Source organism: Oryctolagus cuniculus, chromosome 1 (genome assembly GCF_964237555.1).
Source record: "Oryctolagus cuniculus chromosome 1, mOryCun1.1, whole genome shotgun sequence".
NCBI classification, from domain to species: Eukaryota; Metazoa; Chordata; class Mammalia; order Lagomorpha; family Leporidae; genus Oryctolagus; species Oryctolagus cuniculus.
Genome location: NC_091432.1, coordinates 101,461,966 through 101,606,144, shown reverse-complemented (window position 1 = coordinate 101,606,144; position 144,179 = coordinate 101,461,966). Strand labels below are relative to the sequence as shown.

General features: G+C 39.4%; 1 long non-coding RNA gene across 1 annotated transcript; it reads right to left on the bottom strand.

Annotated features, from left to right (window-relative positions):
• Window positions 1-61,664: 61,664 nt before the first annotated feature.
• Window positions 61,665-143,518, bottom strand: LOC138846589 (uncharacterized). Its single transcript, XR_011384122.1, has 4 exons — window positions 142,698-143,518; window positions 141,449-141,508; window positions 130,319-130,437; window positions 61,665-63,941 (listed from the first exon to the last, which is right to left on the bottom strand). It is a non-coding gene; the product is annotated as an uncharacterized lncRNA (long non-coding RNA).
• Between the last annotated feature and the right edge of the window lie 661 nt (window positions 143,519-144,179).

Here is a 144,179-nt window from a genome sequence, read left to right as displayed (position 1 = left end):
TTCGTTTCTAGGCCAGTAGACTACTTCACCTTGAACCATTTTCCTATCTGACAATTCTAGATTCTCAGTGTCCTGATGTCCCCATGCTCGTGGGCTACACCTTGTCAGTCTCATTTATTAGTTTCTCCTTTCCACCTGGATCCTCACCATCTAGGCTCCCTTCCCATTTCAGAGCTATGTGGACATTTTGAGTGCTATTTTCTATGTTTCTTTCCCAAAATAGTCTCTCATAGCTCCTTGCAATATCCAAAGGATTTTTTTTTAATGGAGAGTAAAATTGCAGGTCATGACACAACTTCCAACCTCACTAATAGTGGATCATTGCAACATGTAGGAGTATATCCAGCTCTCAGGATTGCAGGTAGCAAAGCCAAGTAATGAAGCATGCAAACTCTGGATTTGACTACCAGATTAATCTATCCCCACTGCAGATATAATGTCCAAGTGCCTCAGTTTCTTCACTTGTAATACAGGAATGCTGGTGATGAATGATTGTCATGGTTTGGCAGGAACACATAGCATTCAGGACAGCAGAGAGATGTGACATTTATTAAGCAAATAAAATTGGATTTTTAAATACAGAAAAGAGAATTAGGGAAGCTGTTATGCCAGTGCTACTTTTCAAAGAAAAATCTTTCCCTGTATCTAGAATGTAATGACAAATACTACATTTAACCTTTTAATGTCATTAAGAAATTCTGTAGATTTATAATATTCTCTAGCTTCAAATTTATCCCATTTTAAATGCATATACAACATAATTCTTCTTCTATATTTTTTAGAACTATCAGAAAATTCTTCAAGAGTCTGTGAAACTGTGTCCCTAGAGGTGGGGTGAGGAGACACCTACATATAGAGGCATATTGGTTCATGGTTTTAACTTGCTTTGTATCCACAGGGATGACAAGTGCTAAAGAAATGCAAGCTGATATGATGACACAAAACTGAGCTATATGGTTTTGCATTAAACATTTGGCATCAAGAGAGTCTGGTCTGATCTGACGTGTGGATGAGTTTGATAAGAGTGTTGTGTGCTTATTCTGGGTTTAACACAGTGTCAAATTATGCCTTAGGAGAAGTGCTTAGGAAGTTCTGTCTTGATGAATATAATTGAGCAATAATTTCATGGCTTCTGTTAACGGTAACTGCTAGATATAAGGTCAAATTTGTTGATGAGGGTGAAAGGAAAATTATCTTCAATAGTGAGTATCCTGTTGGGAAAAGGAAAGGGAAAAGGGAAAGGCAAGGCAAAGAAGAGATGGTACCTTGTGGTAATTAAAGGCCTGAGTGGAAACAACATCATTCTGGGTTCAAACTCTGGCTTTGTGGTTTTCCACTACATAATTCTAGAGAATTTACTAAAATTCTCAAAACCCCAGTTTCCTTATACGATACTATATTGTGGATTTCCTGTGGTCCCCAAAAGAGATTAGCTCAGTGCTGATGCTGTGTTTACAATTTTTAGCTCACATCTATATGCATATCTATGAAAGAATTGGCCCAAAGATTGGCATCTGTTTATCTAGTAGTTTACTTTTTACTGCTAGAAGTGCTTTTCTTTAATTTATGGTGCAATACATATTTCTCCCAGAATTCTCTTTTGATTTTTTGTTTTGCTCTGATGAACAGGTCATCCTTCCTATTTAATATATCCTTCCTATTTAAATATATTTAAATGAGGTAATGAACACTTAGGATAATGCATAGTCTAAGTTAAGTTCTCAGTAAATGGTAGATAAGCTATTCATGATCATTTCCCCCCACTTTGCAGTGTTTTGTGCCTTTTCAGAACAGAATTGCTTATCTGCTTCTTCCATGGCGCTTCTCTGCAAATGACAATGTTCACATAGCTCTTCCAATTCTCTCCTAGCTTCCCACAGACTGCAGCTCACAACACCCAGGTGAGTCGCTTCTATTCCACCGCCTGCTCCCCTCTCTGGTATCTCCGTGTGAATGCCTTTGCTGTTCCTTGCCTTGAACCTCAGTAAACTTCTGACCTGGCACCTGATTTTCAGATTTCATGTCTGACCACTGTGTTTGCTCCAGGGAAATACAGATTTGAAAAAGTAATGTCGGGAATCAAACTGAGCCCCAAACCATGAAACAGGGTATGACTGCAGACATTCCTGATGGTGATTTCAGTCATATCTGGCACAAACACACACATATTCCCTGAGAGAAAAAAAGCTCACGAACAATTATAATTACTGGCCCCAACTAGCTATCAGGAAATACATATGCATAAAAGCCATCTACTCTTTATATCCTTATTTTGTTTCTTCAGTGAGTTATTCCTGGAGAGTTTACTTAAAAGCCCATGTTCACACAAGCGGCTGCTACAACACAACGTGGCAGTTTAAGAAAATGGTAAGTGAACATATCTTTCTGAAAACCTCATCACATTTATCCCAGCAGGCCTTAGAAATGTGAGATATATACTACGTGGGATATACAAAATGGGAAAACATTAAGAAGACGTTATTGAAGAACTTCAGCTGTTGGGAAGGGAAAGAGGTCTGCAGAAAGGATTGATGTGACAAGGTGTGGTGTGGGGGGAGAGATAAACAGGGGAGGCAGAGCTGAGGTCTAAATATTTCATTAAAAGTTCACCACCGGAAGGCACTGTGTGTGTGGGGGGGGGGGGCTGCTTTGTCTATGGATGGTAAGTGTAACATTTAAAGTAGATTGAATATTCTAATTTAATGAAGAGGAGAGGTACATATAAAGGAAAGGTTGTAAGTGGCTGTAGGAGTTACTGAGTTTAAATGGCGCCTCATGATTATGCATGTATGCTGTTATTTCTAGTCTTTTCAGAAAACATATGCAATGAAATTCCCATACAATGCTTTTGCAGACTATGGCTTTTTTTCTGTTTGCATCTCCCATTCTTCTTACTTTTTAATTGTGTTTACACAAAGTACATTCTCATTTCTGCCTAGAGCAACACAATTCTCTGGTTCAGCTATATTTTGCAAAATATAACCTACTGAGGGGGTGGAGGGGAACCGTCCTAACCTTGAAGGCCTGTCAGCACAATCCCTCCCTAATCCAACTGGCCAGGTGCCTAATGGGAAAAGGAGCAGGGGAGAGGAATTGAGTGGCATATTTGTTTATTTTGTTCATGTAATGCTGTAATTCTCCTGCCCAGAAGAGTGTGAAATATTTGGATGAGAGGTCAAAATCCAGGATTAAGAAGAAAAACTTGCATGATTTTAAGTTTCACACATTTCTGTTGTTCTCAGGAATCGGATTTTCGTAGATAAAGGGAATGAAGGAAAGTACGTCTCATGAGAATGTTCGTAATGAAATCCTACCCTCTGGGATAGTTTTTGTTTCCTCACACATTCATTTGCTCCTCACAATAATCTTGTATGACTGATAATATGACTTTATGTTGCAAATATCCCCTAGAAGATGGTATTGATTCACTGTCTTGTCAGCAATATGAGAGTAAAGTGACCAGGTACTCAGAAATATCAGAATTGTCCCCCCTCGACTTCCTGAGCACAACTTTTTGTTATTTTTGAAAGACGTCTGACTAGGGCTCTGCCTGTGGGTGTTTATCATTCAAAAATGTTTATTTCCTCCTCTGCCATGAACATGGAAAGAATATACTTCACCGTACCTTGATTTGGGGTTTGGCCATGCGGCCCAGGCATGTCTGACCCTGTGCGTTCTCTCGTTCCTCTCACACCGCCATGAATACAGCTTCCCCTCTGAGGTAGGGTTTAGTTCTCACAGGATGAAACAGCTGGGGCAGATCTAGAGCCAATCAGCAGCTTTGAGCTGCTCAGCTAACCCCAGCCTTTATCAGCCACAAGTGAGTGAAATTAGCACCTTGATACTGTATGTTACTGAAACATACACCTGATGCTGTATGTTACTCGATGCTGTATGTTACTGTAACGTGGTGGTGGTTTATTATGCAACAATATCTGACTGACACACTGGTTACTGCCAAGAGTTGTGAGGAAGGAAAACTGGCCAGTCCTGGACATAGCTGGGGCACGCTGCTCTATCGCTGGCTCTTTGCACCATTCTTTTGAGCTCACTAGGTAAGTGAATGCCCTTCAATTTCCAGACGTCAGCAGGTGAATGAACTAAAGTTATTATTCTAGTTGTGCCATCTCAGTCTTCCATGTTTTTCCATTTTTACTTTATCTTTGTTCTAGACCTCAGTCTCAGTCCAGTGCAAGAGGCTAATAGAGTGTGGAACAGCATTTGGCTTCTAAAATGTCAAACTATAATGAGAAAAGGAAAACAATTATTAACAGAACCAGTCACAGACACTCACAGGGTACATCCTTTTACCCCAACCTTGTAAATGCAGTGTGGAGAGATCATCAGCAGAACATAAATACAGGAAATATGCCTGCAAAGGAGAAGCTGTGGTACAATTTCATAAATGCTCCATACAAAGTGCATCATGACTAAAAAATGAAACAAAACAACAAGAACTCTCCACAACTTCATAAAGTCTTATGGATAAGTTCCAGACATTTTATCCTAGGGACTGCTCAAGATATTTTGGGGACCCACTTTTGGTATTTTTGACATTTTACTAACTCATAGAACATCTGAAATAGCATCCAACAAGTCCACTGTTGGTTCATTCGTTCATTGCACATATATTGACTTTGTGCCAAGAACCTGTTAAAGACTAGGAGTATGAAGACTACTACACGTTCCCCGTGCTCAACAAGTTCACAGCCTAGTAGAGGAAGGGGCACTTTGAAGTGCTGTAACAGCGCACTCCTAAGGGGAGAGGAATGAGGCCAATCTAGGCCTCCACCAATTGTCATGTATTCCACACTTACCGAATCACATGATGTGTTACAGACCACATCTTTTCAAATTTATTTTGTTTTTCTGGACATCTTACCACCAAGCCATACCTGTTACACCAGTCTCAAGCCCAATTTCTGTTTCCAGGAGGTTCACAGAGGTTGAGATCCCTGTCACAAAGTCTGCAGACCTCCTGGTAGATTTCAAAGGAGTTTTATTCCATACAGAGAGTGTTTGAGGGAAAAATCCTTTAGAAGTAACTGAAAGAGTAGGTTTTTCCCTGTATGAGACAAGCGTAGATCTGTTTTTATACTAATCAGGATCTCAGATGTAGTGAGTGTGGGATCCATGATGGCAAATCCAGCTGAGAGGAAAGCAACCATCAGCTCTCTCTCCTTCACTAAGGAGCTCTGCTCTGCAGCACAGTTAGAAATGATTAATTATTAGCCTCTGTTTTTCCTGACAATGGTACCAAGACCTTCTAAGAGGAAGGAGAATAATGACTTTATTATTAGCTATAAATCTGTCAAGAGCAAGTGTCTGCTAAGTGGTTGGGAAAAGTTATTTTGTGATAAATGTAAATTAGTGGTTTCCAAACAACATCATTGAAAACGTTTTATGAATAAGGACTCCAAGCCCCGTCCTCTTCAACTTTGGAGGGCTTGATGGTCACAGAATAGACCCAGAAATTCAGCATTGCTGTCAAGTCCCTTCAACAATTTTGATAGTCGGTTTAACCAGAGAACATTTACTTAATGTTTTTACTTTAAAAATTTTAACAGACAAATCAAAATTGAACATATTTGTGGGATACCATGCGATGTCTTGGTGCATGTATACATTGTGTAATGCCCAATCAGGTTAAATATATTTATCTTTTCAAACATCAAGCATTTCTTTATGGTACTTGATTGTAGCTACATAGAAGTCAGAAGTTCTGAGGTTCTATTGCAGAGTAGGGGTGATTGTAGGTAGCATTAGTGTACTGTATATTTCTCTATTAAAAGAAAAACTAGAAAATAGGTTTCTGGATGTTTTTACCTCAAAGGAATAGCATCTTTTGAGAATCTTTCTTGGGAGCACCATCACTCTTGAGACATGAAATTCTCACTTCTTTAAATTCTCTTTCTTTAATTTCTACTCAGGATAGTGACTGTGATTCTTATTTCTTTGTTTTTTAAAGATTTGTTTATTTTAAGGGGAAGGGTAGAGAGAGAGAGAGAGATTAGGAGAGAGAGAGAGAGAGAGAGAGAGATATCCATCTTCCATCCCTTGGTTCACTCCCCAAATGGCCACAATGGTTGGAGCTGGGCCAAGCTGAAGCCATGAGCCTCTTCCGGGTCTCCCATGTGGGTGCAGGGGACCAAGCACTTGGGCCATCTTCTGCTGCTTTCCTAGGTGCATGAGCAGAGAGTTGGATGGAAAGTAGAGCAGCTGGGATTCAAACTGGTGCCCATATGAGAGGCTGGCACTGCAGGTGGAGGCTTAACTTATGCCACAACACTGGCCCCAAATGATTTTTTATTTCTTAGACTACAGTGGTAGTGGAACATGGAGGCTTACAGATGGCCAAACTCCAAGCAGGATTCAAGGCTTTTAGGCTTAGTGAGTCTCACTATCAAGGATAAATTTTGGTTTTTTATTCCATAAATGTGTGTGTAATCAGGAAGGACATAATTTTGTGATCCCATTCCTTCTTAGTAGGCCCTGGTGTGTGTGTGTGTGTGCGCGTGTGTGTAGGGAGGTTCCATGTAAAGACATTGCTGGCAGCAACACCCCCATGTCACTACAGCGCTGTCTCTCAAGAGTTTTGAAGGATCTCTTCACTGGTGTAGCTAATGATGCCTGCCGCTGTCGCGCCCCTCCCTGAGCATGCTGAGTATTACAACAGTTTTTGCCTTCTGGAGTCGCCTTGCCTACCCGAAGGTTGCATTTTCTCCAGCTCTTGGGTCTAGATCAGGCTGGGTGGGAGAATTCATCCTTGACTTCTCTAACATCTTTTCCAGCAATCTTACAGTTCATCAGGATGAGGGTACTGATTCACTAAGCTTCCCCTGACAGAGGGTCAGTTCCCCTACTTGCAGGTGCTTGGGATTTTTCACAGAGAACCTTAATCTAAGCTGTTCTAGCATTTTATGTAGCCGCACCCTAAGAGCCGTGCCTTGTTTACCAAGGCTCCTGACAACCTGCATTGAAATTCTACAGTTACTAGGGGTAGTATACAGGGCCTTGTATTTCCTTTGGAGACACACATGCACACACACACACACACCCAGGGTTGGGAGTGTTAGGGGAAGGAGGAATTAGTTAACATGAAAACAGAATATAAGTATTACCAAAGCAATTCAGTATGAAATCTATGATTAGTAGGCAACGCGTAACTGTGAACAGGTGATGATAAAATTAGGAAAGAGTGTATGTTCAAGAAATATACTTTATGAGACAATATTAATGCATCTAAAATAGTAACAAATCATATAAAGCAGATGTAATTAAGTGCAAAAGTGTATCGCTTCTCAGCCTTTTGGCTAAGATCAAGTGTGAAGTGCAAAAGTGTGTGACAAAGGTTGCTAAAAAGTGTTTCAGGATTTCATAGCATTGCTTTTCCTGTGACATTCTCCTTGTCATCAGAAAGCAAACCAAAACCAAACACCACCCCCGAAAAGCATGACGATGTTCTTGATTGGGTTATATCACTTTACTAAAATGCCACCCCTCACCTTGTTAGGGCTTATTTTACTATCTTCTCTCTTTTTTCTGTTTTAACTCAGCAGCTAAGCATAACAAATGTAGAAAAACTAAATAGGAAAGTGGGAAAGCTGCCTCTCTTATTTTAGAGCTTGACAAGATGTGTTAGCTTTTACATTCTGAGCTCTGTAGGATGTCAGGCACTTCAGAGCAGAGGTGGCATCTATCTTTATGGTGCTAGATGCACAGGCATCCTATTTGGATGAAATCACCCTTTGTTTCATTTTTTTTTTTTAAATAGTGTTTGTTAAGGTCCCCAGAGTTCCTTCTAAAGAGGCAGTATGTCCTCCAGTTTCATTTGCAAATCTGGGCACCCTGCTACACAGCAACGTGCTGCTGACTGCAGCAGGGCCTCCCGCGTGAGCTGCTGAGTTCCAGCTTCAAAATGCACCCATCATTCAGGAGCTCGCCACTGCCTGTTTCCCGGGCCCTCCAGGGACACAGCAGCAGGAGTGCACATTTCCTGCAGTCGCATGCTGCCTGTCATCACCATCGGAAGCTCTGAAATGCCTGATTTTGTGAGTCAGTGGCTGCATTAGCTGTCCATGGGAGTCACATAGTGAGGCTTTAAGATGCAGTGAGGTCTGGGACCCACCCCTGAGAATCTGATTTAATGGATGAGCAGCACAGCCTGGCTATTGATCTTTGAAGTCTCCCTGGGTGATTCTAATATACAGCCAAGGTTGAGCCGCACAGAGAGGCATAGAGTTGAGACTGTCTGCACTGTGGGGGTTAAGATGTAGGTGAGGCTAAAATAGGAGTACTTTAAAAAGAATCTTGTGCCGGAATGTGCACATTCAAATCAGCATTTCTCTCGGAATTATCTTGAAGGTCTGCTTCGCCTTCTCTTGAGCCTCTCTGTGGGGACCAAGGATTGTGCTTTGCAGCTGAAGATGATTGGGGTGGAGGTTCCACTGAGTTATTTTTAAATCCAATAATGCGAATGATTATAATATGATGAGATTGGTTTGTTCCACTCCATTTTCCACCCATCTGCTGAATTATCTTTAAAGATGTACATCAGATTACATCACTTTTCTTTCTTTAAGACCCTTCAATGACTCCCCATTAGAATGAAACCGTAATCCTTATCACAGCCTCTGACTTTTGTGCCCTACACAGTAATATGGCCTCATCCCATGACATGGATTTTATCTCCTGCTGTTCTCCCTTTCTATACACACCATCCACTATTTCTACTTTCTGAACTCACCAAATGTAATACTACCACACGGCCTTGGAACTTCCTGTTGCCTCCACCTATAAAGCTCTTCCCCTGAAATACCCAAGTGTGTTGCTTGTTATTCAGTCATCAGTGCCATGGAAAAGCTCTCTCTCCCATTTTGACTATTCTAGCAACTCTCTCCCATGTTACCTATTGTACTGTTTTCATAGCACCCAATGCTATCTAAAATTAACTTTATTGCCACTTTCAGTTTTTACTCCGCTACCCTCAGAATGTAAACCCCTAGAGATTATAGCCTATTTTGTGGAATTAATTCATATCCCCAGTGCCTTGAATAGTGAGTACTTGGTACCTACTAGGCACACTGTTGGAAGGAAGGAAAGAAAGAAGGAAAGAGGAAGGGAGGGAGGAATGCGGAAGGATGCAAGGAGGGAAAGTGTATACACAGCCTCTACAAAAAGTGTTTAGGGAAAAAGGGAATCCTATGTATGCAGAGTATATGATAACAGCTTCTATTCATCAAGTATATGTGGCACATGGCCAGCTTCCTAATGTGCAGTCTGAGGTTTAGAGTGTGCATTAAGGTCACAAGAATAGAATGGGAAGAAGAAAGACCCGTGCAACTCAGGTGGCACAAACCAAGGGCAGAATCTCTTCTTTCCCAGGGAGTGGTTCTCACATTTATAACAAGAACCAGGGGATTAGGAGATGCTATAGATAAGAAAGGCCCATTGATGAAGTAGTCTGAAGGTCACTTGTGCACAGTGCTCCTTGTAAATTCGGTCCTCGCTCTTTCTTATGCTAGACAGTTGAATTGCAAGCAAGATTATGTGCCCCTGTTTGAGTCAGAGAACAAGTTGCCTTTTGGGACTTCTAGCAGTGAGGTTCCATACCCATATTTTCAACATGAGACACTGAGCCCACTTTCTGAAACAATAGCTTGAACACCTGGTGCAACTTGGATTCTAATTTTCACATCCTAGTATTTATGGATATTTAGAATTTTTTTTCATATCCATGCACTTCTACCTGAGAATCTTGAGTGTCCCATACATACAGATGGTTTGGTAGATCCAGCTGGCTGGTGATAATTTTTTTTTAAATCTTATTCGTTGGCCTCAAAAGTCAAACAGGTGGGAACAATGGAATAGCAGGCTCCCTCTATCTGGAGAATCGCTTTTCGCCCTGAAGTGTCTTCCAACCTCCTCAGTTCCCCCACAGGTTCCTTCCTTCTGTTGGAAGAGGGGGTGGAGTGGGAGTTGTAGCCATATTTTATATTCCACTTTTTGCCTCCTGTTCTTGTCATCTCTGGTTTTGCATATTCTTTTATCAAGGGCTAGAGATGCACATGGAAAAGCTAAACAATATAATTTTTGGTGTTCTGAGCAGGACAGTCTGGTGAGCACAGATGCCACCAGCCTGTTTGCCGTGGGTGCCTGTATTACAGCATTGGTTAGTGTTCCTCTGGGTTTGCTTCTGGTTTAACTTATCAGGTCTGCTAAAATATGTGCTTGAAGGAAAGGGGAGTGTTGAGGGGGAGAAGGGAGTGGAGAGCGATGGCTGTGAAATGAGATGTTCCTTGGAAGTGGGCAGTGCAAACACTGTCTTTTTCTCCTTGGGGAAGCTTCTCTTCCTCAACCCAGCCACCCATTGGCAAGTGTTATTCAGGGTTCTCTCCTTTATTCTCTCCTTACCTCCCTTAAGTGCTCATCCGAAGTGATCTCATCCACAACCAAGGTCTCCTTTTGTGTTTGTGGATGACCCTCAAAATTAAATCTTGAATTCAGAGCTCATTCCTGAGCATCCACCTCTCTGGGTTGCCTCAGAGATACTTCAATTTAACAGGTACAAACAAACTTGTCTTTTCCCTCCTCTTATCCTGTCCCCCACTCCATACCTCTCAGACATACCTATTCCTCTGTCTTATTCTCCACTTCTGGGAAGAACACCATCATATAACCATGAGGTTATGCCCAAGCAAGATCTCACACTCACCAAGTCTTGGAGACTTCCCCCTTTATGTCTTTGCACAAGTCATCAATCTTTTTGTGACTGCCTAAAGTGATACCTCACCGTTTCTTTCTTGGAATACTGGTAATAGCATGTCTAATTCCAGTTCTCCAGTCCATGCTATGCTTTCTCCTGGCTTCATGCCTCAGCACATATTCTCACTAACTAAAATAAACACCACTGGGGCCGGTGTTGCAGGCAGAGCTAGTGAAGCCACTATTTACAAAGCCAGCATCCCATACAGGTACCAGTTCGAGTCCCAGCTGCTCTACTTCCAATCTAGCTCCCTGTGAATGCACCTGGGAAAGTAGCAGAAGATGGACAAGTGCTTGGGCCCTTGTACCCAAGTTCCTGGTTCCTGAATTTGGCCTGGCCCAGCCCTGACTGTTTGGCCATTTGGGGAGTGAACCAGTGGATTAAAGATCTCTCTCTGTAACTCTGCCTTTCAAATAAATAAAATAATTTTTTTAAAAAAACAAAATAGGCATCATTATACCAACTACCACTTATTATTTAATATTTTCCAAAAATTTTCTGTAATCCTCATAGTACTCCTGGAAGCTATCTGTCATCACTCAGGTGGCAAACAATATATCTTACTTTTTGATCCTGGGCTTTCTGATTCAAAGCTCTTTTTACTGTTCTTCTTGCTCTCCCATTCATCCCCACCACCTCCTATTTCTCTGCTTATAAATCATCAGTTTCTACGCACCTTCAGAATTGAAATTAGGAGTCAGCTTCTCCAAGATAGCTTTTTCAATAACACATTCAGCATGTCCTGATGTATCATCTATAACTCTTCTAGACACTCATTAAATCCCCCATTACTCTCCAATACTGTGGATACCATGATGATAGTGTGTGTTTGTGTGTGTGTGTATGTATCATTTTTCTTTTTTCTCTCTCCTCTCTCTCTATCCATCCCTGCCTTCTTCTGATAGGGATTTAAGTTTGTGAGGGTTAATATTGAATCCTTTATCTTTGTATTCCTATTACTTAGAGCAGTTTGTGATAGAAACATGTGTCAGGTAAAAGCTTTATGAATGAGTGAACGATGTGAATAAAGCTCTATAAATAAAGCCAAGAATTACCAAAAACTCCATTTCAACAAAGAGGAAAGTGAGGCTTTTGTGGGTAGGATGGGCTTACTCAGAAATCCTAACTTTAATAACCAAATGGGACTTGAAAATTCATCTCCTAATCTGATGAGGAAAAACAGCACCACAACATTTATGATTTTTGTTCTTTTTTACTTCATTCCCCTTTAGAGATCTTTCTTTCTTTTCCTTTTCTATGAACTCTCTCTGAAAAGAGACGAGGGCTACTCCTCGGTTGTATCCATTTGCTTTCCCCTTTCTTCCCTGCTCTCATTCACTAGTTTTTCTCATTTAGTCACCTCCCCTTTGGACATGGGGTTCCCTTCCAGTCAGGGAAGAGTGTAAGTTCACCTTTTCAGTTTTCCCAATGCAAGGTCATCTTTGCTTGTTTAAGAGCCTTGCATCTTGTCTCTAGACTATAAAGCATGTGGATCTCCATTCAGTCAACATCAGAGATGATTGACTCTTAATGAACTGCCATTGATTTCAGTTAGGAATTGACTGATGTTTGTCAAGGCTTGGTGAAGGCAGCCAGTATTTGTACAGAGACGGGTTAACTATTAATTAGTTCCTCATTATTTTCCAAAATTCAGCCATTTATCCAATCAGACCACAGCTGAGTTACCTAGCCCATGAAGGCTCAGTTTCCTCTTCTATAAATGAGGACAGTATTCCCCACCAACCACAGTTACTGTGAAGAAATGCACAGATCCACACAGTGTGCTTAAATGCTTGAAATCAATAAAGTTAAAAGATGTATTTTAAAAATCTGGATTTTTGCCAAACAGAGACTGCCATTCTGGACATTGTTATTCAAATTCCCCCTTTCTGAAAAATGACAAGGAAAAATCTTTCAGATTTCAAGACCAGAAAAGAGTTGTCTTTCCTGTGAAATCTCGTTTCCTTTTCTAGCAAGTAATACATTCATGAAGAAGAGCTCATGTTATTTTCATCTCTGTTTTAGAAGCTAAAAAGTAGAGCTGAGTTTTAAGCTTAAAGACAGAAGTTTCCTGATATTTTCTCCCTTTTGTTACCTTTTATCTTTTCAGTTTTAGTGATATAAACCTAATTATAATCTATATCAAATACTATTTGAAGTTGTAGAGAATACATTTTGAGATAAATAATTGAATATATGATTATTAGGCATGAAGAATATCTATCAGTCCACAGGCACCATCATTAACATTAACAACAATAGGCTCTGCATTTCTAGAAAAGCTGGCAGAATTCTAAGAAGGTCTCTAAAATTTCACAGCTTCTGGTGTATTTGCCCTATATAAATTCATCTCTGTAAATATGACTGTCAATCATGGGAGCTCATTTTCATGATTAGGTTAGTGATCAGCTGTCTTAGAGTTAATGGAAAGTGAGGTAATCCTGAGAGAATTTGACCTGATCAGGTAAGCCCTTTAACTTAAACAAAGCAAAGTGTCAGAGAGCCATGGGAGCCTCAGGGAAGAAAGCAAACAGCTACATTACATGCTGTTATTGAGGTGGTTGTCGCATGGCAGGGACACAAGGGGTGGCCTCCGGATGGTGAAAGCAAATCAGGCTAAAAGCTACAACAGAAATGGGGACCTCAGTTCTAATATTACAAGGAACTCAATTCTGCAAAAAACTCATCACATTGGAAAAAAAAATTTATCTCCAGATGGAAATGTGGCATCTGACAGCTTAAGACATTTAAACCATGATCAGAGAACAGGTTTAGGCTATGCCTGAACCTCTGACCTGTGGATAGTGTAAGACAATAAATAGGTGGTGTCTTAAGTCACTAAATTTGGTAATCTGTTGTGAAGCAAAAGAAAAATTATTCTTGCTTCCAACAAACTAAAACTTATGTTCTAAACACTTTCATAGGATAAACAAATGGCTTATTCCAACTCATTGTTGAGGCTGTCCAAGTTCTGTGGCCAATGGGATACTAGTAGGTTTATTTATCTATCATCTATCTTTCCTATTTACCTAGTGACGACATAGATAAATATATAGATAATCCATATACTTATATAGTCCATTGCCTTCTGTTGTGTGTTTGTTAGAAGCAAATTATTATTTTGGCCTAAATTCAGAGAAGGAATCAGACATTTCCATTTGGATGGGAATGATGTCAAATAACTTTCAGCTATATTTTTGAAATGTCGCATCTGTTGTCCCTTACTTAGCATGGTGCCGTGTGTGGGGAGCAACTCGGACTAGACTAAGTTACTGGAATTAAGACTTATTCTATGCATCTGCTCTCCCACAATATGGCGCTGGGAGAGGAGGAAACAGCTTCTACACAGCTGCCTCCAGTTCAACCAATAAACAGCAGGACCTGCTCCTGATTGGAGGAGAGCAGCGTACTCGGCGTTGTGGGTAGCAGAGTTGGGATTGGTGGAAGAGGACTATAAAGGAGGAGAGAGACAACATGCACCAGGAACATCTATCTGAAGGAACACCTGTGCAGCCCCCGAGAGTGCCGGCCGGCGGTGTGCCGCTCCCCCGCGGAAGTGGGGAAAGTGGCTAGGGGGAACCGCCCTTCCACGGAGGTGGAAGGGATGGTAGCCAACCTGGGAAGAACCAGCAGCAAACCCGGGGAGGGCCGAGCAGACAAAAGAACAGCACAGGGTCCTGTGTCGTTCCTCCGCGAAGAGGGGGAGCGACACCGTGTTCTTATGTTCTTTCCAAGGACAGTAGAGCTTCACAAACAGACATCTACATTGCCTTTTAAAACTCAAGTTATAACTTACAATTAGGGTGCAGCTTAGTGAAATTTTATATGTATGTAAATTTTATGAGAAGTATGAGGCTACTATCAGCATGAACACATTACTCTTTTATAGAAGACTTCTTTTTACAAGAATTGAGTCTAAAACAATGATAAAAAGTATGTAAACTATTTTCTGACATGTTTGTGGTATAGTAAATACACAAACCAGTTTATCATCATTATCAAGTATCACATACTGCACACAACTGTATGCGCTATAATTTTTTTTGTGTATGTTATAATTTTATACTACTGGCAGTAAGTTTGTTTACACCAATATCACCACAACACATGAATAATGGTTTGCCCTATGACATTACAATGGTTATGACATCACCAGCTGATAGAATTTTTCAGCTCTATTGTAATTGTATGGGGCTTCCATCAAATGTAGAATCTTTCATCAACTAAAATATTATATAGCATGTGCTTGTAATTGTAAAATTTACATCCATATTTACACCTGGCAGGCCAAGCTATGGGACATTTCTAGCACTCCAGGAGGCTCTGTGGTATCTCATCCCAATCATAATTCACCACAATATCAACTACCATCCTAATCCTAATCTCCATTATTATAAATAAGCTTTGAAATGTCATGATATCCTATATACTCTTTTTTTTTTTAAGATTTACACAGAGAGAGGAGAGGCAGAGAGAGAGAGAGAGAGAGAGAGAGAGAGAGAGGTTTTCCATCTGCTGGTTCACTCCCCAATTGGCTGCAATGGCCAGAACTGTGCCGATCCAAAGCCAGGAGCCCGGAACTTTTTCCAGTTCTCTCACGTGGGTGCAAGGGTCCAAGGACTTGGGCCATTTTCTACTGCTATCCCAGGCCATAGCAGAGAGCTGGATGGGAAGTGGAGCAGCCGGGTCTCAAACTGGTGCCCATATGGGATGCAGGTGCTTCAGGCCAGGGCATTAACCCACTGCGCCACAGTGCCAGCCCCAAATCATATATACTCTTATCTGGCTGCTTTTACTCAGAATAATGTTTTTGAGATTGTTTTTCCATGTTAGGGTAATTATTTTTATTTCTGTGTATGAGTGTGTATTATTATATTGTGAAACTATATTTTAATTTATTTATTCTAATACAGATACTACTTGGCTGATTTCTAATTTGGGATATTAAAGACCAACACTGTTATGAATATTCTTGTTCAAGTCTTTTTGTGAACATAAGCACTTGTTTCTCTGGGTTTATCCTGAGGAGAGGAAATAATGGGTCATAGGCATATACACATCCTTAGCAGATACTGGAAATTGTTTTCCAGTGCTTGTACCAATTTACAATTTACAATGTTACAATTTACAATTCCACTAGGCATGCTTTTTAACTTAAGCCTTGTTGATACAGTGATTGATTTTAGTTTGAATTTTTCTGGTAATGATGCTGAGTACCTTCTCATTAGCTCATTGATAACTTGGATATCTTCTTTATGAAGTGCATTTTTGTTCAGACATTTTGTTCATTTTTTAAACTAGGTAAATGCAAGTTTTCACATATTTGCAGAAGACAGAAGTTCCTTACATATTTTGGGTATGGATCCTTTTTGGATGAATGTATCACAGCCAGTTTCTCTATGTACTTCACCTTCTTGTTCTCATAATGGCATCTTTTGACAAACAAAAGTCTAATTTTAATCAATAATAATCTCATTTTTGAAAATATTTATAAACATTGACTTTTCAAATTCAATTTCATTATAGATAAGTGATTTTTCCTTCCTGATAATTGAAATTAGCATACAAATTTACTTAGCCACAAAGGTTACACAGGGTTCCTCCTAAGTCATTTAATATCTATTTTCATTTAGTCTAATTGAGTCTAGCACAGAGTAAATATTCTTCACTGAGCAGCTCTTTCCAGGAAATCTATTTCTTAAGGATTTATAGGATCAAAGAACTTTCTTACTAGAAGCCTACTTGAAGCCGTTTGGGTTGCTAAACACATGGGAGTACTGGGGAGATACCCCAAAGAGGGGGTGAGTGCACCCCACTGCTTCCCCCACGCCTTCCATTATTCATTCTTCCATCTGATTGTTCTTGAGTTGGGTTCTTTTGTAATAGATGGACAAGCATAAGTAAAGCATTTCCCTGAGTTCTGTGAGTTATTCTAGCAAATGAGTGAACATGAAAGAGGATCATGGGAATTTTCCATTTTTAGGCAAGTCAGTAAAGCCTTGGACTTGTAATTGGCATCTGAAGTTGGGGGCAGCTTAGGGACTGTGCCTTTTACTTGCAGAATCTGTTGCTAGCTCCAGGTAGAATGTCAGGATTGAATTGATATTTATGACAACCAGTTGGGGTTGAAGAATTGCTTGTTGGGGTGCCACCTAATTGGTCACAAAAGTGTTCTGTGGTGAGTGCTGAGAATAGAGAAGGGAAAACAATTTATACTATCTCACAGTTAATTTTTAATTTAGGTGGTTGTGATGGATATTTTCCAAAGAAACAATGCAATGAATCTGAGTCTGCATTACTGACGTTGTTTTTTAGGTTAAACCGATTTTTGTGAACTGGTGTTTGAAGCAATCACAGGGTTTGTAGTAGAAACTACATTCAGGTTGCAATCAGAATGCAAAGCCATCATCTTCTCTTCTTGGTTTCTGTCAGCAATTTCAGTTGACAGCAACTCCTTTTCCTTTACCAACAAATTGTTAGCCTGCTCTGTTTCCTCATTAACATTAGAGACTCTCCTTCAAGTGAGAAACAAGGACGTTTTTCTGGGAGACACAGAGTGTTTGGATTTAGACACATAGATCCTTCTCAGAGAGATTTATCTACATTTCTACTTGGTATTCAATATTTGTATGTTGGAGACTCACTTTATCTGCCAGGCTGAATTTACCCTTCAGTTCTCTGGCTTGCATTTTCTTTTTGCTTACTTCCATATTAAGTATTCCAGCGAACAGAAATGAAGAAAACCTAACAATCCCATCAAATAATTTTATTTCTAGGAATATACTTCTGAGAAAACTATTATTCATATGAAGATGTGTGTGTATAAACTTGTCTTAGCATTGTTTATAACACAAGCTGGAAACAAATTCCCATCAATAGGAGAATTCATATATCCATATAATTTAAAGCTTTATGGTCATTATAAATGATGATTTAACTCTATGTTTATCAGTATGAAAAGACATCCATAAATAATTATTAATTAAAAAAGTTCAAAACAGTTTTTAATATGTGAACCCAATTCATTTTTTGTAGGGATGTTTGTATGTGTGTATAAAGTGAATTGTCTGCAAATTTATTCATGAAAGCTTTAAGATGAACATTACTTCCCTGGCTGATGGAACATTGTATGAATATACTTCCTTCTTTCCATATCATTTTATCTATAGTTATTGTCATTAAATTTCTAAAAAATTTACTTGAGACACACACACACACACACACAGAGAGAGAGAGAGAGAGAGAGAGAGAGAGAGATAAGGTTTTCATCAGTTGATTCACTTCCCAGGTGCCCACAATGTCTGGGGTTAAATCAGGACCAAAGCTAGGAGCTGAGAACTCCATCTAGGTCTCTTATGTGGGTGGCAGGAACCCAACTACTTAAACCATTACCTGCTGCTTCCAAGGTTATGCATTGTTAGGAGGCTGGAGTCAGGGGCTGAAACTGGGCATCAAACCCAGTCACTCTGACAAGGGCTGTGGGTATCTTCACCACTAACTAGGCTAAATGGTTGTTCTCTAAAAAGTGTTTTTTTTTTTTTGTTTGTTTTTTGGTTTTTTTTTTTTTTTTTTTTAGAGTAGTAATGGCATCTTATCAACATTGGAAGATTTGTATAACTAAATGAACCAATATTTTCCAAATGATTAGTACATCATGTTACATAAGAAAATTGTACAGTCCATGTATAAGATAAACCAACAGATTTTAATGTAACAGAATATGATAAGTTCAAGGATATGCTTTCAGTTTCCTGAAATTAACTTCTAAGAAATTACCACTTGTTGCAAACTGTTGAAATCTTTACTTAATGTATGCTAAACTGATCTTCTGTATATAAAGAGAATCAAAAATGAATCTTGATGTGAATGGAAGGGGAGAGGGAGTGGGAAAGGGGAGGGTTGTGGGTGGGAGGGATGTTATGGGGGGAAGCCATTGTAATCCATTAGCTGTACTTTGGAAATTTATATTCATTAAATAAAAGTTAAAAAAAAAAGAAATTACCACTTGTTGAGTTTCGATGTGGTATGAATGCAGACTATCAATATTTCTCTGAAAAGACTACTAAAATATTCTTTCGTTTTCCAAGTGCATATCTGAGAGAGACAGATCTTTTTTCAAATCCTTAAACCCAAACCGTAATCCTAACAAATTGAATGTAGAAGCGGATATGAGAATCCAGATGCCTTCTTTTAAGCCTGGCATTAAAGAGATTTGCAGAAAATGTAAAACAATACTTTTTGTGTAGGGTAAAATAGCTATTTTTCCTAAGTGCTAACATGTAATGAACTGAATTATTATTTTAAGTGAATGAGTGTGCTTCAATTATCAATCTTGTTTTACTATCTAACAGAATAAACATCAAGAGCTATAGCCCATAAAGACTTTCTTTGAGGCTTCTTTCAGCTTTCTCCACTCCGAGGTCCATACTTCTTTCTCTAGCAGGGAGGATTAAAAAAGGCTCAAGGACAGCCTCGTTTCAATTCTAACATCATCGCTTCCTTTCCTCCACATTACTGTTGCTGAGTAGAGTTCTAATGCCTCACGTAGGGACATTTCCATTCTGAAATCCTATTCCTGAAAGTTGATTTTTTTTTTCTGGTTCCCCCTCTAAGTCCACTAAATATGTCTGTATCTAAGTATATCCAAACCTTTAGTTGAGTAGGACTTAAGCTGTTTTTACCAGTGGGCTTCCTGTATCCCAGACAGATCAGAGAATGACGATACACAGCAATGGAGTGAGTCTCTTCAGAGACCCTACCTGGGTCCCCGTTGAGCACCATTTTTATGATGTCCCTAATGATTGATTATCAATTTGTTTTTAGAGAATATCCTAATTGGTGGGCTCATTACCTTATTTCTTGTTGGAATTAAGAAATCACTTCTTTTTAGATTTTTCCCCTAGATCTAAAATTTCTGCAAATTAATTTCACTTTGGTCTCTTCTTTATTGAATAAGGTTGCTCTCAGCACCAATGGATTAGACTGCCCCTCTCTCTGTTTCAGTATCCAACCTCCCTGTCTATCCTGCTGTTTCTTGACTTGCACTGTGCTCATGCTAACTCTAGGGAAGGAGGAAGGGAATACCGTTGTGTTGTTAGACTTGTATGTACAAATCATCTTGAGTCTGTTAAAAATTAAGTAAAATAAAAATAAAAATAAAGAGTCCTGAGGGATCCACCCTTATGAATGAGATTGAGCTAAAAAAAGACAGTGAAGGGAGCTGCCTTCCCTCCTTTCCGCCAGGTGAAGATGCAGCGTTCACTCTCTACCATGTTAGATCCCAGCAACAAGGCACCATCTCTGGGGCAGAGGCTGAGCTCGCCGCAGACACCGCGTCTTCCAGTCATCTGGATCTTCAACTTTCCAGTCTCCAGAACTGTAAGTAAGGCATTTCTATTGTTTATAAGTTACCCAATCTAATATATCTTGTTAGAGCAGTCTGAATGGCCTAAGACACTCAGAAATGACTATATATTATGGAAGGGGGAGCATATTTTTTTTACTGTGATGCGTATCACAAATATGCATAACACAAAATTTGCCACTTGTGAGTTTATAGTTCAGTGGCATTAAATACATGTATGTTGTTGTACAACCATGACTTCCAAACGTATTCAGAATGCTTTTTATCTGGCCACACGGAAACTCTGTACCCACTACACAGTAAGTCCATATGCTGTGCTCCTTCCAGTCCCCTCAAACCACCACTCTACTGCTGTCTCTAGAAGTTCGAGTAATCTAGGTACCATGCACATGTAAAATCATATAATACTTGTTTTGTTTTCACTGACTTATTTTCCTTATCATAATATTTTCAAATATCATCCATGGAATGTATCTCAGAATTTCTTTTGTTTTTAAGACTGAATTACATGGCATTCAATTTATATATCTCTTTTGGTTTGTCTATTTCTTTCTTACAGACATTTGGTTCCCTTACACCTTTTGACTATTGTGAATAATGCTACTATGAATGTGATTGTACAAATATCTCTTCATGTCCCCACTTTCTTTTGGGACTTTACCCAGAACAGGAGTTGTTGGGTTGTATTATATTCTAGTTTTAATTTTTTAAGGAACTACCATAGTGTTTTCCATAGTGGGTATACTTTTTTTTTTAGCCTTACCATTACTATCTCTGTAATATCACTTAGCTATTTGTTAGTTCTATGGTGCTGGTGCAGTTTAACCTCCATGAGTCTAATACCCATTTCATAGGGTTATTGTGAAGATTAAGTAAGATGATATATGTGAAGTCCTTCACCTGGTGCCTAACATATGCTATGTAATTAATGTGCTAGTTTTTATTTTCTCTTGTCTGCTCCGACACCAACACCACTATATTACTATTTTCCTCTTCTCAATTCCTTCAGAAATTTAGCTGGTGAAAGTCGGGTACTCATGTGCTGGGTACTCACCCATTTCAAGCACATCAAACGAGGCACATGGTTCTTTCAGGAGGAGGAATATGAGGGCTATGATGATGAAAGTTTCCTTGGCTGGTATTTGGGGAAGAGATTCTTACACAGGGGAGCTGTGTGTCCATGAGGATACCCTCTCTACTTAATTGGGTGCTGGGCCCTTATGTAAAAACTACATGACAATACAATGGCTAAATCATCCTTTCTAAGACTCCTCACTTCAAGGTTTTAATTAGGATCATTTCTACTTGAATAGCTTTCAGATTCACATATCACTTTGTTTCCTTATTATTTCAGACTGGCTATGTTGATTTAAACAATCAAGAATCATTCTACCTACTTGAAATGCTGATTCACTAGTCCATGCATACCGCCACAGTGTTGAAGTCAAACAAAATGATGATGCTTTCAGGCAAAATCAATTCCCTTCCCTCTTTAATCTGCCCTGTCCCTCACCTTCACACTGGCCTGTGGGGGAGTTCAAAGCGCCTTTATCCAATTGAGCACTGGAGGCCAGGCCACCTTGGTCTCCCAGTCATCAACTGAAATCAGAATTTTGATTCTGGTCCTGATGAGACCCACCACTAACCACAGAGGTGATCAGGGGCACTCACTTCGTCTCGGGGCATCAGCTTTTTCCACCTGCAAATTGAAAGAGGTAAATTAGATTGAAAATTCAATTAGATTATTTCACAGGCTTCTGAAATCTCCAAAGAGTCTAAGAGCCTCTGCTTTCCTTGGCAATTTGAAGTGCTGTGTGATGTCTTCCACACCTTTTATCAAAGCTAAGGAGACATTTACCAGCAGGAAGACATTTTTCCTCACATGCAAATCTACTTGTGATCAAAATGTTTGAGAATTATTGTGTTCTTGCATGGAAATACACAATCAAACACCAGATGCTCAGCATTCAAAACTAAAAAAAGCAGATGAACGATCTGGTCTTTTCCATGTAGTAAACTCAGCTAAGTAGCAGGCTGACACAGATACCCTGACAATGGCTCAGCCTGGGCCCCCTCAAACAGGTTGCCTTGGAATTGTCATGGAGCCGTCTCAGAAGCTGGGGAAGTCTGAGTGATGGGGCTGGAAAGGATAAGATCTTTACTCGGTTAAAAAACAGTAAGCTCTGAAGCACTAAGAAAAAGCCCAGAGAACCAGAACAAATGGAAATGATGATTCCAGAGAGACAAATGAGGCTCTGTCAGATGTTTGTTCCAATGCATTTAAGTGGAATTGTACAACTGAGATGGCAATTGTTTTATAGAAGGCAAGAAAGAAAAAAAGAAAAATGAGATTTTTTGCAACAATGCCACTGTATGTTACAAAGAAACGTCATAAAATCACATCCATCTATATGGAAAGATATTTATTTCTTCAGTCACAAAACACTGTGGCAAAGAGAATATTTTTAATGGTTTAACAGATTGCAAACACAATCATGTTTCTTGACATTTTCCAAAAATTAATATCTTATTTACATCTGAGCATCTATACATTTTATTGTTTAAGCTACTGTTTGAATTCTGCCAAGGAGTTAGTACAACTGGTGCCCCCTGATGTGGTCTGAACTGCTTATGTGAAAAATCACCCTACTTCTCTCTTTCTTCCCCCCTCATTCCTTTTGTGCTCTTCTGTCTCTGGGGTGCCCAGAGCTTCATTAGGGGAGTTAGAGTCCCTCCACCAGCAAATAAAACAATGTCCTTAGTTTATTCACAGCACCAGCTTACTTAAGACTTCATGTTTTCCACCTCCTGGTGCTTTTTCATCTGCAGGGAGTAGGCTGTGTGTAGGGAGAATGACTAAACTGGAGTGGGTCTCAAGTTCATGGAATTTCATACATAACAGTACCTGCCTTTTCTAGAGAGAAATTTAAGGGTCCATGCCTGTAGTCATCTCACTTGAGTAACTACTTATTCAGCTTACAGTTCAGTCATCTTGCACTACACACATAGCCTTCTCTTTTCTGAGAGCTTTATTGTTCCGGTAACCCAGGTTGGAGGCTCAATGTCAGGCTGATACAAACCTCTGAGGCTGGCTAAATCTAAAATGCACACTAGGGCTTGGGCCCCTAATCATGGAGATCTGGGATGATTTGTCTGTAAATATGACTTCTTGAACTTCCTCCTTTGACTTCCATTTTCTTGCTCACCAGCTCTGGCAGATAACTTTGCAGTGTGTTTTAATCACTTTAGGTATGCTCTCAACCCTGAGCAACACTTCTCAGCCGAATAGCTGCAGGATTCTGTGGCCCGCAGGGAGACTAGTGAGAGAAGTCTGACTCAGTTTATTTGAAAAACAACTTTTCTGATCCATAAAATTGCTATGATTCTGCTCACACCAGGAACCAGTGGCAAAAATTAATGACAAGTCACCTATCAGCTTTTATGTCTGTTTGCGTGTGCCTGAACATTTGCAGTCACCTAACAATCGTTTTAAGCTGATGTCAGCAGGGTGGCATGAGGATAAATTATACTTTTCAAGGGAATAAGAAAATCTGATTTGGAATGGGTAGGTCACAGGACTTTTCTCCAGATGAATGACTTTCTTTTGGGGCAAGGTGAAGTCAGGAAAGTTAAAATTGCTTCAGAGGCCGGGAAAACTTCCCTGCTGTGCTGGTCTCCCCAGCAATGTGAAATACATTCAGATTGTTAGTCACCTGTGCCTCAATTTTCTCATCCCAAATTATTCTTTTGAGAGAAATAAAGTAGAAAGGGAAGCTCTGTGTGAAAGTGAAGGGTCAACACACTGGACACTGGAGCCAAGAAGTTGTCTACCTCTCTTTGCCCATAATTATTCTTCACTCTTTTCCAGTGACTGGCCTCTTCAGTCAAGTTTAGATCCCGAGTTTTCTTTAAACCAGGATTTGCATAACTCGGTGTTCTTTGAAAATCTCACAGACATTCTCAGACATCTCTTGATATTTAATACATGTCAAGAAGCGATATATGCTGTTATTGAAAAAGTTTGTTCCCTGAGGTGACTCAGAGCTGACTTGTTTTTCTGTGCAGACATCTATTTGGCTGTACAATGGCACCCCAGAAAGATGTGGAGTGGTGAACAATTTAATAATTGTACAAAAAAGCATGCTGCACTTCAACATAACACATAAAATGGACTAACCTTTCAGTTTAAAATAAACTTTATCTTACAAGTCAGTTTTCCCATTTCTTCTTAGAAAGGTCAGAAAGAGAGGTGAAATTCTTTTGATCGACATGTAAAACTAAGGTTTTATTAAAAACAGTCCTAATTAATTTATAATTTATATATATCCAGTGCACCCACAGAACCAAACTTGGAAGCTATTTCTAGAGTTGACTAGCTTCTTACTTTGCTCATAGCTATGGTTATAAGCTGCAATGTTCCCACTACCAGGGGTTAACAATAGAGTGATGCTTGACAAACAATTGCTGCAGTTGATTATCTGAACCAACTGAAGGCACCTAGACAAGGAGAGATGGCATTAAAAGTTCAACTTGCAGAACATACACAGCTTTAATGACTATTATGACATTATATAATCCTGCATGTAGAACATAATGTACTAGTGCTGAAAGATTGTAAGATTTGGGTTTTCTCACTCTCCAAAAGCAATGTGAAGTATTGTGGAAGCTCAGAATTTATCCCAGTGAACCTAGATTTAAATCTTGGCACTGTGATTTACTCACTGTATAAATTAGAACAGGATAGGTTTTGTCATTTGTAACTTGAGACAAAATGAGCTTATTCTGTTCTTTTTATCTTTCAGGGTTATTATGATGTTCAAAAAAGATAATGGGATTTTTCTTTTGTAAATTGCAAAGGACTTTGCAAATGGGAATTCTATGGATCAAATGATATGCATAAGGAAACAGTAGGTTTATGGTAAAAATGACAAAATGAGGAGGAAAAATGAAATGGATTTTTGAGTGGCCACTATGTAACAGACATTTTAGGATTTTTAACCATATTTAATTCTGCCAATAATGAAACGATACCCAATCCTTCAGTTTCCAAATGAAAACCAAAGGTCAGGGGGTCAGAGCAGCTTTCTTAATAAGATCATACAGCTGGTAAGCACCAGAGTTAGTGCTTCTTTTCATTCTGTCAGTTGTCTTTCCAGATAATAGCATTTTTCTTTGTACAAATCCAGCTCCATGCTGGAGAGGCTGACATGCACTTTATTCATTTGTTTGCTTAATAAACACTGATTCCCCATCAACACTAGTAACTCATTGTCCTTGGTTCTGTTGAGGAAACAGGAATGAATAAAATACAATCCTTGTGCTTATGTAGTTATAATTAATCCTCTATCTTTCTTGCTGATAACAGTGCAAGGATCATCAAACACACTAGAGACTCTCTGTAAGTGAATCTCAGACTCAGGATGGAGTTCTCCAATTTGTTGCAGCTTCTAGTTAATTAAGAGTCAAAGAGAAACTTTTGTTGTCTTGTGATTGAAAACCAAAAACCGAATCACCATGTTCTCCTTGCTTGGGAACTACTGTAGGAAGACTATAAACAGATTTGTTAACCATCAGAAAGAACTGTGTTCAAGTCCTAACCACTCATACCAACTGTATCAGCTTCACTTCTTTTCTCCTGACTTCTGTTTCTTTATCTATAAAATGTCCTTCTAACTATAAAATATGAATAAAACACCATCGCCAAGTTAAGAGGATTAAAGGCATGAGTGTGTGTGGGTATGTGAGTGCACATGGAGCATAATATGCATTAAGCACTCAGTTTAATGCCTGTTGTTTGGCAAGCAGAACTCAGATGCTAGCAATTACTGTAATTATTTTGTCTTTGAGGACTCATGATTTAAGGAGACACAAATCATTATTTTGAATGTCAGTTCTAATGCTAAAGGGCAGCAGAGGCAGACAGCCTGCTTAGTAGATGGGGCAGAATCCAGGAATATCTTAGGCATTTATATTGGATTGTTTTAATATTTTTAAACTAATTTCCTGGTAACAGTGTTTATTTCTGTTCTCATAAGAAGGTGTGGCCAAAAGAAAATTCTAGCTAATTAGAGGTTTGAATTACTTGACTTCTGGAAAATTAAATTTTACTGCCTTTGCCCTTAAAACACTCTCATGTTTTTTTCTGGCAGTTTCACTTTAATTATAGTTGTTTGTATTCATTAAATAGTTCCTATGTATCAGACACTGTTCTAAGTGATTTTTGTGAATTAATTTATTCTTCCAAAACTCAATGTGGTAGATACTATGATTGGGCATCTATTTGGTGTAAACTTGATGATACTCAGAGTAATATTAACCACAGAAAACAATCACCACTACGTGCAGCTCTTTATTGAGGACCCATTTTATAGATGGTGATGTCAAGGCATGAAAAGATTAACTGAGTAGTCCAACCATGTATGTGGTAAGGCTAAGGCATTAATTACCCCAAGCAGCCTGGCTCCAGCGCCTATGCTAACACCATGACACATGCTACCTATAACAAGAGCTACTTCTCTGTATTTTTATGCACAATATTGAAATCAAGACTTGTAATTGAGGAAACAACCCAGGTAGAGTGAATGATGAGACCCCATGGCCTGGGACAAATCAAAACTTTTCTTTGGTGCACTGCAGAACAAGACAACTGGAGAAGAGATATACTTAGGGTAAGTTCTGGCTTGAGCCTGATGCCAGCTTGCCATGTGATCTAGGTAAGTGGCTCTCTCGTCCTAGTTTCCTCATTGATAAAACAAATGTTGGAAAGATCAGGTTGCAGAGTTCTGCTGGCACTAAAGGGCCAAAGCATTTATATTTTCCCTTGATCAGAACTGTTGTTGGCCAAGTGGATTATTTGTGGACAGTGATCAAATACCCTATTTCTTCTCCAAGATTAGGGAGCCCAAGTGACTATTTCCCTTGTTGTTTATTTGGTTTTGCCTCAATAGTCTGGCCCAGATCCTTACCCCAGATTAGTTATCTATTCCCCTTGAAAACTAAAGCTCTGAGTCATTAAAGGATGCCAGAGTTTTGATGGTGCTAGAATAAAGATGGATAGAGCACAGGAATGCATGAGCTGAGTTGAGGCTCAAAAGAAGACAGATGACTATGAGTGAGAAGCATGTGCCCCTGGCATGGAGGTGAGCAAAGCAGTTGCAACCTTTTGCTCCTCACTTTTAGATATACATTCCCTTTATGTGGGGCTTTTCTCTAACAATTGACTGGGATTTGACTTGTGACTCATATTGGCCAATCAGGATCCTTTCTCAGAAAAACATTGTGAATAAGGGAGGCAGGGTGGGAAGATATGAAACACAGGAGCTGTCAACAACCTTATTCTCTAAACTTCTTCCATCTATAACAGCTAGAGTTGACTTTCTATAACTTGAAAAAACCAGAATTGATTAGAGATGGCTGTTTGACCTATCACTTAAGACACTAGTTAGGATGCCTATGTCCCAGCTCAGAGTATCTGGGTTTGATACTTGGCTCTGGCTCCTGACTCCAGCATCTTGCTAATGCTCACCCTGGGAGGCAGCAGTGATGGTTCAAATGGTTGAGTTCTTGCCATCCATATCAGAGACCTGGATTGCATTCCTCGTTCCTGGCTCTGTCCTTGGCCCAGCCACCTTCATTGTAAGTATTTGGGCAGTAAACCAGCAGATGGGAGCTTTCTTTCTCTTTGTCTCGCAAATCAATAAATAAATTTTTTAAAAAGAGGAATGATTAATAAAAAAGAAACATTCAATTCTCAAATAATTGAATTCAAATCCATTAGACTCTGAAACCAGAATCCATGAGTTACCTAAAGAAAGATGTTAAATTTTATTAGTTATTGCATTTGGCTGTTGTAAAGATGCCAGGCTTTCATCAGATTCTCAAAGGGGGTGTGAAGCAGAAAAGGATAAGAACAATTCCACCAGGGAGCTTGCAGGCAGGGGTGAGATCATTTCTGTAGGAGTTCAATAAACAGGCATTGAATGAATTCAGCACACATCAAGGAAACTCCAGCTGAGCTTCGGATTTGGCACTGGGTCCATGAAGAACACAAAGATGAACGGCATGGCCTCAAGCAGAGTGGATCCTGTGGGCGAGGGACATAGCTAAAATGAAACAGAGTGGAGTAATTTCTGCAACAGAGGTGCACAGTGTGGGACCCTGTGGGACGCCAGGCTGATGGCTGCTTTTGGCTAGGGAATCAGGAAGGCTGCATGCGGTGCATGCGACTTTAACAGCTGGGAATGACACCATTCACCTGGAAACTCAGCCTCTGGCTTCAGCCAGTTGGCTCCGTATCCACCCCAGTCCATTTACTTCCTGTGTGACTTTGGACCTAACTTTGCTGAACCTCAACTTCCCCGTTTATAAACCTGAAATGATAATAGTATCACCTCATATTCTAGAAGCCTGGTTTCAGAGTTGGTATAGAGTCAGGGCTTCAACAAAAGGAAGCCATGGGTGCTGTAGCCATTGGTGGCTACAGTGAGAGCTGTTTAAGTGGAGACAATGGAGCAGAGATGAGAGAGAGAGAGAGAGAGTGTCAGGAGATTGTGTGTTGTGACTGAAAGTAGCAAATGTGGCTTGGCTAGAATCAACAGTACCTGTAAGGCAAATTGAAATGACTTAAAGGTTTGGGAGTTTTATATGTTATAGGTGGCCATTGAAGTATCTTTTGCAAAGGGATGATAGGATTGGAGCCTGCAGCAGCAAACTGTCTGCAGTGAAAGGAAGGCCAGGCATGGGAAGAAATGGTGGGCAGCCTGGGGGAATAAGGGCAGAGATAGGAGCTATGGTTCTGGAGTCAGATTTGGTTTACTTCTTGGCTTTATCACTTGCTATTTATGTAGTTTTGAAAAAGTATTCAAAATCTCTTATACTTATTTTTTAAAGTGGTTATGGTGATAGTACTTAACCTCATAGGATTGCTATGAGGAATAAATGCAATAATGCATGTTAAGGAGATTTTTTTTTAATCTGGCATGTAGCAGATTTTTTAGCTATTATTACAATCTTGGAGAACAATGAGGAGGTTATTCCTCCCAGTGCTGACTCTTTCCTGGACCCCAGCCTGCCTTCAGCTCGTATGCAGCAGGGAGGACTTGTCCAGCAACCGTCCCTAGACAAAGGTATCCGGAACCTGTGGGGTCTAGCAATAAGCCCCAGCAGTCCCACTCCATTTCTGCATCTCTCCCCATGCAGTCTAGTGAAGCAGGACCCCACTTCACATTTGTGGGCTTTTGTGGTTTATGTTACCCTGGGTGTTGGCAGGCCCGAAGCAAATGGATGACTGAGTTTGGATATAAAGTCAGCTCAGAAGTAGCCATCATCACATCAGTACCTGTTTCCTGTTGAAATCATGATCTGAGCAGCAATCAGTATTTTTTCCATGTACAAAGGCTAAACTCCACAGTGTATTGCTAGAAATGAGCAAGATCTTGATGATGTTCATAGTGTAATTACAAAGGAGCGGGAAAAACATTTAGGATGAGAACTGAATTATAAGCTAAAAAATGAGAACACATTTCTTTCTTTTCAGAATCCAGGCTCATAATGGTTCAGAGTCACTTGAAAATACTCAAGAAGAATTGGAAAGTGAAAAAGTCAGTTAACTTTTAAGAAAAGGAGTAATTTCAGAGCATGGGACAGGTATATATGGCCAGGGAAATCATTTGATTGTTTGTTAACTTTTTTATATTGATCTGAAGTCAGCTTTTCATCAACTGCACTCTCTTCAATTTCATCTTAATAATTAACCTCCCCCTCAAAATTTGTTCCCTCAAGTCATTTGGACATTAAAAAGACATAGGGTTACATCCTGCCCCAAAATGACAAACATGACAATAGACTATTATTTACTGATCTTTGCAATCCATGTCAACTGTGATGATGATGACAAACATTTATATGATTCTCATTAAATTCAAGACATTGTCCTAAGAACTTTGTGTCTAGTAAGTCTTATGATCCTAGAAACTTTATGGATAATACAAATATTATTATTCTGTTTCACAGATGAGAATCCAAGGCAAAGTGTAGCTGAATAATTTAGTCAAGGCTACATAGCTGAAAAGATACAGAGGTATGATTAAAAACTGGGAAAATTGGCAATTGTGTGTCTTTAACCAGAGAGCAATTATGAAAATACCCATTTGTATTTTTATTTTATGTTGTTAGCATGTTAGGTCACCACCTAAGATTGATGACCAACTCCATAAAACTTTTGTTAAAATCACACAAGATATGAACACAAAATACCATGTTATGTAAACACTGAAGAATATAACTAATCTCTAAAATTAGTTTTGTGAATGCCATGAAGAAACTAAGGACCTTTTGTATAATGATTAATATGACCTTACTGTTCCTGGGATGTTTCTTCAAATTATAGGGACTCTCATTCCTCAAGGCTCCTCAAATTCTATTTTTCTTTGTACTTTCTCATCTATTTCTTTTTCTGTTTTCTTAGTCAACTTGTCTTCTTAATGTAATACAACACAAAATGACTGCCAGCCTAGAAAAGCAGCTTCATGTTTTGCCTGTCACAGAGTAAGGAAATGCTTATTCTGTTTTGGGGCATATAGTAAATGAATTAGCATTATTTAAACCATGCGTGTCAGTTTTTGACATAGTGGAGATAAACACACTAGTAAACCAAACAGTGGAAAATTTACTACATTGAAAAAAGTGTGGGTTGAGGGTGTTTTTATTGACTTTAAATCTAGAGTTCTTAATTTTTTCTATTAAAAAGAAGTAGTTAAATGTATTACTTTGTTAGGGCTCCATGAAAAAGTTTTATAAATTGAGCAGCTTAGAAATTAATTTTCTCTCAGCCCTGGAGACTGGAAGTCCAAGATCAAGATGTCTGTAGAGTTGGGGTCTCTTGGGGGCCACAAATGAAGAATCTATTATAGAGCCCTCTCCCTGGATTGTAGGTGGATGTTTTCCCTCTTGGTCTATGTTTAAGGCTCCATCTTAATGATCTCTGCTTATTTAAATCTCCTCTGTATAGAGCCTGTCTCCAAAATGGTCACATTCTGAAGTGCTGAGGGTTAGAACTTCAACTTACTAATCTGTTGAGGGGATGTAATTTAGCTCCTAGCACCATGCAAAATAAAGATTATCCATCAGTTGATTTATTCCATGCATAAAAATATAATTCTTCTGGGGACATTTATCTTTCACTGGCATTGTCAGAGAAGACAGAAGTAACTGTTCCAAGTACAGACTGTGCTGTACTCCTGGAAGTCACAGTGTCATCTGAGTTTCTTAAGGTGGGTCCACCTCAAACAAAGACAACACTGAAACTGTGGCTTGCTCTCCTAACAGGTTTCTTTCAGTACTGAATTTTTCCTCCATTTTCTCCATCCGGGTAAGGTTGAGCTGCATTTCACCTTTTCTAGGTCTTTCATCTCTTTCTTACCTCTTTGTGCTTTCTGATCTTTGTGTCACAAGGACACTTGGGTCCTTTTGGCTGCACTTGCCTTTCCTCATTTATAAAACAATGGTGGTGCTCCTTTCACAGAGTTGTTGGAGGGCTCTGAGATAATAACTGTGGGAGAGTCCTTTTCTTACTTGTATTGATTTTCCCCCCTTCAAAATGTGAGGTCCCAGGGAACAGGAAATACATCCAATTCCCAGTAGATAAAAACTTAAAATAGATGTTTGTTGGATATATAAGTCAATTGTATGAGAAAGTGTGTTACCCTTTATAATAAATTATAAAGCCATCTAGTTTAAGCAAGATACACATCTAAGGAGGACTATAAATCTGGGAGCAGGCTGGGGGCATGACTTCAGAAGTGGAGGGCTGCAATGACAGGATGATCAGATATAGAGCTGAGTCATACAGCAAAATGTGTTCGCATTCAAGCTAGGGAAAAACAGCTATTATAAGTTGAATTGTGTCTCTTGCAAACTTCACAGGTCGAAGCCCCAACCTGTAACACATCAGAATTTGACCTTATCTGCGAAAAGGATCATTTCTGAAGTAATTAAGATGCAGTCACACGGAGTAGGTAGACCCCCCCCCCCAACCTATATGACTGTTAGCCTATGATAAATGGATATTAAGGCACAGCGACACACAGAAGCAGAACCATGTAAACAGAAGGTAGATCCTTGGGTGAAATGAATATGTCTACAAACCAAAGAACTCCAAAGATTTCTAGCAAACTGCTGAAAGTAAGGAGATTTGGAACATTCTTTCTCCCAGCCTTCAGAAGGAACTGACCCTGCTGACATTTCATCCTGGACTTGTAGTTTCCAGAATTTGCAGTAGCGAATTTCTGTTGCTGAAGCCACCCAGTACTGTAGTGTACAGTAGTTCTAGGAAACTAATTAAATCGGATTGGCAGTAATGAAGACCATTTGGGTGGGGTTCAAGCTGAAGTCCTTCTTATCCTAAGATAAGTGTTAGGGAGTAAGGAAGGAATGTTGAGGCCAAGATACCTGAGAAGAATGTGAGGATGGGAGTCTGGTGAGCTGATACCTGAGGCAGCCTTTGGGGAAATCATCCCTTGAATATGGAGGAGTCAAGATCACAAAACAGGCATATGAACCGACTCTAAGATTCTTGAAAAGATTCTACTAGGTTTTAGGGAGTTGGAGTGAGTGGATAACAGGCCTCATCTAAACTGTTGTTGGCTGATATTTGGATAGGGACTGAAGGGATATATCAATGAGGATAGGTTGAATTTTATGTTACGTTACAGCAATAAACAGCTGCTATATTAGTGGTTTAGAAAAACCCAGGTTTGTTTTGTGTCAGGACATACATCCAATGTGGCTTGGCAAGGAGCATCAGAATTATGCATTCTCCATGTCTAAAGATCTCTGCAGCAGAGGGTATGATACATAGCAAACAACATGCTAGCTTTCCAGGCATCTACCTAGAAGCAGCACATGTCACTTTCACCCATATTTCACTGACAGAAAGAGGAGTTCAAGGGCATGCAGTCCCACCAGATCCCAGAAGGCAGGAAGCCAGGATCTCTGGGTGAACGTCAACAGCTGCCCAGGATTTTAGGAACCCCACAGTCCAGATAATTGTTTCATACATTTGAAAGCAGAATGTAGAAATGTGAATTTTGTCAAACAAGTCACAGCTATTAAGTGGCAGATTCAGAGCCCCTCAAGCTGTGCTCTTTCTGCTGGATCCTGCTGTCTCTTTCACAAAAGCCCCATCAAATCAAACACAATGGAACGGAACACACTGCTTATACAAAGGGCTTCCTTGTTCTCTAAAGTGTACATGAAATACACAAAGCCATTCTGGGTTGTAAAACAATGAAATTTACCCACAATAAATGCGTCAGTGTGTTCTGTAATTTGATAGCCATTCTACAATAGTTCTCTGGTGATTTCCTTTTTCCCTCCCCAGCCCCCACCCAATTAAGAAGGGCTATTTAGGAACTTTTTTTATTTTAATTTTTTTTAGTTTTTATTTTTTGACAGGCAGAGTGGACAGTGAGAGAGAGAGACAGAGAGAAAGGTCTTCCTTTGCCGTTGGTTCACCCTCCAATGGCCGCCGCGGCTGGCGCGCTGCGGCAGGCGCACCGCGCTGATCCGATGGCAGGAGCCAGGAGCCAGGAGCCAGGAGCCAGGTGCTTTTCCTGGTCTCCCATGGGGTGCAGGGCCCAAGCACCTGGGCCATCCTCCACTGCACTCCCTGGCCACAGCAGAGGGCTGGCCTGGAAGAGGGGCAACCGGGACAGAATCCGGCGCCCCAACCGGGACTAGAACCCGGTGTGCCGGCGCCGCAAGGTGGAGGATAGCCTAGTGAGCCGCAGCGCCGGCTATTTAGGAATATTTTAAAGGTTCTAGTTGAATAATCTCTCGTAAAAATGATCTTTATATTCAAAGATTTTGAGACTGCTACAGGCCCACTGCATTTTCAAACTAATTAAGATAATCTGAATACATCTAACTCGAGACGTTGTTTAAACCATTATTTATGTAAGTAGGTTTCTGTTCAGTGAAGAGTTAATGCTTAGGGTTCTCAATCCATTAACATTGAAAAAAATGGATTGGCGCCTGGAACACTCTCCCAGCCTTTGGACTATCTGGCCTGAGAAAAGTGTCTTTATATACTTGAGATCTTGGGCCTCATCAGACTGTTAATGCTAACAGTGTGATTGTTAATGAGTGCTTACTTTTGTTTCCCTGGGTTCCTTAGCCATGCTGTATTAGTGGATCTCTGGAGGTGCTGGAGACTGAATAATTCAGGTCAGACACATGAGAACTCCATGCCTATGTGACTGAGATGCCAAGTAAAAGCTCTGAATGCCAATTCTTAGATAAGGTTTCCTGTTTGACAGTATTTCCTGCGTTGTCACACATCATTTCTGGGAGGAATTATGTGCTGATTGAGGTACTAGGAATCTGCGAACTCATGCCTAAGTTCTCCTGAGCCCCAACCTTTATGCCTTCTGCATTTGCTGGTTAGTTTTATATTTATTTTATGTATTGGAAAGGCAGAGTGACAGAGAGAGAGAGAGTGAGCGAGCAAGCAATAGAGAAAGAGGTCTTCCATCTGGTGGTACACTCCTCAAATGGCCTCAATAGCTGGGGCTAGGGAAGCCCAAAGTCAAGAGCCAGGAACTGCATCCTGGTATCCCACATGCGTAACAGGGGCCCAAGTACTTGAACTATCATCTGCTGCCTTCCCAGATGCATTAGTAGGGAGCTGGGTTAGAAGTGGAATAGCCAGGACTTTAAGCGTGTGCTCCTATATGGGATGCTGGCATTGCAAGCAGTGCCACAACACTGATTCCTGCCTTTGCTGGGTTTAATCTATATACTATCACTGTAATAAACTGTAAACTTCAGTATACCAATTTTTTTGAGTTCTGTGAATATTTTAGGAAATCATCGAACCTGAAAGTGATCCTTTGTTGGAACCCCCAGCAAAGCTTCCAAATAGTCAAAAGAGGCATCATTCAACACATTTCCATAGAGGAATAGTTTGAAACAAGCCTTCTGGGAAGCAAAAAGGATGTTGGAGAGATGCATGAGTAAGAGCAAGGGAGTGCCAACTTGAGGTAATTTGTAGATGACCAGAGCAGGAGATCTGGGAGTTGTCAGAGGACACTTAGATTTACATTAATTTAGACATAGATAACAACCAGTATACATGATTTTCTAATAAAGTAGCTGAAGGTTATTGGGAGGTTAATTTCCACTATAGGAATGAATAACCATGTATCTCCAAAATATGGGCCTTTTAACCCAAGGTCATTATTTGCGTATTTGCAAAACCACTGTCTTTTCTAATGATTCTGTTCAATAAAACATGTTAATGGAGACCTACTCCAATTATAAAACAGAAAAGTACTTGGAATGCTGGTGGTTATTTTTAAATCGGAATCAATTGGTTTCAGCTGAATAAAGGGGAGCATTTCCACAGCACGTGAGCCAGGCAGGTTCTCACAGGGAGAAGTAGGAAGAAGGCTCAGCCACAACTGTTAGGAAACTGGCGCAGTTTTATCTATGGCACGATCTACACCCTGATTTACATCCTATGCCCAGTTCCCACCCACTTTGCTGCAAGCCAGGTAGCCACATGGCCCAACCACCAGTGTCAAGCTCCTCCCCCATCCTAATGGGATTCACTGCTCCTGTTTCCCTGCCCACCCTCCAGAAAAGTTTTAAAAGGGCCTGTTCCTGAACATGTGGCTCTCTTGGCTCCTCTCCTCTGCTCTCCTCTCCTCTCGTCTCTCTTCTCTCTGCTCTCTCTTCTCTCCTCGATAGCTTCCCTCCTCTCTGTCTCTCTCTCTCTTATACTCTCCTTCTCTCCCCTTTTCCCTCTTCGCCCCTTCCCTCCAGCCTGCTGGGTTTCCCCAGTAAACCCTTTCCCTTACTCCAGTGTTTGGTGTGTTTTGTGATGGCCTATCATAAGTACATAACAACAACAACTGCATTCCACCTGCTACCATTTGCAGGCTGAGTTGGGTGAAGAAGACACATTGGGTTTTGCTTTCTTGCTGGGGTAGAACAGTCTTCTCTCAACAGCTACCAGCATCTTACTGTTGAGCTATGGTTGGGTGGGCAGAAGGTGCTTCAAGATTTTGCTGAGTACCACTTAAGCATCAGTCTCTTTCTCATCAGCTTGCGATATGTTTTTGGTGCCTTGATGGCAAGCTGTGGAGGGAGTTCTCTACACAGATATATGGAGTTGATGTGGAAAGGAAAACATCAGCATGGGCATTTGAGTGAAACTGAACAGAGCTAACATACACCCCATTGCATAGTGTCAGGTAAGGAGACCTTGACAGTGTTTGTGGTTCTCTTGCAATGTGTTTCAACACTTCATTTGGCTTGGAATTATCTTAATTATCCTTCACATTTGATCAAAACAGGCTTACCATTTGTAAAGGACACACAGTCCATAAATGCATTAAGTGAGTCCCATGAGACCACCTCCAGGAAATCATTTGAAATGCTCCAGGAAAGCATCTGCATGAGGTCTTCATTCTCAGATCTTAATACAAACAGCCCCTCTGACCAATGAAGGCTTTACTGCTGAATCTGGGTGTCACTCAGGCAGCTAAGTGGACAGTGCCAAGGGCTCGTAGTTTATAGTTACCATGGGTGCACCTTACCATGGTAACAATAAACAGCAGAGATAGACCTCATGCTGAGAAAGAAGATCTAACTCAGAGAGGTGGAACAGATGGCCCATTGTCTGTTTCTACTTTGGGAATGACAGATGAGCAATGGATCCAATTATATCCCTGGAGGCAGAGAGCCAGCTAAGGCATTCGTGATCTACAGGGCTGACTATGGAGCCACAGACTGGCACCAGGTATATTCAGGCAGTACCTGTTCAGGAGTAGCCATGGCAACTATCGACATGTTCCAAGGAGTCATTTTCTGGACCACACATTACTTGGGAAAGGAAGCTGTGGATGGGAGAGGCTACCAGTAAGCCCAGCAGATGGTTCCCGAAGTTCATGCAAATACTATGGAGATGGACATTTTACATTCATTACAAAAGACTGAATTTTTAAAAGACCAATGTACAAATATTCCCTTTATCAAAGAAAGATAAAGTGCTCACTTGATGATCTTACTTCAGTGATTCTTTAAGTGTTTGCCATGAATGCTGAGAGCTGATTATTTCACATTAATGTAAATGATGAGCATGTGCCCTAAAACAGGTTCTGCTATAGTTGGTTTTGTAATGTATAACAAGCATAACCCAATAAAATATTCACATGTCTCTTCAGTAAAGGACTTTGGAGTGTTTTAATTTATGTTATGAATTATAAATATCCAAACACATTATATCTGATATTCCCAAAGCTTATTTGATTAAGGGGTACTTTTCATATTGACTATTTGGCTAAAGAGGGTGCTAGGGCATATTTTCTATTTTTTAAAAAAATATTTATTTTTATTTATTTGAAGGAGAAACAGAGAGGGAGAGGAAGAAAGAGATAGAGAAGAGAGGAAGAGAGAGAGAGAGAGGAAGAGAGCCCATTTTCTGGTTCATTTCCCAAATATCTATACTGTGGGATATGGGATTGGGCCAGATGGAAACCAGGAACCCAGAACTCCACCCAGGTCTCCCACATGGATGACAGACACCCAAATACTTGAGCCATCACTTGCTGCTTCTCAGTGTGTTTGCCAGGACTCTCCATTATGAGACATGGGCATCCCCTGTGGTGTCATAACTGCTATGCCAAATGCCTTCCACAAGGGTGTATTTTGGAATAGGATATGCAGAAATCCCTCGAGGGGAAGGCTACTCTGGGGCCTATTAGGAATAATTTGGATGATAAGCTGTTGGAAAAAATAAAAAAATTCAGCACGCTAAAATTTATTGGAATTAAATTGCTCTATTTAAATCCATGAAGACTTCTTTACTCATGCTTTCTCTGTATATGGAAATCAGGAAAATATCCCTGTATTGAATTTCCTCATCCAAACTTCCATGCATGGTTACTGATATTGCTGTAGGCCTGCAAAAGGGTATTAACACACCTGCATCATTTCCTTTCCAAAGGAAAGGAAGCAAAGTATTTCAATAGCTAATTACACAAATGGGTTGGGAAAGTGTACAGGGGTATGTATCTCAGGGCATCTCATAGAGGGCCCTCAACAAACCCATACCTGTCTCCATTAAGGTTTCTGTTTAGTCCTCTAAGGCATATGAATGAAATGTGAGAGCACTCTGAGAAGTTTGTGGGAAAGTAGAATTAGAAAGTAAGGTTATTTTATTTCTTTTAACATGTTTTTATTTAAAAACATTTTTAAATCTATGCATACATTTTTAATAGTATACATTTTTAACACAGATGTCTATCAACTGAAGATTGGATAAAAAAGTTAATGTATATATACACTATGGAATACTAGGGCACGTGCTCATCATTTAGGGCACATGTTCATCATTACATTAATGTAAATACACATATACACTATGGAAGACACTGGAAAAAAATGAAATCCTGTAATTTGCAACAAAATGGATGCAACTGGAAATCATTATACTTAGAGAAATAAGCCAGTCACAAAAAGACAAATACCATATGTTCTCTCTGATCTGTGGTAACTGATAGAGTAAAGGTAATCTATAGGAGTGAAACTTTGTGCTAAGATGATTCTGAACAGTCCTTGTCTTGGTTGTTGAGGAACAATGTTTTGTTGTTGTTTTTCCTTTTTTTTCTCCGTACTATTCAGTGAACTCTCTGCTTAGTGTAGTTTAATCTTATGAGTACAAAATTAACTGAAAATAGATCTTTTTAAAAAATAAGAATCGGAATGGGAGAGGGAAGAGGAAAAAGGGTGGGAGTATGGGTGGGAGGGAGGTAGGGTGGGAAGAATAACCTTGTTTCCAAATTTGTATATATGAAATGCATGAATTTTGTATTCTTTAAGTAAAATTAAAATAAAAAATCACTGAAAAATAGTACACATTTTCTGTGAAGGTCTTAAAGACCTCTCATATAAACTGGTTCATGGGAGAGTTTTCCGCATAGCAGGAATTGCGTGAAAATAAAAATTATCTAATGATAGATATATCATATACCACTAGTATTTCAAAGGGGTTAATTCCAAAAGCTATGACATTTTCAAACATCGTTGAAAACCATTGTAATCTAAGAAATCAGGTCTAAGCTTTGGGCAATGAAATAGTTAATGTATTCATTCCCCCAGTAATCCTTTTGCAGTTATTGTATAGCGCATTCCCACTCAGAAATATACCACAGAAGTTCTGGCTCAGAGAACACATCTGGAATACTGCAGGATTAATGGCCATGTAATTTCTCCCATGTACGCTAGGTAAACAGAGTCCTTTACAAGTGTTTTCAGCCCACTAACAGTCAAATCAGCCTAGACATTCTTCTGCTTTGTGTGTATTCTTGTGGCACCCAATTGATAGCAGGCCCCTTGCTTCATATTTAATGGATCTTCTCAGGAAATCTTCACAATAACACAAAGGACGAGAGAGCCTTCAGTGCAGCAGGCTCAGAACCAAAACTGTGGCAACTGGGCTTGGTGAGCAGGATCAAAAGAGGCAGGTGCTCACTTTGAGGTTGCCAGTATTAGTGTGTTGCAGAGTTAATGGCGAGCTGGGAGCTTTCTGTTTGCTGAACTCATGCCCATCTCAGGCCTTGGACAGCTGCACCTTCTGCGTGGGGCAGACAGCGCGCCAAGGCTCAATGGGGAGGTGCATGAGGATGATCCCGTAGAGGGAGGGAATGCTGCAGAGCAGCGTGGTCTGGTCTGAGGCGCAGGGAAGGGGAGGTTCAGGCTCTGTGGCCACTCTGCTGGAACTCAGAGAGTGTCTGGGTTTGGAGCTCAGCCTCTGCTGGCCATACTGCACCTTGTAAATCACAGACCAGGGCAACCCCAGGGACAACCGGGTCTGCTAATGTGCACAGCGAGCTGCCCACTCGGATGACCTCCACAAATCTTGTCGCTCACGGGACACTGCCCTGGAGAAATTAGTGTTGTATTTGGAAAGAGAAATGAATCCTCCAAATTAAGTGGGAAGACTGGTCTCATGTCAAACTGTTCTTGAAGGAGAAGCCCAGGATGAGGGAGGGGTGCAGGCTAAGATATTCACATAAATACATGACTCTGGTGGTAAGCAGGAACTCAGAATTCAAATTTGATGTTTCTCTTTTTTTCAGTGCCATAAATATCACAGCCTTGATGTGGAAAGATAATCATTAAAACTGTAATAATAATGAACACTTACTGAGTGCATGTGATGTGTCCGATACTGTGCTAAGGGCTTCTTGGGACTGGCTTCATTAATTTGCATGTAGTTAGGCACTCGGATATTGTCCATTTTATTTATTTGGAAATGGAGGCTCAGAGGGGTTGAGTAATTCCTTTAAGGTCCCACAGCTCCCTGCCAGTAGAGTTTGGTCTTCGGAGCCCAGTGATGAAAGCTCTTGTCTGTCTTGTGTGCTGGTGATGAGTCCCAGCATTTGGGGTGAGGAGGGGACAGTGGTTTTTAGGAGCAGAGCATGCATCCCTTGCTGTTATTGCAACTTATGGTCAGAGGAGAGAAGAGACAAAGTATTGCGTATAATTAATGTTTGCGGGAGTCATGGGTTGGGAAAAAGGGGGCTGTGGAGGTATTTCACAGAAGGCCCTGAACAAATCCTTACCCTGCCCTCTGCATGATTCTGCCTCTGTCCACAGCTGTGGAGCCCAGCCTGCACACACCCACACCAACACAAGTGGTCAGGATGCTCAGGTTCATTCCCCTCATCTCAAACCAGAGTTTAGAAGTCACACTGACTCTGTGCTCTAAAAGAAGAAAATATCACCGTGCACCTTACCATCCCTCCTGGCTTCAATTACCTGTAGGAGAAATACTGCATCTTTCTAACTGGTTTAGAAGAGGGTGCTTCAAAGTCGTCATGGAAAATGGAATTAAAGGACAAGTCTCAGAGGGGGCTATCCACTAGATTCTCAGTGAAGTTGGGGTAATGCCCAGCGTTTCTGAGTCCCAAGCCTTCAATGGGAAGATTGCAGTACAAAACCCAACACAGCTGCTGCTAGGTTTCTGGTGAGGGCAGCCCAGCAGGCCGGGATGGGGCACTGGGGCACCCACAGCAGGGGTCTCTCTGGATTCTGTACCGCCTGTGCCCAAGTGGAAAGTGCATGCTGCCGGTGGTGGAAGTGCTCCTGGATAACCGGGCTTGAAACAAGAAATTGTTCTAAAGGACCAGCTCCTCCTCTCTGGTATGGCCTCTGCCAGGTGTCCCTATCAGGTGACACTCATGTCTTAGGGACAAATGATCCGCGGGCCCTAGGGAAAGGCAACTGCTTTCACTCGTTTAAACTCACTCTCACAGCTGCAAGAATTAAGATTCTTCCTGCCTCTGTGCATTTCCAACAGAAAATGCAAGAACAAGAGAGTCTCATAATTCATTGTCTTTTTTGAAGACAAATAATGGCTTCTGTTGATAGATAATTTAAATATTCCCTTCAATATGATTTGTTTGTGAATATCAGTCCTCCCAGAATAACCACCATATGTCGATCATCCATTGACACTTGGTAAGGTTTCAACTTGGAGCAAAGGATTCCTTTAAAGGAGATTTATCTTCCAAGGCCTGAAAGGTCTGGGCCAAAGAAAGAATATAGAGAAACACCTGCTAAGTGCTTGAGCCTATTCTGTGTGTTGGCCAGAAAACTGCGGGTTCACTTCTGAAACGCTGTTGCTATGTTTTCTCTGTCATGGGCATCTGCTAGCGTCCAGGATGTGACGGCTCTGCTGTGACCGAGTGGAATAACTATCAGGAATGCCACACTTCACTGCATGAGCTTTTCTCCTCCTGTTTTTCAAGGAGTGGTGTCTAGTTCATTTCACATTGTATGTTTGATGGCCATAACCAATTGGTTGTTTCAACTCAGTTTTGATCTAAATAGAAATCGTTACTGAGGTAAATAAATGAAACTTTTTACCAAAACAGATAAGTAGATTTAGGTTTCATTTGCATGCTGATGTTTTCAGTTTATATGTTTATTTTAGAAAAAGATTTATTTATCTATTTGAAAGGAAGATTATGGGTGGGGGAAGAGGGAGAGGGAGAGACAGAGACAGAGACAGAAAGATATCTTCTATCCACTGGTTCACACCCCAGATGGCTGCAACAGCTGGAGCTGGCCTGGCCAAAGCCAGGAGCCAGGAGCCAGGAGCCAGGAGCCAGGAGCCAGGAGCCAGGAGCCAGGAGCTTCTTCCAGATCTCCCAATGGGTACAGGGGCCCAAGCACTTGGGTCATCTTCTTCTGCTTGCTCAGGCACATTAGTAGGGAGCTGGACTGGAAGTAGATAAGAACTGGTACTCATATGGGGTGCTGGGTTCACAGGCAGCAGCTTTACCCACTAGGCCACAACGCTGGCCCTGTCATTTCTATGAGTCTTAAATCAATGACATAGTTTATTTTTCCACAAAAGATGTGCACTTGGTGTCCTAATAAATATATTTGCTAGTTGTTTTGCCTTGTTGGGAAAACTTACTGCTGTGGTATATTTAGTCTTGTTGCTTACAATTTATGTTATATATGTTATTTACTGCTGTTCTGTAGCTTAAATGATTAAGTGACTTATATGGTTTTGGGGCAGGTGAAGACAATTCATGAACAGAAGCAAATGCCCAGGTCCTGCACTGTGATACAGCAGGTAAAGCTGCCACCTGCAACACTGGCATCCTGTATAGGTGCTGGTTCGTGTCCTGGATGCTCCATTTCTGATCTAGCTCCCTAATAATGGCCTGGGAAAAGCAGTAGAAGATAGATGAAGTGCTTGTGCCTCTGCCAGCCACGTGGGAAACCTGGATAAAGCTCCTGGCTTCGTCCTGGCCCATTGTTGGCCGTTGAGGCCATCTGGACAGTGATTCAGTGTATGGAAGAGCTCTCTGTCTCTGTCTCCCCTTCCCTCTCTGTAACTATTTCAAATAAATAAATACATAAATACATCTTTTATTTTTAATAGTCACAAAGAAGAAAGATCCACGCTCTCTGTGTATGGGTCCCCATGAGACTTCCCATGTGCCTATACCTGGCCAGTTCTTTCCTCTGGGGTGGAAGAATCCACCTGATGTGATGCATTCCCTTACAAGTCTAGGAGCCATGGGAAGACATGCATAGTCTAATATGGACTCCCAGTGAAAGCAAAGGTTGATGATTGGTAAAATACCACTCAAAACACACTGAACAAAGAGAGGAAACTTGATCAAGGAAAGTAGGAAACAATAGTAACTCCAAGAAATTGTAAACCTTGAAATTCCCTATAGTAGGTATATATGTTTATTATTATTTATTTGAACATATGAACCAGAATTATATCTAGTGCAGTCAAGAAAGTATCCAGATTTCTCCTTGCCTGTGGCAAATGATGATGTATGCCAGGTAAGTATCAGGGTAAAAAATCTGATCTAATTAATTTTGTCACCAGGGTTTCTCCATGGAGGAAGGGTAAATTGGGAAAAAGGAAAATAGGATATTTCCTAATATTTGTTCATAGGAATAATTAAAAATAGCATCCTGTATATTTATGATAGAGAATGATTATCTATCCTCCAGTTTTATAACCATATAGTCTATTCAGGCCATCAGCTTGACTTCTCCAATTGTGAAATCATGAATCACTTGTATATGGGCTTGGGGTATACTCAGTGTTTTTTGAACAAATAGTTATTTGATTCCCATTATGTGACAAGCTGTTCCAGATGCCAGGGATATGATAATGAACCAAATGGACAAAACAGCTGCTCGCAGAGAACTTTCTTTCTAGTCCCTATGATAAACAATAAGAAATACATATGGCATTTTTTCCAAGTCAGAATAAGTGATATGAGGACAATTAATTAGAATAAAAGGACAGGATATATTTTAGTGCCATTTCTAATGCTATGGCAGGATATCTGAAACTATGCAATTTATAAATAAGCAGGTTATTGTGGATTGTGGTTCTAGAGACTGGAAGTCCAAGGTTGGACCATCCGCATTTGGTGAAGTCCTTGTGCTGCACTGTAACATGGAGGATGAAGCAGAACAGCACAGTGAGGGGTGACCTCACTTTATAACAGTCTACTCTTGCAGTACCTAACCCTTTCTCATGAAAAAGGCATTCACCCTTCTTAATGACCTAATCAATTCTTAAAGGCCCCACTTTCCAACAATACAACACTGGCCACCAAATTTCACCATGAGTTCATAGGAGACCAACCATATTCAAAGCCTAGCAGGATGGGAGGGTTGGGTGTTCTGTATTTAAAAAGAATGCCAATGAAGTAGAAACTTTAACTTACGTGATTTATGATTGTGTACAGTATGTAGATACATGTGAATTTAAACATTTTTACTTTAACATTTAATCCATCAGAATATTTGGGGATGCTTGTTGGGATATTATGTCTTCTTTCATTAGCATGAGCTCATAGGAGCTAACTAAATTATTACCCATTTGGGGAGTAAGGAAATAGGTGAAAGAAATAAGGTGAGATTTTAGTGCTGAAACCAATAAGTACATCCCAACAGATGTTCCTGCTGTCTCCTAAGACTGAGTTGGTTAGGCAAACTCAAGGCTGGCTGTCAAATGTAGCAAATCCAGTGATCAGGGGGCACCAACGTAAGAAGGCAGAAGGTAGAGGGAAATCCATAACGGTGTGTTAAGATCAAGGATCAGTGCATGGGCAAATATAGAACAATCCCCGAAGTAACAGTGATACCCATGGCTATTTTCCCAAGGTTTGTGTATCTGTTCCACAGGTGTGACTGGTGCTGTGGAAAGGATGGAAGGGAAGGTGCAGGTGTCAGGCAGGAGGAGATAAAACATCCTGTAGAGTGCTGAGGCACAGTACAATGTCGGTGTCAGAAACGGAGTACAGCCTTTAGGTTTGACGAGGGCTGAGGGTAAAGGTGGCTCTTCAGATGGGAAATGTTCACTCTATCACACTGATGGGCTACATGTCCAACCAAATGTACTATAGCATAAGACAGTGTTTTTTTTTTTTTTTAATACTACAAGGATACTTCAAAAAGTTCATAGAAAATTGACTTTTAAAACAAATTTATTTTGAGGCCGGCGCCGCGGCTCACTAGGCTAATCCTCCGCCTAGCGGCGCCGGCACACCGGGTTCTAATCCCGATCGGGGCGCCGGCTTCTGTCCCGGTTGCCCCTCTTCCAGGCCAGCCCTCTGCTGTGGCCAGGGAGTGCAGTGGAGGATGTCCCAAGTGCTTGGGCCCTGCACCCCATGGGAGACCAGGAAAAGCACCTGGCTCCTGGCTCCTGCCATTGGATCAGCGCAGTGCGCTGGCCGCAGCGCGCCGGCCGCGGCGGCCATTGGAGGGTGATCCAATGGCAAAAGGAAGACCTTTCTCTCTGTCTCTCTCTCTCACTGTCCACTCTGCCTGTCAAAAGAAAAAAAAAAAAAACAAATTTATTTTGAAACAAAAATTTACTGAAATCCATTCAGCTTTTTGATAACACTCATTTTTATAAACTTTCTAAAGATCCCTTGTATGCATAGATGTCAAAACATTTTTTTGCACCAGAATACAGTTAATCTTTTAATTCCATTTCTAACTTTTTGAGGATTCCTTTGTATTTACTTGAGTTGGACAAAGTTACAGAGATTTTTCCAGATCTTGTAACTATTACCCTCCCCTTCTTATTACCACACATATTCACATATAGTCCATAGGCTTTGGATCTCAGAACTATTTTTTCATTAATTCTTTCATTCATTCATTCTCTCATTAACCAATTATTGAATGATTAGTTTGTAGCAGGTTTGAAGGAACAGAGATAAATGATAATTCATTCTGACTTTAAGCAACTCCTACCTTATAGTTCTAAGTTAAGCTTTTTTCAACCCCCTTTTGATTACTCACGGGAATGGTTATGTCCTGTGGGACTTAATACAACTGCTTGAGACTGCAAATCCATACTGCTATTCTTGCATCTCTCTTGCTTTCTTTTTGGGCTCTGCCCCAAAAACCTATCCCCTCAACACACAATTGTTAAAAGGATTGATTTATTTATTTGGAAGTCAGAGAGACAGAGAGAGAGAGAAAGAGAAATCATGCATCCTCTAGTTCACTTCCCAGATGGCTGCAATGGCCCAGGGCTGGACTGGGTTCAAGTCAGGAGCTTCTTCTGGGTTTCCCAAGTGGGTTCAGGGGCCCAACCACTTGGGCCATCTTCCACTGCTTTCTCGGGTACTTTTAGCAGGGAGCTGGATTGGAAGCGAAGGAGCCAGGACTCAAACTGGTGATATGGTGCAGCGGGTTAAAGCCCTGGCCTGCAGCACTGGCATCCCATATGGGTGCTGGTTCTAGCCCTGGATGCTCTACTTCCAGTCCAGCTCACTGTTAATATATCTGGGAAAGCAGTGGAGGATGGCCCAAGTCCTTGGGCACCTAAACCCACAGGGGAGAGCTGGAAGAAGCTCCTAGCTTTGGATTGGCTCAACCCTGGTAGTTGCACCCATTTGGGGAGTGACCTAGCAGATGGAAGACCTCTCTTTCTCTGTCTCTACCTCTCTTTGTAACTCTGTCTTTAACTCTTAAAAGAAAAACCAAGTGTCCATATAGGATGCCATTGTTGCAGGCTGTGGCTTAATCCACTATGCCACAATGCCAGCCCCAGTTTTTTACACTTTTCTCCTCAGATTCAGAATCCTAGAACCTATCCAAAGTCTGTTCTTCCAAGATTTCTTCTTCTATTAATTAATTAATTCTTCCTGCATTTTCCATTAAATTTAACAGTATTACACTTACATCATCCATTCCAACCCAGGAACATAGAATCACCAGGAATTTAAAGCATCTCACTCAGATATTCTTCAAACACTTGAAACTTCTAGTTTCTATCTCTGTTTTCCCCCAAATCCTTAATCACAATTTATTTCAGGGGAATTGGGAATGACTATGGATAAGAGAAGAGATTTCTATTCACAGCTTCCGTTTGTAGGAAATAACAACATCTTCTCATCCTGGTGAGTTTGAAATTTAATAGAACAACTTTTGGGAAAATAATTGAACCATAATTGATCCAGCTCATTTAGATTTTGTTATTATTACAATAATAAATCTGGCCTCTTTAAATAAGCATATGAAATAGAAAGGGAATATGAAATAGAAAAGAAATATGAAATAGAAAGTTGAAATAGAAATAGAAGATGATCTCTTTTTTATTATTTTTTTTTATTTAATAAATGTGAATTTACAAAGTGCAACTTTTGTATTGTTGTGGCTCCCCCCCCAACCTCCCTCCCTCCCACAGCCCTCCCCTCTCCCACTCCCTCTCCCATCCCGCCCTTCATCGAGTTTCATTTTCAATTACCTTCATATACTGAAGATCAACTTAGTATACACTAAGCAAGGATTTCAACAGGCTGCACTCACACAACTGCACAAGGTATAGGGCATTGTTCGACTAGTAGTGTTGTTTTTAAGTTTCATAGTAAAACACATTAAGGACAAAGATCCTACGTGGGGAACCTGTACTCAGTGACTCCCGTTGTTGATTTAACAATTGGCACTCTTATTTATGATATCAGCAATCACCTGAGACTCTTGCTATGAGCTGTCTAGGCTATGGAAGCCCCTTGAGTTCACCAATTCTGAACTTGTTTAGTCAAGGCCGTATCACAGTGGAGGATCCTTCCTCCCTTCAGAGAAAGGCGCCTCCCTCCTTGATGGCCTGTTCCTTCTGCTGGGGTCTTGTTCACCAGGATCTTTCATTTAGATCATTTTTTGCCAATGTGTTATGGCTTCCCATGTCTGTGAGACTCTCATGGACCTTTTAGTCAGATCCGAATGTCCCAAGGGTTGATTCTGAGGCAGGAGTGCTGTTTTCGGCATTTGCCATTCTATGAGTCTGCTGTGTGTCCTGCTTCCCCTGCAGGATCATTCTCTCCCTTTTAATTCTATCCTTCATTGTTTGCTTACACTGGTCTTATTTGTGAAATCTCTTCGACACTTACCCTATCATTTTGATTGGTTGAGTATTTATACTTATCACTTTACCAAGTGCACTGGCATTGGTAACTGCCTCTTTGGTAAGATTGAGCTGAAATCCCCTAGCACATTTCTAGTTCCACCATTGGAGGTAAGTCCGAGTGAGCATGTGCCGACCTATATGTCTCCTCCCTCTCTTATTCCCACTCCTTTGTTTAACAGAGATCACTTTTCTGTTAATTTTAAACACCTAAGAATGATTGTGCATTGATTACAGAGTTCAACCAGTGGTCTTATGTAGAACAAACAGAGCAACAACAACAACAACAACAACACAAATACTAAAAGGAATAAAATAGTAAGTTGTTACTCAACAGTATAGACAAGGGCTGGTCATGTCATTGTCTCTCATTAGAAGATGATCTCTAAGAAAATAGAGATGTTTGCCGCAGCCGTGGCTCAATAGGCTAATCCTCCACCTAGCGGTGCTGGCACACCGGGTTCTAGTCCCGGTTGGGGCGCTGGATTCCGTCCTGGTTGCTCCTCTTCCAGGCCAGCTCTCTGCTGTGGCCCAGGAGTGCAGTGGAGGATGGCCCAAGTGCTTGGGCCCTGCACCTGCATGGGAGACCAGGAGGAAGCACCTGGCTCCTGGCTTCGGATCAACGCAGTGTGCCAGCCGCAACGCACCCACCTTAGTGGCCACTTGGGGGGTGGGGGGTAAACCAATGGCAAAAGGAAGACCTTTCTCTCTGTCTCTCTTTCTCTCACTGTCTAACTCTGGCTGTCAAAAAAAAAGAAAGAAGAAAAGAAAAGAAAATAGAGATGTTCTTTACCTTTCCTGTGGCACCTAAGACAGAGAGGGCAATGACGGTAAATAACCTCTTGTGTGCCCATGTTTTATATCAGCTTGTTCCAATCCAATGGTGAAAGAGCAAGCATGTTCAAGGAGATCATGTAAGTTACCAAACATTCTAGAACTAGTATAAGCCAAGATTTGAACCACACTCTTTAAGATGCTGGAACTGGCCCTCTCTCCTCTGTCACGCTTTGACTTCCATCTGAGCAGCCCCCAGCTGCATGAGACTTAGATCTCCCTGGACTCAGTCTCTGCATTTGGGAAAGGATGAGACTGGATTCAGGCTCCTGTGAACATCTCGGGTGAAATCACGGTAGTTTGGCTATTGTCACTCTATGTTCCTGAGGGTTAATATTCTGGATATTATTCATTAGGAGTTTTCTGAAGCCAAGAAGGTTGAATTAGGAAATAGTTATCTACAGTCTGAACAGGTCTCTGCTGTTTTGTTCTTTACCTTTTGACAATAGGAAGTCTCATAGCCTGGTTGTTTTGGGTGAGCTTTTTTTTTTTTTTTTGATGGGTAATTATCTGTTTTTCAAGGTGATTTTCTTGTCATTCTACTCCTCTGGCTATTCAGGGGACTTTGCTAGCACCCCTGAATATAGACCTTCATCCAGTCAGATTCAGAGGAAGAAACATGTTTGACCTTTTGAATAGCAGTATGAAATAAAACTGACAGATGCTTTATTATAAAATGCTCTGCTCTACCGAGTGATTTCCTAAAATGACCCAGCAGATTAGCTGACCAACACATGAAAGAACCAGTGGGAAATTAGAGGGGTAATGTCTGTCTCAAAAAAGATGACTTGACACAATGTTCTAATAGTGTACAGCAGCCAAAGCACTTTAAAAATTAATGGGAAATCCAACATCGATCATTTTAGATTTTTATGGCCGAGGAACTACATTTGTATAACTTGATTGCTCAGTTGCATAGCCACATTAGGTTTCAGACCCAGAAAAGGGGAATTAAATGAAATGAGCGCTGACCTTTGCTACTAATGAAAATGAGAATCAGCATCTCTGGGCCCTACTTGTTTCACATTGTTCTTAATTGGACACTTTCAGGGTGATGAGAAATAGGACTTGATATTGATGGAAATTGCTCTAATGGATGGGGATATTTTGACACTGTAATTCCAAGATTTTCTAATTTGAAGGTGGATAAATTGTATTTTTTTACTAGATCATATTTTTATAAACTAATCTCTAGAGGAAACATATCCAACAAATGTCTAAAATTGATTTATTAAATTTCACCGTCTCTTGGATTTAAAGACAGGAAAATTCAGGTCATCTAACCATGCACATAAAAATATAATTGGTCAGGGATCTAACAGCTTTGGATGGAAATACCAGAGAAATCTGGAGATTGTCAGCATCACACCGAAGCCAAAATTGGGCTGTCAAGATTCCTTCAATAATTATCCTGTATTCACCAAATACATCAAAATTACAAGGGAACAGACAGCCCTAGAAACAGATCTTGAGAGTGCCAATTGAGAAATTCAAATAAGCTGCAGAGGCATGCCCAGAAATTGCTGAGGGTCAAACACTGGGCCAGACAGCCCTGTAAGAAACTGGCCAAGCAACAGGATGTTGGATGCTCTGTGGACACTCTGGTATTTAAAATCCTGTGAATCCCTGGATATGAGGCCTACAGCTCCTATTTAATACTCTTAACTATTGTGCACTACACTGCATCCTCTCCACTCATACATTCCTCTGCACACATACTCAGAAAATAACCAGCCACTGTCAGAAAAATCACACACTTAGCAAGATAATTATTTAGTTAGCCTACTTTTCAGACTCATTTTATCTTTGTAAGTGCTCTCTTCCACTCTTGGATGTTCTGTCCTTCAGGACCTCCTTACTTCCTGAGCCTTCTCTGAGCCTTTCTGAGCAAGCATTGATCTGTATCACTATCGCACTTAACAGAAATCTATTTACTGGTATGGGTCCTTCTCCAAACCTAATGCATCTTTCTTTGCCAAGCACGCTTCACTCCATGGACATGGGATGGTTGTATATAAATTATTAGAGAAAAATAAGAGAGCCAAGACTTGAATTAATGGAGAAAATAGGCAAAGAGAAAAAGTCTTCCAGGCAAGTATGGAATGTGCCAGCATAGCAGGGAGTGGAAGGGTTGAGTAGGTGGGTAGAGGAGAGTAATAAAGAGCCTATTTTGCTAAGTATGATGTTTTCCAGATTCATCCATTTTGTTGCAAATGACTGGATTTTTTTTCTGCTGTGTAGTACTCCATGGTATACATATCCCATAATTTCTTTATCCAGTCTTCAGTTTATAGGCATTGAGATTGATTCCATTTCTTAGCTATTGTGAATTGAGTTGCAATAAACATAGGGGCGCAGAAAACTATTTCATATGCTGATTTCATTTCTCTTGGGTAAATACCTAGGAGTGGGATGGCTGAGTCATATGGTAGGTCTATATTTAGATCTCTGAGCTATTTTCATACTGTCTTCCATAGTGGTTTTACCAGTTTACATTCCCACCAATAGTGGATTAAGGTACCCTTTTACCCACATCCTCACCAGCATTTGTTGTTTGTTGACTTCTGTATGAAAGCCATTCTAACTGCGGTGAGGTGAAACCTCATTGTGGTTTTGATTTGCATATCCCTGATGGCTAGTGATCTTCAGCATTTTTTCATGTGTCTTTTGGCCATTAAGCCAGTCCCAAAGGGACAAAAGCATATGTTCTCCCCGACCTGTGATAACTAATAGAGCACCTAAAAGGCAATCTGTAGAAATGAAATGCACTTTGAGAAGCAATGACTTGAACAGCCCTTGTCTTGACTGTTGAGGAACAGTTTTTTTTTAATACCACTTGTTAAACTCCTAACATAGAATTAAATATATGTGCATAAAATCAATTGCAAATAGATCTCAGTAAAAAATAAGAGTAGGAATAAGAGAGGGAGAGCAAGAGGGGTGGGATTATGGGTGGAAGGGCAGGCAAGATGGGAAGAATCACCATGTTCCTAAAGTTGTAATTATGAAGTGTGTGAAGTTTGTAGCTATAAAGCTATATAGTTCTGTATACATTCCTAGAGACTTAGTTCTAAGGGTACAGTTTAAAAACTTGCCATGGGACTTCAAATCCCCTTAAGCTGGTTGGTAAAAATGCCATCTTAAGTGTTAAAGTGATCATATGGATGGTATTAAGTTTCTAGTAATAATAATAGATAGAATTAAGAAGGAGTAAATGCTCCAACATGGGAAGCAGTCCACACTGCAGACTCATAGAATGGCAATCACTTTAAGTAGCACCTTGACCTCAGAATCATCCTTTAAGGCATTCTGGTCTGGCTGAACAACCCTCAGGAGCATTTCAGGCATGGAAAGCCATGTGGCAAAACATGTCCTACATGAAGGACCTCGGTGGGTGAGATCCCAGTAGGAAGAAATGGTCATCAAAGAAGGAGGTACTTTTCTCTAAAGGGAGGAGAAAACTCCACTTTGCTTATGGCCTTGTCTAAATACTGACAGTTTGTGGATTCAAAAGGCTTCCATAGCCTAGGCAGCTCATGTCAAGAGCCTCAGGTGGTCACTGAAGTCATACATAAGAGTGTTACATGTTAAATTAATAACAGGAGTCACTGTGCATTAATTCCCCATGCAGGACTTCTGTCCTCAATGAGTTATACTATAATTATGTTTAAGTGCTCACAAAAGATGCATCATTCTTCAGTGCTTCATTAAAGTTAATTTCTAAAAAGAAAACAAAGTGAAATTAACTTCAAAATGCAATGACCTTGAACAGCCCTTGTCTCGACTGTTGAGGAGCAGGCTTTTTTTGTGTGTGTGCAAATTGTTGAACTCTTTACTTGGTATAGAATTGGTCTCCTGAGTATAAAATTAATCAAAAATGGGGAATGGGACTGGGAATGGGAGAGGGAGGAGGGGGAGAGGTGGGAGGATGGGTATGGTGAGAAGAATCACTATATTCTTAAAGTTGTACTTATGGGATACATGAAATTTGTATTCCTTAAGCAGAAGGTTTCTTTGAGGGAAAAAAAAGAGAGCCTACAGTTAGGTAGGGTCAATTATATGAGTTTGAATATTAGCTCTAATACTTGCCAAAATATATAAAATATTAGAAATATTATTCTTATCTTTGTGTTCATCTTGTATCTAGAGATGCTCAGACACAAATAACTTAGTTATTTTAGGCTATCAGTCTACCTGTTGTCACTTAGCACTGACCCTAAACAGTAACTTTTCTTTCAACATATTGCCTCCTCTCATCTATGTCTTCATTATTCACTTTTTCATCTTTTTTTCTTTTTCTTTTTTTTTGACAGGCAGAGTTAGACAGTGAGAGAGAGAGAGACAGAGAGAAAGGTCTTCCTTTCCATTGGTTCACCCCTTAAATGGCTGCCATGGTCGGTGTGCTGCGCTGATCTGAAGCCAGGAACCAGGTGCTTCCTCCTGGTCTCCCATGCAGGTGCAGGGCCCAAGCACTTGGGCCATCCTCCACTGCCTTCCCTGGCCACAGCAGAGAGCTGGACTGGAAAAGGGGCAACCAGGCCAGAATCTGGTGCCCCAACAGGGACTAGAACCCAGGGTGCTGGCACCGCAGGCGGAGGATTAGCCAAGTGAGCCGCAGTGCTAGCCTCTTCGCTATTCTCTATTCTTCCCTCTGGTTTGTCACTACCACCACCACCTCCAAATCACAGTGGTTGCTGGACAGTGAACCCAGAGCTTCATGGCTCAGTATTTCTGCTGTTACAAACCAGCATGAGTCCAGGACATCCAGCAGTGAATTGCAGAATAGGGTGTGGTTGTTTTAGAACCTAGCTAGTGTGAGAATCCTGGGAAGGACTGGTGAGATGACAGTAAGCAGAGGAGCAAAAATCCCTATGGGCTAGGGCTCAAAGGATTAATTATGAAGGGAGTAACAATAACAGACTTTACCATATTTTCAGAGTAGTATTCGCTGATCTCCCTAGGGAAGTATTATTTTCTATGCTCCACTGCCTAGTCACGCAACTTGCATTGGCCCAGGAAATGAGTGGAAGTGGTTGATGTCAGTTCTGGGAACAAACTCTAAGTACAAGCATGCAGCAATATATCTTCTCTTTTTCTTCCATCTGCTACAGTGACTATATAATATATGATTATATGTACTATAGATATTGGGCTGCCTTAGAGACAGTCAACTAGAAATGATGAATGGGAAGTTTGATATACATGTGCAGAATACATGGACATGATTACATGAATTGTATGAATCATATAATTCATACACATAAGAGAGAAAGAGGAAGAGATTGGAGCAAACCCCTATTATTATAAACTACAATGATTTTTGAATCATTTGATGTCTTTCCTCAACCTAGCTTAACCTTTTGTACTTTTATAAGAGAGTGTCAGGAACAAGATAATTCTAGCCACTGATGTTTGTGCAGGCATGCATGTGAGCAAATGCATGTGTGACATGTAACAATGCACAGGAGAAAAAAAAGTCAACAGACACAATGATGGCAAATGCTGAAGAACTAATCAAGCTAAAGGAGAAAGACAAACAATTTGGTTTAGATTGGCTATGTAATAGTAATACTGATTACAATCATTTTGTGAACTGTCTACCATTTGAGAGTAATTTGTATGCAGCATAATAAAATTATGCATAGAATTAAAATATGCACCTGATTAACTCTGGTGCAAACTCTGTTTGATTACAACAATAACTTCTATACCTGTATATTCAATCTTGGTAATTTGTTTTCTATGTAGAAATTTAAAATAATCTGTGAAAACATTTCCATTAAAAGGGTCAAATTAAGAGGCATGCTATTGGGTGAATGTATAGAATGGAAGGAAGATGTACACAGAAGAGAAAAATGAGGATCTGAATATATGAATAAGATCAGTCTGACTTTGGCCAAAGCCCAAAGAACATTTAATTATTGCATTGCATTTCCTCTAGATTGAGTCACATGACTCTTACTACTCTATATTCTTTTCCTAGACCATTTCTTCTAGACCATGGCTTTCACCAGCAATTGATTAATATCTCCTGAAATGATATCTCCAGCCTATACAGCTTCTGTGAAATATATGATATATAATATATAAACATATATTTTCATATATATTTCTATTCCTATTAATCATTTCCTCTTGGTTGTATTGGAGGCACCCTGATCTCAATATGTTCAGATCTTATATATGGTCTTTACCATAAGCTGGTTCTCTTTTCTCCTTCTTCAACTTTCCTACTTTCTGGATGTTCAACGCATCTTCAACTACTGATGATTTACTTATTGGTTGGTGGGGGGAGAGAGAGAGTGAATGGGCTCCCATCTACAGGTTCACTCCACATATGCCAGCAAAGGTTGGGCCTGAGGTCAGGAGAGGGAGAACACAATGTCTCCCAAGAGGACAGCAGGAGCCCAATCACTTGAGCTATCACTGCTGCTTCTCAGTGTCTGCATTGGCAGGAAGCTGGAATCAGAAGTCATAGCAAGGAATCAAACCCTGGCACTCCAGCGTATAATACCAGTGTATTATACCAGCGTATAATAATTGCTGGGCTGAGATATTGCCTTATTACTGTTGATTCTAACTGCTTTGAATCTATCCCTTTTTTGCCTAAGTTTTTGCTATGACAAGTCAAGTTATTATTATCTCCAGTCTGAAACAGCCTAAATGCTCTTTCCATGTCTACATGTCCCCTCCAATTTATTTCCCATATTGAAGTCTGAGTGATTTGTATCAAAGTGCAGGCTTGATTATTTCTGAAGTTTTTATTAATACAAAAAGAACACATTTTATGTATTTCACAGATATAATTTTAAGAATACAACTGGACTTCCTTCCTTCTCTCCCTCAATCTCCCCTCCTTCCTTCTTTTCTTCCCTTTAATTTTTTTTTTTTGACAGGCAGAGTGGACAGTGAGAGAGAGAGACAGAAAGAAAGGTCTTCCTTTGCCGTTGGTTCACCCTCCAATGGCCGCCGTGGCCAGCACGCTGCAGCCGGTGCACCGCGCTGATCCGAAGCCAGGAGCCAGGTACTTCTCCTGGTCTCCCATGGGGTGCAGGGCCCAAGCACTTGGGCCATCCTCCACTGCCTTCCCAGGCCACAGCAGAGAGCTGGCCTGGAAGAGGGGCAACTGGGACAGAATCCGACGCCCCGACCGGGACTAGAACCCAGTGTGCCGGCGCAGCTAGGTGGAGGATTAGCCTATTGAGCCGCAGCGCTGGCCTCTTCCCTTTAGTTTTTGCAATAGCATATTTTCAATGTACTTTATAATTACAGGCTTAATAAACCACTAACCATAATGTTCATCAAGTAAAAAGTATTAAAACCACTTCATTGTTTAAAGTTTTAAAATTGTTTCCTACTAATTTTGTAGTCAAGAGTAAAATTTGCAACCTGGCATCAATGTAGCTGCATTGACACCTGTCATTTCCCCATTTCTTTCTTTACCTTCTCATCATTACCATCCACAATGCTTCTCCCTAGTCTGGTAGCCATCTATCATTCAGCTCAATCTCTGCCTCACTGGAGGGGTGTGGCATGCAAACTGCTGCATCAGAGTAGTCCAGGGATTGGCTCAAAGTCAGACTTATTCCAAAGTATAGACCAGAAAGAGCCCCACTTTGGCAATTAATGTAATTCTAAGAGGAAGAGGACTTCATGCCTTCTCAGACAGCAGCTCTTAGTACTGCTTCTATATCACTTTATGCTACAACATGGAGAAATTCAGCCTAAAAATTGAGCTAATACAATGGAAAATTGAGTCCAAAGATGAAGAAAGACACAGATGATTGGTGACATTTGTTTGAGTTAGAGCTGGAAGTCAGTGTCAGTTCTCAAACTTCTCATTTACATGAGTCACTTGAGTCCTTTGCAACTCAGGCTAATTTATACTGAATTGATAGTATAAGCTTCCCTTTTTTTTTAAATTCTACAGCCCTATCTTCTCACCTGTTTCATATTAAATTAACTCTATAAGACTTGGGCTCAAACATCATTCTGTTAGAAAAGCACTTCTAGGACTGGTGTCGTGGCATAGCAGGTAAACCCACCATTTGCTAAACCCATATAGATGCTGGTTTGAGTCATGGCTGCTCCACTTCCAATCCAGCTCTCTGCTAATGTGCCTGGGAAAGCAGCTGAAGATGACCCAAGTATTTGGGCCCTTGCAGCCATTTGGGAAATCTGGAAGAACCTCCTAGCTCCCAGCTTCAGATCTGCCAAGCTCCAGATGTTGCAGGCATTTGGAGAGTGAACCAGGGGATGGAAGGTCTTTCTATCTCTATCTCTCCCTCTCTCTCTGTAAGTCTGCCTTTCAAATAAGTAAAATAGATTTATTTATTTATTTATTTGAAAGTCAGAGTTACACAGAGAGAGAAGGAGAGGCAGAAGCAGAAAGAGAGAGAGAGAGAGAGAGAGAGAGAGAGAGAGAGAGAGAGAGGTCTTGTCTTTCATCTGCTGGTTCACTCCCCAATTGGCTGCAACAGCTGGAGCTGCGCTGATCTGAAGCCAGGAGCCAGGAACTTCTTCTGGGTCTCCCACATGGGTGCAGGTGCCCAAGCACTTGGGCCATCTTCTACTGCTTTCCCAGGCACATTAGCAGAGAGCTGGATTGGGAATGGAGCAGCCGGGACTTGAACTGGCACCCATATGGGATGCCGGCACTGCAGGCAGCGGCTTTACCTGCTACACCACAGCACCAGCCCCAAGTAAAATAAATCTTAAAAAAAAGTTCTTCCTAACTCTCCAAACAAAATAAGATGCCTCTATTGTACTACTTATTTCCATTTGTGACAATGCTTTTTTAAATGTTTATGTCTACCATTATGAGATGGCTCTGTGTCTCCCTCTGGATTCTAAACTTCATTGTCTGGTTTGTTCTCCATCACATACTTGGGAACTTGCAAACTTCCTGACAATTACCATTTATGGAATGAACGCATGAACACCAAATCACTCGGTGCCAGGTACTGTGCTAAATACCTTCGCATAAAGGATCCCATTTAAACCTCACAACAATCTTGTGGCAAAATGCTCTGTGATGTATTTACAAATGGGGACATTAAGGCATGGATATGCTAAGAAAACTGTCAGGTAAGTACAAAGAGAAAGACCCAGGAAACAAAGTAAGACCTTGTTCCAGCTGCTGAGTTCCTTTGGTTAGGCTACCTTCTAGGGACCTAAAGATCTGTTTGTACTCTTAAATCTACAAAATGTTTATCTTAACTCCAATTCCAATAATATTTTACTCTCTTCTATCTTTTATTTAAGTGGTTGCATCATTAAATTTAACCCATTCCAGTAAAGTTTCCTGCCTTATCTGGTACATTTAAAATACACCCCCTTTACCCCCACAAAACTTTTAAGATTCAGCAGAAAGAACATCTAATAAAGCAATGGCCTGGTTTGGAAGCACAGAGCAAGGCTTTGTCCTGAAGTTCCCCAATTCTTTTGTAAACTGGTTAATGACTTGCCTGTCTACTACTAAAGCTGTTTATGAGTACAGGAGAATAGAATGAGATAACACAGAGAGGTTGGAAGAAGGGAGGGGAAGACACAATAGTCTATTGACATTGAATTGAAATTAGTTTTCAGAAATTGCACCTATCAATATTTGCATGAATACCTAGGCTCAAAAGCATCCAAAGAGGGTAAAATTTCTTATAGTGTTTCAGTTGCTGTATGGGAAACAGTACTCCATATTGGACTGCCTGGATTGAGTCCTAGCTTCTTTGCTTCCAATTCAGCTGTCTGCTAATGCACACCGTGGGGGGCATAAGATTATAGCTCAATTACTAGGGTCCTTGCCCCCCATATGAGAGATCTGGGTTGAGTTCATAGCTCCTGGCTTCAGCCTGGCCAACCCTAGTTGTTGTAGGCCTTTGGGGAGTGAACCAGCTGATGGTAGACCTCTCTTTCTCTGTCTCTTTGTCTCCCTCTTTGTCTGCATTTAAAAAAATGAATAATAATTTGAGAAAAGGAGGCTACAAAAAGGAAAAATTTTGGAGAATTTTGGATAATGCCAAAAAGGTTTACAGAATGGCTATTCAAAGAAAGCAGCCTTCAAACTCTTTGTTAGAGATGGGTGATAGAGAAGGCACTTTGTCCTGGGGGTCAATCAATGCACTCTTTCTTTTTTGCTTGCTGTAAAGGAAATGTCAGCTGTGTATGATGGCATACTTAATTTTGTCATGAGATTATTTATTTGCAAGGCAGAGTGGAGCCAGGTCTGGGCCAAGCTGAAACCAGGAGCCAGAAACTCCACATGGGTCTCCCATGTGGGTAATAGGAAACCAAGCACTTGGACCATTATCCACTGCTTTCCCAGGCACATTAGCAGGAAGCTGGATTGGAAGTAGAGCAGCCAGGACTTTAACCAGCTCCCATACAGGATTCTGGCATCACAAGTGACAGCTTAACCCACTGTGCCACATTGCTGGCCATGAAGTTTTTGTTTTTAACTTTTGCTAATATAAAGAGAACAGATTTCATAGATAACAATTCTAAGAACACAACCATAGTTTCTTCCCTTCTTCCCTCCCTCAAGTCCCTCCTTTCTTTTTTCCTTTAAATTTTACAATTATATATTTTTTTATATTTCATATAAACAGTTTTAAGATCACAATAATACTTCCCACCATACCCTCCCTCCCTCACTGTCATCTTTCCTCCACCTCCTTTTCTTTTTACTTCTAGTTTTTTATGACATGCTTTCAATTTTCTTTATAATCACAAGTTTAACCCTCCATTAAATAAAGAATTCAACAAGCAGTAAGTAGAAAAACCACTGTTACTCAAGATCTTTTCTCAAATGAGTAACAAAGCTCATTGAACACCACTTATCTCCAATGACAATTTGAGAATCCCTGGCCTTAAAAACTGGATTGCAATGCTGGCTGTATTTTAGAAGCACCTGGAGGGCTTTGCCGTCTACCAACACCTGAGTGAGATTCTGATTTAATTAGTCTGAGCAATGTTCAGTATGTTTCAGCGTTTCACAGGGATTCAAGTGTACAGTCAAGGGCAAGAAATATTGGCTTCAATTGTGGCAAGACTAAACGATATGAATTCCTGATGCTGACACTTCAGCAAAGCACTGAGATCTGACAAAGGTGGAGATGTCCTTTGAAAGACTTGCTTCTTGGATCTTTTATTAGCCACTTAGGAAAGTATATGGAACTGAACACAGTTACTGAGAGATAGGTGACATGTGTTGGGGGAAGGCACATCTACGTGCTGCTTGAAACCTAAATCTGTATATATGAAATGCACTAAATTTGTTCACCTTATATAAACAAAAAATTAAAAAAGAATACTTAGACTTTAGAAATCGGATTTTTATCTGAGAATCAGTGGGTTGGAGGCTACCTGAATGCACAGTCAGAGTGACACAAAGTAGGCAGCTACAGAATAGAAAAAGAAAAGAATTATCATAATGGCCTCAATTATTTTCCTCCTCCTCCATTGTAGTTTTCTGGAGAAGTTTGAGCTATCACCAGCTCTACCTAGTGAGGGAAAAATGAGGACTGAAGAAGTTAGGGCTATAAATATGGCAGTAGGGAGAATAAGGGGGACTTGCCATCTATTTAAAATGCCTAAGTTCAGAGTTGATCCTGGAGAACATGTAGCTTAGAGTTAATGAATGGATGGAGCAGACCTCTGATTGTTTAGGCCATCCATCACTCTAGCCATACGAGCTCACAAAGCACCAACCATGATTTATCTTACCCACTAAATGAGGATGGAATTCAATGATAAAACTTAGAAACACTTGTAGTACAATTATAATGAACTGTCTTGGAGGCTTTGCTTAATACTGATAGTCTCGTACACCCTGCAATACAGAAAAGCTCATTTTGGAGGCCAAACTTATCTCCAAGGCAGCACAGTGTTGTTCACATCACTGGCAGGCTTCCTTCCCAGCAAATATCCCAGAGGGAAGCATCAGGGTTCTTGTTCTCGGCATCTGCATCTACTGGCTTATTAAGAACGTGTGTATACATTAAGTTTATTAAAATAGGAGGCGTGGCATAGAATGAAATGTTGAGGCTTCAGACACCGGTCCTTTAACAATACAACCTTGGATACATTAACAGATTTCTTTAAATCTTGGCCTCCTTATTTGGGAAAGGGAAAATAATCTTTATTTCCTTATGTTTGTTGTAAAGATTAAATATGAGCTTAGTTCTGCAACTGCACAAGCTGAAATTAGTAGGGCACAAATACAAAGCAATTTTTCCCCTCAATATTTCTTTTTAAATCTGGTCTGCTGAAACATCCTTGCCTATGCCTTCAAATTTTATAGACATTTTGCCATTTCTTGGCATTAAAACATCTCAAACTAGGTTCAGCTCACTTTTCCATCAAAAGTACAATTTACGATATATTTTGTTTTCCAAGGGTTGACCATTCCTTGGGAATCTGTGGTATACCCCGCCATTGCTCCATGACTTCTGAAACTTTAGCATTGTGACAGGGAAAAGAAAGAAGAAGGGGAAAAGCCTTAATCTGTGCTGTGGTTTTCCAGTTTGGGGGCTTTCCATGTGACAGGTGCTCAAGTGCTGGTGCTTGGATTTCAACAAGTGTGCAGTGACATTTCAAGAGACCTGGGAAGAACAGCTGTCCTGGCTTTACAGAAAAAATTCTTATAAAACAGTTCATATAGGCAACCACACACCTCCTTTCTCTTTATTTGCCTGCTCCCTTCTCCATAATATATATGTATACTCTCTCTCTCTCTCTCTTACTATAATAAAATACATATAACATTTACCACTTGACGAATTTAAGGTGTAGAGTACAGGAGCACTCAATGATTTATGTTATTGTGCAACCAACACCACCATCCATGTTGAGAGCTTACTCATCTAAGACCGAGACTCTACCAATGACACACTAGTTCCTTATCCCTCCTTAGACTGGGCCCCTGGCAACCACCATTTCATTTTCTCTCTCTCTGAATTTGATGACTCCCTGACATAAGTAGAATCAGAGAGTATTTGTCATTTTTTGGTCTGCCTTATTTCACTTTGCATAATGTCTTCAGGTTTCAACCAAGCCTGTGTCAGGATTTTCTTCTTTCTGGAGGTTGAGTAATATTCCAATTTTTGTATACACCGCATTTTGTTTGTTCCTCTGCCAATGGACATTTGGGCTGTTTCCACTTTTCTGGTCACTTAAATACCATTGCAGATACAATTCCATGCCCCCGGGACTCCTTAGTTATGAAGAAATTTTGTCAATGGAGGATTCCTCTTTCTCTGGTCCATCTCTTTGTACACTCTTCGACATAGTGGACAAACATTGGGCAGTTATTTGACCTACCCTCAGGGAAGGTCCCTCATACACCATGCTCTTCACGGTGGACATGCCCTTATCTTACACCCCCGCCAAATCAACACTTGGACAGATTCAGTCAAAACTGATATGTGCAGACATTGGGCACTGAGAGCTACATTCTGGCAGCAGGACAGTCCACAAACAACTGCTGCAATGCTGCCTACCCTGGGATGTGGTGACCCAGGAATCGAAATTCCCTGGCCTTTGGTAACCATTCCCAAGAAATCTCATACTTCTGTATCCTCTGGCCCAACGAAGTGTTTTCACTTGTAACCTGATTGCATGAACTAATGTTTTCTGCTTTCTCCTCCTCTTTCTTCCCTGATGTATTTTGCTCTTTAACTTATCCATGGGACAGTCACTAGTTTTGCTCAAGATCATTTAGCCAGCATCTGTTAAGATTAAAGGCATTTTAAACTCCAAGCCAGACTTTTGAAATTCAGCTGACTACTGATGTCTACACTGGCTCCCATTGAAACCCTGGATAATTTAAGTCGATCTCAAAGCCAGCAGACCTAGTACTTCCACTCTGGCATTTATGGTTAAAAAAAAAAAAGGGTTCTCAGGTGGTGGTTTATAAAACCATAAAGCAAATGTCAACAGAATGGGTGCATGATCAGCTTTCAAAAACCTTAATTTTCCTCTCATTTTTCCATTAAGTTAGGTCTTTGAAACTCATACCTTAGCTAGGAAAGCTGAACATGCAAACGTAATTGATCCCTGGTGACTCGGCAGGTTTGGCCTTAACAGGTATGTCTTGAGATTCCCTTCTCTTTCCTGTTGGCCGAATTTCATTCTTTAATTGCTTCTTTATTTCTGTGTTCTTCAGTTTGTGTAGGATTATCTTCCCCCATTCCGCTCTAATGGTTTGATAGTTTAGGGCTTTTGTTCTTTCTTTATTTCATATTTTTGATCCCTAGGAAGATGTATCCAAACAAACAATGGCTTTCAGATTTGGCATTTTGAGCACAACACAGTCAGCCCCTTTCTTCATTCACCGCCCTGTTCTTTTGCAGTGACTATGCCAGAAGCTTAGCATTAGATGCCCCCATTTCCACCAGCATGCGGTGCACTCCTTCACTGGACTGTTGTATTTACTAAAGCTGGAGGGGTGCGGACCCATCTGTCAGCAACAGTGGGATATGGCCACTTACGGAGCTTCCACTCATGCCAGACATTTTACATGCGGCTATTAGCCCTGCCTGGAAGATGGATTTTCTCAGTCCTATGTAGACAGTGAAACGGAGGCACACAGATGAGGTTAATCAGCTGAAATCACAGCTGGAATACAGGGAAAGATTTCAATCTCTAACTTCTAAGAAATACAGGTACCATGTGAAGTGCAATAAGCAAGGACTGTCCCTTTTGAAAACACCTTAGGCTCAACACACCAAAATCCCATAGAAGGGCACTGTTCACTCCTCATTGTGTGAAACTCCTTTCTGGACTGTGGCGTGCTCTCTGCCTTCCACTGAGTACCCAGGCAGGCTGCCCTGGAGCTGTGCTGATAGGAACGAGGTACTGACCTGGAATGACCTCAGGGCTGGGTCTCTCACACCATGGTGGTCAGCCCACCACCCTCGTTTTTCATGCAGGTCTTCAACTGCCTTTGTTGCTGTTCTGTAAGTCTTATTCCTGCAGTTGATACCCATCGGGATTCAGACATCTTCCTGTCATGAAACAATTGATCACAGAAAAGAATTAAATTCAGTGAGTGACTCTGAGCTCTCACAATAGCAAGGTTAGAAAGAAATTCCTGTTCTGTTTGGAAACACACTCGAGCACCTGTCGAAATTAAAAATGACTTACATTCATCCTATTTGGAAGTCACATGAGCTGACTCTCTGGGGGAAATGTGATTCATCATATATGAGTGTGGGGTTTGTCATGAAGATGCCCTTCATACAAACCCAGCAGGATGAGCAAGCAAAGGAGCGGAGAACTGCTTAGCCAAGGGTTTCAGCTATCCCTCTCCTGGGCTTTCCTGCAGGTCTCTAACAACTTCCTAAGTAGAGATTGGCTCTTTTTTTTTTTTTCTGGGACCATAGCCTGACTTCATTGCTGACCAAAGCCTCCTCTTTAAAATGTCTGTCCTCCACCTGGTTTCTGTGATACTGTAACATCTCAGGCTTTCTTTGCTGCATTGTTATGACTTTGTCCTTACCTCTCCTCAATGCCAGGCTCCCAGGGCTTCTCTGGACACATTTTAAAGCTGCCATAGCCTAGGGAATTCTGCTGGTGGTTACCCTTGGTCTGGGCCCTGAGAGTAAGGCCCTTAGTTACCACCTCTGACTTCTGAGCTTCCCTAGGTCTAACCTTCACCTGCTGTGCAATTGCTCTGTGCTCCTGTATCTCTGTCTAGCTGGCTGTTTGGTTTCCACTGGCCCTTCCTGGTCTTGAGTGCTAACTTGGCCAGCATCAGTTGCCTGATGCCTTTCCTTAGGGTACTGTGTTCTTACTGCTCTGAACTTCATCCCAGAGGCTACAGATTGGTATTTTCCATGTATACATTTGTTTAGTTCCAAGTCACAATCCCCCTCCCAGCTACGCCCAAGAGGTGATTTCCTGTATTAGATGATAAACCCTTGTTTGACACCATGGTTCCTGTCATACTTAGCACACTCACTTAAAATACTATTTTTGATAAGTTATAATTGTATATTATTGTGGAATACACAGCAACATTATAATCTATGTATACCATGTGGAATAATTGGATCAAGCTTAGTAACATACCCATGTTAAATACTTAGCATGTGTTCATTTATTCTTCCTGTGTAACTGCAACTTTGCACCCTCTAAACAACCCCCACCCCTGTTAGATATACTCTTCAACTCTTTCAGATAGATTGTTTTAGACTTCACATATAAATGAAAACATGTGGCATTTGTCTTTCTGCCTAGTGCACTGTCTTATACACAGTAGGTTCTCTATAAATGGTTCGATTTAATGAATACTCAGAGAATTTAATTGAAGTTGGTATTCACTGCATCAAGAAAAGAAAAAAGGAAATTTAAATTTACTATATGGATAAGAAACTGTCACTTTCACATCTGTGGAAGTTTACTAGTTCTTATAATGTAGAGAAGTCTGTGGATCTATGTTGATGACCATGTGAGAATGTGAGGATTAAGAAAGGAAGGAATGTCATAGAAATGGTTTCATTTGTTTCTCATTCAGCCTAAATTAAGTTTGATTATAGGATTATTTCATTAATCAGTTTTTTATTACCATAAAGAAATGCCTGAGTATATTAGTCAGCTTTTCATTCCTACAATGAAATACATAAGACAAGTTACTGATGAAGGAAAGAGGTTTATTTTGGTTCATGGTTTCAGATGTTCACAGCCCAAGATAGAGTAGATCCCATTGGCTCAGCCCTTTGGTGAAGGTGGGAGATGGCAAGGGTGGAGGTCATATGGAGAAAGGGTTGCATGGTGTTCCTGGAAGCAGAGAGAGCAGAGGGGTCCGATTGAGGCTATTATAACAACATTTTAAGAGAACTCTGAGGGCATGCTGTGATGGCATAAATACCCACTTCCTACAGCCTATGGGATTTAACTACCTACATGAGTACCATATTCTATTCAAAACAGAGCATGGAGGTAGGCCACTTTCAAAACAAAGTTTCTGTTGGCTCAGGGTTCTGGAGGTGCCAGGTCTAGGGACCTCATCGGGTGACAGCCTTCTTGTTGCCAGAGTCTGTGAGTGCCAGCAAGGAAGGAGCACGCAAGTATCTCAATAACCTCATCCCTTTGTTTCCTTTTGCATTGGTCTTCTGGGTAAGTGAGAGTTTGACTTTTTATATCATACAGTATAGCAATGAGAATCTAGAATTTTTTGTTGTCATATTCTCTTGGGTGAGTTTCATTTCCCAACATTATTTGCATGATCACTGAGGACTGGACATTGATTTATTTCCTGGTTTACTACAGCCCAAGCCACAGCTGGGCCAAGACATATTTTGAGACAAAGTTGTAATTTGGCACCTCTCCAAACTGATATTCCCTAAACATTTAATAGCAGTAACAATAAACTGACTTTCTATTAACATATATTTTATCTTGAAGCACTTTGTTACTAAATCATTTTTGCTGGCAGAAGCAGAGTCAATGTTGTGAAAACAATTTTGCAAAAACACTTTTCTGTGGTTCTGTTCTCTTTCCAGCTCTCCTTTGTGATTTCCTGATGCAGAAGTGACTCCCTTGGAGACACATTAAAGGATCTGAAATGTAGATAAAAATAAACTCTTTGTGTTTGCTAAATAGTTCTATGTCAGGCATGATGCCATTTTCCAATTTCCTGACTCTGAGAGTTGACTTCCACAAGATCAGTGGGCTGGTCTGGGTTACAGCTACTCTGTGTAACTAGCAGAAATGCTCAGTGCACACACACACACACACACACACACACACCCTGGTGAGGACACTGTCTAGATCAGTGTCAGGTGATCCTATCTACATTTCTATACTCACATCAGCCACATGTGGAAGCCTGAGTTAACTTGCCCCATATTTCTAGTATATTTCAATGCTGTTTTAATGTTTGTAGAAGACTGACATCCTTTGTAGCTGTAATCTAACTATTGCTTGGAGCTCACTTCTGCATTCATTTATCCTTCTGGCCTGACCCCTTCTATCTTTTTACCTATCTTCTGTCTTTTCCTCTCTATAATCCATAATGTTTCCTTCCTCTACCCCATAGATATTTTAGCAATTATGTTATAAGGCCACCGAGAAATTTTCTTTTGTAGTGGATCTGTTTTAAGGTCTCTGCCCAGTCTCAGACTTGAAATTGCCTCCCCTACTGGCCGCAGCTACTCTGGGGTCACAAGACCTCTTCCCTATGGCTGTGACTAACTGAACTGTCTGAAAACCGGAGCACCTAATTTAGGGGCAGCTGCAGCTAGTTGGCTGAACCTCTTTCAGAGGAATTTGGAACTGATTTTGTTTGAGGCTGAGCCAATGGGATTGTGGCAGACACTCATGAAGCACCAGGTAGAGTGAGGATTGGTGTCTCCAAGTGGAGCCATATATAAGCAGGTGAAGCCAGTACAAGAGAGAAAGAGAACCACAGAGAAGAGAGAGACCATGTGATTCCTAAGAACATGATGTCTTCTTTGGTTTTCAAATTTCAGTCTGTTCTTGTTCAACACACATAAACTTTATTCTTTGTCTTTAGATGGTCTTGAGAAATATTGCCCTTGAAATATCTTTTATTTTTACTTATGCTACCTCGAGGCAACTTCTGTTCTTTTCAACAAAATTGCCTTTAACCAAAGCCCCTTTCTTCTTCCTGTCACCCTGGCTGGCTGCCCAAGCGACTTCTGGGCCTCAGCCCTTCTTCTCATCACCTGTTCCATGAAAGGCAGCAGCCTGGCCTCCAAGGGACAGTGATGTGACAGAGTCACTTGCTTTCCTTATTAATCAAGGTAATTGATAACTGCCTCATTGGACCATCTAAAAATGCCAGTGAATTAACTTGGCAAAAGTATATTCCTCATTTATATGCAATACAGCACTTTTGATGAGTACCAGTTGTTTATCCCATACTCATGTTTGCCTACTGGGCCAAAAGCTAGGTTATATACTTAGACAATTGGCTTTGGAGAAGCTTCAGGGTGAGCCCTTGTTCTGAGATATTCAGTGTGCTTCAGATGGTGTGGTTGTTTAAGGAGACACACAGGGGAAGCAGGGAGGCCTTTCAGGGAACGGGCCACAGGCCAGCCTGTCAGACTTCTTTACCAGACCTGGGAGGGTTGGATGCCTGCACTAGCTCATCCCAAAGTCACACTTGCTAAAAGAGAAAATCACAATGAATTTAGTTTTACAGACCTTAATTGGCTTCTATTTGTGAATCTAAAATCAGGCAGCAGACTGGACAGAAAATGATTCAGGATGCTCCACCACCACACCCCCACCACACTGACCACATAGACAGGAGACATTTATAGCCAGAGAAAAGGAATGGCGTACAGAAAGTGGAAGTGAAGGACAGAGATGGCTCAGTTGGTTAGTGCTTGGTGTTTATTTGAACTTGGTTTGAACAGTTGATTGTCATGGTTGACTCAAGCTCAGCTGCTCTGATTGGCTGACATTCAGTTATTTGTTGCAAGAGTAAGTTTTAGTATGCTTACATTATAATTCAATGTGTTGCAGAAAATTTTAGGCCAAATTCAAATATGTACAGAGGCAGCTTTAGGCCAAACTTAATTCAACTGAACACACTTCATAAACCTTGTGCAGGTCATGCAGTAAAGGACTGACATGGAAGATGCATACCTTTTAAAAACAGTTTTTTGTTATTTTGTTTGTTTTATTTTGTTTTGTTTTTGAGATGATTGCTCATCAGAAGGGCAGCATAGCTGAAGACTGAACCTGAGCTCTTGCATCAGATTCCCTGGGCTGAGATTCCAGCTCTGCTATTTGTGCCTGTGTGATTTTTTTTGTATGTGTGTGTAAATTATTTAACTTCTATGTGCCTCAATTTTCTCCTTTGTAAAATGAGAATAACGATCATGCTTATCTTCTGGATTTGTTGTGAGGATTCTTTGGTTTAATATATGTGAAATGCTTAGAGTAATGCCTGCCACTATGCATTCTTGTTAGTATTTATAGCGGGTGTGCCAAGAAACTATACAACCATTCCATTTCAAGCACCCAGGGAAATTCCTGTAAACAGTTCTTTCAAATCCAAGTCATGGTTATGTAAGATCAGTGTCTAACAAATTCTTTTGAGTTAATTAACAGAAAGTATCATGTATCCATTCAACAACTTACTCCTTACTGAACTGCTTTCCTTTTCATCAACAAACTGATAGCCTCTGCCCTAGGTACCTCCCCACATCTGTGCTGGCAGATGCTACCTGTCTTCCAGGGACTTTGGAAAAAGGAGCATCACTCCAATTTTGTCTCCAATTATCTTTCCTAGATCCTAACCCCTCTCATCTTTGGGGGGACTTTATTCCTCAACTCTTCTCTCTCTCTGGCATCATCAATTTCCCCTATTTTTCTATCAGTAATCAAACACTTTGTGATATTTTCTGTCTTTAAAAAATCTTTTCTAGGCCAACATTCCCCTCTAGCCATCACCTCATTTCTCCACTATTCTTCCTGAAAGAATTCTAAGCTGTCAGTATTTACTGGGTTTTCTTTCTTTCCTCCTATTATTTCAGTCTACCCAAGCTTTTGTCCCTCCCACTTTGCACAATTTGGGGGATCACCAAAGACCTCCATGCTGTAGCTAAATCCAGTGGTCAAGATTCCATCTCTATCTTAGAGGCAGGTGACACAATTGATAAAGGCCCTTTTTTCAAAAGTGTTTTCTTGGTTTCCAGGACACCAAAGATTTTGGTTTTCATCTTATATCACTGCCCACTCCTTTTCCAGTTGCCTTTGTTAACTTCATCCCTCCCCCCACTCCCAACCTCTATACAAAATGGGCAAGCATGGAGGCCCCAGTCATCTTCTTGACCTGATCTTGGTTTCTAGGTAAGCTATCCTGTTACATCTTCCCTAACTATTGTTTGGTCTGATAGCTTCCAAATGGTTACTGCAAGCCTTAACTCCCCGCCCTGCCCCCCCCCACCATGAATTCCAAATTGGTATGTCCTGAAAAGTAGTTGGGACTCTGGATTTCCAATTAGCATATTCAGGCTCACTTACTCAAAGCTTAATTCATGATTCCCAGTTCCCCAACCCATTTCTCCTTCAATATTTATCTCAGAAAATGACACCACCATTCTCTCCATTTAGATTATAAATGAACATTGAAGCATCACTCTTGCTCTTATACCTCATTTTCAATTCATTAACAAGTTCTGTCATTTGCACCTTCAAGATAATCTTGAATCTGACCCTTCTCCCTCCCCTGGCTACAACTTTAACCCAAGTGACTATTACCTCTGGTGATGCTGCAATAGCTTCTGAGATTGTCTTCTAGTTTTCTTGGATGTCCCACACTCCACTATCTTTTTATTTGCACAGCAGTGAAAGTTATCTTTTTAAAAAGTTTTTAACAATATCTAAGAGATTCTGTATAACACACACGCAGGCTCCCTTCCCTACCTCCTCATCAGCCACTTTGATCTTCATGCTATTCCTTCAGTATGCCAAGCTTGTTGCTGCCTCAGAACAGTACTTTCTGTTCCCTCATCCTGCAATACGCTTCACCCAAATTGTTTTAATGTGGAAGATCCATGCATTTCATTTCCATTAATTACTAAGCCAATTCACATGGCTTATACTCTCACCTCACTCAAATGTATTTTTTCCCAAATGTCACCTCCTCAAAGCTGTCTTCCAGGATGATTTTACCTAAAATATCTATCCCCATCTCTTCTTTCCTCCCACACTGATTTATTTATTTTTATCATAATGCTTATCAAGTATCTCTACCTTATTTGTCTCACCATATAAGCTTAGCTGCTATCACATGGGTAGACAATTTGTCTGGTTTATCCACCACTGCATGAATGATTTGCACGGTGTCATCTCTTCCTACTATCCTCACTTCCTCTAGTTCTACTGGCTAGCTCCTTCTCTTTCTTAATGTCTCCAATCATTTTTCACCTTCTTTAGCAAATGTCTAGCAAAGAGCTAGGTGCTGTTTCCATGGGTTCCTCAAACACCATTTACAATCCCATCACAACACTTCCTACACTGCACGGTGATTTTCTCTTTGTCCAGCTGGACAGCCCTCAAGCTAGCTTTCTGGTGTGTGGCTGTTCACCTGTGAGCCATTCTCTGTGGAAGAGGTGATGAGAAGAGCTTCAGCTCTCTGCTGCTGTTGGAGAGAGACATTGTCTTGCCCTTCCCAAGGGGGCAGAAGAGCAGCCCCTACAGCCATGCTTTCTCTAGCTCAAGAGGACTTTCCCAGGAACGCCCTGGCAAGACTCAGCCTTCCAGAGCCCAGAAAAGCATGGCTTTACCCTCTTGCAGCAACCCTCATGTGAGAGCCTATAAAGTGGCAGAGAGCAGTCAACACCCTGCATACTTGGAAGAGGGGAAGAGCTGCCTGGATGACAATCCCGCGGCTTCCATAGTGATTTCAATTGAAATAGAAAGAGACTCCAGTCGTTTTGTAGTCAGTTTTTCTATTATCCTCAAGACTGAACATGAAACATTCATTATCACATATCTTTATTGATTCAGCTGATGAAAGTATATTGGTATTAATATCACGGAACTTCAAGGCACTGAGGATAATAAAACAATTGATTGCGAACATAACGTGTCTCAGAATATTTTTATGTGGTAGCTCCATGCATTTTATTTGCATTAATTACTAAGCCAGTAAGTAGGCGATTTGGGCACTGCCTCATCACACTACATAACCATTTTTATTTGGTGCTTATATGATTAGCTAGAGGAAATAGTTTGGTTCGTCGTTACTAACAGAGTTTAATTTGAGGCAAAATGAAAAAAAAAAATCTGTTTGAAATGACTAACTCACTGGTGAAAGGCCTGGAGCCATGGCTTCAATGTGGGCATGAAAAATAAAGTTCTTTTGGGGTATTTTAGTATTGGTTCCTCTTAGGAAGTTTCCAAAGGAAGTCCTCCTTCCTTTTTGTTTGTGGTTTACCTTAGGTTCTAGTCTTTCACACGGATTCTGATGAGGCATAGAGAAAGAATTTTTTGTTAGGCATTGTACTCCGTGGCCTCATATTTACCTGTGAAGCATTTTTTTTTTCTGATTATTTCCTTGATTCCCATTACTCAATAAGAGGCTATTGTTGGGGGAGTCTCTGTGGTACAGTGGGTTAAGCCAGTGCCTGCAGTGCCAGCATCCCATATGGGTGCTGGGTTGAGTCCTAGCTGCTCCACTTCCAGTCCAGCTACCTGCTAATGTACCTGGGAAAGTTACGGAGGATGGCCCAAGGGCTTGGGCCCCTGCATCCGTGTGGGAGGCCTGGAAGAAGCTCCTGGCTCCTGGCCTGGATCTGGTCCAGCCCCAAACCAGTTGTTGGAAAATCTTTGTCTCTCTCTCTCTGTAACTCTACCTTTCAAATAAATAAAACAAAATAAATTTTTAAAAAAGAGGCTATTGTCAGCTTCTGGTGAGATTGATCTCACCAAAAAGTATGGTGTGAAAATGTGTACTTTTTAAGGTATGGCACAAAATATAAGAATTAGGGGAATTTTTAAAAGAACATATCTAAATTCAAATGACCGTCAATTGACTTCTCTCATTTGTCCATTTTGTCTCATGGTTCTTATTTTTATACATACATATGCTAAGCCCACATATGTAGAATGCCATATCTGTATAGAATACATATATAAGATGGCACTCACAAAATTTGAACCTTTATTATTTTATTATAAATATTTGCTTTTATTAAGTTAGTTTTATAGTAGCTGCAAGATTTGGTATAGATCTATAATATTAACTTCTCTGTTCAACTCATAAACAATACTACAATGGAAATATCCTTGCCCACGTGTTTTTTTTTTTTTTTTTTTTTGACAGGCAGAGTGGATAGTGAGAGAGAGAGACAGAGAAAAAGGTCTTCCTTTTGCCGTTGGTTCACCCTCCAATAGCCACTACAGCTGGCCCACTGCGGCCAGCACACCGTGCTGATCCGAAGGCAGGAGCCAGGTGCTTCTCCTGGTCTCCCATGGGGTGCAGGGCCCAAGCACTTGGGCCATCCTCCACTGCACTCCCGGGCCACAGCAGAGAGCTGGCCTGGAAGAGGGGCAACCAGGACAGAATCCGGCGCCCCGACCGGGACTAGAACCCAGTGTGCCAGCACCGCTAGGTGGAGGATTAGCCTATTGAGCCACGGTGCCGGTCATTGCCCATGTGTTTTTAATATATTTTACTCTTTTTTAGGATACTCCTATCAGTAATTTATTTTATTGAGTCAAACTATAAATTTATTTAAGCACATAAAATACATTACTAAATTACTTTTTAAAAGGCTTGAACAATTTTAAATTCTCCCCTTCATATGTCAGATAATAATTTAAAAATATTTTGAACAGGAATAGGGATTTTCACTTAAAATATTTGCTAATGTTACATGTGTAAGAAAATACCCCGTTTCTGGTCATATTTTTGATAATTTTGGAGATTATTTCCCCAAATATTTAGTAATTGTGTTCCCTTTTGTGAGATCTGTCTTGTCATATCCTTTATTCATTTGCTATTTGGGCCTGGATACTTTTCTTGCCAGTTTCCAGGAATCTTCATGCTTGCTGAAAATATTTTTCATCATCTTTTGTGTTCTTTTTTATGTTAGTTATGTTGCTCTTTGTTTTACTGGGCCTTTAAATATTTATATAATTGGAGTTGTTGATTATTTTTTGTTTATAATTTTGTTATTTCTGTATATGGATATAATTTTTTAAATCCTACAGTCCAAATCCTATTGGTTTTCTCAAATTAGATTTTTGTATTTGCCTCATTAATCATATGGAAAGCATTTTGGTAAACAAGTGATTATTTTACATTATGTACTTTTATTCTTACATCAATCATTACATAACACAAGATCATGTCAAAAGCTCTTATGGCAATCTTGTAATTTGGAAGCTCACTCAGTCCTATGTACCGCTGAGTCAGGGAGCACTTCTAGGCACAAGGCAGTGAAAAATGAACATCATGCCAATTCAGTCGTTCAGGTAGGAGCTCAGTTAGTCGAGGAAGGGGACAAGAGTTAGAGGTCACAGCATTCCAGCATTTCACAGTGCCCAGGGTCACTCACTGTTTTGGGAAAGCTGACCTCTGTCCACCTTGCTTTCCTTTTTCTTTCTTCTCTTCTTGTCACTCTCATTTCCCATTGTCTGCTCTGTTTCTTCTCTTGCTTCTGCCTGCTCTTCAGCTTGTTTTTCCTTTCCCTTCCTCTCTCCTATTCCCTCTTTTCAGCCTTTTCTACCTTCCCTCTCCTCTCACCCCGTTCTCCTCTTTTTCCTTCACGGCTTCTTTTTCCTTCCTCTCATGCTTCTCCACCTATCGCTTCTCCAGCTCATACTTCCTCCAGAAAAGATAAAGTACCTCTCTCTAGCGAGACATGCACTTCTAAACTGACTGCAAGGCATTACTCAAAGCATGGGCTTAGGAGCGAGGCAGATGTGAATGGAAATCAAGACCTTGGCACTACTAGCTGTATCAAGGTAAGCGAGTATAGGCAGTCCTCATTTTGCACAGTCCTGACACACAAGAATTTCCATTTCCACAACTGAGTTAAATAATATTAGTCTCCCAATAGCTTGGTTCAAAATTTCAGGTACTGATCAGTAGCATAAGCTACAAACTTCATTACTATCTCCTCATCCCAAAATTACTATGTAAATAACATATGGGCATCGAAATCAGTGCCCAATCACACCACCTCTTGTCAAGTTTGTCTGCAATTGGCCTCTGTGTGTTCAGTTTAGGTATGGACAGCAAAATGTGTTCTTGTATTACCTCCTGGTTTCCTAGCGTTAAGCTCAAATGCATGGGTTTTAGAAAAATGGATGATCAAAAGAGGCAATTTGTCAATAAAGAGGAAAGTACAACCAAAAAAATATGATGCCACTGGAAGTGAGTTTGAATTGAGAATTAGTGGAATTGTAGAAGGACTAGCTGGCTGGCCACGGGGACATTGACATGGCCACTGTTCAGGGGAGACCTGGATATGCTACTAGAGGGACTTGGTGAAGAGATGTAACAGACATAAGTGAGAAAGTGGTTGTAATGAAAGGATGATGTCCTGGAGGAAATGATGATAGCAATAACTTTCACATTGAAGAGACTCTTGGAGATATTTCACAACATTTAAAGATCAAAAGATGAGATGTTTGAAGTTCATCCAAACATAAAAAGAGTAAGATAATTTGCAAGGGATAGAAAAGATATCAATCCATATCACAATTCATGTGACTATAAGAAGACAAGCACTATTGCCTCTACTCTTGATAAGATTTTTTTGACAAAAATGAAATGACTTAATTCTTTTTTTTTAAACTTTTATTTAATGAATATAAATTTCCAAAGTACAGAACATTGATTACAATGGCTTCCCCCCCATAACGTCCCTCCAACCCACAACCCTCCCCTTATCCACTCCCTCTCCCCTTCCATTCACATCAACATTCATTTTCAATTCTCTTTATATATAGAAGATCAGTTTAGCATATATTAAGTAGAGATTTCAACAGTTTGCTCACACACAGAAACATAAAGTGAAAAATACTGTTTGAGGACTAGTTATAGCATTAGATCTCAATGTACAGCACACTAAGGACAAAGATCCTACATCAGGAGTAAGTGCACAGTGACTTCTGTTGTTGACTTAACAAATTGACACTCTTGTTTATGGCATCAGTAATCACCCTAGGCTCTTGTCATGAGCTGCCAAGGCTATGGAAGCCCCCTGAGTTCACTGACTCTGATCATTTTTAGACAAGGCCATGGTCAAAGTGGAAGTTCTCTCCTCCCTTCAGAGAAAGGTACCTCCTTCTTTTTTTTTTTTTTTTTTTTTTTTTTTTTTTTTTGACAGGCAGAGTGGACAGTGAGAGAGAGAGAGAGAGAGAGACAGAGAGAAAGGTCTTCCTTTGCTGTTCGTTCACCCTCCAATGGCCGCCGCGGCCGGCGCACTGCGGGTACACCGCGCTGATCCAAAGGCAGGAGCCAGGTGCTTCTCCTGGTCTCCCATGGGGTGCAGGGCCCAAGCACTTGGGCCATCCTCCACTGCCTTTCCGGGCCACAGCAGAGAGCTGGCCTGGAAGAGGGGCAACCAGGACAGAATCCAGCGCCCCGACCGGGACTAGAACCCGGTGTACTGGTGCCGCAAGGTGGAGGATTAGCTTATTGAGCCGTGGCGCCAGCCAAGTTTGTTTTTTTTTTTTTTGTTTTTTTTTTTTTGTTTTTTTTTTTTTTTATCTTTTATTTAATGAATATAAATTTCCAAAGTACGTCTCATGGGTTACAATGGCTTTCCCCCCCATACCGTCCCTCCCACCCACCACCCTCCCCTTTCCCACTCCCTCTCCCCTTCCATTCACATCAAGATTCATTTTTGATTATCTTAGTATACAGAAGATCAGCTTAGTATACCTTAAGTAAGGATTTCAACAGTTTGTTCCCACACAGAAACATAAAGTGAAAAATAATAGATGATTTTTTTTTAAATGATGATGAAATCAGATCAGACCTATTGTCATGTTTAATCCCAGTGAGAGTCAAGTTGGGAATTGATAGTTTCTTTCTTTCTTTTTTTTTTTTTTTTTAACAGAAGATCAGTTTAGTGTACATTAAGTAAAGATTTCAATCGTTTGCACCCCCATAGAAACACAAAGTGAAATATACTGTTTGAGTACTCGTTATAGCATTAAGCCTCAGTGTACAGCACATTAAGGACAGAGATCCTACATGAGGAGTAAGTGCACAGTGACTCCTGTTGTTGACTTTATAAATTGACACTCCTGTTTATGGCATCAGTAATCTCCCTATGCACCAGTCATGAGTTTCCAAGGCTATGGAAGCCCCTTGAGTTCTCCGACTCTTATCTTGTTTAGACAAGCTCATAGTCAAAGTGGAGGTTCTCTGCTCCCTTCAGAGAAAGGCACCTCCCTCTTTGAAGACCTGTTCTTTCCACTGGGATCTCACTCACAGAGATCTTTTTGCCAGAGTGTCTTGGCTTTCCATGCCTGAAATACTCTCATGGGCTTTTCAGCCAGATCTGAGTGCCTTTAGGGCTGATTCTGAGGCCAGAGTGCTATTTAGGACATCCGCCATTCTATGAGTCTGCTGAGTATCTCACTTCCCATGTTGGATCACTCTCCCCTTTATTTATTCTATCGGTTAGTGTTAGCAGATACTAGACTTGTTTATGTGCTCCCTTTGACTCTTAGTCCTTTCATTATGATTAATTGTGAACTGAAATTGATCACTTGGAATAGTGAGATGGCATTGGCACATGCCACCTTGATGGGATTGAATTGGAATCCCCTAGTATGTTTCCAACTCTACCAATTGGGGCAAGTCAGCCCGAGCATGCCCCAAATTATACATCTCTTCCCTCTCTTATTCCCACTTTTATGTTTAACAGGGATCACATTTCAGTTAATTTTCAACACTTAAGAATAACTGTGTGATAATTACAGAATTAAACCAGTCATATTAAGTAGAACAGACAAAAAAAAAATACTATGAGGGATAATGTATTAAGTTGTCCATTAGCAGTCAGGGCTATGCTAATCAAGTCACCATTTCCCATAGTGTCCATTTCACTTCAGGAGGTTTCCTTTTTGGTGTTCAGTCAGTTGTCACCGATCAGGGAGAACATATGGTATTTGTCCCTTTGGGACTGGCTTACTTCACTCAGCATGATGTGTTCCAGATTCCTCCATTTTGTTGCAAATGACTGGATTTCGTTGTTTCTTACTGCGGTATAGTATTCTAAAGAATACATATCCCATAATTTCTTTATCCAGTCTACCGTTGATGGGCATTTAGGTTGGTTCCAGGTCTTGGCTATTGTGAATTGTGCTGCAATAAACATTAGGGTGCAGAGCGCTTTTTTCTTTATCAATTTAAACTCCTTTGGGTAAATTCCAAGGAGTGGGATGGCTGGGTCGAACGGTAGGGTTATATTCAGGTTTCTGAGGAATCTCCAGACTGATTTCCATAGTGGCTTGACCAGTTTGCATTCCCATCAACAGTGGGTTAGTGTCCCTTTTTCCCCACATCCTCGCCAGCATCTGTTGTTGGTAGATTTCTGTATGTGAGCCATTCTAACCGGGGTGAGGTGAAACCTCATTGTGCTTTTGATTTGCATTTCCCTGATTGCTAGTGACCTTGAACATTTTTTCATGTGCCTGTTGGCCATTTGGATTTCCTCTTTTGAAAAATGTCTATTGAAGTCCTTGGCCCATCTCTTAAGTGGGTTGTTGGTTTTGTTTTTGTGGAGTTTCTTGATCTCTTTGTAGATTCTGGTTATTAACCCTTTATCTGTTGCATAGTTTGCAAATATTTTTTCCCATTCTGTTGGTTGTCTCTTCACTCTCCTGACTGTTTCTTTTGCAGTACAGAAACTTCTCAATTTGATGCAATCCCAATAGTTGATTTTGGCTTTGACTGTCTGTGCCTCCCGGGTCTTTTCCAGAAATTCTTTGCCTGTGCCAATATCTTGAAGGGTTTCTCCAATGTTCTCTAATAACTTAATGGTGTCAGGACGTAGATTTAGGTCTTTAATCCACGTTGAGTGGATTTTTGTGTAAGGTGTAAGGTAGGGGTCTTGCTTCATGCTTCTGCACGTGGAAATCCAGTTTTCCCAGCACCATTTATTGAATAGACTGTCCTTGCTCCAGGAATTAGTTTTAGATCCTTGATCAAATATAAGTTGGCTGTAGATGTTTGGATTGATTTCTGGTGTTTCAATTCTGTTCCATTGGTCTATCCATCTGTTTCTGTACCAGTACCATGCTGTTTTGATTACAACTGCCCTGTAGTATGTCCTGAAATCTGGTATTGTGATGCCTCCGGCTTTGTTTTTGTTGTACAAGATTGCTTTAGCTATTCGAGGTCTCTTGTGCCTCCATATGAATTTCAGCATCATTTTTTCTAGATCTGCGAAGAATGTCTTTGGTATCTTGATTGGGATTGCATTGAATCTATAAATTGCTTTTGGGAGAATGGACATTTTGATGATGTTGATTCTTCCAATCCATGAGCATGGAAGATTTTTCCATTTTTTGGTATCCTCTTCTATTTCTTTCTTTAAGGTTTTGTAATTTTCATCGTAGAGATCTTTAACGTCCTTGGTTAAGTTTATTCCAAGGTATTTGATTGTTTTTGTAGCTATTGTGAATGGGATTGATCTTAGCAGTTCTTTCTCAGTCATGGCATTACTTGTGTATACAAAGGCTGTTGATTTTTGTGCATTGATTTTATATCCTGCCACTTTGCCAAACTCCTCTATGAGTTCCAATAGTCTCTTAGTAGAGTTCTTTGGATCCTCTAAGTACAGAATCATATCGTCTGCAAAGAGGGATAGTTTGACTTCTTCCTTCTTGATTTGTATTCCTTTGATTTCTTTTTCTTGTCTGATGGCTCTGGCTAAAACTTCCAGAACTATGTTAAATAGCAGTGGTGAGAGTGGGCATCCCTGCCTGGTGCCAGATTTCAGTGGAAATGCTTCCAACTTTTCCCCATTCAATAGGATGCTGGCTGTGGGTTTTTTATAAATTGCTTTGATTATATTGAGGAATGTTCCTTCTATACCCAATTTGCTTAGAGTTTTCATCATGAAAGGGTGTTGAATTTTATCAAATGCTTTCTCTGCATCAATTGAGATAATCATATGGTTTTTCTTCTGCAGTCTGTTAATGTGGTGAATCACATTGATTGATTTGCGAATGTTGAACCATCCCTGCATACCAGGGATGAATCCCACTTGGTCTGGGTGGATGATTTTCCTGATGTGTTGTTGTATTCTATTGGCCAGAATTTTTTTGAGGATTTTTGCATCTATGTTCATCAGGGATATTGGTCTGTAATTTTCTTTCAGTGCTGCATCTTTCTCTGGCTTAGGGATTAAGGTGATGCTGGCTTCATAGAAAGAATTTGGGAGGATTCCCTCTTCTTCGATTGCTCTGAATAGTTTGAGAAGAAATGGGATTAGTTCTTCTTTACATGTCTGGTAGAATTCAGCAGTGAATCCATCTGGTCCTGGGCTTTTCTTTGTTGGGAGGGCCTTTATTACTGTTTCAATTTCTGTTTCAGTTATGGGTCTATTTAGGTTTTCGATGTCTTCATGGTTCAATTTTGGTAGATTGCATGTGTCCAGGAATCTATCCATTTCTGATAGGTTTTCCTGTTTGCTGGCATACAGGTCCTTGTAGTAATTTCTGATGATTCTTTTTATTTCTGTGGTGTCTGTTGTTATGTTTCCTTTTTCATCTCTGATTTTATAGATTTGGGTCTTTTCTCTTCTTTTTTTAGTTAGTTGGGCCAATGGGGTGTCAATTTTGTTTATTTTTTCAAAAAACCAGCTTCTCGCTTGGCTGATTTTTTGTAATGTTTTTTTGGATTCAATCCTGTTAATTTCTTCTCTGGTTTTAATTATTTCTCTTCTCCTACTAGATTTGGGTTTGGTTTGCTGCAGTTTTTCTAGGTCCTTGAGGTGCGCTGAAAGCTCATTTATTTGGTACCTTTCCAATTTCTTGATATAGGCACCTATTGCTATAAATTTGCCTCTCAATACTGCTTTTGCTGTATCCCATAAGTTTTGATATGTTGTGTTGTTGTCTTCATTTACTTCCAGAAAGTTTTTGATTTCTCTTTTGATTTCTTGAATGACCCAGTGTTCATTCAGGAGCATGTTGTTCAGTCTCCATGTGTTTGCATACTTTCTGGGGTTTCCTGAGTTGCTAATTTCCAGCTTCATCCCGCTGTGGTCTGAGAAGCTGCATGGTATGATTCTAATTCTTTTAAATTTGCTGAGACTTGCTTTATGGCCTAGTATGTGATCAATCCTAGAGAAGGTTCCATGCGCTGCTGAGAAGAATGTGAAGTCTGTAGATGTAGGGTTGAAAGTTCTGTAGATATCTGTTAGATCCATTTGGGCAATAGTGTCAATTAAATCTGCTGTTTCCTTGTTGATCTTCTGTCCGGATGATCTGTCTATTTCTGAGAGTGGAGTATTGAAGTCCCCCAGTACTATTGTATTGGAATCTAAATCTCCCTTTAAGTCCCTTAACATATCTTTTAAATAGACCGGTGCCCTGTAATTAGGTGCATATACATTTATAATAGTTACATCTTCCTGTTGAATTGAACCCTTAATCATTATATAGTGTCCCTCTTTGTCTCTCTTAACAGTTTTTGTATTAAAGTTTATTTTGTCTGATATTAATATGGCTACACCTGCTTTTTTTTGGTTTCTGTTGGCATGGAATATCTTTTTCCAACCTTTCACTTTCAGTCTGCATGCCTCTTTGTTAGAGAGATGTGTTTCTTGTAGGCAACAAATAGTTGGGTTGTGTTCTGTGAGCCAGTCAGCCAAACGGTGTCTTTTAACTGAAGAATTCAGACCATTAATGTTCAATGTGACAATTGATACGTAGTGACTTTGCCCTGCCATTTTCCCGGAAATATTTTCTAGTATATGCTTTGAGCTTCCCATGCTCTTTTACTGGTAGGTGTTCTTCCTTTCCCTTCTTTCATATTGATGGCCGTGTTTCTGTGTTTCTGAGTGTAGCACATCTTTAAGTATCTTTTGCAGGGCCGGACGAGTGGCCACAAAGTCTTTCAATTTCTGTTTGCTATGAAAGGTCTTTATTTCACCTTCATTCACAAATGAGAGCTTGGCAGGATATAATATTCTGGGCTGGCAATTTTTCTCTCTTAGCACCTGTGCTATGTCTCGCCATTCCCTCCTGGCTTGTAGGGTTTCTGATGAGAAGTCAGCTGTGAGTCTGATTGGAGATCCTCTGAGAGTAATCTGACGTTTCTCTCTTGCACATTTTAGGATCTTTTCTTTATGTTTCACTGTGGTAAGTTTAATTACCACATGTCGTGGTGAGGATCTCTTTTGGTGATGACCCATTCTTTCCACTGGGATCTCACTTGTGGAGATCTTTCATTTAGGGTTTTTTTTTTTTTTTTTTTTTTTTTTTCCCCAGAGTGTCTTGGCTTTCCATGCCTGAAATACTCTCATGGGCTGTTCAGCCGGATCCGCATGCCTAAAGGGCTGATTATGAGGCCAGAGTGCTATTAGGACATTTGCCATTCTATGGAATAAACTTAACCAAGGACGTTAAAGATCTCTATGATGAAAATTACAAAACCTTAAAGAAAGAAATAGAAGAGGATACCAAGAAATGGAAAAATCTTCCATGCTCATGGATTGGAAGAATCAACATCATCAAAATGTCCATTCTCCCAAAAGCAATTTATAGATTCAATGCAATACCAATCAAGATACCGAAGACCTTCTTCTCAGATCTAGAAAAAATGATGCTGAAATTTATATGGAGACACAGGAGACCATGAATAGCTAAAGCAATCTTGTACAACAAAATGAAGCTGGAGGCATCACAATACCAGATTTCAGGACATACTACAGGGCAGTTGTAATCAAAACAGCATGGTACTGGTACAGAAACAGATGGATAGACCAATGGAACAGAATTGAAACACCAGAAATCAATCCAAACATCTACAGCCAACTCATATTTGATCAAGGGTCCAAAACCAATCCCTGGAGTAAGGACAGTCTATTCAATAAATGGTGCTGGGAAAATTGGATTTCCACGTGCAGAAGCATGAAGCAAGACCCCTACCTTTCACCTTACACAAAAATCCACTCAACATGGATTAAAGACTTAAATCTATGACCTGACACCATCAAATTATTAGAGAGCATTGGAAAAACCTGAAAGATATAGGTACCGGCAATGACTTCTTGGAAAACACCCCAGAAGCACAGGCAGTCAAAGCCAAAATTAACATTTGGGATTGCATCCAATTGAGAAGTTTCTGTACTGCAAAAGAAACAGTCAGGAAAGTGAAGAGACAACCGACAGAATGGGAAAATATATTTGCAAACTATGCAACAGATAAAGGGTTAATAACCAGAATCTACAAAGAGATCAAGAAACTCCACAAAAACAAAACCAACAACCCACTTAAGAGATGGGCCAAGGACCTCAATAGACATTTTTCAAAAGAGGAAATCCAAATGGCCAACAGACACATGAAAAAATATTCAAGATCACTAGCAATCAGGGAAATGCAAATCAAAACCACAATGAGGTTCCACCTCACCCCGGTTAGAATGGCTCACATTCAGAAATCTACCAACAATAGATGCTGGAGAGGATGTGGGGAAAAAGGGACACTAACCCACTGTTGGTGGGAATGCAAACTGGTTAAGCCACTATGGAAGTCAGTCTGGAGATTCCTCAGAAACCTGAAGATAACCCTACCATTCAACCCAGCCATCCCATTCCTTGGAATTTACCCAAAGGAAATTAAATTGGCAAACAAAAAAGCGGTCGGCACATTAATGTTTATTGCAGCTCAATTCATATTAGCTAAGACCTGGAATCAACCCAAGTGCCTCAACAGTAGACTGGATAAAGAAATTATGGGACATGTACTCTATAGAATACTATACAGCAGTCAAAAACAACGAAACCCAGTCATTTGCAAAAAGATGGAGGAATTTGGAAAACATCATGCTGAGTGAATTAAGCCAGTCCCAAAGGGACAAATACCATATGCTCTCCCTGATTGGAGACAACTAACTGAGCACCAAAGGGGAAACTTGTTGAAGTGAAATGACTTAATTCTTTAAAATCATGATGTGCTCAATGAATTTTAGTTTTACTATTTCACTTCCATATGCATTTGTAACAGACATTTATAGAGTTTTAATGTTTTGAGAAAACTTTTCGAAAGGTACAAGAGAAAAGCAATAGTAATTTTCCATTGATTGTTAAGATTTACTTGGATGGTTTGAACTTGTATGGCCATTTTTATGCCCAGACTTCCATGAAAAGAAAATACTGCCTATTCTTAACTTTGGATGGTTGTGATGACCAAATGAAATAGTGTAGATATAGTATTTGTAACTCAGTAAACTTTTAATAGAAAGTGGCTATTATTAATATCATTACTATCAACAGCCAGAAAAAGTAATATCACATAATTTTATAGCATGAAGCTTTTATTGTTTAAGCCAAATGGCTTGTACAAAATGTCAGAATTAAATAACAACCATCACAATGAATTAGCAAAAAAGTAAACATTTTTCTAATCATCAGGAAATTATAGACACAAAGATGCCTTACCCCAAGCAAGTACAACCCTGCACTAACTAGACTGCCCAAACTCACTTCCTTGGGCTTGTCTGGAGAAGGAGAGGAATAAAGTGACCTTGCTATCTAAGTTCAATAAGTCCAGATATTTTTTTGTTTGCTTTGCTCTAACTCTGGTATTTCATTTCTGTTTTCTTCTTGAACAGAGAAACAAAACAATGCTGAGGAGCCCAGAAGTCATTATTAGCAGAATGGGGAGTGATGGTGGGTGGAATTTAATCAAATGATTCTCCACAGTATTTCTACAGAAGCTCATAATTATTCTCCAGTTGAATTGTACTCACCTATTTATAAAAGCAGGGGATAATGAACACCAGGGAGAAGGAAATTCATTAAAATCTACATCACTTTAGCCATTGTTGTCAGCTGTTTTCTGCCTCACATCTTTCATAACAAAGTAAATATGGTTGGTTCAATGTGTAATGATCTTTCTGTAGTCTGAAAACATTGCTTAAAAATAATGTCATAATTGCAAAGCGGGGAGAAATATAAAGCATTCATAAAGCCTTGACTTAGATGAACACTGAGTAGTTCCCTATTGCCTATGATTCAATTCCACACGCCCAGTACATCACAAAGGCCTTTCTCTTTGGTGACTACCTTTTCCTTCTAATCTCATTTCATACTCCAGTTCTTTATTATAGCCACATTAGTTTCCTTTCTGCCCTCCAAACACAGGAGGTTCATTTCAGTGTAATTGTCCTGATTCTTGCCTTCTCCTTGGCTTAAATGGCCCTTCCATCCTTCTTACTCCCAGTGATGCTCATCCTCCAAGTGAGAGTCAAACCCTACCTGCCAGTGACGCTTTCTTCAGCTGCTTTGTTCACACTGGACTCGCTCTGACCTCCTAGAGCACATATTCATGCCAGTGTCCTTGATAGTCAGTCTTTCCAGGCCTTGTGATTCCTCTCAGTGTGAGTTCCTGGGGGACTGACACCCTACCATGGATTCACATTTAACTCACAGCCTATTATATACAGTTTGGCTCCTGCAGGAAGAGGTACTGTCTTGTTCACTTCTATACTGTAGTACATAGTTGGGACTCAGGAAAAATTATTAAATAAATGATGGAATAAATAAATACAATTTAGCATTTTTTTAAATAAATCATTCAACCTTACTTTTCCTCTCCATGTAGGTAAACAAGTCTGGCCTAGTCACTCTAAGAGAATCTATGTTTTATTTAATTTCACAATCTTTCATGAGGACACATTTCTTTCAGAAATTAACAAGTTAAGAAATGCTTAGTTACTATATCACTATCCCCTTTTTGTAAGTCCACAGGAACTTTGTTCTCCTTGGACAAGTTTATTTAAACTCTGAACCACAATAGAAGCCAAATAAATTAGCCAACTTTTAATTCAAAATTATTTTATGATGCTGTACAATCAAACGAAATGTGAAATGTAATCAAGCAGTTTTTGTTCTATACAATAAAGCTAACTAAATGTACATAGAAATAATATATATTTCTCTGAATTGACTGGTTTCATATCATATAGACCTAGAATAAACACTCTTCAATCAGCTAATTCAAGAGGCTATTAGCATCTAAGATTACACTGACAAAATGAACAGAATCAGTGAACTGCAATGTCTTTTTCTTTTTTTTTTTTTTTTTGACAGGCAGAGTGGATAGTGAGAGAGAAAGACAGAGAGAAAGACAGAGAGAAAGGTCTTCCTTTTGCCGTTGGTTCACCCTCCAATGGCCGCCACGGCCGGCGCATTGCGCTGATCCGAAGGCAGGAGCCAGGTGCTTCTCTTGGTCTCCCATGCGGATGCAGGGCCCAAGCACTTGGGCGGTCCTCCACTGCACTCCTTGGCCACAGCAGAGAGCTGGCCTGGAAGAGGGGCAACCGGGAAAGAATCCAGCGGCCTGACCGGGACTAGAACCCGGTGTACCAGCGCCGCTAGGTGGAGGATTAGCCTATTGAGCTGCGGCGCCGGCCTGCAATGTCTTTCTAAGTTATTTGTGTTTCTCTGTCAAGTGCATGGTGTGGATTATATTCTCATATATATGGAAATATGCATATATGTCTTTCTATATTTTCATAGATGTGCATACACAATATACATATGTATATATGTATAAATTCATATAATGTGTTCATTAACACAATTTAGTACATAATTTCTCTTGAAAATACTATGCACATTGATACAAATAAAAAAAAACACACAGGGAAAGGGACTGTCAACTTCTTAAAGATGTTTGATGATCACGGATATAGTAGCAGAGAAAATAGAATTTAATGTTCAAAATAGGTCCCAAAGGAATTTGTGGGTTTGGTCAAAGGACAGGTGTAGTGTGCCCAGAGTAGAAGACTCTGTCATGTCCAAGTTTGAAGTCTGTTTCACCTTATTAGATTTAAGCTGACATCATTACAGGCATGGAAAGCCAAGACACTCTGCCAAAAAAAAAAAAAAATGACCTAAATGAAAGATCTCTGTGAGTGAGATCCCAGTGGAAAGAACAGGTCATCAAAGAAGGAGGTACCTTTCTCTGAAGGGAGGAGAGAACTTCCACTCTGACTACGACCTGGTCTAAATATGATCAGAGTTGGTGAACTCAAAAGGCTTCCATAGCCTTGGAAACTCATGACAAGAGCCTAGGGTGATTACTGATGCCATAAACAAGAGTGTCAATTTGTTAAGTCAACAACAGGAGTCACTGTGCACTTACTCCTCATGTAGAATCTCTGTCATTAATGTGCTGTACATTGTGATTTAATGCTATAACTAGTCCTCAAACAGTATTTTTCACTTTGTGTTTCTATGTGGGTGCAAACTGTTGAAATATCTACTTAATATATGCTAAACTGATCCTCTGTATATAAAGAGAATCGAAAATGAATCTTGATGTGAATGGAAGGGGAGAGGGAGGAGAGGGAGCTGGAAAGGGGAGGGTTGCGGGTGGGAGGGAAGTTATGGGGGGGAAGCCATTGTAATCCATAAGCTGTACTTTGGAAATTTATATTCATTAAATAAAAGTTAAAAAAAAAAAAGATTTAAGCTGACATCAACAAGGAAAGGAGAGAAGTAGTTCAGTTTTCCTGAGCCAAATACGTCTGCCTTCATGGTCCTTCATCTGATGGACCGAAAAAAGGAAATCACAATCAGACACCAATCTTGTAATAAATTCTGCTTTGTCCTAAAATATTTTCAATGTGTCAGCCAGTCAAATGCATTTAAATTACAGCTGTCTGCCACTTCGTGCACACGATAGCCGCGGCTGAATCATCCAGCTGTGGCCCAGTCTCCCTCCAGAGACATGACCTTTCCTAGTCTTTGTTAAGGGTACTGCTTCATGTGTTTGAACATTTGCTGTATGCAGACTTAGTTCTAAACTTGTATAGGGGGTATCTCAAGTCACAATGGAATACCGGAGACAGGTCACACTGAGTTAGAAAGCCCATTTTGATTGGAAAAAAGAAAGAAAATGACCCAGTCTCCACTTTTATGTGTTGGTAGTCTGTGTATGTGAGTGTATGTGTTTCAAAAAGGCACTGGCTACTATTCTAAGACACTTACAGGACAGCCTTACACAAAGAGACTGAAAACGGCTTTTTCTTTCCTTTTTCCTTTCTGGCAGCTTTTGGAAAAAAAAAATCTCTGACGTAGGAGGCCACTGAAGGTCATGTTCCTACAGAACACAAAGTCACAAGGTTCAACATTGTTAGACAGTCTGTACAGCAGGTTTCACGGAGACAGCACCAAGCTGCTTCCCAAGTCAACATATCAATCATCTCTGCTCCCACCACGCTTGTGCAGGACCACACTGGAATTCGGAAATGTTCCAGCACCTCTCGGGCTGTCACTTGGCATCCATCCCTACTTACACAAAGGGAATCCATCAGAGCTGGGGCTTATTCACATTCGCTTGGTGCATTGCGGTGTGCTAGTCAGGCAACGGCAGCAGGGAACTGCTTATAATGCTCTTTTCAAACATTGATTATAATTCGGAGAGGGTACAGAATATCTTTACGGAGCATAAAAACATCGCAGCCATAACCTTTCTAATTACAAGGAAGACTAATGCATTGACTAAAAAAAGTGCTGCAAAGAACAACTGAGTTTTCCTTGTGGCACAACCACTTAGAGAGTAGTTACAGAACACAAGTTGTTGCTGGCACGATGTAACTGTTAGGAAGCTTCAGGGAAGGGGAGCCCATCCCAAATAAATAAATTCTCAGGATGGTAAAGCTGTCTTGGAATGGAAACACACGCATAGCATCTGAAGCCTGGAAATGTATCAGGGCAAAAGGAAGCTGGATGACAATACCAAGGTAGAAAACCAGGCAGTGAAGAGCCACAGTTCTCAGCTGGTTCTAAGGCACAGGTGCAGCTGTTATCTTCAAAGAAGTGTGACAACATTTTAATTAATTTTTTTAAATTGCTTTTGCTACAAATAATGGTATGTGCAGATTTCCTTTTGGAATTTGAGTTAGAATGGTTATGTAGCAAATGTAGACAGGGTATGAAATTGTCTGCCATACTCCAGTAAACAGGCAATTTTTCTTTGTTGCTAGCTTAGTCTCTTCTCCTGCTCACTCTGTGAAATTTATTATTCTCTTTGGAATTCTTGTTCCTTCTCTTTTTCTACATACCATCCTGGTGCAATCTTCCGTATACTTATGGCTTAATTTAGTGCCTAGGTACTGATCCATTCTTGGCAGGATTTGAATCTTGATTTGACCACCTTCAGCCTCAGTAACTAAGGAAAAGTTACCTTATCTATGAAGTGGAATTTGAGTATCTGCCTTGTAGAGTCGATGTGAAAATGAGAGTGCAGATATAACACCCGCACAGGGTGAAATCTCAATAAATATTAGCAAGTACTATTGCAAATAAATGTGTCTCAGGATTCTTATAAATTATGATCAAGAACAGGCCAAGATTGCTTGGATTTTTAATAAAGATGGTGAACAGGCAGTGAGTACTTACTATGAACCAACTCATGCCTCACATGGAGCAATGCGTGAGTAAAATAACCTCCACCTCAGGAAGCCGGGTCAGAGAAATGATCACGTATGTTGCCCACATGCACACCATGAGAAAATGGTAGACTAGGATCTGATCCATCTGAACCAGGCTGGCTCAAGTTTCTGCTACAGTGCTGCTGTAAAGCACTGATAGATGACAATTTTATTCCAAGCCAGGTTGTTACTTCATTTTATGCCCATAACTGTTCTTTTAAGAAACAGTTCTAGAAAATACATCTAAGAGAAGGCAAGTGAGAGACTGATTTTGGGAGAGAGAGGAACTGTCATTCATCCAACATTTTATTCTCATAATTCACAAAACAAACCATATTTACTATTAATATGTGATGAGTTTTTGGGTGCCAGGTATTGTGTAATAGTTAGAGATGGAAGCAATTGTAGCTCAGCTCCAGTTCTTAAGAAATCTATGTCTGTCTTATTCTTATTGTGCTTATATCTGAGGAAAACTTCTGAATGAGGTTTCACCACATAACTGTTTAAAAACTTAAATACTAAAGATGTATTGAAAAACAAAGATCTTGTAAACTTGGATATTCTCCTTCTTGGGATCTCAGAGATGTCATTAGGTAGAGAAAAATGCCCACAACCCATGTAATTGCAGTCTCCTCACCACATACACATTCCCACATGTGCACATGTACACGAGAGCGCTCTCTCTCTCTCTCTCTCTCTCTCTCACACACACACACACACACAGCTAAATGGTTCCAAATACTAAATAACTATAAATGCCAACCAAGCCAGTGTAACAATCTAAAATGAGATTTTCTCATATCACTTTCTTGTTCACAAATGTTTCTATGGCATCACTTATATGTTATTATCATATAAGATCATTTGTAAATCTGATCCCAACCAACATTCCTGGCCTTGCCACCTCCTCCTCTCCACTGCTCCTGTCAAAGCCCAGTGCCCCACCCTCTTGAACACCTGCTACTCTGTGACAATGTGCTCTCCTTTTAGATTTTTGTGCTTTTGTACATAATGTTACTTTTTTGCCCAAGCTACATTGTCCATAGGGTAGCCCCTAGCAATTTAAATGTAAGTGAAATTTTAAACTAATCAGTAAAACCAAACATTCATTTGCTCAAGAACCCTAGCCACATTTTAAAGGCTCAGCAACCACGTATCTTGAATGATATACATAGAGTACATTTCCATTACTGGAGAACCTCACTTTAAAATGTCTGTTTCCTTCCATCCCTCAACTTCTTGGCCTTTCAGATTCTTACTTATCTTTAATCCTTCCCATAAAGTATCCCCATTATATTTTTCTTGCACTTCTGTTACCGTACTTATAATTCTGCTATTTCAGTTGTATGCCTATTTTCCCCATTCGGACATTAGAAATGAGAGATGGTACTTTATGTTCTCATCTCTGTATCCTCATCACAGTTACTGAATTTTAGCAATGATTTTTGGATAAGTGAATGGTTTGGGATTGCAGACAAAGGTCCCTGACCTCAATTTTTATTGTTCTTCATTCCTCCGAAGCAAGAAAGAGAATGTTATATAACATTTTTATGGATTCCAAGGAAGGGTGAAGAAGGCAGGAGTTCATCTTTCTGACCCCTGTGTGAATCCAGGTTCATAATATATGCTGGGGACTCAGGGACCTGAATTCATAATTGCCTGTGACTCTTCCCTGATCTCTGACAGGTGAATATGGAGGTGGAACTGATGATGCTTGCTAATTTTACCTCAACCCACCTCCTTCCATCAATGTGTCTTCACTGCCACCTCATCCAAACCTCTGCAGCCCAACTTACACAGATGTGCAGGGGGAAGGCACCTATAAATACGATACTAATCAGATGCTACAGATGTCTCATTTCCTAGAAATCCTGGAAGAGAAAGGGTTTAACTGTGTGGTTAATGTGAAACAATTTTATAGCAGTCTCTGAGACTGTGAGACTAAAGGTGAATGCTTCAAGAATGTATGATTTTTGTTTTTATTTCAATAAACAACAAAGTAAAATATATTAGTAATGCAGCATTAAGTGTTTAGCAAGTTGTGATAAAGAATTATTTCCTGGCCCTGTGGCAATTCAACACCAGGGAAAGCTAAGGACAAACTATTAAAAGCCATAAAGTTCTTTCTCAGCAGAACACATCTATCTGATTTGCTGTGGCAGAGTCAAGGATGGGGTTTCTTAGATATTCCAGGAGTGAGAGACTGCTGGTCTGGTGAAAAGAAGACAGGCGTCAGAGATGAGAGGGATTAACCAGGGATTAACTCTTAAGTCAACCAATATACAATGTACTTTCCTAAGCTGATTTTGTTAGGAAAATATAGGACCTGGATATGGTCTGGTAGGTAAGTAAATAATACAGGGAACATTAAATTGTTCTGCCTAATGAATAAAACAAGGAACACTGTATATTTCCAGAGACATACTATGATGAAAAGCTTGACTAATATAAAATTTAAGCTTTGTGGACCACTTACACTAGAATTACTAAGAAAGATAAGTGATTATATTAATTTCTCAGGGCTTGTGTGACAAGGTACCATGTCCTAGGGGAGTTAAACAATAGGCATGTATTACAGTTCTCCTGGGTACAAGTTGGAAATCAGAATATCACTAGGGCCGTGCTCCCTCTTCTAGCTCCTGATGGTGCCTGGCCGTCCTTGGCATTCCTTGGCTTGCTGTTGTGTGTGCCAAACCTTTGTTTCCATTATCACGTGCTCTTCTGCCTGTGACCTTCTTTCTGTGTGTATTTTTCTCTTTGTCCCATCTCCTCTTCTTACCAGTAATACTGGATTAAGGGCCTACACTACTCCAGCAAGACCATATCTTAATTTGGGTCTGTAAAGACTCTACGGCCAAGTGAGGCCATACTCACAAATAGCAAGGTTTAGAACTCCAGTTTTTTGGAGGATGTAATTCAACTCACAAAAGTTATTATTAACAATTGATAATCCTAAGGTACATATCAGTGATAATGAATGAGTTGCTGACATTTCTGATGATAATTTTCCTGTGATTTTAGTGTACTATAAAGCTTAAGAATGCTCCACTAGGAAAACAATGAATTGGGATAGGAAGTGGTAGACAGATCAGGACTAGGATAAGGTAAGATTTGCTTCAGGTACAAAATTTAATAGGACATCAAAAACTCAATAATCAAGGTAAATAATATTTTAATGTAATATTTAAAAATCATGATTAATGCAAAAAGTCCACAATGAGCAAAATATCAAAAATTTTAATAGCAGGATCAATATTACTGATTTTTCCTTTTCTCACACGCTCCAATAGGGCTCAGCAGTGCACTGATGGGAGGTGTTGGCCCCTAAGGAAGGCTGGCCCTTTGATTAAAAACACTATTATCTGTTAAATTTAGAGGTATTATTTTGTAATCTCCCCAACTTTCTCCAAAGTTCATGGAATTCTGATAACATATATGCCTTGTTATTTTGGCATTTAGGGAATTCAAAGAAAAGGAGTTTGGTACATATTTTGTTTACAGTAGGTCAGCAAAAGGTGACCCTCACAGAAGTTGAGAAATGAGCAAAATGATCAATTAAAGAGAAATGAGGCATCAGCCCTAGAGGTGACTATTAGAAATCCAGACACATTATAAAAAAAAGCATTCCTGTCTACAATGAGGGATGAGGCAGGCACTTGGTCTTCCCCTTTATGTTGGATAGGAGTTTTATTGTTAAAGTTAAGGTCAATTTTATGTTGTATTATTAAAGGTAAGGCTGATTCTCAAAGGTTAGAAATGTTTGGCAACCATTAGGTCACCTGAATTTCATATGATATCAGGTTTATTGGATATTATATTTATATGTGGTTGTCCTATTGAGACAAGGAAGCTGTGACCTTTGAAAGTAGACATTTTATTATGAATTAGCTGAGACGAGGAAGCTTGCAAGAGTGTGTGAATCCCAACCAGTGGGTATTAAAGGTCTGGAATCTCAATGGGCTCTGTCAGTGTATACTAAAGTTGGCAGCAACTTCTGTGGGCAATCAAAATCATGCACTGAATAACCACTGTAAAATTCCCTGACGAGGTCCCCAGGTGAGATCCAGCCAGCTTTCAGCCAGGATGGGTCCGTTTGTCAGCTCACCCTAATTTAGTTTCCTACTCCCTTTCTGCCCTCTGCTCCCTGAGATCATAAATATTGGAGCAAATTCAGGTTCTGAGTTACTATCACTTCATTTCCTGACTGTTTTCCCACCGGTCTCTTTACCCATAAATTAAGTGTAGCAGGAGATGTCTTTGAAGCTCTTCTTTCTTGGGGGTAGCTGCCTTTAATTTCTAATATCCATGTTGCATGGTCCCTGCTTTCTAACAGCCAGGTTACCTACATTTTATATATGAATACTTCAACAAGTTTATGGAAAATGGAATTAAAAGATAAGCTCACATTTATATAAACAATTCTGAAATCCATGCATAGCTATGTCATAATACACATTCATCAGGAACCCATGTAAGACTTTTATAACAGGGGAGTTTGTGTCCTTATCAGATGTCATAGATAAGAAAAATGTCAAGGTGATGGCAGAGATTCTTAAAGCTGGACTGCAAGGAAAGAGAAGATCATAATAGGAAAGGCTTTGTGCAAATTTCAGATATTTCAAGGTTAATATACCTGGAGATGATATGCTAGAATTCAGGAACTAGAGAGAGGGTAAAAACTTTCTTTTTTATCAGATTTTCTTCCAAATCTATTGAATACTATTAGATCACTTTCCCTTAACAAATTCACAAATGGTCTAAAGATTAAGGGATAAATATTTTGAAAATCAAAGTAGGAAGAAAACAGTAAAACTTCAATAAAATAAAGCATGGGCAATGTATAGAAGTGGCCCCTCTCTTCTCTTCTGATATGGAACAGCAGGCAGAACATGGGGATGGAACCAGCCAGACTTGGGGTCAATTTCTGTGTCTATCAATTTATTGTTATGTGATTCCAATCAAGAATCTTAAGTTAGTAACTATCATTTGTAATATGGGAGTTTTAATACCCTTTTCATGAATAGAGGTGAAGAAAAAATATGTGTTTGATATTGGGGTAATATCTGCAGGTTTCTCTCCCCTATTAACACCAGTTAACTGCTCCACTGATTTTCCCTCTTAATTGTTAGGTCATTAGGGACTTAGGTAAATCTCTCTCTTTCCAAGATGTTTGGGAATAATATATAAACTGCTTGTCATAGTTGTTATAGTTTAAAGAATGCATATGACCATTATGTTTGACATATAAAAATGTATTAGTTGGGATACTTTTTTGGTAGCTACAACCAAGAATACCCAAATGTAAGTGAATCAAACAAAATATGAGTTAGCCTTAGACAGATATTTATTAAGTGAATAATTGTTTCCAGGAAATACCTCTGCAACATTGCTACATGTTTTCTATAGGCTTTCCCTATTTCCTTCAGCTAATTAATTGTATATTCAGTTCAATTCTGCAGATGTTTAGTGAATGTACACAAGACTAGATGGTGAGAATATAAAAATAAATAAGCTTCTTACCTCAGGGTGCTAACTGTCCTGAAGAGTTATCATAGAGTACATGATATCCTGCACATCATAACTAAAACACATTATTCCCAAGAATGGAGGACTATTCCTCTGCTAAGCACTAAAGTACTGGGAACATTTGTCTAAAAGTAAGTTAGACACAGGGGTTTGTGCTATATAAATTTCAGCTGTCAGAAAACTATGAAAGAACCATAAAGTAGGTGGCTTGTGCTGCTACCAAGGGCAAAATGCTATTGGAAATGGTCTGTCATATGGGATCTATCAACTGGAGCTACTCAGAAAATGCAAACTGATAATCCATTTTGGTGTCTCCATTTATCAAAAACATTGCACTCTAGTTACACAGTCACTTGTGACTGGTATCTGATAGCATTTTTTCTCACTCAGATGAGTGCCTCCACCATCTCAGTGGGTCAACTGAGAATTTTCTTGTCTGTGACCTGGGGTATGACTGACTCAGAGCAACATCAGCCTCGAAGGCAACAACAGGAGTTTGCTTGATGTTTTTAGGACTCACATTCACAATATTCAGAATTGCAGAGCAAGAAACAGCCAGGCTCTTAGCTAAATATGGTCATATTCAAACCTTGTAGAAATGTGGCTGATTAAGGACTGTCACAAAAGTACAATTCCATTTCATTCTTCCTATATCATGTCTAACACAGTATATTACAACTAGATGTTTGCTAAAGACTGTTAGCTTTATTAGTTGGAAGGAGTTTGACTCATTGCATTCCGTATATAAAGATACGATTTAGACAACCAAAGTGAGCAGGATACAACCTGACTAATTGGCTGGTAGGTAATCCATGCTTAACTGATTTAAAATTGTTCCTTTAACATTGGTATGCCATTATTTCATTTCTCCTCACTCCTACATGGAAAGTGGGCTGAAAGCATGTTTGCGTAGGAGTCCCACTCTTCAAGTGGCTTTGCTTCTTCTAAGGATGGATTAAAGGAACCTCAATTCTGGGTTTTCTGCAGTTCTCAGCTTTTTGGTGGTGTTGTTCATTTTTGTATTTAACAAATTATTAATTTTATTTAAAGTTAACAAATTTCATGCATTTCATATATACAGATTCAGAACACAGCAATGCTCTCCACCCTGGTTTGATATAATACCATATGTCTAGTTTTATTTTTGTTGCCTGTGCTTTGGGGGTCTTTTCCAAGAAGTTATCACATACAGCAATGTCTTGAAGTGTTTTCCCTATATTTTGTTTTAGCAATTGTTCCATAGTGAGTTGATTGTAGTTTTTGGTGGAAGGGAGGGATCTAATTTCTTTCTTCTTCATACATGAATCTAGTTTTGCCAGTACCATTTATTGAAGAGACTATTCTTTCTAAGTATATGGTCTGGGCACTTTAGTCAAAAATCCATTGGCTGTATTAATGTATTAATTTTTGGGCTCTCTGTTCCTTTGATCTATTTGTCAGTTTTTGTGCCTTTGACATGCTGTTTTTATTATTGTTTTGTAGTATGCTTTGGAATCAGGTATTGTAATACCTACAACTTGATTTTTTTTTTTTTTGCTCAGGATCACTTTGATTATATTTGTTTTTTCATGATTCCTTATGAAATTTATGATTTTTTTACAATTCTGCAAAGAATTTCATTGCTATTTTGGATTGCATATTGAATTTGTAGGTTGTTTAAATCATATAGATAGTTTAATTACATTAATTCTTCCAATCTATAAACAAGAAATATCTTTCCACTTTTTGTGCCCTTGACAATTTTTTTTATAATTTTCATTGTAGATGGCTTTCACTTCTTTGGTTAAAGTTATTCACAAATATTTGATTTTTTTTTGTGGTGTACTTACTTTTTCAGAGTTTCTATTTATTTTCATTTTGTTTGAAAGGTCAAAGAAAGGAACCAGGAACTCAGTCCAGGTCTCTCATTCAGGTGGTGTGGACCCAGGTATTTGAGCCATCACCTGCTGCCTCCTGGGGTATATAACTGGACTTAAAAACTGAGTTGAGATTTGAACTCAGTCATTGCAATTTTGAGATGCAGGCTTCTACAGTGGTATTTTAACTACTGTGCCAAATACCCACTCTGAGACTTGTTTGAATATTTTGTTTTATAGACCACTTTGGGTCTATTATCATATTTTGCATGATTATGAAATAAAAATTATTTCTTTAAAAGAACAACCCCCAAAAATATAAAGTAAATATGTACTCAGTAAATATGTACCACATAAAGGAGAGTTATTCTAAGTAACCTTGAAGCACAGCTGTTTGACTATACTTCCTAGTGGGATGCAACCTAAGAATAAAAATAACTAGAAAACAACTAAAGTATTTACAGTAATTGTGCTTTTGGCTAGTAGTGTTGCTATTGTTATTCTCACACTGGCGTTTATATATTGTGGAATAAAATGAATGAGTACTTATGTAATATTCTTCTTTAATTCTCAGTGTTTTTAAAAATTCGGAAGGAGGAGATACAGATGTACCATATAATAAACTAGATAAAAATCTCTATACTTCTCAGTTCAAATTCAAAGTATGAGGATGAACTCATAATGGATTTTAATTTGGAGATACACTATTTTTATTGTGTAGCTCTCTTCACTGAAAAGGTGCAGAAATAGTCACTATTCAGTACTGCTGACATTTGTACCATCCAGATTGCACTATTAAAATACCATTTCCCACTATAAGAAACTATGGCTTCATAGAGAACTGATAAATTCCAGATTTGGACAGAAAATGTGCAAAATGAGCTTGATCTATCTTATCATTACCAGAAAGCAAGGCACTTATCAAAGATTTTGAAGTTGTGTCAAAAGTATTGAGGAGAAAACTTGAACAGGCTCCTGGTTAAAGATGTGAAAATTTGGGTCCAGTGTTGTGATACAATAGGTTAAGCCACTGCTTGTAACACTGGCATCCCATAGGAATGTGCATTTGAGCCCTGGGTGCTAATGCTCTTGGGAAGGCAGTGGAAGATGACCCGAGAGCTTGGGCTCCTGTCACCATATGTGAGACCCTGATGAAGTACCTGGCTCCTGATTTCAGCCTGACGCAGCTTCAGCTGTTGCAGCCATTTGGGTACTGAACTAGTTGATACAAGATCTCACTGCCTCTGCCTCCCTGTTTCTGTAACTCTGCTTTTAGAATAGATAAATCTTTTTAAAAAAGATTTGGAAATTTCAGTATTAATAGAGGAAAGAAATGTAAATTATTGAAGCATATTTATAAATTTTAAATCCATGACATATTTGAAAAAGTCTCATATTGGTTACTGTCAGTAACAAATTCTATTAGTCAGACAAAGCATTGTTTTGGTACCTGGCAATTAAAGGAAAGAATGAGCATTTATCCTATCATTTTCATTAGAACTATACAATATTACTGAAAAGTCTATGAAATAGTTTCTCTTTAAAAATGTTTTCAATAAATAAAGAAGGGTTTATGGGATTAGAATATTACCATTTGCAACTTTTACTGAATTAATGGTTCTGGACAAATATTGATCATCAATAGTTCATAACAAAATAAAGGGAACAAAACACTATACGTTTCCTGATGGCAGAACAAAACACTAAGAAATCGCCTTGCTAGAAACAACCAAACCTGAGTTTAATCACATAGTTAAAGCCAATGATCAACTTAAAGAATACAGAAAGGAGAGAAACATGGAATGCCTCAGGATGGGAATGCAATGAGCAACATCCAAACTGTAGGAAATTCTTCCAAGACAAGTAAGTAGTGTTTGCAACAAGAAATTGCAAAGAATATAAAGAGCTGAAGGGAAAATCCACAGGTTAAAAGGAACTTAAATGACATTGCCCATTTCTATGGGTCTTATTTGGATATAAATTCAAAAATAATGGCCACAATTAAAAAATGAAAAAAACAAACAAAAACCCTAAGCATGGGTGTTTATGAGAAATTTGAAAAATTGAACCATTGGTTTTATTGTAGATTAGATGTGATAAGGATATGTGTACATATATTTTAAGATACATTTAAAACTGCACACTTCTGGTGCCTTTATCTCATAGTAGGAGTGCCTAGGTTCAAGTACCAACTCCACTCTCCATTCCTTCCTCCTGCTAATGTTCCTTCTGGGAAACAGCAAACGAAGGCTCAAATAATTGTGTCCCTTCCACCTATATGCAAGACCTGTATTGTGTTCCTGGCTCCAGGATCCAGCTTGACCCAGCCCTGGCTGCTGTGGGACATTTGAAGAGTGAACTAATGGAATGGTAGATTGTAGAGATTCTCTCTCTCTCTTTCTCTCTGTCTCTCTCTCTCTCATTACAATGTGGCAGCATTCTAATAAGACTTTTTAAAAGAACATACAATGTGATATTTGGATAGTTGTATACATTATGAAATAATTACCACAATCAAGTTAATTAACCAAAATATCACCACACATAGTTACCATCAAAAACTATTGTGAAAAAGTTAACAGTAAAACCTAAACAGTTTTTCAGCTTGCCTTTGTCTTAAGTGGTTGAGGTCATAGATGGCCACACATATTAAGGTTTCCTGATAAAGATGCAAGACCAAGGGGTATTGAATTCTTACACTCAAGAAAGATCTCATAGCAGCAAGCCTGGATACACAGAGCTTTGCTTCACTTGAGTGTCTACCAGGAAGTGTGAGTTTCACAGGGAACTGATATGGGGTGTTTTCTGACATCTCCCTCTCAGCAACCTGGCTGATGACTGCAGATAAACAACCAACCCATCGAGAAGGTTCTTTCTTCTTTTTTTTAATATGTACTCATGTGAAGTCAGTTGAAAGTTGCCCTTGATCAAAGGCTACTGGAAGAGGGCTATAGGACTTTTATTATTTATGATTTATGGACTGTCACAGGAGTTACACAGGACTTCACAAAACATAAAACACCTGAGAAGGGATCCATGCTGTGAGGAGATGACAATGTAATGAAATGTAAACATCACCATGCATAACAGAAAGACTCTTGAGAGGTGGAAATGGGGGTTCTTTAATTTGGCAGGGTCTAGGTAGAAGTAGATTCTAAGGGGGCATGCCTGTGGAAAATGCGCAGAAAATCAATAAAATGTATTCTGTTTACTAATGTATAGTTAAATGTTCAGCCAACCTATACAATCAATGCATATGGGAATAAAATATTTCTTATTAAATTATCTAAGGCTTAAATAGGTACTATATAATCTTGGGAAGGTTCTGAGATAGTGTCACCATCATTCATTTTTGGAGGTATTTTAAACTGGTAGAACACTTGAGGAAGGTAATTTAGTATTATGTATCTGTTAGAGTTCTTATGTAAGACCTTAATGCTTTTGCAATATTTATAACTTTAACATATTGCAGAAGATGGTTCAGCATAATTCAGCCTTTATGCATACACAGTCATGAACATCTTGTATTTCTGTTATCAAGTGCATTCCTTTTCTTTGTTACATCACAATTCCCTAAAATTTATCCTTGTCCCGATGAGCTGTTACTGATACCAAGTTGTGTTGTGAATGTGTGTGTGTCAATTAACATCTCCTAAGAATATTAAGAAGCATAAAAATGTTTTTTGCTTTTTAACCCTTGTTTCAATTTCTGGGATAATAAACTAAGGAAATAAAACAAAAATGTGGAAAAATAACCCAGATAGATAAAGATATTCATAATGATGTTTGTAGTAAAAAAAATGAAATAACCTGACGGGTATCAAGTTATGGCTTCAAACAGTAATTATCATCCATTTACTTGATGTTGTATCTTTATGGCCTTTACATAATAGCTTTAAGGATTTTACAGTCTTGTGAAAAAATACTCACACTACAATATTACCAGACAGAAGCAAATACAAAATCAAATATCTACTGTTACTGGAACCAACTTGAATAGACAAGAAGGAAAAAGAAAAGAACCCATTAACCTGCTAAATGGTAGTCATAGCAGGAAGGTGGGTTTTATATGACTTCTCTTGGATTCTACATTGCCTAACATTTTTTGAAATGCTTATATATGTTTTACATTCTAATGCATTTTTGAAATGAAGACAGTAAAGTGAAACTAAGTGGCAGAACAGCAGCTGGGTGTGATTTTTGATGTAAAACTCTGCCTACAGTGCACCTAGTTGAAAAGGAAACCAATACAGCTGTGAAATTGGTTGGAAGAGCAATTCCAAGGCTCACTGGGCAACTGTACCTTTCCAGATTGTTTGTAGAACACTAGGGAGCAGACTTCTCAGGAGAGGAATCAGATTTTTCTGAAGCTACATTTTCCTTAATGTTTGTACCAGAAACAAACAAGATTAACCTGTTCTACTGTAGCCATGTTAAACTTATCTGTGTGATAAACTGAAGTTCCATAGTCTTGTAAAGTTCTTACATAAAGAGATGTTGCATTTAACACAGCTGATGATAGTCATAAGGAGGAGAAAATAGGGACCAGTGCTGTGGCATGAAGGTAAAGCTGCTACCTGCAGCGCCAGCATTCCATAAGGGCACCAGTTTAAGTCCCGGCTGCTCCACTTCCAATCCAGCTCCCTGCTAATATGCCTGGGAAAGCAGAGGAAAATGGCCCAAGTGCATGGGTCCCTGTCACGTACATGGGAGACCTAGAAGAAACTCCTGGCTCTTGGCTTTGGCCTGGCCCAGGCCTGGATGTTGCAGCCATTTGAGGAGTGAAACAGCAGAGGGATCTCTCTCTCACTCTTGCTCTCTGTCTCACTCTCTTGCTCTCGCTCTTTCTCTCTCTGCCTCTGCCTGTGCCTCTTCCTCTCCCTAACAATCTGCCTCAAATAAATAAATAAATCTTTTAAAGAAAGGAGAAAATATTTAGAAGATAATAGCCAAGAAGCAATCAAAATGAGATACACAATGGTGAGCTAAACAAAAACTGGGCTTGGGAATAGACCCTGGAATGGCCGATCAATACTGGTCAATAATGAATCCATTTTGGGAAGAACATTGTTATATAGTTCTGTTTTCTCTTCTGACATTTAATGGAAGCCTGGCTTCATTTGAAGTGCTGTGCCATGGACAGAATGTGGGCTTTGGAGACAGATCTATGCTCAAATCCCAGCATTACTGCCACATACTGGCCATGTGACTTTAAGCAGATCACTGCATTTAAGTGACACAGAGGCCCAGAAGTAGGTGGAGCTCCCAGCTGCCCCAGGAATCCAGGCAACAGCTTGAAGGCAAAGTGTTTCCTGTGGATGTCAAGTGTGAAGCTTCCCTGGCCTCTCAAGTTCTCCTTTTATAAGTGGCATGAACCTCTTCAGGGTGGGACCAAACACAGAAATAGGCAGTTGCTAGGAATTCTCCCTGGTTCTGAATGAGAACGCCTCCATCATTCTGGTCTGCACTCCTCATTTCTTCCTCCAGTTTGCTCCACTCTTAGTGCTACCCAAGATTGCAACCTCTTGTAAATCTTCAGGAAGGCTCCTCTGCCAGGATCTCCCTACAAGTTCACCTAATCCACAGTGATTCTTTGAAACACACTTGCTTCATTCTTGGCTTTCATTTAGGTTAAATCCCATCTTTCCACCTACCCACTCCCACTCTTTCCTTAGTGGGCTCCCATTCATCGCTCCCTGCTACTCCACCACCCTGCCTTGCTGCCATGCTCCATTTGCAGATTGCAGCATCTCCCCTTCACCCCCACCTGATAAACCCAACCAGTCTCTTAACAATAAAGTATGCAAGGAGACAGTACTTTCTCTACCCGGGGAGAATAAGGCAATGATCAGCTAAATGACCCCAGTAGCCATGTGCCAATTTCTAGTTGATAAATCAGTTTCACCCTTCTTCTACATCATCCATAGTCAATTCCTTGTGAGCATGAGGCAGTGTTGCAGAGTGCGTTAGAAGTGGAGGTTCTGGCATCTGGGTGCCTGGGTTAATATGGTAACACAGACTGAGAATTTAGTGCTTGGAATTTGTTAAGCACTAAGCAATAGTGCTTCTAAAGTCTCCACATTATCTGCAAGGAAATGGCTGTCTATTGTCTTTTTTAATATTTATTTATTTATTTTTAACTTTTATTTAATGAATATAAATTTCCAAAGTACAGCTTATGGATTACAATGGCTTCCCCCCTATAACGTCCCTTCCACCCGCAACCCTCCCCTTTCCCACTCCCTCTCCCCTCCCATTCACATCAAGATTCATTTTCGATTCTCTTTATATTGTCTTTTGACATCATTATGGAGGTCACACGCTTCCAGGACCCTCTGTATTACATAATCTTTGCAACCCTTTTCCAAAACTCCAGGTGATCCAGCCAGAGTCTACTTAGCCCATAGAATCCTAAATTGCCCGAGAACACAAAGAAACCATGGACTCATAATTTTTCATTAATTTCTAGAGTTCACAAAACTCCTAGATACCATCTCTGGACTTTAATTAGGGGCCTCAGGTCTGAGGATTAAGTCAAAGTTCTTATCTATTTTTATAGAAGCTTGTTTGTTTGTTTATTTATGAGAGAGAGAGAGAAAAAATATCTTCCATTCCCTGGTTTCACTCCACAAATGCCTGAACAGGTTGGGCCAGACTGAAGCCAGCACCTCTATTTGGATCTCCCGCATTTGTAGCAAGAACTCGAGTACTTGATCTATCATCTACTGTTCCCAGGCATGTTAGCAGGGAGTTGAATTGGAAGTGGAATAACCAGAGCATGAACTGGCACTTTGATATGGGATGCAGGTGCCCCAAGTAGTGGTTTACCCCACTGCCCCACAATGGCCTTCTCACTGGCATTTTTTTTTTTTGGTATTTCAAATTATCATAATTTTTGGCATAAAATAAAAAGTTTGGATCAGGTGATATGAGCTGGTAATCTAAATTTATAGAACTTGAATTGGATCAAATTGTGAAAGTAGTATGGGTAGTAATGGGCTCTACTGTGGTACTACCAGTATTTCAGCAGCATTTTGCTACTTACTGTGTCATCTAAAATTTTAGTATATTTGTCTGTCCTCTGGTTTTTATTTATAGAATAAGGATAAAATAATTAAAAGGGCAAGCATTTGGAAGAGTGCTTAAATTGCTGCTTTGTACACTCACATACCATATGGCAGGTGCTTTGTCTTGAGTCCTGGATTCTCTGCTTACTACCCAGTTTCCTGCTAACCTGTATGCTGGGAGGCAGTAGGTGATGGCTCATGTATTTCAGTCCCTTCTACCACATGGGGGAACCCAGATGGTTTTCCAGGTTCCTGACTTCAGCCTGAATAAGTTCCAGCTATTGTGGGCATTTGTGAAGTGAAAAAATAGAATAGATTGAAGATCTTTCTTCCTCTAACCCCCACCTTTCAGATAAAAATAAACATAAAACAACTTTAAAAATAAAGTCCTGCCATTCATATTTTTAAAAGAAAGGTAATTATAACCATGTAACATTATCTAAATGGTTAATGATTAAGAAAGCATACATGAATTCCTTAGCTCAGCCCCTAGAACGTAATACATGTTCAATTAAAGATAGCTACCATTAAATTGCAAAATTATCCTCTTTTTTTCATTTAAAGTATTTGCATGACTCAACAATGCTGTAGATATCATGACAGCAAATAATGATGTTCCAAAGCTTTCTAGACAGATATGCATAGATCTGGGCACAATACACTGAGCAGGGAGGTAAATCTCTTTCTACCCTCTGTGACCTCGAAGAACTACTCCATGGGCAGGGATGAATATTATTTGTCCTATATTTATAGAAGCTGACTTTTAAAACATTCTGTTTCAAGCCTTAAGAACGTTAAGATTTAGGTACATCCAAATGAGCTATCTTCACTGTGTATTTGCTTAATGGCATGCACAGAAAACTCACACTGTTGTGGGAAAGCTGAGTTTGGACAGCAAGAAGAGCCACAGTGCTCAGCATTACAGTAATATATGGTTACCCACCTCTGGCCCTCAGTGAGAATGAATTTTATAAGATTTGCCAATTTATTACCAGCCAGCAGTAAAGTATCATGTTCAGTAGTTTATTTCCTCTTCCTTAATTTATCCTAATTACTGTCTTTAAAACAAAAACACAACACTGTATTAGGGCCCAACATCTCTGATCCTTCTGTGTGCAGACAATGTCACGTGCAGGCATTGTGAGGCTCAGCTCCTAGGTGGAAGGTGTGTTCATATTCCGAGTGAATCAATATTTCATGCAGTTTGCCTGTATTCTGCAAACAAATTATAATAACCTACAGAACTGAAGAGCTCCTTATTATCCCTTGTACTGTTCCCTGGCTTGTGATTTTTTAACATTTGAATGAAGAAAGGCTTATTCAGGACTTTGATTTGCAAGGACCTAAAAGAACCAAGATAAATCTACCCATGATTAGGAAGAAAACATTTATTTCAAGACAAATTATTTTACATCTCAATTAGTTTGCATCTTCAGAAATCTTTTCTCAGGTCTGATAGGCTATAAATCACTACCAATTTCACATTGGTGAAATTAAAAAATCATGAAAAGCCATTCAATACAATTTACAACTTGACAGAGAAAAGAAATTCTGCTTTACATGTAGTAAATTTTTTCTCCACTGAATTCAGACTACAGTTTAGAGTGGGTGAGAATAAAGAGGAAACAAAATAAAATTTGATCTTTTCTTCCCTGGAACTTAGTATGCAGCTTGAATATATGATCTTTTCCCTAGAGAGAGGAAAAAAAAAAAAAAAAGCAGAAACAGTTCCCACATCTTTTCAAGCATTTTCTGTTCCTCTGAAGTGTTTGATGTTTTCAGGAACATTGGTAGGTCACTTTCTTTGGGTTTCTGTTTCCTAATTTTCTTCATTTTAGTTTGTGCTTTGACACAGGTACTGAACTACAGCATCTCTAGAGAAAAGTGCCTGGAGGCTCATTGCAGGTTCTGGTCACACAGTAAATGTTGCTTTCTGGAGCCTGCAACCTGTTCTCTCGACTCAAAGGCCAAACTGAGAGCCATCTATTCATGGGGATGCCAGACCCTGCTGGACAGCACCTCATGATGAGCAATGGGGATCATATATCCACCCCCAAGGAGACTTATTTATCGGCGGCCTCCTCTGCCCACATCTGATTACATGCCAAGTTCCCAGACACTGCAGAGGCTCTCACCAGAAAGGCAAGCAACTGGCTCAGCCCAGTAATCAGTCTTTTATTCCAATCTGCTCTTGCCACTGGCATTTCTTCCATTCTTAATTACCATACTTGTCATTTATACCCTGGCAGGATGAATGGCACGACTCACATCATGCTGCAGAACCACTTTCTCAGCAAATGCCCTTTTCAGGCCTCAGAAGTACAAAGAACACAGAGGGAAAACATCAGCCCAGGGCAGGATATGGCAAGCACCATGAGACGTGTGTGAGGTAGGGCCTTGCCGGCTTTGCCTTCATTGGTCACTGAACCTTCCTGAGGGACTTAGATTCACAAATCTCTCCACTTAGTCTACAAATTTCTGTCTCCTCATCCACCTGGGTGAGGCCCAAGGCATCCCCCAGGATGGGGAGTCTACTATGTAGACTTAGAGAGTTTTGATATTGTTTCTTTGTTTCTAGTCTGTGAAGGTGGCAACATGGCACCATAGCCAACATTGGCCAAAGAAAAGCACAAGGTCCAAGTTGTAGGCTTCCACAGGCTTTTTCTGTACGTTGTTTAATATTTCTATTTTTGCTGAGATGGACTCCCCTAGTCTCTCCTTTGAGCCGTTTTCTTTCTACATGGTCCTCTCCAAGTCACGACTAGATAACATTCAGGAATATTATCAAAGGACGAATCCACAGATGCACATAGCAGCAGAATGCTGGGGAGCACTGAGCTGACACTCATTTTTCATCAATTTCCATGCCCAGGTCCTTGTGTATAATAAGAAGAATCTGTCACTTATTTAGTATCTCGCCCTTCCCCTACCAACCTCTCCTGTTTAAAAAACAGCCTGGCTGTTTGCATTTGTTTAGTGCTTCATTCCCATTTTCTGTGACTGCGGGTCTATGTCTTCTTCTGTCTCACTGGGTACAATTTATGTGATGTCATTCATTTTGCTTCTTTCACTGTTTTTCTTGACTGTAATCAGGAAAGAAGCTGATATATAGCTAGAGGCACATCGTTATGAGTATAATCAGGACAAATTGATGGTGATTAACTCTGATCATGTGGTTCAAAGTTATATTTGATAATATTATGCTCCTGTGAAAATAATTTTGCAATTAAAGCATAAAATATTGAATTAGCCATTTTTTTGATTTTCAGTCACCATGAATCTTAAAAATAGCAGGTTGATTCCATAGTTTTAAATATGCCTAATCACTTTCAATAATAAGGAAAGCTTAAATTACCTTAAAATATATGTTTATATCTCCATATGCAACAAATCTCTTGAAATAAATATTTTAATCACAATATTATACTATTTCAATTTTTAAACACATGATACATTTAATTAACAACACAATTTTTAAAGGGTTGAGGAATCTAACTTCCATTAAACACCATTTCTAAGTATTTTATAATTTAATCCCATAGCAGCCCTGGAACATTAGTCTCCATTTTTTGGTTATTCTCATTTTCCAGATGATGAAATTTGAAGCTTAAGAAGTTAAGTCATTTTCACACCTGGAAGAGGGTAGGGCCAGGATCACAATTCAGCTCCATTTAGTTTCTAAACCAGTGCCTGGAAAATTCATGTTCATTTTCTGTGCTATCAACCAAGATTAATAGTTTATTAGGGCAATTGTAGATTAACTCATTAGGATTAACTTGTAAATATTGTGCTTACTGGTTTGTCGTGCTTGACTGAGGGGTCTGTGGGTCTAGCTTTATTAACAATACTTAGGTTGTTGGAACATTTATGTCTCACAGCAGCCTGGATGGATTAATTGGATATACTCATGGGAAGAGCTTTAGTCAGGAGAGCAGGCAGCTCAGGTTCTTAGCAGAGAAGAGTAATTCAAAGGTTTATGGTTTCAGAGAGATGAGATGGGAGACAGATGATTTACAGAAAAGGCAGAACAAGTAGTGTGAAGATCCTGCATCATCATTTGGTAATTTGGGGGGAAATAACAAGGTATTTCCTTCTGTTGTTTAAATGCTGGGACTTGATCTACTTGGGAATAAGCTTAGAGTGTGCCAAAACAGCTTAATTAAAAGCGAGTTAAGAAGATATAAGCAAAGAAAACAGGACCAAGAGAAAATACTTCAAAATGCTATTAGTGGGGCCTGGCTCTGTGGTATAATAGGTTAAGCCTCCGTTTGCACCACCAGCTTCCTATATGGGCAATGATCCGAGTCCCTGCTGCTGCTTTTCTGATACAGCTCTCTGTTTGTAGCCTGGGAAAGCAGCAAAAAATGGCCCAAGTGTTTGGGCCCCTGTACCCACTTGTGAGACCTAAATGATGCTCCTGGCTCCTGGCTTTGGATTAACTCAGCTCTGGCCATGGCGGCTGTCTGGGGAGTGAACCAGAGGATGAAAGCTCTCTGTCTCTCCACGTCTCGCCCTCTCTCTTTCTGTAACTCTGCTTTCAAATAAATAAATAAAATAATATTATCAGTAGTTATGTCTGAGCATCAAGTTACAGATGTTTTTCACTTTGTATTTTTTTCTTACCTTAAGGATACTCAAATATATACTTTCAGTACAATGTAGGGAAAAGTGTTTTGTTTTGTTTTGGTAGCATCGCATGCCAATCAATTGCTAAAGAAACAAAGCTTGAGTTTTAAACCAGTTTCACAACTTATTTTATCAGCTTTGTGATCCTGGTGAAGTTATGTATGTTTTCTGAGCATTAGTACTGTTATAAAATACATGGTTTATAAAACATACTGTTTATAAAGTTACTCATAAACAGTAGTAGTTCCTATAATGAATATAGCAATTATTATTATTCCTGGTACCCAGGAAATCTTGCTCTCCTTTGTTACTGGTGGAATTATTTAGTTTTCTGGTGTTTTTATGTGAGATAATTACTAAGTTGTTAAAAACAAAAGTGCAATAGTTCCTAAGTCCTTTTATTTGTTCTGAAGATGCCCACGCTCCCAACTACGATGTTCACTTCTGCACAACTTATAGTGCGCTGGCCCAGTGATGTCACTAGACTCCGGCAAGCAGAAGGAGGAGTCCACGGGAGAAAGAGTACACGCTCAGCCCAACTTCCGGCAATGACTATGACATCTGGGAAACAGCAGGGACTAAGTAGCTGTTCTTATAAGTTCACCTGTGTTTGCCTCCAAAGTTCCAACTGTATGTACCTTTCCGACACCTAGTGAGTCTTCATTAATTCTAATTGTATGACTGTGTGTGTGTGTGTCACCCATTTATATTCCAATCCCCTATACAGACCACATTTGGCATAATATCACAGTAGAGGAAATAGAGTCCAGTAAAAATAATTCCTAGTTTTACTTTCATCTCTCAAAGGACATCATTGTTGTCAGTCCATGATACTGACATAGCACTCCAAAAGCAGCTCTTGGTTTCTCAAGAGGGATTTCTCAACATTAATTTTTCTTAAAAGTCATTCCCTTGCTCTCTTGCTTTTCCCTTCTCACATCCTAAAGCTTCCTTTCAGATTCTCTCCCATTCACTCATTTCATATCTCTGTCAAAATTGCCTCTCACATCATACCACTCAGGTTTCTCTTTGCTTTCTACCATTCCAACACACTCTTATTTTTCCTCTAGAGTAAATCATGGCCTTTTTGGATTAAAAAGATCCTAGTCCTCTCTCCTAGCCATCAAAATAAAACAATCTTCTTAGTGGCCGGGGGACTTGAAGTCAGGATATTGAATAAAATAGCTTTTTTCCTAGTTAGATGTGGCAATTGTATCACAATTCAAACAGACACCTGGGTGAATCTTCTTAACTTAAAAATATTTCATCATACTAAGCTACTGGATATCCAGCAATTACCTTAATCTCATTATACTGTTATTACAGCAGAACAATAAATACAATTAGTCAAGCACCTTCTTGTGGCACTGGGTTGGGCAGTTATCTTACTGATCTTTACAATGATGTTTGAGGGGTTACATAACTTTTCTGAAGTATTACAGTAAATGATAGAATTAATATTTAATCTCTCTCAGGTCTACATAACTCAAAAGCTCATAAGTTTAACCATAATACTATTTGTAATTTATTAGAAGAATATAGCTGCTGATTTAAAAAATTATCAATAGTGATCTAGGTTAGTAGCTGCCTTATACCAGCTAGATGAGTCTATGTTCAATTCCCCTTTTTAGGATAGCATTAATATGATGATTTTATGAATGTATAAACTGAAGCAGGAACAGAAATAGATTTGGCTGGATTGTTTTACCCAGACGTCTTATGTCTGATTTCTTATCTAAGAGTTTATAACTGATTAATTTATGAGCTGAACAGCATTCAGAACCAAAATGGCAAAGCTACTTTGCTTGCTGTGGAGGGCTTTGGGTTTTCTAATTTTCAGGTTTACTTTTAAAGGATAAAGCCTCTTAAGTCATAGATGGCAGAAAATCTGAGATCAGAATTCTATGTTTGTCTGCCCATTGCCTAAACTGGCTCTTTCTTTTGAAACATTTTGATCACTTCTTTATGGGAGAAGCATATTACATAAGTCTGTAAAACTCAATCATCTGTATCTAAATAAATGTGTGGAAGGGACCAACTAGACATTTCCAGACATAACTGGTTTGTTATTGCTAATCATTACATCCATGCATCAGTATCTTTTTGTTCAACCTTGCATACAATGTTCTTCTTGCTTTGGATTTCTTACTGGGGTGGGGGGCATGTGTGTGTGAAGGATTTAGTATGCATCTCCACATTCTTTCTATCTATATGAAATGCATCAGCCTGGAAATCTTAAAAAAAAAGATCAATTTTCCCTCTAAAGTTATTTTTTTCTAGTTTTGACTGGAAGTATCATAAAAATGGTTTCTTACTCAACTCAGGCCTACTCCTGGGCCAACCATATCACCAAGTAGAAAGTGCATGGGGTATAAATTGCTGAAATGAAATGACTGGAATGCTTGCTGACTTCAAGCATGCTGGCTCCTCTACTTGGATGTGAATCAGAGGACACCTCTTGATTACTAAGATGATTCTTTCACCCCTGGTGAGTAAATATAGAGCCCATAAGGGGCTCTGCATTGACCCATAAATTCCACCAGATGGTTCCAGCAACAGCAAGCATGTGATATAGGATTAACCTGGGTGTTTTAGATGGAGTCCTAGAAGTTCTTAGCATGCTGCCATCTATGTTTAGTGTGTTAACAACAGTATCTTTGAGCTAAATCCAAGTTGACATACTGCACAGTGATGGTTTACCTTGGCAGCAAAAGGCTTTCACAGGCTCTGCGTTTCCTCATGTTAATACCAGACAAGGTCAGTCTTGCTCTCCTTTCTTCTTCTCTTTTCTTTTAGCTTTAAATGGCATTAAGATGTGGTCAAATATTCTCCCACTGTTGTATTTCCTCTCACTTGGCTTATGCTATTCAGAGCTTTTGACGGAGACCTTTTCAGGTACCCATGGACCTCTCTGTCACAAACCGAAGCCACTGGTGTTGCTCAAGCTTGTTTGATGGAGATGTTAACCTTGGATTCTCCCCGAAGATCTGTAATGCCTCCAAAATGCTTTCCTGCCTATTAGCCTCTCACATGGTACCATCTTATTCTGTTACTTCCCGGTGTTCAGACCTGGGAAGGGAAGAGTGAATATGTAGCTCCTGGCTCCTGGCTTTAGCCTGGCCCAGCCCTGGCTGTTCTGGTCACGTGGGAATGAACCAGTGGATGGAAGATATTTCTCTTTTGCTCCCTCTCTGCCTCTCTCCCTCTCTCTATGTAACTCCTGCCTTCAAATACATAAATAAATCTTTAAAATAATAAATGAAATAAGTGAACTAATATACAATCTTCAAGATTTGAGAATATCTTTAAATTATAAAATATAATGATAAGATTATAATGAAAGCTGTAAATGTCCTGCTTGCCCATTTCAGTCTCAGAGTCCATCTCTTTGGAAAGCTGACCTGGGACAAACCCTTCTTTCCAATTTCCAATTTCTTTGTTTTCTCTTTTTAGACACTGAACATTATGGATTGATTTCCAATGAGTCTCACATATGTCTTCACAAATTCAGTTTTTGTTTTGTTTTCAGTTTTGAGTGATTTCCACAATTTTGGCTTTCCAGTCCTTTGATGGAATTTCTTTGCACTTTTGTTTATTTCCAAGAGCTGTTCTGATTTTCTTTTCAGATTCGTCCTTTGTCCTTGTTTTCCAGGGTACGGAGTTTCAGTTTGATTCTCTTCTGTTATCTCCATGATGTCATTTGAACTCCAATGCCTCTCATTTTAGAGACATTCTTTAAGCATTTCCTGATCCTTACTTTTTGGATGGTAAGGTACATATTTGTAGGCTATGTTTCTTGGAAGACTTTACTTTAAAGTGATGAAGAAGTGGCCACTGTCATTGTGCGCTCTCAAAAGTCAGGAGTAGATTTTTTCTCTGGGGCCATTTCACCTCCAGAGGGACTGTCCATCTTTATTCTCAATCTTCAGTCAAGCATCCAGTACAGGGAATAAGCAGAAGAATGGAGTACGCACTACTGCCCTACCATTCCACATACTGTTTTAACTGCATTTCATTCATATTTCATTTTTGCATTTTCTCCTTCCTGACTACTGTTAGACTTCCTCATGTTTTTTAGTTTTATACAAATGTTTTATTAAGATATAATTCACATCCCTCAAAATCCACTCTTGCAATGAGCAATGAAATCTTGCTAGCACTGTTATCTAATACTAGAACATTTTCATTTCCCTCCCTGAAAAAAAAAACTTTAACCATTAACAGGAATTCTTTATTTCCAGTCCCTGGAAACTGTTTGTATACTTTATGTCTCTATGCATTGTAATTCTCTGGATATTCCATACTAATATATAACTTTTGTGTCTGGTTTCTTTCACTTAGCACAGTGTTTACATGATTCATCCATTTAACAGCCTGTACCGGTATTTCATTTTGTCTTTTTTATTTATGTAAGGTGAACAAGTTTCATGTATTGTTTATACATGCAGAGTTAGGGGCATGGTGACACTTCCTACCCTCCCCTTCCTGCCACCCATGCTCCCATGCTTCCTCCACCTTCCTATTAGTTTAATTTATAATGACATAGCTTAACCTCCATTATTTCATTCCTTTATTCTATGATATAGCCATCCAGCCCTGGCTATTGCAAGCATCTGGGAAGTAAACAATGGGAGCTCAACCTAGGTCTGCCTCATGGGTTGCAGGGACTCAAGTACGTAAGCCTCCATCTACTGCCTCCTGAGATGTGCATTAGTAGGCAACTAGATCAGAAGTGGAGTAGCCAGGACTCCAACCAGGCACTCCCATGTGAGATTTAGGCATCCCAGGCACACTTACGCCATGTTTTAACTGTAGTTGTCTTAATTACAGAGTTTAAGGAGTTCTTTAATTATTCTGCTTCTAAGTCCCTTATTAGCCATGCACTTTAGAAAAATGTTCTCCCATTTGGTGAGCTGCTTTTTTTTTACTTTCTTGATGGTATTTTTTGAAGAATAAAGTATTTTAATTTTGGTGGCTTTTGGTTAATATTTTTCTTTTGCTTTTAAAAAAATTAAAATTTGTTTTTATTTGTTTGAAAGGAAAAGAGACAGAGATATAGACAGAGAGGTCTTCTATCTACTAGTTCACTCACAAAATGCCCACAATAGCTGGGACTGGGCCAAACAAAAGACTAGAGCCTGGAACTCAGTCCTGCTCTCCTAAATCGTGGTGGAGATCCAGGTACCTGAGCCATTGCTTGCTGCCTCCCAGGGTGCACATTAGCAGGAAGCTTGAATCAAAAGCAGAGCTAGAATTGTAACCCAGGCACTCTGATATGGGACATATATGTCCAGGTGGTACCTTATCCACTACCCTGAACATATGACCCACACCTTTTCAACATCATGCCATTTGCAAACAAAGGTAGCTTTGCTTCTTCCGATCTGAATACCTCTTATTCTTCTTCTTACTAGTTCCTTCAATATATAGTGTTGAAAGATGTGGCAGAGTAGACATCCTTTTGTTCCTGATCCTAGGAGGAAGGCTCTCAGGCTTTGCTATTATGTATATATCCTGTGCATTTTTATTTGCCATGTATCAGGTTGTGGAAATTCTCTTCTATTTCTAATTTGATATGTGCTTTTATCATTGCATCTCATTCTTGCCCCCTCAAATAACTACAGTTACCAAATCTTGTTAATGCCTAGAGTGCTGTTGGGCAAACAGAAATCCTTTGAATTGTGCCATCTTTCTCATGCACATTAGGCTGTGAAATTGTCTACTCTGCTACTGCGGTCTTCATTAATGTAGTATAGCGCTTACATGAAAGTATGAGACTTCAAAAAATCACAATTATTTAGTAAGAAAAATATATATGACACACTAACAACAGATGCTGTTTTGTTCCTTCTCTTTTCTAAAGTGTGTTGACTTGATGTATCACAGTTTTACCCAGCTCACTGCCTTCCAAAACTTCCTTAGTCATTATTATCTTTTTATTTTTGCTTTTTTATTCTTATAACTATTTATTAATTATCTTATTCTTTCTAATTTCTTCATTTTAACCCGTGTTTTATTTCCTCAGCATTTTTCTTAGCTCAGCAGTTTCTCATTACATGTAACATTAAACAGAGCCCTGTGGAAATCCTCATCTGTGGGTCTCCATGCACATTACATCCTTGCATTCTGAGTTTAAAACTCAGGCCCTTCCCAAGAAAGGACTTGAACAGGCATTTTTCAAAAGAGGAAATTCAAATGGCCAACAGACACATGAAAAAAATGCTCAGGATTACTAGCAATCAGGGAAATGCAAATCAAAACCCACAATGAGGCTTTACCACACCCTAGTTAGAATGGCTCTCAAACAGAAATTACCAAACAATAAATGCTCCTTAGGATGTGGGGAAAAAGGTACCCTGATCCACCATTGGTGGAAGTGTAAGCTGGTGCAGCCATTGGGATAGAACTACAGAAAACTGAAATTAGAAGAGCTGAAAATAGGAAAAAGCAATCTCACTCCTGGGAATTTACCCAAACAAAATGAACTTAGCAGATAAAAGAGTTATCTGTACCCCCATTTTCATTACAGCTCAATTCACAATAGCTAACATATGGAATTAACCCAGATGTCCATCAGCTGATTATTGGATAAAGAAATTATGGCACATATACACTACAGAATACTATTCAGTGCTTAAAAAAACAAACAAAAAAACCTGAAATCCTATCTTTTGAAACAAAATGGATGCAACTGAAAACCATTATAATCAGTGAAATAAGCCAGTCCCCAAAAGACAGGTACCATATGTTTTCCCTGATCTGTGATAACTAATAGAGTACCTAAAATGTAATGCACTGGAATGAAATTGACATTTGGTGATCATTTACAGCCCTTATCTCTACTGTTGAGGAACTGTGTTTTTTCTTCAGACTATCTGTTGAACTCTTTACTTAGTAGAGGATTAATCTTATGAGTATAAATTAATTTGGAAATAGATCTTTGTAAAAATTAAGAGTAAGAATAGTACAGGGAGGAGGAAGAAGGATGTGAACATGGGCAGGAGGGAGGGTCGGGTGTGAAGTATCACTATGTTCCTAAATCTGCATATATGAAATGCATGAAATTTGTATACCTTAAATAATATTTAAAAAGAAAAAACCTCAGACTCTTCCAGGCTTGGAATGGAAAAAGCATCGTGTTAAAGACATGGCTTTGGCACTTAAGTGTGTGACCATGATTGAGTTAAGAATCTTTGAGCTTCACTTTCACTCTCTCTCATATGGCAGCTGTAATAATTGAATGGGCTTTCATTTACAAAGTTTGTATTATTTTGCCTTCCATGAGCAAGCACTCCATTCAATTCAAATCCCTTCCTTTCCCTTTCTCTACTACAAATACATAGTGTGGGTCATAGTAGTGTTTGATGCTTCTCTTTTTACTGACTCATCATAATATAACATAAATGCAATAATTTACTGACTTACTATTAATTCCTTCTTTTTTTATAGGAAAGGGTAAAAGTTCTCTACAGCTAAAATTCATATAGGGAATTGGCAATAAGCTAGGTGGTTGGTAATGAGTCACATTTGGAACATTTTCCAGGATATTTTAACATCCATAGATAACTCTAAACTCAGTATCCAGGGTTTGTGTCATGGATTAGCAAGTCACCATGAATATTTATTGCTCTTGTGTTCCTTGCTTTTGGCCTTTATATTAAAAATTTAAAACTCCATTATTTTTTATTAAAAATGGTCTACTTGTTTATGGTAGAAAAACTAGAAAATATGGGTAAGTAAAATCAAGCATGAATTTTTTAAAAAGCCACTCATAATTCTACCCTTTAGAATATATCAATCTTTCGAGATATTTTTCTATAGTTTTATACCTATTTGAGTCAAGGAGAGAGCTTTCACATGTCTGTAGGGATATCGCATAACTATGACATGGGGATTGTCAAATTCTCTGCCAAATATCCTGAAGATTTGATAGGAGGGCTTTGCGGATTTAATTTTCATACATGTGTCAGTACATAGGCAAAAATAACTATTGTTGTATGTTGTAAATCCGATTAGCTCTTTGAAATTCTTTTCTAATAATAAGGCATTATTTACAACACACTTAACTGTATTCTTATAAAATTCCTGTAAATAAATATACTTAAAATGTTTTAGGCTAAATATTCAGATTAAGCTTCAATTTTACAAGTGCAGTAAGATCAGAATTGTGGGACCAACATTTGCTGTCACTTTCCTAGCTTTGCTTTGTGATGTTGGGTCACTGACTTTCCTCCTAAGCACTATCTTGCTAGCAGACAATGAGCCTGGCCCTGTAAAACAATGAATAAATGTCTTGCAGGTATAATGAAATGAGCCAATGTGTTCTCATTGGATTATATTGTTTTCTATGGAAATCCTTTCTTGGGACAGGCATTTAGCCTAGAAGTAAGACATTGGATAAGATGCCCTCATCCCATCCCAGAGGACCTGGTTTTAATATCCTGATCCAATTCTTGATTACAGTTTCCTACTGATGAAGATCACAGGAGGCGGCAGTGATGCTCAAGTAGAGTCCCTGCCATTCATTGGAAGACGTGGACTGAGATATTGGTTCCCAGCTTCAGTGCATTCAAATTCCATTCAAGTCTCAGCCATTGTGGGTATTAAGGAATGAACCAGCAGATATGAATGTGCACTTTCTCTCTCTCTCTCTCTCTCTCTCTCTCTGTGTGTGTGTGTGTATGTGTGTGTGTGTTTATGTGTTTCTATCTCTCAAATTAAAACTTTAAATATATTTTGTTAATCTTCAAAGTGAAACAGTGGGCATTGTCACATAAATTTATATATACTGTATGCTTATAGTAGTAATTTGAGCATAATTTAAAAAAAGAAGCACTTGCAACAATTAGCAGTTATCTCACTGTTATGTTTTTTTAACCATTATCTATTCCCTTTACATTTTGCAAGCATCATGTAGAAAATTGCTACTTTTTAAAAGTCTGTTCTGGAATACACATTCTTCTCAGCAGTGCATCAAAATTTCTCTAGGATAGACCACATGATACACCATAAAACAAGTTTTAGCAAATTCAAAAAAATCAAAATGATACCATGCACCTTCTCTGACCACAATAGAATGAAACCGGAAATCAATAACTCAAGAATCTCTGGAACATATGCAAATACATGGGGACTGAACAATATGCTCCTAAAGAAACACTAGGTCAAGAAGAAATCAAAAGAGTAAATCAAAATATTTATGGAAACAAATGAAGATGACAATAGAACATACCAAAACTTATTGGATACAGCAAAAGCAGTGTTACGAGGAGAGTCTATAGAAATTCATGCCTACATTAACAAATTGGAAAGGCATCAAGTAAATGAGCTATCAATGCATTTCAAGGACAACAGCAAACTAAACCCAAAACTAATAGGAGAAAATAAATAACAAAATTAGAAAAGAAATAAACAAAATTGAAACAAAAAAATAGAAGATATCAATGAAATGAAGAGCTGGCTTTTCAAAAAAAAAAAAAAAGTGATTCACCATTGGTTCAACTGACCAAAAAAAAGAGGCAGAAGACCCAAATCAATAAAATTATACATGAAAAAAGGAAATGTAACAATGGATACCACAGAAATATGAAACATTATCAGAAGTTACCACAACGAGCTGTATGCTAACAAACTGTGAAAACTGAAGAAAAGGATAGATTCCTGGACACATACAACCTACCAATAGTGAATCAGGAAGACTTAGAAAACCTAAACAGGCCAATAGTCAAGATGGAAACTGAATCAGTAGTAAAGACCCTCCCAAAAAGAAAAGACCAGGGCCGAATGGCTTCACTGTGGAATACCACCAGACATTTAAAGAAAAACTAACTATAATTCTTCTCAAGCTATTCAAAACAATTGAAAGAGAGGGAATCCTCCCAAACTCCTTCTATGAAGCCAGCATCACCTTAATTCCTAAAACTAGAAGACACAATAGAGAAAGAGAACTACAGACCACCTACCCTGAAGAACATAGACACAAAAATTCTCAACAAAATACTAATCAATTGACTCGAACAACACACATCAGCAAAGCCTTTTACCTGGACCAAGTGGGATATATCCCAGGATGATTCAACATTCACAAATCAATCAATATGACACATCACATTAACAAACTGAAGAACAAATACTATATGATTATCTCAATAGATCAGAGAAAGTATTTGATGAAATACAACATTCTTTCATAATGAAAAGTCTGAGCAAACTGGGTATAGAAGGAACATCCCTCAATACAATCAAGGCAATTTCTGATAAACCCACAGCCAGCAACTTACTTAAGAAAAGTTGGAAGGATTTCCACTAAGATCTAGTACCAGACAGGGACTCCCATTCTCACCAATGCTATTCAATATAGTCCTGGAAGTTTTAACCAGAGCCATCAGGCAAGAAAAAGAAATCAAAGTGATACAAATTGGGAAGGAGGAAGTCAAATTATCCCTATTGGCAGATGCCATTATTCTTTATATAGGGGATCCAAAAGACTCCACTAAGAAGCTATTGGAACTCATGAAAGAGTTTGTTAAAGTGGCAAGATACAAAATCAACACACAAAAATCAATAGCATTTATATACACAGGCAATTCCATGGTTGAGAAAGAACTTCTACCATCAGTCTCACTCACAATAACTGCAAAAAAATGAAATACCTTGGAATAAATTTAACCAAGGACATCAAATATCTCTACAATGAGAATTATAAAACATTCAAGAAAGAAATAGAATTCACAAAAAAACTGAAAAATCTTCCATGTTCATGGATTGGAAGAATAAATACTATCAAAATGTCCATACTACCAAAAGCAATTTACAGATTCAATGTGATACCAATCAAAATACCAAGAACATTCTTCTCAGATACAGAAAAATGATGGTAAAATTCATATGGAAACAGAGGAAACCTCGAATAGCTAAAGCAATCTTATACAACAAAAACAAAGCAGGAGGCATCACCATACATGATTTCAGGACATACTAGAGGGCAGCTATAATCAAAACAGCCTGGTACTGGCACAAAAACAGATGGATAGGCTAATGGAACAGAATAGATATGTCAGAAATCAACCCATGCATCTACAATGAACTTACCTTTGACAAAGGAGTTAAAATCAATCCCTGGAGCAAGGACAGTCTCTTCAACAAATGGTGCTGGGGAAACTCGATCTCCACATGTAGAAGTGTGAAGCAAGACCCTTGCCTTACACTTTACACAAAATTCCACTCAAAATGGATCAAAGACCTAAATCTATGACCTGATACCATCAAATTATCAGAAAAAAAATGGGGAAACCCTATACGACATTGGCACAGGCAAAGGCTTTTTGGAAAAGACCCCAGTTGCACAGGTAATAAAAGCCAAAATTGACAAATTGGATATTACATCAAATTGAGAAGCTTCTGTACTCAAAAAACAAAACAAAACAAAACAAAACAAAACAACAACAACAAAAAACAACACTCAGCAGAGTGAAGAGGCAACTGACAGACTGGGGGAAATTATTTGCAAACTATGCAACTAATAAAGGATTAATATCCAGCATATATAAAGAGCTCAAGAACCTCAACAACAAAAAAACAAACAACCCAGTTAAGAAATGGGCAAAGGACTTAAACAGGCATTTTTCAAAAGAGGAAATGAAAATGGCCTACAGACACATGAAAAAATGTTCAGGATCACTAGCCATCAGGGAAATGCAAATCAAAACCACAATGAGGTTTCACCTCAGCCTGTTAGAATGGCTTTCATACAGAAATCAACAAACAAATGCTGGAAGCTTGTGGGGAAAAAGGTACCCTAATCCACTGTTTGTGAGAATGTAAACTGGTACTGCCACTGTCAAAGACAGTATGGAGATACCTCAGAAATCTGAATATAGACCTACCATATGACCCAGCCATCCCACTCTTGGGAGTCTACCCAAGTGAAATGATATCATCATATGTAAGATATCTGCACCCCCATGGATACTGCAAAACTCAATTCACAATAGCTAGATATGGAATAAAACAAAATGCCCATCAATTGAAGAAATCATGGGATATGTACATCATTGAATACTACACAGTTGTAAAAAATGAAATCTTGTCACTTGCAAGAAAATGGATGCAACTGGAAACCATTACACTTAGTGATATAAGGTAGTTTCAAAAGGACAAATAGCATATGTTCTCTCTGGTCTGTGATAACTAATAGAGCACCTAACAGGCATTCTACAGAAGTGAAATTGACACTTTGAGATGCAATGACTTTGAACAGCCCTTGTCTCAAATTTTGAGGGATAGCTTTTGTTCCATACAATTTGTTGAACTCTTTACTAAGTATAAAGTTAATTATATGTGTATAAAGTTAATTTAAAGTGGCTCTTAGTAAAAAATAAGAATGGGAATAGGAGAGGCAGAGTAAGAAAAGTGGGACAGTGGGTGGGATGGTTGGTAGGATGGTAAGAATCAATATTTTCTATAGCTGTATTTATGAAGTGCATGAAGTTTATATGCCTTAAGTAAAAGGTTTCTGGGTAAAATAAATAGTCTGCTTTGCATATTTGGAATAGTGGATCACAACTTTGGCTGTATATTGCAATCTTAGTATTTTAAAAAAATCCCAATACTCAGACTGTACCCTAGAAATATTTAATCAGTGGTGTATTAGTTCTCTAGGGCCACCACAATTGCCACAAACTTGCTGGCTCAAAGCCGCAGTAAAATATTTCCTCCCAGTCTGGAGCTAGAACTCTGAATCAAACTCTGAGCAGGGACACACCATGTCTCTAGGTACTGTGGAGGACCTTTCCTTGCATGTCCCTAGCTTCTAGTAGTTTTCAGCAATCCTTGGCATTCCTTGCCTTTTATCATTCCAGTCTCTCCCTTTCATTATCTGGCTTCTTCCCTGCAATTCTTCTGTGTATCTATATCCAGATCTTTCTCTCCTCTCTTTCATAAAGACACCGTTAGATTTAAGATCCACCCTACTCCTGTATGACCTCATTGTAACCTCATTACATTGGCAAAGACCTTATTTCCAATTAGCTCATATTCACAAGTTTGGGGCATTAGCACTTGGCATGTATCTTTTTGGAAAGATATAGTTTAGCTCAACACACCAGGCACTGGTAATTTTTTGAGTTCCAAGGTGACTTTACAATACAGAAGGTAAAGCAGAGAACCACTTTCAAAACAGTGCTTCTAGAAGTTGAATGTGCATAGGATCTTGCTTAAAGGCAGATTCTATTACACTGTCTTGGATAGGGGCCTGAGATGGTGCTTTAAGTGTTGCCTGTGCTGTGGAACACACCTCAAGGAGCAAGGGCTTGGAGCCTAGGCTCTGTGATCATTGTGGGCCCCCCCAGCTTCCCCACATGCCAGGCTCAGGAGCAGGTGGGTTCTGAACTCTTTACAAAGCCTTCTGTTAAGTTGCTTAATTCTGAGCATGGAAAGGATGAATTTTCCCTTCTAAATGACATGCTCCAGACCCTTGCTGCTTCTCCTCTCTACATGGTGCTGGGAAAATGGGACCTCGGCATGCAGAATATGTAAAACATGGAAAGGTGTGGATGCGCACAGTATGCTCCCGGTTCATGCTCTTTTTGAATGAGGTCCTATGTAAATCAATGTATAACTCCATCCTTCCTGCCCTTGCCATTGCCATACTAAGAATTAAGATTCGAATGTAGTGTCTATTGAAACAAGAATGGCTTTAATAGTCTTGCAACTTACTATATCATTTTTAAATTTATGATTTATTTGAAAGGCAGAGAAACACAGAGAGAAAGACAGAGACAGACAGAAAAAAAATTTCAGTGAACTGGTTTATTCTCCAAATGCTCGCAACAGCTGGAACTGGACCAGGCCAAAGCCAGGAACTGGGAACTCAATATGGGTTTCCCAGTGGGTGGCAGTGACCCAGGTGTTTGAGTCATTACATGCTGCCTCTGAGGGTGTGCACTAGAAGGAAACTGGAAACAGGAATGACATTAGGACTCAAACCCAGACGCATTAATATGATATGCAGGCATCTCATTGTGTTTGAACAGCTGCACAATACGCCTGCTTCTTGCCATCTAATTTTTAATGAGACTTTTATCTCAATAATACACACTTAAATAGAACAACATGTGTCTCTACTAGACTTATAAATTGATAAGAACAAATCCTACTGAGATCTGTTTATATGTGCTTCTAAAATAAATTTAAATTTCTCTTACTGGGATTAAAAATAATAAAGTGACATTATTTGCTGGGCACAACAAAGACTCAAAGTAACATTTTGACAGATTATTTTTTTTCCTTTTTGGATCACAGATGCCATTTTTCTTTTACTTGACTCTGTAATTTCATCAGAAATAATCTTGTGAGTTTATCAAAACAACTTGGGGCAGTTTAGGAGAAATCATAAAATCTACTTAAGAGACTTATGAAGGGTGATGGCATGTAGTGTTTTTTTAGCTGAACTGAAATAAGAGACTCACCAAAATAAAGAGTGGAGAGTCTTTTTTCCCCTAGTGTTTTAGCTTAAAAAATGTCAAATCTACAGGCAATGTAAAGAATAGTATAGGGGCCGATGCTGTGGTGTAGCAGGTAAAGCCACCACCTGCAGTGCCAGCATCCCAAATGGGTGCCAGTATGAGTCCTGGTTGCTCTACTTCCGATCCAGCTCTCTGCTATGGCCTGGGAAAACAGTAGAAGATGGCTCAAATGCTTGGGTCCCTGCACCTGCGTGGGAGACCCGGAAGTAGCTCCTGGCTCCTGACTTTGGATAGACACAGCTTCAGCTATTGCAGCCAATCAGGGAGTAAACCAGCAGATGGAAGACTCTCTCTCTTTCTGCCTCTCCTTCTCTCTCTGTGTAACTCTGACTTTCAAATAAATAAATAAATCTTTTTTTAAAAAGGAATAGTACAATGAATACCCATGTATACTTCATCTAGATTCCCCAGCTGTTAAGATTTCATCACATTTGCTTCTCTCTGTTTTTTCTCCTGCTGAACATTTTAATTTTGCAGACATTATAACATTTTTTACATAAATATTTAAATCTATTCACCTAAGAACAAAGAAATTTGCCTAAACAACTACAGTATCATTATGTACCTAAAAATGTAACATAAGATAACTAACATTATTATTATAATTGAGCCAAGCAAGGAATATTAATAGGGTGGTGCAATCATTGGTGCAAATTTATTACAGAATTTACTTAGTATCAAAGTATCAACTTGTAATTATTTATTAATCACCAAGAAATGAAAGTGCCTTTACAATAGGGAGATATGAGAGGTATCAATGCAGATGTCCATATGGCCAAATGACCCAGTTAAGAAATGGGCAAAGGACTTAAACTTAAATATTGAAGCAAACTGACATTGTATCCCTCCTGGTATGATTTAATGGGAAGTGTTATCTTGAATCTACTCATGAGGAAATATCAGAAAAATAAGATTGGGGCACTTAACAAGACAATTATTCTAGATTCTTAAAAACATGTCAGTCATGAAACATCTAGGTGGGGGATGGGGTTAGAGGTAGCTATTCTAGAATACACGGAAATAAAGAAACATGTGACATGACCACATGTTTCTTTACATGAGCAAAGATTCTTGGTTAGATACTGTTATTTAAACAGGAAAAGGAAACAAAAGGGAAACACAAATCTATAGAAAAATTTAAGAAAAATGAAAGATTTTTTTCATACAGACTATACGAGGGAATGTCTAAAAGTTTGTAAAAAATATAATTAAAAGAAAAAATTAAAAATAAACTTTATTTCTCAATCTAAGCTCCATCAAGGTCAAGACTCTTTTGTACATGCTAATACCAGCCACTTTGTCCATACGTAAAGAACTGAGGATCTCGGAAATTTAACCTTGTCAATGCAGTAATTCTTACATTATTAACTGAATAAAATTGTCTGTCATTTAAATAGTTTTAAGATTTTAAAGGAGATGGGGCCAGCACTGTGCACAATTAGTTAAGCTGCAGTCTGCAATGTCAGCATCACATGTTGGAGCACCACTTCAAGGGCCAGTTACTTTGCTTCTGATCCAGCTCCCTGCAAACAATGTGCCTGGGAAAGCAGCAAAAGATGGTCCAAGTGCTTGGGCCCCCACCACTCATGTGTGAGATCAGGGTAGAACTCTAAGCTCCTGGCTCTAACCTCAACCAGCTACAGTCATTTCAGTCACTTGAGGAGTGAACCAGCAAATGAAAGCTTTTCTCTCTGTCTCTGTCTCTGTCTCTGTCTCTCTCTCTCTCTCTGTGTGTGTGTGTGTGTGTGTATGTGTCTGTCTCTCCCTGTTACTGTCTTTCAAATAAATAAGTGAATATTAAAAAATGTATTACAAAGAAGAAAGAAGTCAAAGTAGCCAAATCAGGACTTTAAGGTGAGTATCTAATGATTTTCCCTTGTAACTCTCGTAAAATTGCCCTTGTTTGTAAGAAGCATGAACAGGATCATTGTTTTGGTAGAAGAGGATTATCTGGGGCAGCTTTCCTGGACATTTTTCTGCTAAAATTTTGTCTAACTTTCTCAGAAAACTTTCCTAACAAGTAGATACTATCATTTCTCAGCACTTTAAGAAGTTAGCCAAAAAAATGCCTTAGAGCATCCCAAAAAGGTGTTGACATAACCTTTGTTCTAGACTGATCCACTCTGCCTCTTGGAAGCCATTGCTGTGATGGTACTATGTCCTCAGGATCATGATGTTCCATCTCCTGTTACAATTCTTCAAAGAAATACTCCAAGATCTTGATCCTACTTAACGAAAACTTCCACTGAAAGCTCTGGTCTTTTATGCAGCCAATCAGGACGTAAGAATTTCGGCACCACTGGGCAGAAAGTTTGTTCCACTTTAATATTTCAGTCATAATTACGTAAGCTGAACCAATTGATATTTTAGTGGTGGTAGCTGTTGTTTCTCATTTGAATTTTTGGTCATTTTAAATTACAGCAAGAACAAAATTGATTTTTTTTTCCACAAACTGATGTGGATGGTCTGCCACCTTGGGGTCCATCTTCAGCATCATCTTGTTCCTTCTTGAAATAAGTCGCCCATTTGTAAACTGCTGATTTCTTTGGTGCTTCTACCTATAAACTCTTTGTAAATAATCAATGACTTAACCTTTCTTCCAGCTAGGCTTCACCATAAATCTGATGTTTGTTCTTGTTTCAACTTTAGCAGAATTCATGTTCTAACAGAGGTTATTTTCAAACCAGCATTTTGTCCTTCGTGCCTCCAACTATATCATGTTCTGGCACATTGGTACAAGTTTATTTTGTGGCAAAAAATAAAATTTATGCATATTTTGGAACATTAAGCCTTTGACTATAGTGTAAGTTAAAAATACATTCTCTAGAAAATTAAAAAAGGAAGGAAGAAAAGAGGGAGGGAGAAAGAAAGAAAGAAGGAAAGGAAGAAGGAGATAAGGAAGGAGAAAACATCATCACATTGTTAGAATTATATCTATGGAAAATTAATTAAAAATTTTATTTTATTAAGTCAACAGACTTATAAAAACTGTAAATTTCTGCATAGTTTTTTTCAAAGTATGCATTTTTCATGAATTTCTGAAGATCCTTTTCATGTTTCATATGTGTTATCAAAAATGTAAATCTAAGCCACAACATTTTATGTATAAAATGAAACATTGGATACAAACAAACCAAAGCAAATCTAGCTTTATATCAAATTTATACATTTATTACAAAGAAAAGAGTATTAATAAACAACTTTTGAATATAGTACTCTGTGTATCTTTAGTGGGGTATATTCTAAAAGCAAAAAAAAAATAGTAAAGATATCTTGAAGTCCATTTAGTTGGTTTGTTGTTGGCCATAGTCTTGATGTAGTAATTCTCAGCCTATTTTGTGTACATTGTAAAGTAGAACAGATGGTTCAAATACATTGATATTTTGGAGGAACATGATTCTGACTTTTAGAGGAGCAAACCACAAACATGTAAAATGGGGCAAAGTAAGGAAAAAATTGATATAAAATGTGATTGCAACATTTCCTTAAAACACATCTGAGTGCCTTTACCAGACGTAGAGGCAATGGAACCCTTGTTGTAACAAGCTTGTCTAGCAGTCAGATCTTGATTTCTAAATACCATTCTCTACTCCAGACTTCCTTGCAGAAATAAATGGCTGATCCCAGATATGGAACAGAAAAAAATACAGTTTCATGTTATGGCAAAAAGTAAGGAAGTGGTCAAAGAATTATTGGGAGGATTTCAAAAGGGTCAGAGTTGGCTTGAAGCAGCTCTCAAAGGTCAAATTTGGGGAAACACAGCACCAAATGAATAATGACTGAAGGGACTATAGCATAAAGTAAGAAAAATAACTCATCAGTTCACAAATGATACTACAAGAAGGAGGAGGGGGGATGAAAAAGTCTTTATGACAGAATACCAAGTCATATACATAAACAACATGATCTAATTACAAAGTCTATATCCTGTAATTACTAGTTCTATTGAAAAGTTAGAATTATACACAGGAATATATGCAGAGAGGTTTCATTCATATCTAACCCGTTTAGTCCATTTTTACATACCTCCTACAAATGATAATTTTTAGTTACTTCTGGTTGATTTTTTTGTTTCTTTTTGCAGAAATAAGCAAAGGCTCAAGTCACATACTAATGTTTAATATTCTCTTATTTCTTACACAAAAATTCATGGACCTTTACTTAAATAATTTTTTTCCTTTTCCACAATGTATTTCTTCAAAACACATTTTTCAAAAAAAAATAACAATTATAATTAAGATCTTGTTAAGGGACAGAAATAGCTAACTCACAAAATACTTTCACTAACACACTGATGTCAGTAATCATCTTAAGAATTCTGCCGGCCGGCGCCTCGGCTCACTAGGCTAATCCTCCGCCTTGCGGCGCCGGCACACCGGGTTCTAGTCCCGGTTGGGGCACCGGATTCTGTCCCGGTTGCCCCTCTTCCAGGCCAGCCCTCTGCTGTGGCCCAGGAGTGCAGTGGAGGATGGCCCAGGTGCTTGGGCCCTGCACCCCATGGGAGACCAGGAAAAGCACCTGGCTCCTGGCTCCTGCCATCGGATCTGCGCAGTGCGCTGGCCGCAGTGCGCCAGCCGCGGTGGCCATTGGAGGGTGAACCAACGGCTAAATGAAGACCTTTCTCTGTGTCTCTCTCTCTCTCACTATCCACTCTGCAAACAAACAAACAAAAAAAAGAATTCTGCCTATGACCCTGCACTGCAGGTCACCATAAGCAGCTCAGGACCCCTGTTTATTCCTCAGCTGTTACCATCAGCCCCACCACACTCTTCATAGCTGCCTTCTGACCTCTTTCCTCTCCTCTCCACTCCTAAACTCAAGAAGCTGTTTCTTAAACTCAAGGTCAGTCATTAGTAGAATGCCCTGCTCTGCATATTCCCTTCACCTTCTTGTTCCAACTGAAGTTTGGTTCTAATTTCTATAGCTTTCGTGCCACTGACCCTGAAGGGCCTCCTGCATCTTCCTTGGGTTTTCACCTTCAGGCCCATTTTCCTTACTTCCTTATATTTGCCAGCTTGAGACTCCTGTTACCCACCTTTGCATTTCACTATCTTTGTCCGTCATTACAAACCCCAAAGCCACTCCCCGCCTTCCTTGAATATGCTAGCTCCAAACCCATCATTTTATATCCTTCCTGCTTTTTAAAAGAATTTTTAATGGAAAAATTCAAGGCTTGATCTGTGATCAAAATATCAAATATGAGAGCACTTCAACAAATTCATGGAAAATGTGATAATGATACATGCAATGCACCTGGGGTCTCTGGCTAATATGACCCCAGCAACAGGTGCTCAATCATTCTCCAGGTAGCACATTTCATCCTTACCATTGAATTAGTAAGGCATTATCTTTATTCTCCAAAATAGACTTATGCTTCATTCTAATTGTCCATGAACTTTTTGAAGTATGCTTATATGCAGGAAAATGGATTTACTGTCAGTTACTGGCCACTCATTCAGGAGACTGCATTTCAACATTTCAAAAGCTGACATAACTAGGATAACTGTTAAATTAATTTGGACATTTAAACAGTGGAAACTGGATCATGCATATCACAATACAGAAAATTGCTTTTTATTTGAATATTGAATCATAGCAGCAAAAATGGTGGATTAAAGAATATAGAACAAATGGAATATGAAGATTTGGCTGCAGGAAAATACTTAAGTTTTTATTCTTTAATGATGCAGAAAATAATCAGAGAAATTGATGAAGAGTTAGAGGATAAATATTTCCTTTATCCAAAGGTAAATATGTAAACATAGGGGATGGTGGTATGCACAGCAGGTTAAGTTGAAGCTTGCAACACCAGCATCTCATATGGGAGTGCCAGTTCAGGTCCCACATGCTCAGCTTCCCATATAGCTTCCTGCTAATATGCCTGGGATGGCAGCAGTTAATGGCCAAGTACTTGAGCCTCTGCCACCTACATGGGAGACTAGGATGAAGTTCTTGGTTCTTGGTTTTAGTCTGGCACATGCTTAGTTGTTGCATCCATTTTAGGGGGTGAACCAGGGGATAGAAGGCCTCTCTTTGTCTCTCCCTCTCTGTAACCCTACCTTTCAAATAAAATACACACATAAATCTTAATTTAAAATGTGAGTAGACTTCAAGTTTCAGCTACTCCTAAAAATGTGTATGTATGTGTATTGTATAAGCAAATAGCACTTTATATTAATATTCTGCAATCCACTGTCTAGGAGTTTAATTTGTAGTCAAAGACTAGTTTACATTTTCTTTCTTTTTATTTATTTATTTATTTATTTAACATTTATTTAATGAATATAAATTTCCAAAGTACAGCTTATGGATTACAATGGCTTCCCCCCCCCATAACTTCCCTCCTACCCGCAACCCTCCCCTTTCCCGCTCCCTCTCCCCTTCCATTCACATCAAGATTCATTTTCAATTCTCTTTATCTACAGAAGATCAGTTTAGCATACATTAAGTAAAGATTTCAACCATTTGCACCCACATAGAAACACAAAGTGAAAAATACTGTTTGAGTACTAGTTATAGCATTAAATCTCAATGTACAGCACATTAAGGACAGAGATCCTACATGAGGAATAAGTGCACAGTGACTCCTGTTGTTGACTTAACAAATTGACACTCTTGTTTATGGCCTCAGTAATCACCCTAGGCTCTTGTCATGAGCTGCCAAGGCTATGGAAGACTTTTGAGTTCACCAACTCTGATCATATTTAGACAAGGTTGTAGTCAAAGTGGAAGTTCTGTCCTCCCTTCAGAGAAAGGTACCTCCTTCTTTGATGACCTGTTCTTTTCACTGGGATCTCACTCGCGGAGACCTTTCATTTAGGGTTTTTTTTTTTTTTTTCCCAGAGTGTCTTGGCCTTCCATGCCTGTAATATGCTCATGGGCTTTTCAGCCAGATCCACGTGCCTTAAGGGCTGATCTGAGGCCAGAGTGCTGTTTAGGACATCTGCCATTCTATTGGTCTGCTGTGTATCTCGCTTCCCATGTTGGATCGTTCTCTCCCTTTTTTATTCTATCAGCTAGTATTTGAAGACACTAGTCTTGTTTATGTGATCCCTTTGGCTCTTAGTCCTATCATTATGATCAATTGTGAACAGAAATTGATCACTGGGACTAGTGAGATGGCATTGGTACATGCCACCTTGACAGGATTGAATTGGAATCCCCTGGTATGTTTCTAACTCTACCATTTGGGGCAAGTCAGCTTTAGCATGTCCTGAATTGCTCATCTCTTCCCTCTCTTATTCCCACTCTTATATTTAACAGCGATCACTTTTCAGTTAAGTTTCAGCACTTAAGAATAATTGTGTATTGATTACAGTATTCAACCAAAAGTATTAAGTAGAACAAACAAAAAAAATACTACGAGGGATAATGTATTAAGTTGTTCATCAACAGTGAGGGCAAGGGCTGACCAAGTCACCATTTCTCATAGTGTTCATTTCACTTTAACAGGTTAGTTTACATTTTCTAACTTAAGGAAAGTTCTAGTCCTGAGAATACATATTGATTTAGGAAAAAATTAATTTCTTCTCTAGAGAATTGATTCCAGTAAGATCCACACCAGTGATATTTCTGTATTATAAATTACCTCAAATGTTTCTTGTTGATTAATCATGGCAAACATATGACTCCTGTTGGAAAACATAGAGTCAACTTACCAAACATTTAAAGGAACCACTTCTTATTTGGAGGCTTTTTGAGATGAGTGATATACCAGACTCTGTCTTCTAAATTTATTCCTGAGGGATGAAAACTTCACTGTATCAGCACATGAGACCTACAGGAACCATTTTAAGATTCATTTAGCATAAAAATGAAATACAAAGAGTGTTAAGTTTCCCTCCTGCCCCTCACTGTTTACACTAAAATACCTGAACACACCAGAGTTGCTGATCCCCATCCTGCTCCCAAGAACCTTTATGGTAATCTTAAGTATGTGCAGAATAGTGTGTAAATATTTAGGATGTTCCTATCACAGAGGAAAATTGGAATGACTTTCTGTCTTCAGTCTGATAAGATATGGTCAACATAAACATGTACCTGCATTTTTTGGACTAGACAAACAGAAATGAAAATCACCTAAGTCAAAGAGGCTGCTTTGTATATCTTTCACTGTCCAAAGAAGACATTGAAAATATCCATTGCACCAGCATTTTTTGCTAGGTTTATCTCTTTAATAGTACTCAAAGGCAGGTGTTTTTTTTTTTTGTTTTTTTTTTTTTTTTTTTTTTTTTTTGACAGGCAGAGTGGACAGTGAGAGAGAGAGACAGAGAAAAAGGTCTTCCTTTTTTTTGCCGTTGGTTCACCTTCCAATGGCCGCTGCGGCCAGCGCACCACGCTGATCCGATGGCAGGAGCCAGGTACTTATCCTGGTCTCCCATGGGGTGCAGGGCCTAAGTACTTGGGCCATCCTCCGCTGCACTTCCCTGGCCACAGCAGAGAGCGGGCCTGGAAGAGGGGCAACCGGGACAGAATCTGGCGCCCCGACCGGGACTAGAACCCGGTGTGCCGGTGCCGCAAGGCGGGGGATTAGCCTAGTGAGCCGCGGTGCTGGCCTCAAAGGCAGTTTTGAGCCATTCTAGCACTAAATTTGTGGCTAAGACATCCCTGATACTCCCCAAGATAGATATTACTTCTCTGAAATCTAACTCTTCCTTGCAGTTTGGGTGGGAAGAGTACTTGATAAGGTGGCACCAGTGATAACTTCCATAGCTCTGAGGACCTTCATTTTAAAACCCTAATATATTATTGCTATTTGTGGGTGTCCAATAGCAGAAACTCAGCTCAAAAATTCATTTCAGAAATAAATAAATTACTGGCTCATGCATTTGGAATATACACTGATATGCCTGGATTTGGAGAATGATTTGATCCAGAGAAGCAAATGTTGATATGCAAACATTACCCATCTCTAGGCTGGCTTTCCTTTCTACATATAGGCCTAATCTTGTAATAAATTCTATTTTAGGGCAACCACAAGAAGCCTCAGTCTTACAACCTTAGCAGATCTATTGAAAACTGATTATCTTAATACCAATAATTCTATCAAAAAATCTCAATTATGACTTCATTGGCCCAGCCTGGATCATGTGCCCCTAGCTAAACTAATCACTGGGGTCAAGGACATGACATCCTCATCAACTAGGGCTGTGTCATTGTATTGACAAGGTAGGAAGAAGGAATTCCTTGACGACATAATGGCCAAGAAAACCACACCTGAATTCCGCAGTGCATTGCAGCATAAAGAGTTTGAGCTTTGCTAAAACAAGGATCTTTCAATGTGTTCTAAGCTAATAACACAGTCTCTCCTTTTGCAAGAATGTAGCTGTGACTTGACCAATATAACAGGTGCAATCTTAAACTTTCAGAATTGCTGTAGGACAATGCCAGACTCTTGAGTTGAGTATAGAGCCAGACTTCTAACATCGCACAGAAGTCAAAATGGTAAGGCATATAACAACATTCAAAATATATAAAAGGGGCAAATATAGACATGAATACAGGCTCATAAGTGCATGTATATTATTCAAAACAAGCATTTTGCATAATACTTTATAGAGTCTGTTAACATATATCACCCCTTGGAAACTCTTTGATTGATGTGATTCTCTTAAAATATCTCAGAAATAAACTCTATAAAGACACTCAGATTTTTTAGGATTTCTATATTCTGTTCTTTGTGCCTTTTATTTTATCAGGACACATTTTGTCCATAATCATCATTTCTGAGCTGTGTTAAAGGACACTTAGTGTTTAGGGTTACCTATGCTTTATACTTTACAAAGTACACTCACATGCATTATTTTATCAGTTACTCTCACATTAAAATGAAAAGCATATGCTTGATACATATTTACAAGTCTTCCCAAAGAATCATTACAAAGATCTCTGGCAACCTGGAGTTACATTCAGTTTTACATAACTATAACATAAAAATGATCTTGTTCCCTTATCTTCCTGCTGTACTTTATAGTGCTTTATCAGTGGAGTTCCTAAGCTTCTGCATCATACTGTTTACACCTCATAGTTAACACACAACAAAGGCCATGTAGGCTAAGATAGTACCGTGACTTCCTCAGAAGTCTTCCTCTTCTTCTAGCCTTTTGTATCATTTCTCCTGGTCTCAGTATCTATCCATTATTTCCTGACTACTTCCCTTGTTGTTACATTCGTTGCTCAGTATGATTCACTAGGCCATCAGAGACTATCTTGTTACCAGGAAGCTGTACTGAGACAGAAGGAAGTAGGCATAGGATCGTTTCTTGGGAAAGAAACATCCTTTATGCAAAGAGGGGAAAAGTATCACTTTTATTAGTTAAGATCAAGTTCAGTGCTGCTGAGATGGGATTTGGCCAGGCAGCCAGTGACGCTCAAGCTCTGTTTCTGGCAACAGCGATTCTTCTAGAAAGGATCCCCAAAGAAGCCATATAAATAAGATCATGAAAAAATAAGGTGATCATTGTAATGATTGTAGAATTCTTTTGATGTGCATCACTGAGGTATATTTGACACACTATAAACTGCACATTTCGAGGGTACCATTTAATAAATTTTGACATATACACACCCAGAAAACTACAACACATACTTAGCCTTCCGTCATCCCAAAAGTTTTCTCATACTTCCAGTTAGTAGTCATGTCTCCCAGAAATGGATACCCATCTACATTTTACTATATGGTACAGTCCATAAATGATCCTTCAAAGCAAAAGAGCTTTTGACTGTTTATTTTCTTTACCATTTAGAGGGGACACATAGGTCTATAGACCAACTGAGCTGAGGCTGGATGCCCAAGTCAGTTTTTCTTACCCTCTTTTATCCTCAAATGACCTTGCCTTGATATACATAGATACACACAGATTTCTCTTCAACCATTTTTTTAAGCTTTTACAAGTTTATTTGGTTATGTTGTAATCTCTCTTTTCTTCTGGGCTTACTTCCAGACATTGTCTGTGGAATTGGATTCTAAATTTTAATTAAGAGTACCTTTTGTTTGGGCCATAAATTAAAATGTTCTGAGTTTCTTTTTCCCAGTGTCAGGTTCAAGGAAGTCAGCCAAATGTGAAGCACTGGGGAAGAGGTAGATTTTCTGATCTCTGTAAACATCTCCCTCCAATCTGTAGTTATTGGTGTAGAACACAGATTCATGAGATGCTGAAGCTAGGATACGTTCTCAAGAGCTAGTTGATAAGACAATGACAAAGCTGACACTTGAAAAGGAAAGCTCATTTGCCAGGGTCACAAAACTATTTAATGACAGTGTATGCATTAAAGCCTAGTTTCTCTGGCTTTTAACTTCTTGGACTTTCCATACTGCGGCTTCTCTTGTCTTTCATCTCTTGGAATGTATTCTTTAAGGTGAGGCAGTATGAAGTACATAGAGAAGAGAGATATTAATAAAAGGTCTTTCTGGATATTTTGGCAAAGAATGGTAGACATAGAACATTCACTTCATTGGAAGTTATTTGGCACTCAATATACAGTATTATGCTTATTACTATTAATAACAATTCACATTTATAGAATGCTTACTAATTGATAAAAAGTATTTTGAGTTCGTTGCATGCATTGATTCATTAAATCATCACAGAAACTTATTGTTGAAAGTCAGGTGCAGAGACATCAGCTAATTTTCCCAGGGTGATGAAACATCATCAAGGATGAACACGGCTTTGGGAAGTCTGTTTTTGTTATCACGGCTAAAGGAAGACAACTCACGACTATCTAATATTTATATTCCTCTCACCTGTAAAAGAAGGTTTGGAGGAGGAGTTCTTAATCCGGAATCCAGGGACACAATTTTACATGATCTGAGATCTTTATAAAGTAAAGCACAAGCATCTATTTTAAGAGAGTGAATAGATGGAGAAGGTTGGAGGCATGTAAGGTAAATAGCGTCATACCAACTCTGATCTAAGCACAGCTCTAAAGCCTTTTCATGTGTTATTTGCCTCACAGCAACCAACAAGTTGTATATTATTATCCTTACTTATCTTTTCAGATGAAGAGCCTCAAATCCAGAGATAGTAGATAATGTGTTCAAGCCATCCAACTAGAAAAGATACTAATGGGATTCAAACCTGTGTTACTCAAATCCTCTACTCTCTAAACGCTATTCCATGGTTTTACAGAACAGATCAATTATAGGAAAGAAGAAAAAATGGGGCAGAAGGTAAAAAAAGGCAGTCACAGGAGAGCCAGGCACTTAGGGCACTCCTGAAGACAGCATTTTAATTTCCAATCCCAGCAAGGGATGAGGAGAGAAGGAGAGAATTGTAGAACCCTCTTCTACAAACTGAGAAATGAGAGTCAAGTGAAGGTAAAATACTCGATGTGTAAGAACTAGTCTCCTTGATTGAAGAAGGTGCAGAAGACAGGGACTCAGGTACTTAAAGATCATTTGTTGCTATGGAGCTTTTGTGCTAAATTCATTTATTTCAAAAAGCGCCTACATAGTCTCACTATAATGATATATTACATTTGAATAGTAGGAGTTATTTTAAGTATCTGTGAAGAATTCACAACCTTTTTCTCAGTTGATAATCTGTGAGCCTCTAGGAAGAACAAGGACGTGTAGCATCCTGGTGTCCCTGTACGGACCCTGCGCCCCCACCCCAAGCCCTCTGCATGCATTGCTCCTGCCATTCCCCCCAAAAGAATCACAGGCTGGGATGGAGCCAGTGCTAGAACTAACACTTCTTAAAACTCTGCCTCCCACTATGGGACAAAGCAGATGCTTTTTACCTGCAGTGCCTCCTACCTGGAGTGCTACAGTTGCTTACCTATTTTTGGTTTCTGTAATCAAAATGTAGGCCAGGTTCAAGAAGTGCTAATTCCCAGAAGACTTTGCATTCTGCACTCCACTGCAATCAGACAGGGAGCCAGAGCTTTCAAGCTGGGCCACTGGTGGCTGACTGTGGGGGAAATGGCTTCATCAACACAGCAGGCTGTGATCTCTGCCTGTTGAGACAGTGCTCAGCAGGCAGGATGTCCATATGTGATTTTAGGAAGCAAAATCAGTGTCATAAAAACCTCTGTGCTACATATACTGTATTTTCTCCCACAGTGTCTTAGGATGAAGGTAGTTTAGAAAGTAAATTTTCATGCACAGAACCAAATGTGCAGTATTCCCACAATCTATATAATGCATACTTCTTTAGGAATTTTCTCTAGCCCAGACATGGGTTCTGCTAGCCTCTCTATTTCATTGCCTTGCAAACCCAACAGCAGAGGGAAGAGTGGCTGTAAAAAAAATCATCACTTAGTCACCCTCTGATGTCCTGAGGGCACATATGTGGTTTCAGTCTTTATAATCCACCCTCTAAGATGTGCCTATTGTGAGAGGTAAAGGTAGCTGACATTTGTTGAACGTAGACCTTGCTTGCATTTTTCTGCCTTCACTCCCTGCTCAGAAGTCCACCATGTGACAATACCCCAGTAACAACAAGGTTAAAAGCCCTTCCCTGAGAACTGTTTGGCAAAGGATCAAACCTTGTGGTGCAAGTGCATACAGATACTTAGAGCCCTGAAGATAAAATTTGCCAATTTCAAACTTTTGCTTAGACTGGCTCATCAGTGGATCACTCATCTTCTAGATGAACAAATGAAGGAAGCAAATGTGGTACTAAACCCTGGAGATATTTCTGTATTATAAAGGAAAGGAAAAGGATGACCATCATTATTAAAACCACTTTTATGTAGAAAAAAACAAATGTCATGGGCCTCAGGCCAATCCAACTGGGAGAGGTCAAGACTAAGGAAGAGCAAAATTATGCCAGGAACACAGTGACAATGTTCTCTGCCAAGCATGCAGAGAAATAAAGAAGAGTGGGTTCTAGCAACACACCAATGAGCTTGGATTCAAAGAGAAAAACAAGTAAAACAATGTCTGAGGCAGGAAATTGACAATAGGTTCAGCAACAGGAGTGTGCAGATTTCTTCTTTGTTCTCTTTCCTAGTCACTTCTTGGTAAGCCTATTAAAACTGAGATTCTATCATTTCACCATCAAAACATGGTTCTTTTTGATAAATAACAGTAGCTTCAAAAGAAGTTTAAGTAGGTAAGAGTTAGTGACTACTGTCTGGTATCTTACTCTATAATATTAAAATTTAATAAGTCTCTGGCTACATTCTGCCATAAACGAAGACTTTTACCAAACAAGCATGCTTTAATAGTCAAGCCCAAAATGGTTAACACAACTTGTTCATTGGGTTCAACAAAGTCCTAGCTCTCTGTCACTGCAGGTGCTCTGTGCACCACTTCCCAGGAATGTTTACTTGAGATACTCAGGACAAGATTCCAGAGATAGGATCCTGTTACTTTACACTTGGCATAAGCCAACTGGGAATCTGAGTCACCAGCTGGATCTAGAATGAGTTGCATAAGCTACCAGGCCTATCTCAAACACGTATAGGAAATATTTCTAAGATATATAAGCCAAAGCACATATCTTGAACACCTATAATTTTTATTGAAAGTCCATTCCTAACACTTATTGGTTTAACTGAAAAGTCATTATTTTCACCAATAATAAAGCCATTTCTGTCATTTCTCTTATTAATCAGCAAAGCTTTAAGAATTGAATAAGACCTGGCTATCAGATACAAGTTTTAGCTGTCCCTGGAGTATGGTCCTCCTGACATACCTGAAGACTTTTTAAATGTTCATTTTCAGTTAAATTAACTGATTATCCCTAGAGTTGAAGCTTAAACTACCTATGACAAAATGATTGCTTATGTATGCCAAAATATATTAACTGCAGATGTATAATAACTTCTGAACTTTTATCAGAAAAAAATGCTGTGGACAATAGTTGTTGGGCCAAGGGTGGAGGAACAGAAAGAGTGTTGATGCTAAGGAAATCGTCCAGAGTCACAGCTGGACTCATAGCGCTGAATATAATCATGTTCATAAGCTATAATGGATGTTCCACTCTCTCATGGGATATTGGTGGTAGGGGAAGCTATGCCTGTGTAGGGAAAGGAGAATATGAGGACTCTGTGTTCTGCTCAGTTTTGCTGTGAACCTATAATTGCTCTAAAAATAGTTAATTTTATAAGTAAATCAAACATTTGATCTGGAGCAGATTTTTAGAGTATTTCAGCAACTCTCCTGAGAATATAAGTGCATCATACATACTATCTCTCTCATTTACTCTACCTGTTAAAGCTCCAGGATACCTCATGCAAAATACAGATATTACACATTTTATAAGATTGTTATGACAACTAACGAGTTAAAATTCCTAAAGCCCTTAGAATCGTATTTTGTTACATCAATGGTGAACATCTAACATGGTTGGCAGTCTTCTGCAATTGCTCTTGGCTTAAGAAAACCAAGGTGTTTCATTTTGTTCTTACAGAAATTAGAGGAAAATGAACCTGTTAATGAATTAGATACTAAGTGTATACTAGACTTTCAAGTTTCAACAAGTTGAAATTTCAGTGTATATAATATGGCTTATTTTCATCCAATGTCTGGGGACACAGGCTTAATGAAAAGTGAATCTTCGTGGAGGGATATAAATCTAAATTTTTTGTGTGTTTTTTTTCAAAAAAGTTTTAAATGAACATATACTATTTAAAAATCTTAACTAAAATATGACTCACTTAGAAGTCAATTTGAAATTTTAACCTTTAAAATTGTTTTTATCAGGGAGAGAATGATCCAACACGGGAAGTGAGATACACAGCAGACCCATAGAATGGCAGATGTCCTAAACAGCACTCTGGCCTCAGAATCAGCCCTTAAGGCATGCGGATCCGGCTGAAAAGCCCATGAGAGTATTACAGGCATGGAAAACCAAGACACTCTGGGGAAAAAAAAAAACCTAAATGGAAGATCTCTGTGAGTGAGATCCCAGTGGAAAGAACAGGTCATCAAAGAAGGAGGTACCTTTCTCTGAAGGGAGGACAGAACTTCCACTTTGACCATGGCCTTGTCTAAATATGAACAGAGTCAGTGAACTCAGGGGGCTTCCATAGCCTTGGCAGCTCATGACAAGAGCCTAGGGTGATTACTGGTGCCATAAACAAGAGTGTCAATTTGTTAAGTCAACAACAGGAGTCACTGTGCACTTATTCCTCATGTAGGATCTTTGTCCTTAGTGTGCTGTACATTGAGATTTAATGCTATAACTAGTACTCAAACAGTATTTTTCACTTTATGTTTCTGTGTGGGAGCAAACTGTTGAAATCTTTACTTAATGTATGCTAAACTGATCTTCTGTATATAAAGAGAATCGAAAAATGAATCTTGATGTGAATGGAAGGGGAGAGGGAGTGGGAAAGGGGAGGGTTGCGGGTGGGAGGGACGTTATGGGGGGGAGGCCATTGTGATCCGTAAGCTGTACTTTGGAAATTTATATTCATTAAATAAAAGTTTAAAAAAATAAAAAATAAAAATAAAAAAATGCTATAATCATGAAAAAAATTGTTTTTATCTGACACAAAATAATTATGACTATTGCATCCAGTGTGGAATATTTCAGTATATGGATAATGACCAGATAACGGTAATAGTATATCTATCACCTCAATCATTTATTTTTTCTTAGTTTTGGGAACATTGAAAATCTTCTCTATTATCTAATTTGAAATATAGAATTAATTTTAAATAACCATGGTTACCCTACTGTGGTATACAATATTGGAAATTATTTCCCTTGTCCATTCACACCTCTTGCAGGGGCAATTTTTAGTGACCCAGTTACTAGGGCCTATTATTTTCTTGGAGGAGGAAGAACAACCCATCGATTGTCTAGATAAGTTTTTCTTTTAGACAAAATAAAGCATTAAAATTAATCTTTATTTCAAAGCTTGGTTAAAAATCTGTTTAAAAAACACCTTTAAAATTATAATAGTCAAAGCAATTGTGTGTCTGACTCAAGTGTGCAAAAGTTGCCAAAGCTGCTGCCTTGTTCTGGGAAGCTATTAGACTATTCCTATGGAAACAATAGTTTCAAATGATTAATAAGACAAGTTTGAGCTCAGAGGGCAAAGAGCAAAGGTGAGAATAGAGAAAGTGTGGCTCTTCTCTGCAATAAAGAGAAAATTTAAGATTAGAGGAAGAGGTATTTTCTTTTTAAATATTTTTTATTTATATAAGATGAGCAAATTAAATTTATTTCATATACACAGATTGAGGAGCATAGTGATACTTCCCACCCTACCTTTCCTCCTGCTCATGCTTCCACTCTCTTTCCCCTTTCCTTTCTTATTCTTTGGAAAATAAATGGAAAGTATGTCATTGAGGTGTTTTCTTAAAACTGAATTTTATTTTCAGTGTTAGCTTTTGCTTTTCTTTTGTCTTTGTTTTGTTTCAGAGACCATGAGTATGTCTTTCACTCGAGCCATTCATGCAAGACTTGCAAGGTTAAAGAAGCCCAACCTGTAAAACTCGCTGCTTTTCTGATCTCACTGAATGGACTTGCAGATTTAATAAGGAATGAATATATGCAAAGGCTATCATGGTTCTCTGGAATTACTTTGGAAATAATTTATCCACTTACTTATCCATTTGTTCCCCACTTACTGAACCCTATTATGTAAAAGTCATTGAGCAAGACACAGAAATAAAGTATATGGTTCTTGTTATCAAGGAGGTCACTAGTAAGTGAGGTAGATAGAGAATTAAACAGCAGTTATGCAATAGGGCTAATAGAATGGCACTGGAGGACACCAAACCCCTGCCACTAGGATTAGGTATTTCATGAAACATCATGGAAGATGTGAATTTGATTGTTTCTGCCTAAACTGAAATTGACCTATTTCTTGAATATTAGTAATATCAATAAAAGTTTGTTAAAAGAATGAATAAGAAAATGAACAAACAAATGAAATTAATTCTCTAATATTATTGAAAATATCATGGCTGGCATTCAGGGTAGTGGGTAAGATGCTACTTTGGACACCCACATCCAGTAAGAGTGCCTAGATCTTGCTCTCAGCTCTGCTCCTGATTTCAACTTCCTGCTAATGCACAACCTGGGAGCAGCAGGTGATGGTACCAGTATTGGGTCCCTGCCACTCACACAGGAAACCTGGATTGAGTTCTTGACTCCTGGCTTTGGCCTGGCCCAGCCCCTCTGTTGCAGACATTTGGGAGTGAACCAGTAGATCGGAGATCTATCTGTGTCTCTCCACCTTCAAATAAGTAAGTACATAAAATGTCAAACTGTGGAAGATGCAAGAATGTATATCCCAGTTATGTGTTACACAGGGTGCTATCTGCTTGCAGAACCCCAAGAGACAGCAAAAAGTATGTGGGGCAACCAGCCATCTGGCCCAATTATCACTCATTTGGAATTCACTCAGTCAATATTTAATGAACTTCTACTATGGGAGCACTATGGCAGGCCCGTGATACAAAGAAATAAGAAGCAATCACTGTGCTCATGGGGTCAATCATCTTTGAAGGAAGGGAAAATACTAATAGCTGTAATTCAGGGTTATATATTATGAATCTGTTGAATGGAAACTGATTCAGGGGGTATAAACAATGATAGCTAATGTATCTTGTGTGCTATATCATGAACACTGTACTTAGTATGCCTCATGACGCTGGATGGATGATATCTTTATTATCATCATCCTAAACATGAAGAAGCCAAGTCTAGCAATATACCCTGGACCATGCAGCTATTATGTGGCACAAGCAAGGCTCATTTCCACATCTTAACCTTTATAAAACATCAATTAGTAGAATGAGGTTAAGTAAATTCTGACTTACTTTCATTGGACAGATTCCAAAATACATATTTCAAAAACAAAATTCTTCCAACACTCACCCCCTTTCCAAGATTACAGGAACTCTTCAATTCATCATGATGACATAGCTCATTCTTCCTCTGTAAAGAAAACAAGGTTAAAGCATGACAGGACTGTGAAATCCAAGGATGGGGAAAAAAATCTGCTTCCCTCACATCACTTTTCCAGTATGGAGAGGACTCTGGGGCAACGCATTTTAAACTATGCTAACCTAGATTTCTACTTTTTCTGGGAAGTTCCCACTCTGCCCCATCTTCGTGGTTATAATGGGAGCCACTAGGGTAATTTGATGTGAGTCTACAACAGTGGCAATGGTACTTGATCCAGCCCTGGACACCTGATCCAAACAGTGCCCATCACAGACTTGGTTATGCACATTTCCCATCTACCTTAAGATATTTGGAACTGGAACTGGCAAAGACATATTAGTCTCCCTGTAACTACGAAAGTGGAAATCCAAGAGCATCTCCTGCTACAAGGATTCCACAACTACATGTCTCCACAGCCAAATGCTAAGCAAGAGAGACGAGGAAACACAGAGAGTAGAAAGCAGAGAGGATGGAGTGCAGGATGCAGTATTACTCCCTTGGGCTTTCTAAGTAGTTAGCTCTGGGAGACCTCATGCTACAGGGAAAGGGACCCCCACTCAACAAAACCAAGAAGTTGGGTCTCAGCTTTGATTCAAATTACTGCTGAGGCATTTTCCATGTTGAATTTCTCTGAGACATTCCATAACAGAAGTAGATCCTTGTGCTCCTGGTTTCAATTGTTTTTGTTTTTGCAACAATTGTCTGCAGTGCCTGAGAGGAGGTTTCGGCTAGAGTGCAGCTGTATAACAGGCACTCTGATTGTGGAAACCTGCTCATCTCACTTCCATGGAGGACACTTTTCCTTTTCTTGGCAGCACCAGTAACACTTGAGTGTTCTCTGTGTGGTGTGCTTAGTAATTTAGACATTCTTTCCCTTAATGCCTGCAAGTGCCCTTCAAGATATTATTTAAAAATTCATTTTATTCCCAAGAAAGGTAGTAAATGAAGAAGAAATTACTAAGCTTGGATTTGGAAGTAGGTCAGTGTGATGCCACGTTCTATAGCAGTGGCACTAATCAGAAGACTGTCCCTACTCTGTCTCACAGCCTCCCTTTCCTCTACTTTTTGCTGGACACTGAGGGATGTTTGCCAGGACAATGGTTGGCCTCCATCCCTGTGTGATCTTTTCCTTCTGTCCTTCCCTATCATGGTGCAGTTCAAGGTGAGCATAGAACTTTACCTGTACATTGTGCTGCTCCTTTGATTCAATGCCTTGCCAGACAGGCCCTCTTCCTGGACCAGTTGCTCCTCATTCACACGAGCAGCCTCTTGAAGTTTCCAAGGACCTCATTGGTGGAGCCAATGAATTCCACTTAAATCTGATCGAGTGGAGCAGCACCTCCCTTCGACTTCTCACTGGCACACCCCTTGGGCTGCTTCCTAAAAGAGAGAGAGAGAAAAAAATGTCTGGGCTATCAAGACAAAGATGTTGATCTCAGTATCCATCTTGAATGGGTTTCTCCTATAGTCTCAAATATCCAACCTAAATTTCCACAGTGTTGTTGTTTCTCTGTGTCAGGAGCAACAATTATCTAAATTCTGCAGCTCCCCAGAATGCAGGTACCTGGATCTTAATGCCACATGGCAGATGCTGTGAGGTCGCCACTGGTGTTGGTTCATAATGGGGCAGTGTGTGTGTGTGTGTGTGTGTGTGTACATAACTCGTGACTTGGGTCTTTCTCTCTGGCTAAGCGGGTCTGCATATGAGCATTGGCTTGTCTGAGAGGCTCATCTTGACGCTGGATGCCTTCCCAGTCCCGCAGTCTGAGCCCTTCTGGAGTCTGCTGGCCCATCAGAAACGATGGCTCTTCTCAGTGTCTGTGCTGCATCCAGCTGGATCCTTTCCCTCCCCTCATCACACAAGGTACTGATTTACCTTCCCCTTCCCGGAAATGTGCTAATGGATCTAATTAGCTAAAAAACATTTTCTCTTTTGCTAGAATGTCCATGCCAAGCATGAAAATATTATTAAGACCAAGTCCTATAAACTCTTAAACTGTGTTTCACATCCCCATCTGGGCTTTGGCGTGAAATTACTCAAACATGATGCAGCTGAGGCTCAATTGCACAATTGAGCATCAATTATATCTTTTCTTTTACCAGTCTCGCCTCCCCCCACCCCTGCCCCCTCACACACATCTCTTCCACCTGTCTTTAGGCAAACTTGGCTTTGTCATCATCTCTGCTAGAGATTGCAGAATAAAGTGTGAATCTACCAATTGCATTGCTATCAAGGCAGCTCTGGGAGAAGGTTTCAGCAGATCAGATGACTCAAGTGAGGACCAAGGATTTCAGATACTGCCCTTGTCTTTTTGCCCATCACCAGATTTTCATGAAGAATAGCCCAGAGTATCTTACTTCATTCAGCCTCTACTCACAAAATTATGCTTTCAAAATTCTGGTTTATTAATGTCACTTCAGACTTGGGAAATGTTGCTTTGAAAAGGACAGAGCTGGTTATTAAACAAGGCTGACAGAAGTAATCTTGCCCATTTCAGGCTTGCCTGTGCTGAAGTCAAAGATCTGGCTGCCTCTAGGCGAGAAAAAGCTTCCCAAGTCAAGATTAGCCTGGTGGGTACCTCTGGAGAGCTCCCTCCTTTCAGGGAGGGGCCCCTTGAGGTCCTAGGGAAGGAAGAAAGCCAGAAAGAGTAAACAGCTCCAA